Source organism: Rhamphochromis longiceps, linkage group LG13 (assembly GCF_057381845.1).
Source record: "Rhamphochromis longiceps isolate RC_006_pf linkage group LG13, R_longiceps_female_GT1.1, whole genome shotgun sequence".
Taxonomy (NCBI): domain Eukaryota; kingdom Metazoa; phylum Chordata; class Actinopteri; order Cichliformes; family Cichlidae; genus Rhamphochromis; species Rhamphochromis longiceps.
The window spans coordinates 3,460,265-3,590,269 of NC_140569.1; the positions used below are offsets into that span (position 1 = coordinate 3,460,265).

At 42.8% G+C, this 130,005-nt stretch overlaps 2 protein-coding genes across 4 annotated transcripts; both read right to left on the bottom strand.

The window, feature by feature from the left end:
- Positions 1–3,057: 3,057 nt before the first annotated feature.
- Positions 3,058–64,307, bottom strand: hectd2 (HECT domain containing 2). Its single transcript, XM_085427755.1, has 22 exons — positions 63,771–64,307; positions 52,050–52,191; positions 46,161–46,299; positions 45,944–46,046; positions 45,679–45,768; positions 45,032–45,096; positions 44,700–44,745; positions 41,084–41,193; positions 38,950–39,098; positions 38,735–38,858; positions 36,611–36,707; positions 36,361–36,468; positions 33,853–33,985; positions 29,544–29,632; positions 23,375–23,439; positions 23,048–23,141; positions 19,441–19,515; positions 14,978–15,065; positions 12,990–13,096; positions 9,539–9,654; positions 8,407–8,550; positions 3,058–7,398 (listed from the first exon to the last, which is right to left on the bottom strand). Exons 1-22 carry the CDS (start codon positions 63,852–63,854, stop codon positions 7,278–7,280), a joined length of 2,289 nt encoding a protein of 762 aa, XP_085283881.1. The 5' UTR covers positions 63,855–64,307; the 3' UTR covers positions 3,058–7,277.
- A 37,677-nt stretch (positions 64,308–101,984) lies between these two features.
- Positions 101,985–125,784, bottom strand: pcgf5b (polycomb group ring finger 5b). Of its 3 annotated transcripts, none has more exons than XR_014914272.1 (10): positions 125,614–125,784; positions 119,801–120,528; positions 118,849–118,945; positions 118,399–118,454; positions 116,180–116,239; positions 114,654–114,829; positions 114,278–114,376; positions 112,423–112,512; positions 102,329–102,438; positions 101,985–102,298 (listed from the first exon to the last, which is right to left on the bottom strand). XR_014914272.1 is itself a non-coding variant. In XM_085427482.1 (10 exons), exons 3-10 carry the CDS (start codon positions 119,913–119,915, stop codon positions 102,391–102,393), a joined length of 741 nt encoding a protein of 246 aa, XP_085283608.1. In that variant the 5' UTR covers positions 119,916–120,528; positions 120,692–120,775; positions 125,614–125,784; the 3' UTR covers positions 102,307–102,390. The 3 variants fall into 3 exon arrangements, 2 of the variants coding, with proteins under 2 accessions (XP_085283608.1, XP_085283607.1); XM_085427482.1 differs by lacking the exon at positions 101,985–102,298 and adding an exon at positions 120,692–120,775 and having other exon boundaries at positions 102,307–102,438; XM_085427481.1 differs by lacking the exon at positions 101,985–102,298 and having other exon boundaries at positions 102,307–102,438.
- Positions 125,785–130,005: the final 4,221 nt, after the last annotated feature.

The window sequence follows — 130,005 nt, forward strand, 5'->3', positions numbered from 1 at the left end:
GAGTCGTCTCTATTTTTTGAGGCGACTGAGGTCCTTCAACATCTGCCAGAAAATGCTGAGGATTTTCTATGAGTCTGTTGTGGCCAGTGCGATCCTGTATGCTGTTGCATGCTGGGGGAGCAGGCTGAGGGTCGCAGATGCCAACAGACTTAATAAACTAATCCGTAAGGCCAGCAATGTTGTGGGGATGGAGCTGGACTCCCTCAAGGTGGTGTCGGAGAGGCGGATGCTGTCCAAGATAAAGACAATGTTGGATAACACCTCCCACCCACTCCATGACATGCTGGTCAGTCACAGGAGCTCGTTCAGTGAGAGACTGAGATTACCGAAAAGCACCACTGAACGACACAGGAAATCATTCCTGCCTGTGGCCATCTCCCTGTACAACGCATCCACTTAACACACTGTTTGCTGCTACAGCTACACATGTTTCTTTTCCAGCTATTTATTTATGAGTGACTTATGTATGTATGTATGTATATATATGTATATATTGTACTATTCTTAGTTAGCGTATTGTCTGTCTTGTCTTAATGTTGGTTTATAATGGAGCACTGTAACAAAAAATAATTTCCCCCAGGGATCAATAAAGTATTCTGATTCTGATTCTGATATCTACTTTATGATTTAATTGATATTAAACAAAAAATGACAAATTATGCATGAAATTCAACTTTTACAAAGATATTTTTTCCCATTTTATGCCGTGTGTCTCCTTTTGTGCTCTTCATGTCAAACGTGGCTAAAGTCTCCAAGAATGAAGTCAGTGTAAAGTAAAGCCACTCTGTTTCCTTTTTCTGCTCTTCACTCCGTATGACCTCAGTGGGAGTGGATCTTTCTTTATGTGGAGCAGCCATTTGGATGAAGTTTTCCTAAATGAGGATGAACTAAAACAGCTTGTTTCAGACAGACGATGAACTGAGGGAACCAAGCATGAAATAATAAGGATTATTTTTACCTGATTCATGTAAAGCTTCTCCAGCAGAGCCTGAGAATTAAATATTGAGTTCAAATTAGGAGGCTCGCCTTTAACTTGCAGAAAGTAATAATTGCATTGTGGCTCCTTTTCAGTGACCGCTTCACTCACAACAAAATAAAAAAAGTCTATAGTCATGGTGCTGCAAAGCAATAATCCCCTTTCTTTCTTTTTGCCTTTTGCAACACATTTGGCAGCTTGACGTCACGCCTCACTCAAGTTTTTAATTTAATGTCCTGTGTCAGTGTGAAGAGGTACTAATCTGTCATTTCAGATCTAAGCTAAATCACATCATCACAAACAAATCTGTCACATTACTGTTTATGAATGTCCGTTTTTACAGGCAGTCCCATGCTGGGAGAGAGCCACACGACATCAGCATGAAAGTAACCCGACCCAAAGAAGTGTGTGCCCTGATGATTAGCCAGGACACAGCAGGAATTTATAATGTGACCCAGTTACCATTTTATCTGACACAGGTATCATTTAAAGTCTGGACACCTAATATTCTGCAAATTGCTCCACTTTGAACTTTGGCTTGAAGCTTGTTTGGTAAATGTTTAATGAAGCAATGTTATTCCACGTTGCTCTGCTAATGGCACAGGGAACAAACTAAGGAAAGTAGGCATAGTGCTAGCGAGAAGCTTTGAGCGCTACATTGTGAGTGAGCTACCGATTAACCTTGCAGTGTCAGCGGTTTCCCATCAGCACCTTGACTGCTGCCAGAGACTAAACTGGGACAAACCAGCCGGGATAATCTGCACAGAAACAAAAACAGAGAAGCGAAGACTTTGAAAAAAAAAAGGGTTTGTGTCAATAACAATCCACCAATGACTGCACCGCCACAGCCACTCCTCTACTGCTGTCGTGGAGTCGTGTGGAGTTATGATGATAACAGATCAATGAAAAGATGAACTAGATTTAAAAGAAGGAATCCTCAAGGTTGCTCTGCTGATCCACACAGGAAGCAGCGCTAACATAAAAAAACAAAGGACTAACTTAAGGTCATTGTCCAGACACTTGGCAAATTTGTGTGCTTATTTTTGAACATGAATAGAGAGAAAATTGCAGACTCAGCCAGACGGATCCCTATTAAAAAATATAATGGTGGACTGTTGTTTGGTTATTTAGTAACAAAGCCGTGCTGGCCATGGCCTACATATTTCTGTTTGTTTAGCAAACGATAAGATCTCTTGTTCCCGGCATCAATGTGGGCCGCCTCACCACGGCGGAGAGGCACAACAAAAGGGGAGGAAAAAATATGCATGAGAAAAAAGCAATGTCAGTGCGAACTGGTGTCTAAACTTAAGGAGAGAAAAGGAGAGAGGAGGCGTGTTTGTGTATTTGGGGTGTGGAGGTGAAGCAGTGCATAAACAGCTACTTGTTCACCATCACACTTCATCTTAGTCACAGTTATATATGGTTCATATGTTTTTGGACAATTACATCAGTTATTCATCATTTTAATTCTGTAAGCCAAGTAGTTTTGCCACGATATTCATCTTTGATTGATACTGACGCCTATGAACTTGGTTGTTTCTGTGTTTTAGTTTTTACTCTTTGATTGGTGTGTATGTACTTGTCATAATCATACTGCTCTCCATCTTGGCCAGGTCACTCCTGAAAAAGAGATTTTAAATCTATTAATTTTCAGAGGCTCAAAAGTAGCTGCTTGAACTCTCGGTAAGAGCTCCAAAGAGACGCTGACGATGGTGAGGGACACCATGATTAAGATGAAGAAACAAAGTTAACATATCAGACATAAAGCAGAAACGTCAGGAGCGGCCAAATCAACAATCTGTACATGAAAAGGCCTGAAAGACCTGAAGCTGTCGAACACAACAGGAGGTAACGCTATTTTATAAGCGTGTGTCTGCCAGTGGATCTGGTCTGAAGAGAGGACGAGCATCATTTGATAATGTCCATGGGCTCCAAACTTTGATGCATTTTTTTGTTAAAATGTTTGAATTAAACTGAAAATCTGCACTTCAGTTGTTTGATTGAAACCCTGGTGGACCTGACCGCATGTCTGAGAGTTTCAGTTTGAAGCCAAACTGAATGCTTCACCACCGCCGCTGATGAGTCAGGTTTGCTGGTATCCTTGTTCAAATTTGAAGTAGAGCTATTTGCACTTGACAGACACTTATTATCACACAGCCACAATTTGCACTGCACTGTGATGCTGTGACCTAAAAGCTGTGCTCGCCTCGAGGTGAGTTACCAGTCTTGATCTGCAGCTCCTCTGGTGCAGCCACAAAACCTAAGCTAAACTAATCCAGCTGCCCAGTGAGAAGCTGCAGGAGGCTGTGGTGGGCTGCGCAGCTGCCAGCTTGAACACCAGGATGTGCATGAATTAAAATAAAACTGGATGGAAAGAAAACTCAGGAGACCAGTTTCTGGATAGAGACGAGCCCTCATCGGCTTTTACTGTAAATACTTGTGGAGCAAACACAGTATGTTACGTAAGATTTGGGCAGCAGAAAAGCATAACAGGTTTCAAATATGAGTCATGCAAAGTCAACCCATGATAAAACCCAACAAAACACAGGATAAAACACATTTGACACCTTCCCTGTGAAAGCAAACACGAGACTTTACTTTTTAAGTGGCGTCTGCACTTATTTACATATCGGACGTGAAAATTATTACACCGCAACAAATCTTTGAATCGGTTTGAACTATTTTCAAACTGATTTTCAAGAAGGTCTCTGCACTGCTGTCTCCACTGCATAACCTGACACAGCTTGGTCTTATTCACGTAAAACACACCCGGGTCAAATCAACATTTCAGGAAGACACTTGAGTGACATCATTTTACCCCCGACGTCCACGTTCCTCTCAGTTTCCGTCTCCCGACATGTAAAATGTGTCTTTTTTTGTATTTAGCAAAGCGGCTAACGCGATGCAAATGTGCCACGGAGGCCTTCTCCAACAGATGCTTGGAGACAGGCTGCCTCTTCTGGCTCCTACTGCTGCTCATTAAATGACAGAAAGGACCCATTGTTGCGTCAGGGGCTTTCTCAGACCCTATAGCTGAGTGTGAAAGACTGACCCAGATTAGGTTGATGTTTGGATGGCGCATCCATACGGCTTGCTCGGCTGTTGCTTGGTTACTTCAGTGTCTTTTTAGGATTTCAGACATTTTGCCATGGTAACATTGCATAAGAGAGCGCTGGGGGTTTGGAATTACTGCCGCCCAGCTGTAGAGAGAGGAGAGAGCGGCTTCGAAGCCAAAAAAGTTCAACAAAGTTAAAGAAGCAGAGAGTCTGGATGCCAACCGGCTTTTTACCCCACTGATTAAACTCTGCAGTGAACGAATTTTAAGGCCTTACAAAGTAACTTTGCTCCCTTGAACTGAAGCTACAACGTAACAACTGCAGAGTCATTGTTACACTATAAAAACCACTTTGGGGAAAAACAGCAGCACTGCACTCGTGATGGAAATGATGATGGCTCTATTTGATTATGCAGGGAAGAAAAATCGCATTATTTTCTTTCTAGGAAGATCAAAGAATCTCTTGTGCTGTAAATTTTAAATATAAATCAATCCTCACCGCTCTGAAACTGACACTTAACGGCCTCTTGAGCTCTAAATGGGTCACTTTCCACTACTGATAAAGTTAAACTAAACCTTTTTGTCTGAAATACCTGATTACTCAAGGGCATGTGAACACAATGAGTAAAACAGTGTCCCATTCCTGCTCCAAAGCCTCAAAGTAACCTCATCTCGACTACAGAATGAACCCTGAAATCCAGAGAACACAGTCACCTAATAACCAGTTCTTTTTTCAGTGAATCTGTGTGTCTGTGTGAAGATACGGCAAATGTTGGGTTAACACAAATCTAGGTTTTGGTGTAGACCTAAAGACTCGTACTAATCTCATCAACAGTTACTCTGCGTTTCTCAGGACCCGAGTGCAGTGCTGCGTTTGGTTCTGTTCGATGATGGATCTCAGATTTTGGCTCAGAGTGTCTCTCTGTTCCTGCTTTCTGTGACAGCCACGGCTCCACTCTGCGCATGGGTGGAGGGGCATGCAGTTTCATTGAACTCAGTGCTTTCCCAGGCCTCTTACCCCCAAGTTTAACCCACTGGATACCAAATCTTAACCCAAGGATAAAGCTAATTCCGATTTTTGTTGGATGTGGAAACAACAATAGCGAGTCGTAAAGTTCCAACTTTTTGAAACGTTTATGATGCTGGTGGCAAGAATGGACTTTTTTCATCAATTTAAATAAGTGTCCGAAATAAGTCCAATAAGGAAATTAACGAGCAGTGCATGTCAGACAGAGGTGCTTAACTCGAGTTGTTTCTCTCGGGCACAAAGATGACTTTGTGATAAAATCTGTCAGCCCTCGGCTACAGGCCGGCTCTCAGCCCGAGGGCAGCCGTCACTCATGAAAACAAAAGAAGAAAACCAAAATTAAAAAAGAAAACAAATATTAATCAACAGCTCAGCTTTAACTGCGTCATCATTTCAAAACATTTCAAAGAACTGCTGCAGCCTTTGTTCCATAAAACAGGCGGCAATGTCAAAAAACAAGCAAAACACTGTTCACAAGACGATCGACGTACATCTGACGGTAGCACATCCAGCAAAGCTTTAAGTCCTCACAGTGCAAACCAAACAAAACCATATGCAACACGTTTCAAATGCCTCAGTCAGGACTGACACTAATCTCCCCTCCGGAGGTGTTTCTGTCCGAAACATTCGCCTCCGGTTTCTACTTTTACTTGATTTAAATGAAAATGTTTAAATGATGAGTTTTCAGGAGCGTGCTACTGCCGAACTTCCTGTTAGGCCAGAGCCTCTCCAAAGTAAATGTTCAGTGGTGGGCAAACAGCAGGTCATTGGTTAAAAATGACTCGATTTGAATATTTACCCAAAGAAAGCAGCAACCTTTAAGAGACGTTTAGTTTTTAGTTATATAAGGTTTAAGGGAACCAATATAACCGGGTTTCAGTGGCAGGGACCTACAAATATATGAAATTCTGTATAAAACATAACTTTTTAAGATAGTTCTATTTCTTTTTGTATGGTATCTACAGGGTTGTGTAAAAGTTCTGAAACAATGCAAAATGATTTATAGATCTACAGCTGTCATTGCGTGTGCCAGACCCCGAGGTTAGATTTAGGGTCCTACTTTACTCCATCTTATCCTCTAGTTACAGCTTTCCCCTTGGCAAATATACCAAGCTCCCAGCATCCCTTTGCACTGCCCTGCACAGGTATACCCGTCCCTGAAACCTCAACACCTTAACTGCAGTTTGAGACGGTCTGTGATGGCACATCCATCCATCCATTCTCTTCTGCTTATCCAGTTCAGAGTCCTGGGGGGTGTATGTGGCCTATCCTAGCTACCACAGGGCGAACACTCGTGTGACTTTAGCTAATGAGGAGCCTGCTGGCAGAAACATGGGAATAGTTTAACCACACCATCCCTTTCAGGGGCTCCAGCACACACAGCCTTACATCTTCTGGGTCAAACCTAAAGGTGATCAAACATTAGCCATTAGGACCCATTAGGATTAGTTTTTTTATTGGCCTTTTATCATCATTATTGTTTCGTCAGTAGTTTCTGTGTCATTTCTTTATTAGTGTATTTTTTCTGTTATGTTCACCTGTATTTATCGTGCTTTGTGATTTTCTGCAGGGCAGTTTCTTCTGCATTAGCTTTTCTTTTGCCCTGTCTTTTGTTTGAATTTAGTATTCTGCTGCTCTGCTGCAGAGATCAGTGTCTGTCTTTAAAACATAACCATTTTTGTCTGCGACTATTTATCCAGCCACTCGGCAGGTCAGCTGTTCCAAGCATCTCGGCCCTTCGTGTTATCCCAGACTGACTCCGTGGTGTTGCCATTAGCCATCATCACTCAGGACTCTTTGTTCTCTCACTGTCTGAAATTTGTTCTTTATGAATCTGGCTGAACGTTTGGGACTGTTGTGATGAATTTAGGTTTGAACACACGCCTCCTTCACTGTATTCTGTGGTGGGTAAGCATGAAGTAAACTAAAGTGCTTAAAGAGTTGGTGTTGTTGGTGTTGTTGAATCACAGAATGAGTCCACGGACAAACTAAAGGATTTCTGGAGTTTCTCTGCAGCTGTTTTCCTGGCAAAGCTTCCATCTTGTGCACCGCAGATTTGAATCATCGATGAATCCATCTTCATAAGAAAGTTGCTCAACGTGTTGACTCACAACGAGCAACTTATTTCCTTTCTGATCTCAGATGCGTTGCGGGAAAAGTTTCAGATAGCACTGCAAACAGTCTGTGTGTATATGTGGGAGTTTGTGTGTGCAGATTAGTCACTCAAGGCCAAAGCCCTCAGCATTGGAGATGGCAATGGTCAGTTTCTGTTTGAGCTCCTTCCTGGTTCGATACGGAGGCAAACAGATCTGATTGAAACAGGTGTGAGAGATCGGCAGCCTGCAGAGAGAAAAAGAAAAACAAAGTTATACAGTGAAACATAAAGAGGTGCCAGGGAAATCACTCTTTCATCACCCTTTTCTGTTGAGGTTGCATCACTTTAAAATGATTGCATCAAGACAAAAAGTCAGAGATGTTAACACTGACCACTGAAGCCTCACTGAGGCTGCAGCTGCTGCACAGAGGGATCAGCAGAAGCCAGAGCTCCTCTGCACAGCAGCACTGCTCATGCATTCTTCACATGATACTTTTCTGACAAAAAAACTTTGTAAAGGGACATCAAACGCAATAATTCCAGATGACAAAGTCTCTAATTAACAACTGCAAAGTGTGACAATCACTTGTGAGTGCGGCAGAAAAACCCACATGTCCAAATTGTTAATCCCAAAGTTGGTCATCGAATGCCTCCATAATTAATATTATACAGCCCAATATATACAGAGCTGTTAGCATTTTCCCACACAGCTTTATTTATCTATCAGCTCCTGGTGCTTCGACAAAAGGAACGAAGAAAAGGAAACAATTAAGGAAACATTTTAGAGTGTGTTTAGTTAGAGATTAAAGGTGTGTGTGTGTGTGTGTGTGTGTGTGTGTGTGTGTGTGTGTGTAAGCAGCAGTGGGCCAGCTTGCTCATTCCTGACCCAGATCCAGAGTTGGTTAAAGTTCAACAGTGAGTCTTATGTAAACAGCTCCACAAATCGAAACCTCCAGCGAGTCAGCCGAGGGAGTTTCAGCCGAGCGACTCGAACGCTTCCGAAACTCTAACCCGAAAAATGAGGATGGAAATGAAACAATTTTGTCTGATCAAGACACTCGATTTATTCTTAAAGACTGATTATGCAAACTGTTCAAAGAGTCTGTGTTTGTTCCCAGAGGCACCTGCAGTCAAGTGTGCAGACCTCACACAGGCAGGCAGCTCTGAAGACTGCTCCGTGTGCATTATGTTTCAGAGCTGACAGTGTGCAGCCCGAGTCCTCGTCTTAATATGGCAGTTTTTCAAAAACCTACCAGTCGGTCGGGACATCAATCTTGGCGATTTTGAAGTTGAGGTCGGCCATTCCTCCGACTGGAACGCGGTCGCTCCCTGTGGCAAAGTGGAGGAGCTTCTTTTGCAGTTCCAGAGGGAAGGCCAACACCACGTCCCAGAAACATCTGCAACAGCACGAAGATCATATAATAAAATAAACAAATCAATTACAGAGACTCGGAGAGGGGAAGTGGATTCTCTAAGGGTTAAAACGAGAAAAGAAACACTTGGACGCTCGCTGTCATTCAAACAGTAACTACAGAGAGAGAAAAGTCAATAAAATAAAAAGGAAAAATGAATATCATGATCACTGAGAGCCCTGCGACAAACTGTCCGTCCCACCCCGACCCTGGCATTGCTCCCGTCCAAACTTACTTGCTTGTAGCCTTCAACGTTTCTCGCTTTGTTAACGTTTAAAGGTGAGTTCGATCGTGTGACATCATTTATATGATTATTGCAATCTTTATGTGTGTGGTCGAGACACCAACATTAGCTGACAAAACAAAGCGCAAAATGAAACTTTAATCAGACAAACACTAACAAGAATTTTTGAAACTGCTGGCATCACAGCAGGCAGACAGCACTGAAATTGTATAACAGGCCTGCAGCTGCTTGTCAGCAGCACGCTGAGTTACAATATCTGCGGCACACAAGTGTCGGCATTTTCCTCCCTCACCGCCACAAACAAAGGCCTGGGTGTGTGTGTGTGTGTGTGTGTGTGTGTGTGTGTGTGTGAGTGAGAGAGAGAAAAACAAGTGAGAATTACACCCTGCGAGAAAATGAATCCAAAGCAAACATTTGCACCCTGCACACGTTACTTCCACCTTATTTCAACAAACAATCAGAGCTGAGGAGAGACAAAAAGGGCCGTAATTCCACTTTATGGTCTGGAGCGACAATAAAAGTCAAAGGAGCCGAGCAACAGTAACATTTTAACAGGTGCGCTGACCTCATCACATTATGTAATTTGTGCATGGAAAACTTACAGTGGGGTCAGCCTAAAAACAGAAAATGTACAGAGGTTCTCTGTCCAAGCAGAGAGTGGGAGCTATGTGTGGACTTCCTACGCAGCAGTTAGCTAGTGTTAGTAAACAGGAAGTGCTGGGGTCGTACCGTACGGTGGCGTCGGTCTTGCTGTATCCTTCGTACTGAGCAGCTTTCTGCAGGGCGCTCATGTCGAGCTCTGGACTCCCGCACACCAACATCTCCACCTCCTCAGGCCGAAGCAACTGCAAACACCAGACGATAAAACACAAATGATATACGATTCAGAAAAAAACCTCAGCCGCGATGTTTGTTTTCCCACATTAATGTTCAACACAACACCAATTATTCACACATGTGTGCGGCTGTAATCTGCAGCTGTCTGGTTGGTGGGTAGTTTCCTCCTTTATAACAATTTCATAAAGGGGATTTTGTTTTGTAAAATATCCTCTTTGGTTTGTGTTCAGGCTTAAAGTTACTTAAAGTTGTGGTGTTGTAAACTGGTGTTGGCTGAACAATACAAACTAACTGACCAGAAGGTTATTCTGTTCATGATGTTGGACAAGAAGTCACATTAGGTCAATAACCAACATGTCGCATCATCTTCAAACTATTCTGACGTGTCTGAGGTGCAATGATTCGGCACACTTTGGTCTAATTCTAGTTTCCTGCAGGCTCCTCCAGCCACAGCCAGAGAAAGACTGGAATTTTTTGATCATGAGGTCCATCTGTTTTATTTCCTAATAGAATAAGACTGCATGAATTTCAGTCTTATTCAATTAAATCAATTGATGCAGTTTTATTTCTGGAAATCATATGAATGTGGGCTGGAGCACCCTGCTCAGCTGTTCTTATTACTGCACTTCATGCAGTCTGTTGAACTCTGTTTCTTCAGTGCTGTACAGGTTACACAAAATATGTAATAAATGGAAACAGTCCCTAAATTACCGATAAATATAAACTAAAGACAAAATAAAACAAATATGTTTAGCAAACATAAACAGATTTCCATTTAATAAGCAGAATTTGACATTTTAACCTTGGAAGTCTAAATGTTTTAACCCACAGAGCTGATGTCACTATACAGAAGCTCAGCAGCCTTGCCACATACCAGCTTCTTCTAAATTAATAAACGAAAACATAACACCACCTAAACACAGAATCGCTTCCGCTGCTCGGGCGGTGTAAGTGAAGCTCAAACAGCAAACGAGGAGGAGAAACAGGAAGTCTCGTCAGAGCTCAGCAGCTGATAGCATCCAATGTGTCAAACAGTCAACTTCACAGGAATCCAGTGAAAGTTTCACTTTATTTTCTATAAATGAAAAATAAACTGCCTGCAAGGTGAAAGCAGGTTATGAGCACGCAGCCTCATCCTGACCTATCTGTGCAGGACAAAGACTGAAACAGCGAACCGCAAAGAACGAAGGAAAACAAACTGATCTTGAGACATCTGACCAGTTCACTTAGCTGCTAGAAACTCCATCAATACTCAGCGCACAGACGCAAAGTGTAAAACCCTCAAAGCCAAACACGCCCCCATCAAAAATACTGTAGGGCTGTCTCATCACACCTTGAAACGTCAGCGGGTGCGGACGTGACTCAAAGACTGACAGTAAACGGAAGAGTCAGAGTCATGTCAGAAAAACTGAAAAAAAAAGGTCAGAAGTAGGTCAAACTCACGTCAGCACATCAAAACATCACTACCTGCTTTTAGGAAGTCAGCTCAGATAGACGGCGAGGCTTTTATTTTTACTTTGTCAGGATAATCGTGTTGATAACAGCTTAACAAAATAAAATAAAAGTCATCATACTGGGAAAATAACAGACGCTGAACAAATTGCATTTACTTTATTTCTTAATCTGAGCAATTTGCATTGATCAGGATGGATGTCGATCGGCTTATCCAACGCTGTGGTCCAAAGAGAGGCGCTCTGATGTTCGGACATTCTCAAAGTTAACGAGACAACATCAAAATTAATTTGCATCAATTCAATCTTTATGCTGCTCGGAGAATGATCGAGTCCAAGTGATGAGGCACGTGTACAGTGATTTATTCTGCATAATAACCTCAAAGAAAACCAAGTTTGGTTTCTACACGACTCAGCTGGAGTGAAGGAGTATCTCTGGGTCTTATACATGACAGAATAGGCGTGTGTAGTGAGAGACTTGACAGGTGGATTATGGGTGCAGTCTTTCATCATACGGTCTGTTATAGTGACGATACGTGGTGCTGTAAATAGTGGCCAAAAGAACAAGACGACAGATACCATCGATGGAAATGAGCTCTCTCTGGGTTCAGCTTTACAGACTGAACATGCTTCTCTGCTGTGTTGGCAGACAGAGAGCTGCACACAGCCCTTTCAGCCACTGTCTGTGATTTTCATGCTTTATTTTTCATCTTTAATGTTCATCTCATGACCCTGATAAGGTGACAAACTCAGTCATTCGGCTGAAAGAAAGAGAAAGACATGATGGTGTAGGCATGTCCACTCAAGAGGCAGGCCAAGGACACTGGACGGTTTGTGTCTCTCACCTCCAGAAGAGCTGGAAGCGCTGGCTCATCTGGAGGTCTGGGTATCTCTGATTAGACTGCCGAGTCTAGGAATAGTTTGGCTGACTTGTTAATGTTTTATTGTAAGTTTAGATAAGACAGGAAGAGCTCTAGACTTTTGGTGTACTTGTAAAATTAGTTGCAGAAGAAGTGCAGTAAGCAAAGATGAGTTAGGCCAGTGTTTCCACATCAGTGTGTGTAGATTCCCAGTGATGTAACTTTCCTCATTGTGCACTCCGATTTGTTGTAATGCAAAAGCTACTCCAAAAACCCAAAACCAAACACCTGCTCAGCCATCGTGTCTGCAGTCGTCTGCACCCACAATCACAAGCAAATTTAATCCAGTCCTACAGTGACTGTAAACTGAAATGTATATATCACTAAACTAATCATAAATGATCAAAACCATCATAGAGACATTCCTGGAAAAGCACACGGACACGGTACGCATGCCATTTTTTCCCAAACTGATATAAGGAGGCCAGTGGAGCGAGTTCGAGCCTGAGACCTGCTGCCACTTTACTCTTTACAGTTTGACTCGTCGTTTGTCTGACCCAGATTCAGACTCGGCTGATAAACGGGGGTCAAACTGGGCAGCTTTATCTCTAACTGTAAGAAAGACTGTGGGTTTGACTCCATAATCTAAAACGTCCTACGAACACAAAAAATAATCAACGCATGAGGGTTTTCTTTCCTTCACGGTTGCTGCTCAGGAAGCGATAAATCTTACATGACTGGCACTATTTGAATTGTTTCTCCAGCAAATTTATACACAGTTTATCTCGAAACAAACAGAGAACTGGTATTTTGAGAAGCCCTTCACTGGATGGAGTGCACAGTTTGGCCTGTTCTATCTCCCTCGAGTTTAATTCGAATGTTTAAAATGTGACAGAGAAATATTTTAAAGGTGCCATGATCAGGTGGAAGGGAATGGATGGGTGTCTTTGCGTAAGAGTCTATGTTAAGAAATGCTTAAGAAAAGGATAAAGCATATTGGTCTTTAAATAACACATTTTGTAGCAGACTCACCATGAGTGCGTCCGATGCGCACACACTGTGGAAGCCGTGGTAGAAGGCAGCAAACTGTTTATAAATGGATTTATTCAGCAGGAAGTCGACATAGAGCTGGACATACTCTGTGGAAAGAGAAAAAACAGTTTGATTTCCATTACAAACATTTGCCCTTCAGCCTTGGCTCCTCTGTTCAGCAAACACAGCGAGAGGGATGCTGGTAACGAGTGGGCCCGGACCCCAACAAGAGCCACTGGATGGAAAATCAAGTTTAATAAGAGAAGCAGAGTTGATGTGCTCAGCTGGACTTTATCCCCCCAGGAGGAACAAATAGGCTTTTTACCTGAGCCAGGTTTCACTGCTCGCATGGAGTTAAAGAGCACAGAAGGCGCAATAAAGGCGTTCCTCAGGATTACACACTCGAGACTCTTAAAGACTGCAGGACAGTAGCTCTCTTTACATTAATGAGGATGTTGGATCACAGAGCTGATTTCACGCTGGAACAATTTCGTCACTAAGTGCACTGCATTAAAAGTTCAGAGACTGCGGAGTCTTATATGAATCCATCAGCCCAGCGCTGAAATATCTTTCCAGCTATTCAGCGAATGCTCATCCGAACCAATCCGTTGATTTTACATCCAGCTTCTTATGCTGCATGCTTATCAGATGATGGTCTCAGCATCTACTGAATTTGCTGCCAACACTAACGGTTCCCATGTGGTTTGCCACTGTAGTTTTCTGGGAGATCATGAAGACGGTAGAAAACTGCAGACACCCGTCTACCTGCAGAAAGCATCTGCTGCCAGATGGAGGCTTTTTACAACACTGTGGGAAATGTGAGTCACTCTTGCTTGTGTTGTTGGTCCGTCAGCCACAGAGAAGAGCACAGTCACAAAACACACTGTTAAAATAAAAGAACAGGAGAGGAGTGTGCCTCCTTCCCTGTTCTGGTCCACTTTTGAACCCATAGTTGGTTCAAACCAATAGTTCAAACCAATAGTTACTGGTTCAAAAGTTTTGATCTAAGAAATACAGCTATCAAAACTTAGTCTAATAATCAATTTTGTATCTTAACTTTGTAACACTACCGTCATCTCATGTCTTGATGTTTCCAAAAGCCTTTTCATTTGCCTCAATTAAAATTAGAAACTCTGTTCTCTAAAATGACTCCAACTCAGATGCCTGGCTTTCAACAAGAACAAGACCTCTTATGCTGACAGGACAGCCTGAGATCTTCAGGCAACGGTCCAGAGAGGCACCTAAAGGTGACTTTGCTGTCAGGTAATGAACTAAAGAAACCTGATTAATGTCATCAACAAAGTTTTATCAGAGAGCCTTTATTGACCTCATGTGATTATAATGATGATCCCTACGAGTGCTATAGTTTGTAGCTGTGTAAAAGGTCAAGTGCAGTGACTCTGCACATAAAAGGTAAAAACCATATCTCCTTTCAAGGTCATCTTCTTGTGCACCTCCGGATTGCTTTCAGCAATATATTTGGATCACTCTCTAAATGTCCTGTTTTGATCGCTGCGTGGACGTATCTGTGATCTCAAAGAACCAGTTTAAGTTCAGGGCATCAGGTCACGAGTGCAACCACCACCCTTTTATTACTTCCACAGTTCAAAGGCTACGCTGTGTACTGTTTACTATGAATTTGTCACCTAGGGTCAAACTGCCAAGTTGTACTGTAACTTATGAAGTTACTAAACTCTAAACCCTAGACTCAGTCTCAAATTTACTCCTACTACTTACTACTATTTATTATGACTGTGCCCTTCAGTGTTTGGCTGTCTGATTTTCTGTTTCATACTTCAGAAGGTGAGTATCATCTGCAGCACAGTTTAGTTTTGCAGTACAGTTCATCCTCAATTAAAGGTACAAGTACTTCACTGCAGTTAAGGATGCAGGTTCATACAGGTACAAAATGCTCTTTGAGTGCCAGTGAGAATATCTGTTGCCTTGGAGGTGAGTTACTGCCAATGGTGACTGCAGTGTGGACTCACCCTTCCTGTTCTGCTTGGTGACGGGAATTTTGTCTCCTCCAGGCTTCAGGTTGTAGGATTTGACCACGCCCATCTCCTCCTGGAACACCTGAAACGCACAAAAATCAACATCACATATGCAATGGTGCACAAACTGTTGTAGGCCATCAGTGAAGAAAGCCCCGGCACTGGAACATCGAGTTGATTTTAGATCATGAATGTGTTTCTGCTTATCTTCAAATCAGCGCCCATATCAGCCAAGACTGCCAAAAAGAAACAACCAGGCAGTCACGGCGTGCTCACCGGTCTCGCTCTCTTACTTTGTTTTTCAGATAGTGGTTACTTTCACTTAACGAAAGATTAACAATGAATTTCTTGGCAATCTGATGCGAGGACAAGAATCCAGGAAGTCAGCGAGCTAGGTCAACAAACGGCCCACAAACAACTCATCGTCTCCATGTTGTGGTTTCATCGTGGATCGCTCAATACAAACATCATCAAATCGAAGAAAAGTTCCCATCCAATTAGATTTTTCTCCAATTGCTCCAACATATTTAATGAAGCCATGTAGAATTTGTCATGTCCTCAAAGTACACGGCAGTGGGTAGATTGGGCCTTTTTTGAGCCCTCATAACTTGTTAAAAAGCCTTTGTTAAAACCTGTTAGCAAATCTATTTAATTTCTATAATGGGATATATCATACAGTGTCAAACGTGTTATTGGCTCGGCTTGTTAATACCATGTTAATGGCTGTGCCGTAGAGGATATGAATAAGTGCTGGTACCAGGGATGTTTGATTTGGTTCTGATTAAAAACTGGAGTAAACTTAGAAAAGTACATTTTGAGTACGTCTTCAGGGTCATATCACCTTGTGTGACAAGCGGCTGGTAAAACAAGTTTCAGAATATTAAAGGTGTCATTTTTTCCTGCATTTTCAGACCAGATTGCAGCTTCACCTGCAGCTTGTTTTTCCAGAATATTCGACAGATGCTCAATCGGATAGAGCTCTGGGGAATCTGGGCGCTGCGTGAACACGTTCACCTTTTAGTCATGTTCTCCAGATCACTGCTGAACAATGTGCAGAGTTTACCCGGGCACATTATCCTGCCATCGGGGAATACCGCGGCCACAAACCGGTGTACATGATCAGCAGCAATGTATATGTGCATGTTAAAATAGCCAGTGCTCAAGGTCTATCAGCACCTGACTGTCCACATGATGCACAAGAAAACCTGAGGCACCCTTCATTCATCGCTCCACTCTCACACTCACATGTCCATTGTTGTGGCTGCAGCAGCTCTTAGGTTTGATAATGATCCTCCGGCACAAATAATCCTTGAGCTCAGTGTGCACCAGTAAGACCTACAACACCTGTCGCCTCATCGACGCTCTGACACATTCACAGTGAGATTGTCAGAGTTGTTCAGACACTGATGCTGGACATTTTTCCTGGTTCCAACACATCGACTGTGACAGCTGCTTTTGAAAAGAAATAACCACTGTGATGTGCTCTTACCTCACCTGTCGATGCTTTCAATGGGTGGATGAGTTTTTTAATGTTTTGGTTCCCCCGGAGAGATTTTAAGAAAAGCCAAAAGTCAAATGAAAAGACAGGGAGCTAATAAGGTAACATACTCACTGCCTTTACAGTATGTGTAATAGTTGTGCTTGTGCGCCTCATCATCCCCAAAAGGCTCGTTCAGAGCCAGGAAATGTTTAAAAATACACTTTCATTTCGGGTTTACAGCTATGGTTACTGTAGAGAATTTATTATTTCAGTGTAGCCTGCAGCATTGCTTACAGAGGGGTATAAATGCAGTGAAAGGAATACATTGAAGTAGAAACATACAAGAATAGGACACAGTGAGCCGGAGCTAACCAAACTGATCGAGCAAACTGTAAGTCAGTGAGTTCATGTGTAGCACACAGAGGTGCGACTGTGACCAGCCTGCAGCTCACAGGGAGCTGACATACTGGGTTAAAATAACACCTCCTCTCTGCTGTTTGCAGACTCTTTCTTCCCACACATGCTCCAGCTTCACCTTTAACCCCAACAGATAGCACGAAGCAGCCTGATACAACCAGACTGTTCGCTAAATATGCAAGATGCTACAAAATGCAGGAAGAACTCATTTTAAATTGTTTCCACAGGCTTTAAAACTCACACTGCAACCTCTCTGTAATCTGTTTGCAGTAATCTGATATTTAAGTCAGTGCGTAAACTGATGAACAAATATACTATTTTGTGCATATTCCAGGAAAATGAAAGACCTGCTTTGTCATGACTAATGCAGGAGGTTGTGAGCATCCTGTTATTCAGCAGGTGATTACATCTGCTGATCTAAACAGGAAGAGGGTTCTGAGGTTATTTTTTCTTTAAATTTAGACTAAAGGGTTTTTTTTGCAGGAAATATATTGATCCTATTGAAGTAAATTAAATGATTTTATTGAATTTAGTTAATTTTTGTTTTTGCTTTTAAGAGATGCAGCTACCCAAGAAAATGAGCAGTAGAAGATAATTTGACTTTTGAAGTTGGAGTGGACAATTCATGTACATGCTTCACCTGAAGTTTATATTCAGTGTCTGAATTGAAATAATAAATTTGACTATTTATTTAATAAGAGAGCATTAAATAAATAGTCTCAGGGCAAGATTACACAGCACTTTACTTTCTCTCGCCTCCAACACACTTCATTCATTCAGCTCATCGTCTTGTTCTGAGGCAGCTTCAGCATTTCACACCCAGCTGATCACTTCAATCAGAGGATTTGGAGCAGGGACTGGCTCCCCAAAGGAGAACCTGCCAGCTTCAGGATATATAAATATTCAACTACTAACTTGAAGGATATGGAACTTTGGGGGGAGGAAAGGTTGTGATTGGTCAGTCAGGGTCATTCCTTGTGACAGGGAGGAAGAGTGGACCACAGAGTCAGGTCTGAGGAACCTAAGTAGGCCAAGGGTCAGTGTGTGTGTGTGTGTGCGTGTGTGTGTGTGTGTGTCAGGAGCATGGAGAGAACTTTGACGCATTTTAACAGAGCACCAGGATGCTGCACTACTCCAAAGTCAAATGTCAGAAATGTGATATCCACCTCTGTTTCACATCCACCACCAGCTGCTTCACGAGGTTCCACACAGGATGGCTGTCAGTGTCAGACACACAGACTGACCCATGCATGCGCACAGAAACACGCACACACACTTACTTGGTTGCTGGGAAATCTTTTTTGACATCCACAACACGAGTATGCACAGAAAGCAGCGACACTGTTGCCTTGAGGCAAGTATATCGTAAAAAATGAATGTTTTTATTTGTAGCGACACGTGTTCATTTAACCTCTGAGACTGGGGGATTTTAACCAGGAGCATATGGGGGAATGACCCCGTTAGGGCCAACCTCTGGTGGCTATTTAGCACTTCTGTGTTGGTGTTTGTCATCACAGGCTGATGCTTTAAAAAGATCAATAATCTGACTGAACCCTGAAAACCAGGTTTCCAAACTATTAGACAGTTTCAGACCCATCTGTACCAAGAAAGCACTACATTTTTAAATTTTTGTTACTCTGATGTTGTTAGTGAAATAAACGTTCATTCGTAGTTTGTGTTTGACATTTGACTTCCTGGCTGGACGTCATCGGTGGAACCGATCCATGTCACCCACTGCTCTAAAATTACCAGAGCAGTCACAGCTGTCTGTCGCCACCTTCATACACTTTAATCTTGATGTCTGTGGTGTGTTACTGTGTGCATATAACAGTTCTAACAATAGCTGCTTGGAAATTTTCCATGTATTGAGGTCTCTTTCACATCATTAACAACCGGAATCAATAAAATCCTGCAGTCAGGTAATCACGTACACCTTTATTCAATTACAGTTAACAGCTGAACTCAATCCAAGAGGACAACAAAGGAAAGTCTTTGTCAGATTTTATACAAGTGGCATTTCTGCATTTTCACACCTTTTGCAAGAGTGGAAACATGTGCGGAGCAGAAGCTATTCAACATCACAAATCTCTGAGCTTCAGGGCTGTAACACAACAGCAAGTTACTTTAACGACTTTAACGAGGGCAAGTCACATCACTTTCATTACCACTCCCCTTTTTTTCAAAGCCCAAGATTGGCTTCTTATAACTTGGGTTGAACTGTTATGAGTGCTGAAAGCAAACTGAATGCAATGCTGTGCAGCAGGAAGTTAACGAAGTAGCTAACTAAGCTAAATGTCAGCCATGTTAGCTGTTCTGTTGCCTTTTCTGGCTCATTTTCATTCTCCCAACAACAATTTGGACGATCGTTGGCTGCAACTGAGCGCACAACAGGAGATGAGGAACTGTCTCTAAAACCAGTTTGTCTCTTTGCTGTTGTTTTCATGTCCAAATTGCTAGCCTAATGTAGCAGAACCCTGTAGTTACCACTGGTGGCCACAGGGGGCACTGTTGACTCTGCTCAGCAAATCCTACACAAGCTGCTTTAAAAGAAGAGTTTTACCTGGAAGGTGAGGTAGAAGTCCTCTTCCACATTTCCCTCATAGCTTAGCAGCTCTCCCAAACCGTGAGCCAGCTCCTGCAGATGGACACGAGAGGTCGAGAGGTCAGAATCAGGAAACGCATGAATGAGTTGCAGCATTTTTCATTTCTGTAAGTCACAGCTTTTGTTTGGTGTTGATGGATTGGAGGGAAAACTCTGTGACTGCAGGTTAGGAATGAAACAGTGTTTTTAACACACCCTCTTCTGACAGAACACGAAGATGACAAATGTCTCACACAGTTCGCCTGAGGTCTGAGTTCTAATGAGTTTAGTCTGGTTATGCCCCACCTCAAAACGTCGACATACCTCAGAAGCAATAAATTAAAGCTCCGCTGAGCTGCGAATAATGACTCTGACGCCGATATCTGAAATCAGTAATGTGGGGACAAAGAAGACCCGAGATGGCACGGAAGCAACTAATCAGTACATTTATTTGTGTTTTGTGTCGTTACGTCATCGTCCTTCTGACTTACGATTGATTTTACAGTTTTAAGGCGCTCTGAGGCAAACACGGTGAATCCCACTGGTGTTTGGATAAAGTCTGTTCCTGGAGAGTTTCCAGAGTTATGGTTCCAGCATCAACTCAGGCCTCAAACTATATCTGATTTCCTGCTGTTACACATCTAGGGACAGTTATAGCACCTGTGTGTTTGCGTGTGTGTGTCTGTGTGTGTACTACGAAGGAGAGGTTTGACCTTCATGAGGACGAAGGTGTTGGATGTGAAGCAGCTCGTGTATCGGATAACTCGGACTGACCGTCAGGAGATGTTTCACGATCTTTCTGAAGGTCTTTACGTATGAATGAACAAACGAATGACAAACATCTTTATTATCTCTTGAAGTCACAGCTAAACTGCACGGAAACTGCAACTAAAATAACAACTACAGCAACTTTTGTGGCTAACATGGCAATTTCTGCAACTAACCCAACCATTAAAAAGTGCAGCAATATAAGCAAACCACAGCAACACCTGCAACTAAACATGGCACCTCTTCAAACTCCAGCAACAGCTGGAACTGTTGTGGCAACAACTGCAAGCAATCCAACTACAGGGAACTGCATCTGACATGGTGACTATTGCAACTGAATCAACTCAGCCTATGCAAACACAAGTACACATGCAGCAACTGTGGCAACATTTGCAAATGAACCAATATCTGCAGCAAAGCTTTCAACCAAGCACGGCAAATTCTGCAACTGACCCAACCACCATAAACTACTGCAACTAAGCAAACTATTGAAATTGCAGCAACACCTGCGAGAATTGTGCTGGCAACTACAATCAGTCCACAAAGAACTACAGCAACTTCTGTATCTTAACATATCAGTAACTCTGGCGACTCATGCAACTAATGGTGGCTACTGCAACTTTGCATGTCTACATCTGCAAAAAAGCAACAAGTACAGCTCCATTAACTAACACATTAGCTATTGCAAACTAAACTAAATCAACCACTAAATTAACCAAGCAAACGAGGAGGAGAAACAGGAAGTCTCGTCAGAGCTCAGCAGCTGATAGCATCCAATGTGTCAAACAGTCAACTTCACAGGAATCCAGTGAAAGTTTCACTTTATTTTCTATAAATGAAAAATAAACTGCCTGCAAGGTGAAAGCAGGTTATGAGCACGCAGCCTCATCCTGACCTATCTGTGCAGGACAAAGACTGAAACAGCGAACCGCAAAGAACGAAGGAAAACAAACTGATCTTGAGACATCTGACCAGTTCACTTAGCTGCTAGAAACTCCATCAATACTCAGCGCACAGACGCAAAGTGTAAAACCCTCAAAGCCAAACACGCCCCCATCAATACTGTAGGGCTGTCTCATCACATCTTGAAACGTCAGCGGGTGCGGACGTGACTCAAAGAGCGACAGTAAACGGAAGAGTCAGAGTCATGTCAGAAAAACTGAAAAAAAAAAGTATTACTCAGAAAGCAGAAGTAGGTCAAACTCACGTCAGCACATCAAAACATCACTACCTGCTATAAAATATAAAATAACAGACGCTGAACAAATTGCATTTACTTTATTTCTTAATCTGAGCAATTTGCATTGATCAGGATGGATGTCGATCGGCTTATCCAACGCTGTGGTCCAAAGAGAGGCGCTCTGATGTTCGGACATTCTCAAAGTTAACGAGACAACATCAAAATTAATTTGCATCAATTCAATCTTTATGCTGCTCGGAGAATGATCGAGTCCAAGTGATGAGGCACGTGTACAGTGATTTATTCTGCATAATAACCTCAAAGAAAACCAAGTTTGGTTTCTACACGACTCAGCTGGAGTGAAGGAGTATCTCTGGATCTTATACATGACAGAATAGGCGTGTGTAGTGAGAGACTGACAGGTGGATTATGGGTGCAGTCTGTCATCATACGGTCTGTTATGGTGACGATACGTGGTGCTGTAAATAGTGGCCAAAAGAACAAGACGACAGATACCATCGATGGAAATGAGCTCTCTCTGGGTTCAGCTTTACAGACTGAACATGCTTCTCTGCTGAGAGCTGCACACAGCCCTTTCAGCCACTGTCTGTGATTTTCATGCTTTATTTTGCCACTTGGTGGCTGTAATGTTTTGCATGTTCCACATCTTTTGTGATTTATTCGCCGCGTTGTGCGATGTGAACTGTTTACAAAGAAACCAGGAAACAGCCTCTGACAGCACACCGATGAAGCCACAGACCCTCGGTATGCTTTACTATCAAATCCCAAAGCTGCGTGTGTGATAGACTTTATATAAAAGTGTGTGTAAGGCAAAGAGAAATTTACTAACTAGGTGTGAGAGAAACTGGGGGGAGCACTCGGCAAATGAAGCTAAAGTTTCCAACTATTTGTTACATCAACAGTTAAATGTGAATTTGACCAAATCAAAGAAAACACAGCGAAAAAAATCTTGAAAATCTATGAAAAATGAGCATGCACAGCTGTGGGCTGGCACACTGCATGAAAAGACAACCCAGCACTGTGAAAATTACACAAGGGAATGTGAGCGGGAGAACACATGAAGCTAGGTCAGAGGAATGCAGGGCACTTAAATCACTTAACCCCAATCTCACAACAGTGCATGGAGTTAAATTTAGACTCCTCAAAGAGAAGGATTATGGGAAAGACGAGGGTGAAAGGCGAGCCGGAGAGTTCATAAGTTTAACTCTGGCGCCCTCTAGTGGCGGGCAAGAGAAATGTAAGCGTGAAAATGGTTCAACATTACAAGATTTTAGTTTTCCAGAGTAATTTAACAGCTCCTACATGTGATTTTAAGAAAAGAAAAACCTAAACGTGTTAGTGTAGTGCAACCCAACCAGCATTCCCAGCTTAAAACACGACTTTGTGCCACTGTGTCTTTTACAAAAAGTACCTTTGGCACAGCCTATATGTGCTGAGGGTTTACCTTCTTTTCCAAAGCATGAAAAGAAAGAGAAAGACGATCCTGTCCAAACACAGGACAGGTCCCATCAAGCACAATCAAACTGACTGAAGAGAACATAAAGTCAGTCTTTTTTATAATGAAGCTAATCTGAGTCTCTAACTAGAGAGCAGAAGAGGTGTAAATGAAATACCTACCGGCATGATCTGCTGCAGGTCGTCCAGGGTGGCATTTGCCATGCCAACGAGGGCATTTTGGTCACATGGTACAGTGGGTGGTGTGAGGAGCTTCCTGTAAGAACAGAAGAATTACAATTATTAAAGGTTACTTCATATTATTCCCTCTAAATGTTGGATTGTGACATCTGAAAAATCAGCAAAAGTTTCTACAGCATCTCTATGATTAGCTGCAACTCGTGCACAGGAAGCTTTTGCAGCTGTGAGGTGATCCATCGCTGACAGCAGCGTTACACTTTAGATTCTGCAGAAGAAGAAACACTGTAACAGGAATGGAAACTCACCCACCTGTAACAGTAGAGAGGGAAGTGGATGTCCAGCGCGATGCTGTTGTAAACAGCTAAGCCCATCAGCTGATCAGACATGAGGTTAAGGAGGAAACAACACAATAATGTAACGCAAAGTAAAAATAAGCTTCTCTCAGTCCTCGGGGGGAGACTCTGAATAATTATGGGTCTTTTTTGTTTTAAGTTTGTTTTCATCTTTATTATTAACTTTAAGTTGTCTATTATTGTATATTTGTTTTGTATTTTTCTGCTACACAAATGTCACTTAATTAATATATTGACTGATTGATATTTCCACGCTTAAGTTAAAATGCTTAGTTTAGTGTTGAATGTGGGCGAAACTGTGAAATTACTGTAAAAAAAAAAAAAAATAAAACCAACAAATTGAACTTATGAACAGTCATCTAAATTTTAGTAGAAGGGAAATGTAGGTCAGGGAAAACAAACAAACTGTGCCCTTCATTGTTTACCTGTGAGCTATCATCATGTTACTGCAAATATGCTAATGGTTACACGAGCCTTTCATATAACAGGAAACAACTTTTGGGGTTCTGAACCTGGAGGGAAACGTGCAGAAGGTTCAAATTTATATTCCCAAACCCAACAAGAGCACTTCTCTGTTGGAGGAACTGCCCTCTGGGCCAGCAGCAATATTAAATTATATTTCAGTAACAAACATTTCACTTTTCATTAAAAAACCTGATCCGCCAACGGAGAGAAGCATGCAGCTAACACTGCAGCTCAGATGGAGGCGAGATCGTTTAATCTGTGCCGAGCACGAAGCTCTCAGACACACACTTTCATTTACGCAGTGTTGCGCACATTTACAATATCTAATATCACAATTAATCTAATTAACAAAAGAACAAATTTATTTCTCTTTCGTGCAGAGCAAACGTTACGATGTCAACCTCTGTGTGTGTGTGTGTGTGTGTGTGCGTAGGTGATAGAGAGTTCACGTTGTGAATGTCACATGGTCATACAATTTTTTTCTTCATTTTCTATGTGAAGGGCGGCGGCCCTACACACTCACAAACTGCTCACAGCTGCCGCATGTGGCGACCAGATGTGGTGTAATTGTGCGTGTAGGTTGAGAGTGTGTGCGTCTGTGATGTGAAGACCACTGTTACAGGTAGGTGACACACATGTATGCAAATAAATAAATCGCTCTCTGTGCGCACACACACACACACACACACACACACACACACACACACACACACACACACAGAAACACACACACACACAGAGGCCCCAACATGAAAACAAACATAAACTGGACCATTAGCGCAACCATTTAGGAGGCCATTAAGAAGTCACACACACACACACACACACACACACACACACACACACACGCACGGCACCTTAAAGCATTTAGCAGCCCTGGTTCATAAATATACACTTTATGGGACAGGCATGAACAAAGCTGTCTCCCTCTGTCTTTTATCTCTTTATCCACCTCTCCTTACTCCTTACGTGCCCACTCCGTTTCACAACCCCTCTCCATCCCTCTCTCTCTCTCTCCTTCCTTCTTTTTGCTTTTCTGGTCCTTAAAGTCAGAGTTTTCTCATCGCCGACGCAACCTAACGAGGCACAAAGTCACATGTAAAATCTGCAAATGAATTCTGCTACTGATAAGTTTTTCACACAGGAAGTTCTGGATAAACGAACAGGTTTTATGTCACAGCTCGTCACAACCTTGACGAGGAATACTCGGAGCACCGCGCAGCATCGCTGCTGCTCTGTGGTAACTTCATTACAAAACACAGATCAGAGTACGTGACGACTAACACAAAACTTTAGAGCTTCAATTAAATTAGCACACACCAGCTGACACAGAGGCCGCCTCGTGGAGCCGCCCCCTTCGCATGCTGGCCTCCTTACACAAAGACTCTCAGTCTGCAAACAATCTCTTTAGAAAGGTTTACAGGGTGTGATGATGGCAGCAATATTAGGGCTGAACAAAAGATGTTTTGCACGCCAAAGCCAGGGTTAGAAAATGCCGTTTTAACTCGTTCACACTAACGATTCGGTTTGGCCTCTCCCGTTCGCCTACATCTCTGCTCTGATGTTATCCTTATCCATGCAAACCACATATGCACATGACTGCTCGATCACAAATCCTCCTGGTTATGAAGTCCAAACCCAAAAAAACAAAGAAAACAGAGAAACAAACAAACAATCATCATAAAAAATACAGATTTGAACGCTTTCACTGGGATGCAGCTGATCTCCAGTCCAAATGAAACTGAAAATGTTTTTTGTGTTAGTTTTACATAATTTCTTCTTGCAGACGTTTATGATTTTTAGAGCAATTATTGTAATTATTACAACATGGTACCAAAGGTAGAATAATGACATTCTAATAGTTTTAAGCTAGATATGATTTTCCTCCAGTTATTAATTATTCTCTTTTTTGGTCATTAAAAATAATATGATTAGTTACCACATATGGATCTTTTTTCACCAAATTCAGGCTTAAATAATCAGGAAGCTGTCCTCGGGGGATCCCCGTTCCAGGCTCTCAGGAACCCGCAAAGACTGTAAGGATGTGCCCGTTGGTCTGCACCATGCGACAAGGTGAAAAATTTAATTTTCAGCTCTTATTTTTATTTTCATCATCGCTCTCCCCCTCTCTGTTTGTGACACACTGTGCCTCATAAATGTGGGGGCTAAGTAAGTGGCTGACGGTCGTTACTCTGACCACCTCTGCAACGTGGTTTTCACTGTCTGTGTGGCCAGAAACAAAGACTAAACACAACATAAGTGAAATAATGATCTGAGCACTGATGAATTAGGGATGTGAAGTAAAACAGCAGTTCCATTAGTCTTTGTGATTGTTAATATACACACAAAAAGATTTTTAAACAAAACAAGTATGTATAGTGTGTATAAAAGCACATGTAACTCAACAGCTGATGATTTTACACACAGAGCGCTGGAAACATTGCAGCTGGACTTTATTTCGGCCCCGTGTTCTGGCAGATAAATTGGGTTTCATCTTTCCACGTGTTCATCTCTCTTTCTCATCAATGTTTATTCCACTTTGTTTACATCTGTTTATATTCTGTCATTTCATTTGACATCCCCCCACTGCACCACTTTCCTTTTCACTTATCTCCCTCTGTTTAGTCTCTGTTACACACTCTCTCCCTGCCCTCTGCCACATATCCACAATGATACAGTGCTGCCATGGCGACAACACAAGAACCAGGGAGACAGATAAATTAGCTCCCAGCACAGACACACATGTGGAACATGCAAAAAACACCCAGCAGCAAACACACATGTGTAAGTACACAGATTTCCACTTCTTTCTTCTTTTGCTCACTCACTGATTCGACAACTGCACATTTATGTTTCCCTCATTACAGAGGACTCGTTTACTGAAGACGTACTCCGACCTTAACCGCCGCTGTAACCGAAAACTGCCTCATCCCAAAAATTTATGTTTATGGGAACTTAAAGTTGAACGCTGGATCCCCAGTGTGCGACTCAATAAACAGATTTATGTTCACACACACACACACACACACACACACACACACACACACACACACACACACACACACACACACACACACACACACACACACACACACACACACACACACTCACTAACCTGGCGAGGAACGGCAGCTATTAGGTTATGTAACCTTTTGACAGTTCCCAGCTGGCTAGTAACTGAGCCCGAAGTGCTGAATCACTTTCTGGCCACATATTACACACACATGAACTCTATGAACACACACACACACACACACACACACACACACACACACACACACATACACACACGCGCACATAAACTTTCATTGAGGAGAGAAGAATGATAATAATAACACAGGGAGGCTGTGCTGTGCATGAATGTGTAAAAAGTGAGTGAAACAATGCAAAAATATGCAGGTCCGTTTTAGGTGGGGCCGAGTCAAAATGAAGGAATGTCCACATGAACTGAAAATATTTTAAATTGAGTGAAAAATTGAAGCTAATCTCAGCCCTCCAACTGGAGAACAGGCATTTTACATTTCTGACCACCTGACTATCATTTCCTTTTCCTGCACGTGGCAACTTTCAAGCTACACACGGTGCAGTTAGCTCCAACAGCCTGAAAGAAGGTGGGAAGGTGCAGCTGCCTGTAGTCAGAAAGCTGTCGGATACAATGCAGTAAAAAATGTATTTAATTTTTAAAGTTCACATTAACACACTAACACCCAGTCTTGTAAAACAGCATCCAGATGGATTTACTGTATATAATACTGTATTCACATTATTTATTTATTCATTGTAGTTGAGTTTAATAGGAATAAATGGTGTGTTGTATTTACTGTATTTAACCCAGACTGCAATCCTTCCCTGACCTTAACTAAAGTGCTTCTGTTGTTAAAACGTAACCACAGAGGGGACTTGCAGTCCCTGGCCTCTGCTCCCACCATCCACCACATCCACCTTCCTGTGACTTCTGCGTACTTACACGCAGTGAATGGAAACTATGATGCTCGCGAGTTAAACTCAGACGGCAATTATGTGCCTGAAAACTCAGCGAGTGGTTGAGTTGATGCATGAACAGAATTTGTAGAAGACAAAGAAGTACATTTTGTAGTAACTCTATTACAAAACTCTGCAGAGCAGACAAAAGGGAAGAGAAACTGGACCAGAATCTTTGAGGACTGGGTGCCAGTTAAAGGAGCCAACATGTGATAATGCAGGAAACATAAAACCTATCATTAGTGTTTGTAATGCATCTGCTCAGAGGATCGTGCTTTATGTTCAGAATTGTCATTTTTGTGCTGGTTCACGTTATGTTGTTTTAACAGCTTGCTGTTAAATTTCCTGACCTGAAACTGAAGACAAATGTTAACTTAATCTTGTTCCAGATTGACCTGTATGATGTTAACTGTGGATGAATGAAAAGCTTGTAGTGCGTCTGTACTTGTTGCACTTACATAACAGCTACCAAAGGCCGCCTATAGCCCGTGAGCCACACTTTGAGAACCCTGAAACAGCAGGAGCAAAACAGCTGATCTTTGGTGCGTTTCAGGCTGAAGCAGAAGGATAAGTGATGAGCTTCACTGCTGACTGAACGTTTGCATTGACTTAATGACACAGACTGTATATAAAAGACAGAAGTAATGATGTCACAGTTTCAATAAAGCATATCATGCTTTATTGCCGGTTACAAAGTTGTATCAATAAGACTTCAAACTAGCAGCTGAACCAAAAACTCATGAAGGAATTGTTTACTGAGGTCACAGATTTACAACTGGAAGGCAAAGGAAGCGCCCCCTGCTGGCCATTATTATAACTGGGCTGATCATGTAACTCATGTACTCACACTAACAACAAATATGACTCAAACCTACTGAGAGGAGCACTACAATCATTTTCTCATAAACATGCAAACAATCAGACTTCCTTTTGCAATGTAAGACGCTGCCCTCTGCTGCCCAATGAAAAGCAGGTTTAAGGCAATTCTATATTAGGCTGTGTCCATTTTTGGTTTACAGTCTGTGATAAAAACATACTTTTTTAATATCATTTATTATTTAAAAACACACAAACCTGCTGTGATTCTATTTGTATTTGTTATGAAGCTCTTCGCTGAGGTCTTGTTTTAGAAAAATGATTCTGACCACGTCGATTCAATTTTATGTGCTGCGCTGAAAAAGCCTCCACAGAGCGAGGCGTATTTGTTACATGTGCAGACCCACGGCCTAAACACACACATTATAGTATCTTTTTCTCCTTTGCGGTTTAAAACGGAGGAGTGTTTGCTACGTCAGAGGGGAGTGCACGAGGAAAGCTCCTGTGTGTGGTTATTTGTGCCCGTCTGCACATTACACGCATTTATAGTCCGACCCTCCCAGAAACTCAGCAGTTTTGTCTAGAGCAGAAAAGCAGATGCTGTGAAACTGCTCTGCAGCTACAAAAACAATGAAAACGCATTAAAACGCTAACGTGGGAGGTGCTAAACAAACTGCTCCGATGCACGTTCATTAAAAAAAAATATATATATATTATTGTCCTTCTCTTAACTTGAACCGGATAACGTAGGCAACCTCGTTAGGCTCATTAGGACCTCCAAAGAGCTCATTTATAAAGCGCTTAAACAACATTTAAAGCTTGCACATACCCTGATGTTTGTTGTTGTTCTTCATAAAGGATACAGTCCCGACCAACTGGAACTCAGAGTAGTTGTCACACTTCCAACTGCTGAACCAATGGCAGCGTGAGTCCTTCATGTAGGTAAACATCCCTAAAAAAAGAAAGTACTACATTTAGATTGAACACATCTCTTTTATTTAATTCGATACATTTGATTGGTAGAAAAAAGGATACAGGAAGTGATGAAGGCAAAAAAAAATAAAGAGGAAAGGTCATTTTTACGACAAACAGAGGGTCTGAAGAAGAAAAGACAGAAGAAAAAAGACACCTGGTACATGTAGTTGGACTTTTCCCGGAATCAGTGAGTCCCTGTTAAATTAAAAAGTGTCCACCTAAAGTTTTCAACTCAGGACTTTCAATCAACTGTCCAAACTTGGGGGGAAAGGGATTTAGGTTGAGTCGAATTGGAAAGTAGCAGTAAAACTGCACTGAAATCAAAAGCACTGCTGTTACTCTGAACACAAGCGGAGATAGAAACCAAACAGCGCGGTTTGGGAAAGTGTCGACTGGACTGCCCTGCAAGTTGAAATGCGAGGCTGAAAGAGTGCCTGGTTCATCACTGAGATCACTGAGCTATATCAGAGTTAGAGGTTGGTTCGCATCTTCCCCTCATGTGGAATTTTAAATGCACATTTGGAATTTGTGAGAAGGGGGATCAGAGGGTGTGCACCACCTCCAAGGGAATTGTGGTTCTCAAAGGGTGACCGCCTCTGCAGTTCAGCAAGCAAAGGACACTGTCCCCAACTTCCATCAATGTTGTAGAGGTGTGTCAACCAGGACAGTCCAATGGCATCAATGATGTGATTACATCACTGCTGCAGGTGTAATGTGTAGGTGTGTACATAGCACACGCTTCTTTAGCCTCCACCTGAAAAGCTTTGCTGTTTCACTGCTGATCTGCTGGATGTCAGTCACATCACCTCTTTTCTGATTAGAGTTTCTCTGCAACTGCAGCACCTTGCTGACGTCCTAAGTATATTAAATATTTAATTAAAATAAATAAATCATTTAAAAAAAAAGTAACACACAAGTTGTTGAGACTCGAGCGCTGCTGAAACTCTTCCAGCTGTGACTGAAAGAAACAGCAGCAGTCTGTTCAGAGTGGAGACTCACATCTGGACCACTCACATCTCTGAACACACAAAATGGAAAAGACCTCATGTATAAAAGAGCCTGTGTGTGTGTGTGTGTGTGTGTGTGTGCGCATACACCTGTCTGTGTGCAGCTGGGTGTGTGTGTGTGTGTGTGTGTGTGTGTGCAGAGGTGGGGATTTCCCTGTGCTGCTAATGAGGGGAACACAGCTTTCATTGAGTGTGTTGCTTTGGGCCGACATCCCCCTGGCACCGACAAACACAGACGACCGCGGAAAGATGGAACGACGATGGAAAGAACAACTTGACCAGAGCGGAGACGCAGAGAGCAGAAAACGCAGATGCACAGGCAGACGCTCGCTTGGTTCCACTCGAGTATATTTTATGCAAATTCCAACATACTGAACTACAAAGGCTGAACGGACGCGGCCGAAACTTGGAGAAAATGCTATATCAATATTGTAAAAAGGGTTTTTTTGCCCAGACGTGATGTGAGAATCGTTTTGCAGTTAGGGGAAATGTTGGAGCGGCAGTGATGGAAACACACTTGTTGAATTGAAAAATGGAGGAAGAAAGGCTTGAGAAATGTTTTCCTCACAATTCACAGAAATTCAGTTTGGACTGAGATCTAAATGATTTTTGTTAACCACCAACTCGCCACCATTTGTGAAATGTGCAACTCAGCACAGCACAGCTGGAAAGCGGTGAATAAAATAACTGTTTGTGATAAGTGCGTTCAATCGAGACTTCACATTAAAGGATTTTTTACTGTCTCCCCAAAAGAGCAAAACCAACAATGAAAGTATGGCGCTATGAAGCACTGTGTATGTATTTAAAGGCTGATATAACCCATGCATCTGTGCGCTGCTGTTCTCCAAGAACTATTAATAACACATGGCTGCACTATGCTGTGCGACATGCGCTTTAATTACCACAAACAGACACTGCAGTTTGTCCTGAGTGAATCCCACACACACGTGTAGTAATCCACCACTGAAAATAGTCCCCAAAAATGTGCCGTTTCCTCAACTTTGTTTCATGTTTGCTTAAAACTAGACTTTCCAGCTGTTTTAGGAAACTGTTGAATCCTTTCCAAAGGGAAATATTTGAGCCCTTTACTTAAGATTTATTTATCCACATTACCAGCAGGCATGGAAGTGAGAGTCTTTCGCTGCGTTTCCACCAAAGGTCCACGTAATCTTAGTTAATGTGTGAAAACTTGCCAAGGAACTACAGGTTCCTTCAGCTGTTGGTGACTGTCAAACACAGACACTTATAAAGGAAAGGCGGAGCAGCCAGCAAGTTCAACTCAATTCAGTTTTATGTATCTGGGGCCAAAACACAACAGCAGGTCAAAACCCATCAATACCACTGAGAAATAAACTCTATTCAATTCAGTTCAATTTTATTTACACAGCGCCAAATCACAACAACAGTCACCTCAAGGCACTTTATATTGTAAGATAGACCCTACAATAATACATACAGAGAAATAACCCAACAATCTGAAAATATGACCCCCTATGAGCAAGCACTTTGGTGGCTCAGGGAGGGGCGGGGCCATCTGCTGCGACTGGTTGGGGAGAGAAAAAGGAAGACGGGATAAATGACATGCTGTAGACGAGAGCCAGAGATTAATGGCCTTTTTATAAGTATAAAAGGATGAGCAATGAATGACCAATTTAGAAGAATGTGAAGGTAGAAGCTAAACATGTGGAACGATGGGGAAGAGGCGGCCTTGGCCTTGAGGAGGTTGTTTGTTGCGGTTGCTGACGCTGGCTTGACCAAGTAAGACACTAAAGATATTAAGTGTGAAGAAGTCTACGCTGACAGTTAACGACTATAAGCTATTACACAAATACAATAATCAGTGTCGGAAAAGGAAGTGCAGGGATTGTTTTAAGCACAGCAGACAGTCACACCAGTCTCCCCTCTGCTGCAATTTTACAAACTGGACTACTTCAGCCAGCTTTAACAGGCATTATAGGCCTTAGAAGTACTCATCTTTCTCCAGAATCAGTGTTAAACTATAAGGTGAAAGTGATACCTGCAACATCACTCAAGCACTTCTTTGCATTACAGAGCTACTGGTTTCAATATGATGGGAGGTTCTTGGGTTTTTAAAAGAAGAGTATTGGAAAAATACTCATATTCCTATCATTAGAAATAATAACGGAGTAAACCCTCTTATGTCCAGGATCTCTCTCCGTCCAGTCAACGCCTGCCTGAGGCCTTTCCTTCTCATTTGACTGTATTTTCCGTTTTATTGCCTTTTTTGTGGCGAGTTCTTTCTTTTACTGAAAGAAAAGTAAAGTTTCCACAGTTTCTCCAGCTGTTCCATTGTCCAGCATTCTTGCTACTGGGGAAAAGTTGCCAATAGCTACTGGGAAAAAAACAAGTTCTAGCTGAGAGGCTGAACACAGAGCCAGTCAAAACTTGGGACACGCATAAAAAGCAAGGCTTACACTGAACCATCTAAATAATAATGGTGTCTTTATTCTAAAGCTGTCACATCGAGCAAACGTCACATCAAACACGAGCAACTTTACATGTGATAGTTTTACCGGTCGTTGTAGAGCCTAACGCAACTGTAACGAGAAGGAGTGACTTAGCCGTGTCTGGCTTTAGATTTGGAATAAATCGTGTAAACAGAGCTAAAGGAGTTTAAAAGACTGAGAGAGCAACACTGAGAAAGAGATAGGCACAGTGACAACAATGGCAAACAGAGATAATTACAGTCAGGCAGCCAGAACAGACAAAAAGGAAAAGAGAAACAAGAGAAGAAGACCATCATAATAAGAACTCTTCCAGACTGAAATGACAGCTAATTATACAGTTGCCAAAACCAACACGGGCCACTTTTCTCAGCCATCTGACACTTATTCCCGCTGCAGTTTCACTGACCCGAAAACTCACAAAGCACGTCCACCGAGGCCTCCGTCTAATAAAAATGTACTTTCCGTTTTATCCAATAAAAATACGATTTTTTTCCGCTTGACTTCAATAATAAAATACAGCTTCACTTTCCACTGACTTTGTATCAAACGGGATTTACCTTCCAGATTTTCAACCTTATCTGTTATTCTCAGCTGCTCCCTCGAGACCTATTCAAAGAAAAGCTTTTTTTCCATTTTTATGATGAAGGCTGGATTGTGGACACTCACAGCCCAGCAGCTCATATTTCAGTGTGAATGACCTCCAATCTGAAACCCTGACTCACCGTAGTCTGTGTGAAAGATTTGTCGGACGAGTAGCAGGAACCACTCTTTCGTCAGGCCGCCCATGTCCAGCCCCGCCTCCCCGACAAAAGTCACCCGCAGCTTCTTCTTTAGATCGCATCGCTTCCTCGTCAGCTATCGGCGACAAAGAGATGAAACAAACACACACACATTTCGTTTCAGTTTGCATTGCAGAAACACTTGCTGCAGAAACCTTTGTACCCCTTGGATGGGTAAGAGTTGCAGCGCCTGAAGCGTCTGATGTGGGGTTATCCTGGGTGACACGCCTTGGCAATATTGTGTCCAGCTGTTCTGCATGTGCTTTGTGGAACTGGTGTGTGATTGCTCTTATGGTGCCCTGTTTGAGATGCTTAAGAAATCTGGGGTATCAGGCCCATTATTATGGGTTATTTGGCTCCTGTAGAGCACCAGGGAAAGTTGTGCATTGCTAACAATAAGTCAGCAAATGCAAAATTGACAGACCAGTGGTTGCGGTGTCTGCTGGGATGTGGATGCTATTTGTTCTGGTAAAGAGAGATATGACAAAAGCAGCTGATTTACTGGTCCATCTACACTCCTACCCACATCTATGGTCATGATGAGGGAAGAAGTTATGAAAGGAATTATGAAAACTGCAAGCAAGAGCCCGCAGAGGCACTTTCAGCTCTGCTTCCCAGACTAGGTGAGGAGCTCAGTGGTTCAGGAGGTGCTGAGAGTAAAACTGCTGCTCCTCCACATCAAATCAGACCAGCTGACCAGGTGCCTCTGGACGGCTCCTGTGGAGGTGTTCCAGTCACACCCAACATGGGAAAGATTCCAGTGCAGATATGATGGAGAGATTATGGTTCTCTTCTGGCTTGAGAACGCCACAAGAGCTTTAGGCACAGGTCACCAAGAAAGAGGACTGGTCTGCTTAGACTGCTGCTACAGACAGAAGCAGTAGAAAATAAGTAGATGCGGAAATATTTTCTGGGTAAAAAAATGACATCCTCTGCTATAATTTCCCATAAACACTGTTACTTAAGTTGCTAAATGGTTTCTTCAAATGAAAGTATGAAAATGCTGTGATCATGTATTCCTCAGTGTCTGCAGACTGAATATCTTCACAGGGACAGACCAGCAATTAAAGACCAAAATGAAAGACATTTGGTCTGAACCTCACTGCAGGAAGAAAATAACATTTCACATAATTTAGACTTGGATTTTAGTGTTTATCTCAGATTTACGGTTACATTTCAGATTGACGGAGGTTGAGGGTGACACATGACTGCAAAACATTAAAGGCATACTTGCTGATCCTCATGGCAGGGTCTATATATTCACTGGCCGATATTCCCAGTATTCCCACATTTTTCCCCCTTGCTTAAAACAACATTTTAAGAAATTTTTTGGTTTTTGGTTGTTATCACACTCTCAGATGTCCTAAAAATCCCAGTTTACACCCATGAGCTTCTCCTCAGTTCCTTCTTTTTTCACGATCTTTGCTCAGTACTTCAGTGGAGAAGGCACATTAACACATCTCATTTTTCATTAAATGACGCTGAACCTGCACCAATCTGTGCTTGTGTATTTCTAAAGAACATATTGTTTTCTGATTGGCTTTCTGGTATCAACTAAAATTGCATTAGGACATTTAAAACACACTAAACATAAATTCACAGTGTGTTATGGCTCAAGGTCACTTCAGATATCTGCATATAAATATGTGTAAAGATAGTAGACAAAGGATGAGTTTTTAGGGACATGAATGTTCCTGGTTTGTCTTAATTTTAATAACCAATCATGTATGAGCAGGTACTGACCAGGTAAACATGGACAGCAAAAAACAGAATCCATTTACCAAAATTCAAATTCAAAAACACTGGGCATTGTCTAAAGAGGACAAAAGGTTTTTATTAGCTTTTTCTAATTTATTAACGATCATAAACTATGATTGGCAGACACATCAGGAAGTCTCGGCTCAGACAGCTGCTAGCATTTGTGCCCTTAGTTTGTCAGCTGATGGGTTAACGGGTTCTCAGATTTGTTTTTAGAAATCAGAAATCAGACATAGTAATCAGTAATAGGTTTCCATGCAACTGCCATACATGTTATCAATTTGCCCCTGAATTTGCCCCTAAAAGGAACTTTCTACTAAGATTACCAAAGCAGCCTTTATAAACCACCAAAAATAAAGCATAAAGCACTAAAATCAGAGAAACTGAATTTAGAAATTCCAGTTCGCACTGGAATAAAAATAACTTTCTGATAAAAAACAGAAAGATATCATTGGGAATTTGCAGGAGATTTTTTTATCTTTCTTTTTTTAAAATAAATAATCATCATGGCAGTTGTTCATGCATTAAAGATCAGACAACATTCACATTATTTCTAATTAATAAACGCCCTGATGACACCAGTCTACACTGCATGCTTTAACTTGCATATTTCAGTTTAAACAGTTTAAAAGATGTTTAAACGTCTTGTAAAATGATTATACATCAAAAACTGAAATTTGTGAATGTACTAACCTCATCCAGTGAGTCGCTGAGAAGCTGTGCTCGTCGTACTTTAATGTTGAGAAACAGAAGGTTCATGTCCACTCTCTGCCTGCGAGAAACTTTACTGACCAGACTTTGCTGTGAAGCAAAAACACAGAATCCTAAACTCAACAGACAAGCATTTGTTGCTCATATACAGCTTCAGCAAATCTGCCTGCTCTGTGTTTCCTTATTACAATATTTTAAGGCTGGAATCAGGCTTTGTTAATGTGCGACTCACCCTGGCCTGACTGATCATCTGTTGCTCCGAGTCTTTCTGGATGATGGCTTTCTTTACCACCGTCGAGAGGATGAAGGGAAACTGACAGAAAGAAAACCTGAAAAAGAGGAAAAAATTAAGAATAGTTAATAATTCTCAGGCAGAGTTTCTTAGTCTGTTTTTCTATCAGCAGTTTCATAAATATGTCTTTCTGTAACTGCATTTCTGACCAGCTTTCAAGTGTTTTCAAAATTCTATACTTTACCCTAATGAGCAGGCTCTGAAGTCTACACCCTCCAAGCCACATGAGCTCCACAAATCCCCCACCACACCAGCCAGAGGCTGTAAGAGCCGGTCATTTCAACTGTAAACTCCAGATCCATTTTTTTTGTGAGACATTAACGAGCCGTGACACAGCGTGAAACGAACTTCACGGCTTCTGCAAGTCTTTCCATAGTTCTGGATAAACTGCAGCTGTGGAAGCGTTACTTTATTCAGCTTTTGAGGAGATACTCAATTTCACTTCCAGGAATCTTCAAAGGGATGTTAGATGACTTGGTCATGAGTAGCACTTACTCAGGGTAATGTACTGTAATATGGAGGGGCAATTCTAATAGGAGCTTACAGGCAAGTCTAAAAATGTTTTTTTTTTTTGACAAAAATCAGTCATCACTGACTATATCATCAACCAATCATTACTACTATACTGTACTATACTTTACTACACTACAAAGTAGTACAGCATTTTATGCTTTCTATTTATTGCTGAAATCTGGAGAGTTTTCAGTTCATACAAAACTAAACTGATGAAGATTTGAATAACAAAAGTGAAGTGAATCAGAGTCATTCAGGTTTTGTATTATTGGTCAACCAATATGACTGGATTTGAATCACAAGTTAAAGTAGAGTATGTTACCTTTTTGGTATTTTCAGGAACATATCTTTGTGGAAAAGTTGTGTATCCATGAGAAATGAGCAGCTCTAGCATAACCTGCTACTGCAATCAACCATAAACTTGTTACGTAGCAACAAATCAACTACTCACATGCTGACTACCATATTCAGTGATCTACAAGAAAGAAAATAAATGCCTAGTTCATACAAAATTACAACAGGGTCTCGTTTGCGCCAGTTTGTCACCGAAGAGGTACGCCCCACCAAAATGAGAGATGTCAGCTATTTCATTACATGCAGTGGTGTAAATTTAATGTCAAAGTTTCATTAGTTTATTATGCTGCAGTAAAGATGCTTGATTTGAACAGAAATGCATCTATGCTAGCAAGAAATTATTCCTACAAATCTATATGGTAATACAACATATCTCAATCCGTAACAACAAACAAAGAAAGAAATATTCAAAGTGTTCTGGTACCTAATATTACTTCAGTTATGCCTTATCAGCCTATGCATGCATTTAAAGCCAGACGTGGTCAGAATGGCTGGCTTTGGTGTCGACTACAGTAAGCCTTGGTCCTTCAATTTCTTTGTTATTTAATACTTGAGTTGGATGATACAAGCAGTCGTACTTTTTGGATTCGGTTTTAAAAGTTTGTTAGTTAAGATATTAGTTAAGAAGCCTGAATCTAATAATAAAATTTCAAGCTTATGTGTTTTATAATTATATTTACATCATTTAACATTCATAGAATTACAGCAAGATGGTGCCATCTTATATGCCGTTAGTTCCACTACATTGTCAATTTATGGACTAAGAAAATGTTTGGGGGCTCGTCCGGGATTTTCACCAGGACAAGCCCTCTATCACACCCTTTCTATATGATAGTTTATATATATATATATATACATGTAAATATTTTTAACCAAAAAGGTCATGTCCATCTAAAAGTTGATTATTGTTAAATTGCAAAATGACTCAAATGAAGTCCTGGAAGTAAAATGTATCCTATCGCCTTTGGTGCTCTAAAGAACGGTTCAAGTGAACACTAAATTTTGCGATTAAATTGAAAATCATGTTCAGCTAAATTTCTTGGCAGGTAATTTGTCCAGTATTGGCTGAAAGAAAACAAACCTAATTGCAAGATATGACTTTTAGATTTACTAATGATGCAAGCATCAGGATTTAGCAGGATTGAACCAGATGGAAAATTCATACAGTTTAATGTATACAGAAAAAACACAACTGACCTATTTGAGTTGCCATAGTTCTGCCAGGTCCTATAATCCTCCATAAAATCTATGTGTTCAAGAGTAATGTTGTAAAAGTCAGTGAAGGACATGATTGGAGGGGAGGAGACACTGTTGGCTGCATCTGAGGACAGGGAAACAAGAATAACAGTCAAATGTGACAGAAATCATCTGCAGCAGACATCGAGATGTTATTAGTTTTGCAAGAGACTCACTGAAGAGGCTGAGCACTTTGGTTGCAGAGGGAATCCACCAGGCGCACTTGGACAGAGGAGGAAATTCATCTGGTTCTGCTGGAAATAGGCGAGTGGAGATGAACTGCAGGAGGCGCTCTACCAGTTGTCTGAAACGCCTTGCAGACAGTCTGACACACACACACACACACACACACACACACACACACACACACACACACACACACACACACACACACACAGATACATGGAGTTAATACTGGTGGCTTGGCAGAGTCAAACTGCACCCTGAAATATACATGTGCACAAAAATAGATGTTTACACTTCAAGGAGGAAAACTAATAGCAGCTTTGGAGAAGTTTGGTTTTTGGATCTGAGCAGAACTAAACAGAACTTCTAATTTGAAGCAGCTTGCTAGTAAATCATTACCACAAACAGCATGAATTCAAATGTTCCTCATTCAAGCCGAGAGGGAGACGAACAGAAGCTGGTTTACATTTGTGCTTTCAGGCTGTGTGTGATGTTTAAAGTCTTCTAGCTGGACAAAGTTTATATTTGGACAGTGAGGAACAATGTAATTAAATAAGATAAAGAAATTTATAAATTAATAAACATGCTTTTTTTCTATTGGAGAGAAGTTTAATATTTCATAAGCCCCATAACTATTAATCTCTTACTGTTGATTACTGTGTTGACATTGTGAAAAATTTCTTTTATACTAAAACTCCCAAACAAGCTTCCAGTCTTTGCTTTCACGTCCAGGGTTCCTGCACCATAAGGACTGGATCTAAGACTTTTTTTACTGCCATTCTGAATAAAACTTTGGACTACAGCTTGTTGGGTTTTTGCAAGCAGATTCTCAAACATTAAAACAAATGTGTCCTTGTTAGCATCCACAAAAAGCTGAAATGAGATTTCCATCCCATTCCCTTGCTCGTATAGACTATTTGAGTCATATGTTGCCTGGCACCAGTTTTAGTCATGTAGTATGTCACTGACAGATTCACCAAACGTGTTCTTAGCAAAACAATATATAATGAAAGATGACCTGATAAAACTTTTCTATGATGTTTTTCTATATTCAAGCTAAAGCAGATAATATGTGTACAGTAACACAACAGCAGACAACAACTACAATACATTAGCACACAATGTTGTAACTCGCCATGAGTTTTTTTTTTTAACTATTTAACATCCGGCTAGTCACTAGCAGCCCACCTATGATTAGGGTAGGGTCTGGCTTATGTTGACCCCTTTTTTAAATATAATATAATGCCTATTTGGAACAGTCACATAGAAAAAAGATGCAACAGCTGATGTATGACTCTTTATTTGTAATGTAACATGTTGCAGTTTCTAAAGTTTTGCCAGAAACATTTTGCCAAAACAAAACTCAAGCCATGGACAGATTATTGGTGACCTGGTGGATGTCAAGTAGTTAAGCATACTCTTTTAAGTAGAACAATTCTATTATACTTGACAGTTAATCACAAATACACGTTTGAACTTTTTTTTTCCCAGAAGGGAAAGTGTTGGCATGCAGGTCGCACTGTGTGGGCTGATTAGAGTAGGGAAAGCAAAGCTGAAGACAAAAACCAAGCTGGATGTAAAAAGAATGCGAGTGCTGTGTTTTGTCAAATTTTAGGGTTTGCACCAAACGACAGCAGAGATTCATAAAACCTCAAAACTGTGTATGTGATATGCATTAAGAAAGTGAGACTAAGCAGAGTAGTTGCCTAATTTATGTTCTCATCTCACAATTTATCACCTGCTAACCCTGCTGCAGAAACAAGATGACAAGAGCCAATCCGCCCACACATCCACGAGTTATTTAAAGCTTCAAATCCCACATTTTCCACAGAAGGCTGCACAATCTCTTTAACATACAAAATCCTCTCTCCTTAGATCCAGTGTGGATGACGAAAATCAGTAAAAGACAAAGTAATTCAAATGTAAAGACAAAGAAAATATTCTGTAGCTTTATAGACGCTGTAAAGAGACATCAATCAGAATATGATACCTGACATTTTTATTGTTTATTTAAACTGCGGTGAGGTCCATTTGTTACTGGCTGCGAACCAATATCAAACTGGTTACCACACACACGAACACACAGACGAACATACAGACGCTTGCACAGAGTTTTGGACTTACTTTTTGAACCAGTGAACCAGGAAGTGATGGTCAGCCTCAGACAAAGCTGCGATCTGCCTGAGCAGGTGAGCATAGATCACATAGGTGCTGGTGCTTGAGTACTGTGGGTTCTACACACACACACACACACACACACACACACACACACACACACACACACACACACACACAGCAGAAACACATAGTTAAAAAGCCGGAATCCAACATGTGAACTGAGACGGAAATCGTAACACAAATGTCAAATGTATTGCATGATGCTACTAACAGAGACCTTAACAGGACAAATTGATAGAGCAGCAACTTAGTGCCTGGATGCATGTGAATGCACATGGCAACCATGGAAACGTACACAATTCAAGGTATCCTCTGCTTAAACATTTATGAGGGCATGTACTGTCTTGTATTAAATAGTATGTGAGTCAATATATACTACAAATAACTGTTATTTATGCGGGGAACATGCTAAGGTAATGAACCACATGTTCATTTTACTTGCAGTAGTTAACCATGTTAACCATTTTTGAAATTCACTTTTTTAAACATGTACTTTTCAAAGAGTCTTTTTTTAAATGTCCACTTAGGTGGACAACATACGTTTTGACTGTGTGGCAGGGCATGGAGTGACACATCAGCCTCCTATGTAGTGGTTTATGTGCAAGTATACCATCAACACTGACACAAATGCAAGAACACAGCCTTTGAATAGCTGTCCACTGTAGTGACCGCTATGTGTGAAAGGGTTAAATTGAGTTGACTGATTAAAGCATGCTCGTCTGGTGAAAGCTGTCCTGGATAATCTCAGTAAACAGTTTTCTGATGACTTCATGGGCTCATTTACTCATTTCGAGTTATAAGGAATAAAACAGTACATTTGTTAATAACTTCACCTGCTGGTTTCCAAAGCTCCATCGTGAAGCCTCAACATGAGGATTTTTGTCATCAGAGGCGGATGTGACTGTTAAACTGCATTCTCATTGGTTCACAAACTGTCAATCACAATTCATTAGCCGATGGGCATAGCCCATATAAGCCTTCTTTCTGAAACTTAGAGTTAAAGGCTACTTCTACCTTTTTATACTCTAACAGAAAGAGAAATTTATCACATAATGAAGTCAAAGGCGAGACCATAAGAGGACAGTTTTCAGTGTTGTTTTCATGGACGACAGTCAACCAAGAAAAACACGGAATAGAAATAGAAGGAAAACATCACACTTGAGCTACACCAATTACTGGATGGCTGCTTTTTAACTATGAACACTATGGATGAGCATTTACATGCAGATTCTGTCTCAGGTGGACCTTCTCCAGTGGACTGCTGCTTGTTTAGGGTGTTGTTCAGATCAGCAGGATAAGCCATGAAGTGTTGAGCAAGAGTCTGAGTCAAGTTTGTGGAACATTAGTTTTCATGAGTTTCTTATTCTTTTATTACTTGATAGGATAAAATAAAATAAGTTTAAGAGCATCATGAAGTGGGAAAATATGACTGATGGAGTTTATTCTTTATTCATGTTCTAACCATAACCAAGTGGCTTTTACCGCATGCTTGTCATAAGCATATTTTCCCTGTTTTATTTCTTACTCATCTCCTTATTTCTGTTGTTGAGTGCATTTTTAGATAAAATAAAGTGACCATAAATATCTCATTAGTTTGCATTACTAAGAAAATACTCTTTTTGAGGAAAGTACCCCTTATTTTGATAGTTTTGTGTATGATTTCTTTGACTTTTTAGAACATTTACTCACCAGTCTTAAACCTTTCATTTGGGATCACGGGAACATGCGTTAAAGGGAATCTGCTGGGTCTCCCACAAGCATCCAAACAACCCTCAAACAACCCACTAGACAAATTTGTTTAGATGAAAGAATGAAAACAAGAGTTAACTGCCCCGGTGGACTTCATTACGGCCTCATGTTCTCAGCTCTTATTAATTAACTTGGAGAGTACAACATTATAACATAAAGAAATAATGGGCAGAACTATGAAAACAAGTTGAAACAAAACAAAACAATGGTTCAAGTTGAACATAATGTTTGAGTTTTCCATTGAAAATGCTTCATGCTCAACATACGGTTCATATTTGTAAGATCCAGAGAAGGCTGGTTTACTGCAATTCCTTAAAAATCTCTCATTCGTTCAACTAACTGCAGGGCTAAAGGCCGACTGAAGTAGGATTTAAATGATTGTTATTCTTTACTTTTTTTCCTCAAGTGTGACCCACTTTCACTTTGACCGCACGCGCACAAGTTTGGATGCAATAAAAGTAATAACAAATGACAAAATGAGTGAGATAATCCCGAAAAGCTCACTTCAGTCTGAGAATGGTTATAATGCACAGATGAAGGGAAAAAGAGATGAATTTGTAGCAACCAGAGCCCATAAAGGAAGGAGAGTCATCATCAGGCAGGAAACCAACAGTCCTCAACTGCAAAATGACCTCATCCAGTCCCGATCTGTGTGTTTGTGTGTGCGTGGTTATGTTCTCATGAGAGCTGAAAGACGAGACAAGTCCTCAAAGTCAAATGGGGCAAAATCAGAAGTTTGGCTCGGCCGTGTGTGTGTGTGATGGAGGGTGGAACCACAGTGGGACTACTGTAGACTGCTGTCTTTATCTGATGCTGATCCCCAAAACCATATATGGGAATCAGACTGGACGGAGAGAACGAAAGACAGACCGAGATGAAAAATAGCATCAAAGAAAGATCCCCAAAAAGAGAGAAAGACAGAAGACTGGAATGAAAACAAGAGGCAAGATTAAGAAGAATAGCAAAGGGAAATTTCAAAAAGAAAACAAAACATTTTGATGAAAATGTCGTTGTTAAATAAGAATAAATATGGGCAAAAACTACCAAATTTAACAAATGTTCTCAAGTCCCAGTGACGTAGGCTTAAAAACCAGTCACTGAGCCCATGGTAACTACCGATTATTAGGGGACAAAAATGTGTAAACGTTAACTGTTTGGTGAGAGGTTGTTTGCTGACTGTTGTTACAAAAAACTGGTGGCAAAGAGTGCTACACCGAAAACCTTGTTGTTTCGGTAGCTCGAAGGCACCAACAGCACCCCGACTTCAAACACTTGTGAAACGGAACAAACCAGAACAGGAGACCATTCACCGTCAAAGTAAAAGTTAAACCTTTTGAAACATCTTGGTTTCAGCGGAAAGGGAAAACTTTTATTTTGAAGGTCTTTCAGGTCATTTGAACAACCTCCTTTTACTGTCGCAGTTTCATAGTCACTCAGTGGTTACTTAGCAAGTGTTTGCAGACAATCCCAAAAAGCTGATTCTGTTCATTTGGATGTAGCAGATAGTGAAGAAGTCACTTGGATGAAAACTCTATGTCCAAATCAACAGAATCTACTTTTTGGGATTTCCTTACCTGGATGATTGAACATGCATCAAGACATGATGCATGTTTAAGTGTAAAGTTGCCAACAGGGCGCACTGTTTTAGTCTGTCAGCCACTTTGCAACCCACCTACACTCTAGCTCCCACTTTCATGCTGTATCTGACTTAATCAGCTGTACTCTCTGTTCTCATTTATTTGATTTCTTCACTGATTTGTGATGAAGATTAGTTCACTGTAAGGGGCCTTCTGGGTACTCCCCACAATCGTACCTGAACGAGAATGAAGTAAGCTCGCAGATCATCTTTTGTCCGAGGCCTGAAAAAAGAACAGACCAAACCCAGAACACAGTGAGACACTGTTAACAAATAGTCCCACAATATAACAAATAACTACACCAGCAAAGAGGTACAAAACAGAGATTCAAGGTATTACTTTAAGCTATTTTACTACAATTTAAAATAAATGAACAAGAATTCCAACATCAGTGATTAGAATGTGAAAAATATCAATGAAATGTTAATAATTTCCTTTCATAAAAGCATGTATAGTAAACTTCATAAGTGGAACATGATAACACAAAGATGCAGAGAGCTCGTCTCACCCTTTCCACTCCCTCAGCAGGCTGTTAATGATCCCTTTCAGCACTGACTTCTGGATGTCCTGAGGCTAAAAACACAACCGAAAACAAGCTTAGTGTACAGAGGCCTACAAAGAGAAATAAAAACACTGAACGGCATATTCATCTAACCTTTACCACAACAGGAAGGTCACTTGTTCTACTTTTAAATTGAGAAAACGCTCACCAGGTGTGGACGACTCCAGTACTACTGCGAGGAACCCTGGAGTCAGTTTTGACCAGGATATATCTCTTAATACACATAACCCAAAAATCTCTATGACTGCCTTGTTTAATATGTGCAATACTGATCAAATTAGAAACATGCTAAATGCTTGATGCTAAAAAACTAGTTCACTTCTATGCTGGAGTATTGTCATTCCCTACAGTCAGTTCCTAAAAGCTCCCAGAAAAGCCTTAAGCTGATCCCAGCAGTTGATCAACTGCTGGGATTTGCTCCAGCAGTTGCACACAAGGTGTTGGCTGATGAGGCCCATCAAATGTAAAATATTTTACATTCAAAAGTGATTACAGGAAAACTATCGTGATTGCAAACAGCCAACAAACGAATTTCAGAGTATTTTCTCCTCGTTTCTGAGCGTATGTAAGCATGTCTGAAGGTGTGGTCTCACCGTGTTGAGCAGTGCGTCATAAACAGCGTTGACAAACTTGGTGTTGACTCCTGAGTCCTCTATAGTGTTAAACAATCCATTCGCCTCTCGCTGGGAAAGGAGTGACGGGGAAAACGAAGGCAGAGTAACACACGGAGAGAGTTAGTGAAAACTGCTTTCCCATCGCACCACATCGTAAAACAGTTCTGTGAAATTTTACCAGCATTTAAAAGTGTTTTCTCACAACAGGCCATTCGCTGAGAACCAGATTCTGTGTGTGATATACCTTGAAGGCAGCGTTGATTTCTATGAAGGAGTCAAAGGTTGTCAGGTAAAACTCCCGGACCTCCCTCCAGTCTCCTGATTGGAGGGCACGCTCCATGTCCTCCCTAGCAGCCAAAACACACGAAAGACTTCACGGAGACCGACCTCTTTACCTTTGATTTAAGGATGTTTCCTGCATGTTTAAAGTGTGTTTAAAGCTCCAGCGAACTGACACCTACTGAAACTCCTTGGTAGTCTTGGTGCGCAGGGGGATGATGGGGTCAGAGGGGAATGGAGCTTTGACCTCTGGAGGAAGAGTGTCGATGGAGAGCCGATGCTTTTGACGAACATTGCTGCATATCGGAGGCAGCTCTCTCCCTGCAGGAGAGGAAAATAAAGAAGAGGAACCAGTTCAACTATAGCACACTCTCAGTAACACTGACCATCTGCACAGAAAACATGACTTAAGGAGTTCTTTAAAGAAAAAGAGTTTAAAAAGGAATCTGGATGCCAAAGTAGAATTTTACAGGAAGCCACATCCTCTCATTTTCTCAGCCTAGTGAGCTACACAATAAAAGCTTTCTCAGCTATAGCAGCACTCACAAAGGCCTAATCACGGTCATAATATAATATCAAGTCTGCTCGTTAAATGTTCATAATGTAAAGCAGATATCTGGTTCAAGACATCTTGTTTTATGTGCAGATTATTAATAATTATGCAATGCAATCTCTGTTTCGAGACCCTCAAAACGCTTTACAATTCCACTATTCATTCACTCTCACATTCACACACTGGTGGAGGCAGCTACAGTTGTAGCCACAGGTGCCCTGGGGCAGACTGACAGAAGCGAGGCTGCCATATCGCGCCATCGGCCCCTCTGGCCATCACCAGTAGGCGGTAGGGTAAATTGTCTTGCCCAAATAATGGATGAAGATGGATGGATGGATGGTAGATGGATAAAGATGGATGGATAAAGATGGATGGATGGATAAAGATGGATGGATGGATGATTGATGATGGATGGATGGATGATTGATGATGGATGGATGGATGATTGATGGATGGATGGATGGATGGATGGATGGATGGATGGATGGATGGATGATTGGTGATGGATGGATGGATGGATAAAGATGGATGGATGGATGGATAAAGATGGATGGATGATTGATGATGGATGGATGATTGATGATGGATGGATGGATGATTGATGGATGGATGGATGGATGGATGGATGGATGGATGGATGGATGATTGGTGATGGATGGATGGATGGATATGGATGGATGATGGATGGATGGATGGATGGATGGATGGATAAAGAGGGATGAATGATGGATGGATGGTCGACGAGGGGTGGATGGATGGATGAAGAGGGATGGATGGATAAAGATGGGTGGGTAGATTCAATAAAAACATCAAACTGTTAATTACTCACAGCTGTAGATCTGCAGCTCGACAGCGTTTAAACTGACACATGGAGTGAAAATGAAAATAAAAACAACAACTGCAAAACAGACATTGGGCCTGTTTTGAATGTTTCTCGGAACATGTAGGTGTAGGGAATATGTGCTGGGAGACAAAAGAGGTCCACAAACAGAGAAATGAATCAACAACAGCTATTAACCCCAATCAGTGTGCAATCACAGAGGCCAGGCTGCGCTGCATAACACACATGCATTCATCTATCCTCCCACACTGATGACCATCCATCCATTCTCTTTATAATTAGCCTCAATCCCAACACTAACAATAGGCAGGCGCAGCCCTGTCCAGGTGCATTGTGGATGCTCATTCTGCAGAAGTGGAAGGATTGTGCAAGCAGAAGATAAAAGGGACACAAGAACAGAGATGGGCACGTGTTATATCACAGAGAAACTCCTCTCATCCACCAACAGAACAGCTAAATGTCTGCATTTTGTCCCGAGGGTGAGGAAAGATGCTACAATGAAGAAATCATTGTTTTAGAAAAAGTAATTAATCCAATAGTGAAAAAAAATGTGTAGAAGTAGATTTCAAATAGAAATTTCCATTTCATCACTCGTTGTGATTTTCTCAGCCTCAGTGAAAGATGCCCCCCGAGTGCACTTGTGTCAGCAGGCTGCCAGTTTGGTTCGGTGTTGGCTGAGGATTTAGTACCTGGTTTACCTTTTACTTTTCTCCATCAGTCCAAACATCTTGTGCTGCTCTGTGTGTATCTGATTGCGCACAAAACAAGACGTTCTGAACCATGAAACTGTCCAAAGAGCATTCCAGACAATGGATCAAACCGCTGATCAAAAGTAAACTTTGTATTGATGGTGATTGTGAAGGAAGATGAAAAGGAACAAGCCATCCTCTGTGGATCAAGAATATCAAACATGCAAACGGTCCATGAAATGAATCAACTACAAAAGCATTTAGATTGTGCTTTGTCTGCCAAAGCCAGGACTATTTAACTATTTTGAATAAAATTATCTGGATTGGAACCAAATTTGAATTGGCTCTTTTTTTCATTATGCTCCATTTCTGTCATGAAATTCTCCTCGATGAAGGAATTAGTTGTTTCATTAATGAAATCAGACAGAAATTCATAATCAAAGAGGAAACAAAGCTGCAATAAGGAGAAGAACATATTGTTAAATCTCACCTTCCATCTTCACTCCCCTGTCCCTCACCATCCTAATTATCATTGCTTTGTCAGCTCGTATATCACTGAGCGCAGGGCTGACAACAACAAGCATCCGTTGTCATGACACCTTTTGATCATAAGAGTCACATTCATCTTTTTCCTCCTTCTCTTTCTTTCTCCAGAGTTTACTTTGATGTCTCTTGATGATGGGTGAGAGAGATCTTCCCAAAGTGTTTTCAAGTGCTTTCCATTCAATCCTGCTTTCATTGCTGCAGAGGTTTCTGAACAAAGCAAGCATCAGACTGGAGATGATGTGTGCACCTTGTTTGTGAGGCAAGTTGCACAGTGATAGCTTCTTATTCAGTCACGTCACAGCAAAATATGATTGCTGGTTACCTGCTCTATGTGTGAGCACATGGCTACATGACTACTGTTTATTACAATTATGCATTTTTTTTTATTCTGTTTAACTTAGTCATGCATCAAGTGGCAACCTTTGGGGCAGAAAAATGAAGTCAAGCGCTAAAAACTAGAGTAGTCACTGCAGTCAAACACCAGTGGATATGTAAACTTCTTCATTGGTCTTCCATGTACATAGTTTCCACAACTTTTTTAAGGATTCTGAGACATGGCAGCTAAAGTTCTTTGGAAATCACCGCATTGGTGCAAAAATGTTGTTTCAGTCACACTGTGACATCTTTGACATTTTTCATATTTTTAGCAAAAGAAATAGGAACATATGAGGTATTTTTGCCAGAGGCTACAAGTAAAACAGTTCCTAAAGATTCGATTTAAAATTTGTTTTTTATTTATTTTTTTGCTATATTGTCTGTTAAGTTAGCTACCTTTTTATATCTGATTGTTTCAACAGACACTTCTCTGAAACTGATCACGTACCAGGCTGGGACTGAAAACGAGTGCAAAAGCAGCCAAAGTCCAAAGAAGGACTTTGAAAGACCTGCAGAAGCCTCGAGAACTGTTACTCAAGACGACTTTAAAAAATGACGAGAAAGCTCACCGGAAGTACATACAAAGAAAATAGTGGTGGTTCAAGACTTTTGCACTTCGTTCAACCAATTTAGCCATTTTATATATTTACTGCATTGAGTCATATCACGCTGCAGTGGAACAGTGTTCCTTCTGAGACCAAACTCCACTTTTATTTTGACAAATCTCTACAAAAACCCGTAACACGTTACAGATGAAGTAGCAAATTGTGGTGATTATCCAGCAGGCTGGCCGACTGTAACGGGCCCGAGGAATGCAACAATATTTCATGTGTGTGTCTTGATGGTTTTCACTTTCATATGGTTTTGATTTGGGGCGGAGGTTTGTATAATTATTCTGGCATCAGTAGCCGTGGTGACAAAGTGGGCTGGTGGGTGCTCCGCCGGGTCTCTGTTCTCACGCGGCATTTAAAAACAACCACGCCTTTAACAGGAAGCAGCATCCCCTTTACCGTCAAAACACTCACAATGAAAAAATAATTAAAGCCACGCAGAAAAGCTCGCAATCTGATAACTGCAATGCTAATTTAATAAGAGAAACTAAAAACCTTATCTAAACACATTTTTTATGCCACTTGCCCAAAAATGCTTCACGTGCAGGAGAACAAACCATTTGTAATTATTACTTGTTTCCAGCTCTTGAGTCTAAGTGACTTGAGCTTCAACTGTGAGTCAGCTGAGATCTGAATCACCCCTTAAAAATGTCTGTAAGTGTCTCGTTATTAGTGAAGGCGTCTGATCTTCTCACACTGCGGGATGTTGAAATCCACAGCCGCACAGCTTTTTCTCTTCTTCTTCCTTTTCAAAGCTTTTCATTTCAGAGTAGCGATGTCATCATTTGCAGGCAGCATAAACAGAGTGTGAGTGCATACATCAAGCACACTGTAAACAGAGGAAGTAACACATCATTACATCGCAGACGAGGACGGGGATCGGTGCTTCCAAGAGAGCAAAGAGGCGGCGAACAATATTACAAAACACTGAGCAGCTTTACTGCTTTGGAATGAAGCAGTGCCGATTCAGACGACAGGAAGTCGGAGCAAAGCTTGTTGCACAAGTAGAAGTAAAAAAGCCACAAGTTCAATTTGACTAAAGATGCTAAAGGCAAAGTGTTTCCATCTACACATTTAAAACCACAGAGAAGCCTCACAATTGCTTTTATGGTGAAGAACCTAAACATCAAAAGCTCTAAGAGTTTCAATGTTTTTTGCAGTAAAGTAGTGCATTTTGCACGTAATCAAATATTTAAAGTGCTTCTGGAAGCAAGTCTCAAAACTTAATCCTATCTAAATATGCCAGCAGAAAGCCAAACCTTTCATATCAATGCCAACACTTCAGAGGTTTGGCACCTTTGCCCCTAAATCAGGTTTTAAATACTTTATTCCATTTGCAGCAGCAGCATCAAACTGTGCATGCACATAGTTTCACAACATCACACCATCTTCATCGTTTGGGTTTGTGAGTGTCATATCTCTTGATCTCTGTATGATGTCTATGGTAAAGTTCTTATTATGTCAGTTCAAATATTTTTCATTAATATGAATCAGTTGTCACAGTGTCTGCGGCACAGTGGTGCAGTGCGAATGGTTGTGTGTCTGTGTTTTCCCAATGACAGCTCAACAGTCTAATTCTGCTGGAACGCTTCAGCATTATTGCAGTAACTTAGATGCACATTACACGTTTTTTTAAGTCTGGCTTAAAATAATGTAAAAAAAAATCAATGGAAAAAAGGGAGAATGCAACAAATAACTCCAAATAATTCTCCTATTTAAATCCTTTTAGCGTTTGGGTTTACAGAGCAGTGCTTCTCCAGTCAGGTTCTTTCAACAGGCAGATTTTGCCAAAACAGTTTTAATTCGCTCCTGGCTGCTGATGGGCCCGTGTCCCCTTTTCGGGCTGTGCCCGGGCCCTATGGACTAAGGCCCAGCCACCAGACGCTCGCGTTCGGCCCCCTTCCCGGGCCTGACTCCAGGGCGGGGCCCCGGTAACTCTATCCCGGGAAGGGTGAACTGTTCCCTTGGTGTTCTACTCATAGGGTTCTTCTGAATCGCTCTTTGTCTGGTCCCTCACTCAGGACCAGTTTGCCATGGGAGACCCTGCCAGGTGGCAAAAGCCCCCAGACAACAAAGCCCCTGGGATCCCTGCAACACACAAACCTCTCCACCACAATAAGGCAAGTCTGGGCTTCTCTTCTTAGGCTGCTGCCCACGTGACCCGAGCCTGCTAAGCGGAAGAAGATGGATGGATCGAGTTTTTTTTAACTGTTTTTTAAATTATTTTTTATTTTTACTCATAATGTTTTATGAATGCTAGCTCGAGTCCGGTGTCATTTCCTGAAAGCCAAAGCTCTAATCTGGTCCTGGACCAAAGGCACGAACACAGAATGGAGGATAGAGACAGCATTTTGGGAAATTTGATTAAATTTCCTTTTTCGATGTGCAAAGAAAGACAGAAAAGGGGCAAAACCACTCTGTTTGCTGAAATAATAATAAGTTGTGTCTGAACTCACCGTGTCTGAGTCCGTGGTTACCGGTCAAGTTGCCCATGATGCCACCAGCCAGTCCACGTCCAGCCATGTCCCTCCTCTGGCTGAGCGTGGAGATGAAGGTGCCCAGAGATGGAAAAGGCTGCTTGGCTCCTCGCCCCAAACCCTACCACACAAAAACATGATCATGAAGACGAGTGGAAAGAAAGTTTTTTTGCATGCACGCACAACAGACCAGTTATCTCCTCCTTTGTTTTATCTTTTTGAACCGCTGCAAAGTCCTGAAGTCTCAAACGCTTCAGTCTGTAACTCCATAATCAACGTCACCAGTCTACCTTGAGAGAAACGTGAAGAATCAAAGTGGAGATGCCAGCTTTAGTGAGAGACTACCGGACATGACTTCAGCTACACACACAAACCTTTACTCCAAAACTTTATGGAAAACCAGCTCTGTTTATTTTCCGAGATCCAATCACATACAAACTAAAACAGAACTATGGAGCCCTTTAAAACCAGACACAACCTCCATCTTCTCTCCTTTTTTCTATCTCTTCTAGATGATCCAGGTTAGGACTTCAACTCGATTGTGAACATTTTAAGCCCAGATTTCACCCATAACACCAAGAAACCAGCACTTAGTGGTGCTCTAGCTCTTGAGTCAGAACCTCTATGTCACAGGCTGGGTCTCTGACCCAGCGCTCTGAGTTCATGTTTGTATTTGTCTCATTTTGTTATGTGATTTAGTTTGTGTTATTTCCTATCTGCCTTTAGTTTAGGCAGTTATTGTTCCTGGGTTTTCTATGTTTTGGGGTTTTGTATTTATTCATCACATATTAGGTCTGTTAAGTTGTGTTGTCATGTTTTAGTTTTAGTATTTCCTGTTTTATTCTGACAATGTCATGTGTTCTTTGTTTATTGTATTTAGCTTTCCTCTCCTGGTCCTGTCATTAGGTTTATGTCTGTCAGCTGTTTCTCCCATGTGTCTCCACCTCCCCTGATCACCTCATGTATGTATTTAAGCCCTTTGTTTTCTGCATGCCATTGTCAGGTCGTCTGCTCATCCATGTCTCATCCCCAGGTACCCATGTCAGTTCACTATGGTTAAGCTTTTTCATGTTTTGTTATTAGTTCACCCAGTTTAGGTTATTGTTTAGTTTTCACCGATGCCCGATTATTTTTACCCTCATTGCTAGCCTCAATAAACGGCTTGTTTTGTTTATCCACACTACGTTTTGGTCTGCGTTTGAGTCCTCCTCTGCAACACATACGGTCTGCCCCAGCCAGACCGTGACAGTACGACCTGACCACTATGGACTCAGCAGACCGCGAGCTTTACGAGCGTCGGGAGGCAGCCTTCGCCCAGCTGGAGGAGGAGCTCCGCTGGAAGCCGTGGCGTACCCCCGACTACGAGCGCATTTTCCACGGGACTCGGCTAGCTCTCGGAGGTCCCAAGAGCTGCCGAAAGTCCCTGCCTGTTGCGCTGCCTGCATCTAAGCCTCGCTCGCTTCAGGTGGGAGTCCTCCGTGTGGCTTCAGGCGCTCACGCTCCAGCCTCGGTGTCTCCGTTCTGTGCACCGGGGGCTCAGTCGCTCGCTCCGCCGGCTTCCTCCACTCGAAGGAAGCAGCGCGCCCGTCGCCATAAACTGGACAATGCCGAGCTCACGGTGGTGAGTAACAATGACTATTACCCTCACGACCCGTCTGATGCTAACAACATTCGGCTCACTTCCGATCCATGGGGAATTTCCCTTATGGATGACGACGTGGACTGGGAGGATCCGTTTTGTTTTACTCCCTCTACACAGGGAGGGATGAAAGACAATTCCCGCTCGCCTAAGCCTGCACATAGGGTTAAAGGACAGACTGTTAATTACGTTACCAGGACAAACACACTCAGTTCCACTTCCGTCTGTTCAGGTTCTGTCAGTTCAGGTTTTGTTAAGTCTGGTTCAGTCATCCCCAAGTCAGCTCACTCTACAACTGTTAACCCAAGGATTTCGAAAACTATTAACCCAAGGACTGCTAATACTAAGACTGCTAAACATGAAGTGGACGGCGGATTCATTTTTGCTAGGTCTGTTTTTGTCGACCCAATACATATTAACCCTAAGCCTGCCGTTTCTAAGACTGTTTTTTCTGAGCTTGCTCCTTTGCCTGTTCGTGTTTCTGCTGCCAGGGCAGCTCGGGCCCAGCGTACCCCTGCACCCGAACCAGTTCCTCGGGTGAGGGAGTCTGAGGCCCAGCTGGTCCCTGCTCTGGTTTCCAGGCCAGCTGAGGCTCTGTCCGTTTCTGCACCCGTACCAGCTCCTCGGGTGGGAAGGGCAGTTGCCCAGCCGTTGCCGGTGCCTGTCCCGGCTTCCGGGGTGAGGGGGGCTGTGAACCAGTCCACCCCTGCACCCATGCCGGTCCCCAGGGTGAGGTCAGCCAGGATACAGCCCGTCTCCGCACCCGTACCTACTCCTCGGGTGGGAGTGGCTAGTGTCCAGCAGGTGCCTGCACCCGTTCCTGTTTCTACTGAAGGCTCAGGAGAATTCAGTCCGCAACCAACACCACCATCACTACTGCATGCTTTTCAGTCTATAGCTCAGTCATTAGCTCTGTTAGCAGCCCAGTCAATAGTTCATTTTCCTGTGTTTCCGTTAGCTCAGCCCTTAGCCCACTGTGCAGCTCAGCCAGCTCCCCATTGTTCAGCTCAGTCATTCGCTCCATCACCTGCTCAACCTTCTGTCCAGCCGGTGGTCTCTACACCTGCTGGTCATGCTTCGTCTGCTGGAGGTTCAGGAGAATCCACCCAGCTTCATGCCTCGTTTGCTGGAGGTTCAGGTGAACCCAGCCAGCTTCATGCTTCGTTTGCTGGAGGTTCAGGAGAACCCAGCCAGCTTCATGCTTCGTCTGCTGGGGGTTCAGGAGAATCCAGCCAGCTTCATGCTTCGTTTGCTGGAGGTTCAGGAGAACCCAGCCAGCTTCATGCTTCGTCTGCTGGAGGTTCAGGAGAACCCAGCCAGCTTCATGCTTCGTCTGCTGGAGGTTCAGGAGAACCCAGCCAGCTTCAAGTTTCGTCTGCTGGGGGTTCGGGTGAACCCAGCCGGCTTCAAGTTTCGTCTGCTGGAGGGCCCGAGGAGCCCATCCAGCCTCATGCCTCGTCAGCTGGAGGGCCCGAGGAGCCCATCCAGCCTCATGCCACGTCAGCTGGAGGGCCCGAGGAGCCCGTCCAGCCTCATGCCTCGTCTGCTGGAGGGCCTGAGGAGCCCGTCCAGCCTCATGCCTCATCAGCTGGAGGGCCCGAGGAGCCCGTCCAGCCTCATGCCTCGTCAGCTGGAGGGCCCGAGGAGCCCGTCCAGCCTCATGCCTCGTCAGCTGGGGGTTCAGGAGAACCGCACCAGCCTCATGCCACGTCAGCTGGGGGTTCAGGAGAACCGCACCAGCCTCAAGCCACGTCAGCTGGGGGGCCCGAGGAGCCCGTCCAGCCACCTTCAGATTCTGCTTCTGTTTCGCCTGCTGCAGCTCCAGCCTGTGCTTCGCCTGCTGTGGCTTCATCAGAGCCTTCGTCTTCGCCTGGTGCGGCTTCATCAGAGCCTTCGTCTTCGCCTGGTGCGGCTTCATCAGAGCCTTCGTCTTCGCCTGGTCCGGCTTCATCAGAGTCTTCGTCTTCGCCTGGTCCGGCTTCATCAGAGTCTTCATCCTCGCCTGGTCCGGCTTCGTCAGAGTCTTCATCTACGCCTGGTCCGGCTTCGTCAGAGTCTTCATCTACGCCTGGTCCGGCTTCGGCCTCTGCTCCTGCTTCTGCCTCACCTGGTCCGGCCTCAGCTTCTGCCTCGCCTGGTTCGGCCTCATCCGAGTCTTCCTCGGCTTCTGCTTCTGCCTCGCCTGGTCCGGCCTCTGCTACGCCTGGTCCAGCCTCTGCTTCAGCGTCGCCTGGTCCTACGGCTGTTATGCCGCCGCCCAAGCCTCGCTCTGCACCTGGGAATCTTCGGCCACCTGCTGGACGTCACCGCCGTCGAGGTCGGCCACCTGAACTGTTTCTACGCCGTTGCCGTCCACACGGTCGGCCACCTGAACTGTTTCTACGCCGTTGCCGTCCGCACGGTCGGCCCCCTGAACGGTTTCCATGTCGCCACCATTGCCGTCCGCACGGACGGCCCCCGGAACTGTTCGACCATGGACTTCTGTGCCGTCGGCCTCCGGGCCGGCCCCCTGATCACATGAACTATGATTTTCTGGACCGTCACCCTCCGGGTCGGCCCCCTGAGGAGTCATGAACTGTTCCCTGTGCTCCTGTGATTTTGATGGACATTTTGGTTTTTTTGGCCTTGTTTCTGGCCCTCCGTCCTGGACCCCCACCGCCCGCCCTTGGTGGGTTGTTTTTGGTTTTGTTTTTCGAGGTTTTGGGCGTCTGGAATCCGCCCTTGAGGGGGGGGGGCTCTGTCACAGGCTGGGTCTCTGACCCAGCGCTCTGAGTTCATGTTTGTATTTGTCTCATTTTGTTATGTGATTTAGTTTGTGTTATTTCCTATCTGCCTTTAGTTTAGGCAGTTATTGTTCCTGGGTTTTCTATGTTTTGGGGGTTTGTATTTATTCATCACATATTAGGTCTGTTAAGTTGTGTTGTCATGTTTTAGTTTTAGTATTTCCTGTTTTATTCTGACAATGTCATGTGTTCTTTGTTTATTGTATTTAGCTTTCCTCTCCTGGTCCTGTCATTAGGTTTATGTCTGTCAGCTGTTTCCCCCATGTGTCTCCACCTCCCCTGATCACCTCATGTATGTATTTAAGCCCTTTGTTTTCTGCATGCCATTGTCAGGTCGTCTGCTCATCCATGTCTCATCCCCAGGTACCCATGTCAGTTCACTATGGTTAAGCTTTTTCATGTTTTGTTATTAGTTCACCCAGTTTAGGTTATTGTTTAGTTTTCACCGATGCCCGATTATTTTTACCCTCATTGCTAGCCTCAAACGGCTTGTTTTGTTTATCCACACTACGTTTTGGTCTGCGTTTGAGTCCTCCTCTGCAACACATACGGTCTGCCCCAGCCAGACCGTGACACTCTAAATGAAATCAGGTTTTCAGCTGCATGAACAGACAATGACAACATGACCTGAACCGAATGAATGAACTTAATATTCACTCAGTCTTCTCTGTGATGAATCACACTTCTAATCTTTTTGGTATTTGATGAGTTTTAGGTGTCTGTGAACCACAAGTGCAATGAGAAAAATGTGGTAACAAGATGAGAAGATTGATGAGAAAGCATGTTGAAAAGAGAGAGCAGGAAAGAAGGATAAGTGAGGGAAAGTGAAGTAATGCAGAAAAGATGGGAGAAAGTGGGGAAAAATGAAGGAGGATATGAGACAGGAAGTCAGTGAAGAAATGGAAATGAAAGAACAGATGGAGAGAACAGATCGTAGAGGAGGCTTGAGAGGTGGAAGGAAGAGGAGGTGGGGAGTTCAACAGATGCACAGCAGCCGCTCATGACAGCCGCAAACACACCACGCTCTCTCTCTCATACACACACATACACACACACACACACACACAGCAGCAGCACCAGCAGTGTTGTGTTCAGGTGATGGAACGGGAAGACAGTTAATCATCCATTCAAAATGAATCAGTTTCAAAAGAAATGAGACCCTGAGGGATATTGTGAACAGAATTTTAGCCCTTTTAGCCCTGACGACAGCCCACACACACACACACACACACACACACACACACACACACACACACACACACACACACACACACACACACACACACACACACAGTTGTTTTTCCATGTTATTTTCTCTAAAGCACTAAAAAGAACAGAAAAACAGTCAGGTACATGCTACATTTTCAAAAAAAGAACAGATTACGATGATGGCATAGACGATCAGCCACATAATTAAAACCACCTGTCTCATTTTGTATGTGTCTCTCTTGTGCTACTGAGGCAGCTTACAGTCCTGTGGGCTGTGGGTGAGGCCTGTAATGCGTGGGGTGTGCTTTCGTTCATGCAGAAACCTCCAGGCTGAAAAACAAAGCCAAAGTGGGAGTGCCAGTAGCTGCAGTTCCTCTAACGTCCACTTGAGGCTGCTTCCAAAGTCAGTCCCAATAGACCCCAACGTAAAATTACCCAACTTCACAGTAGATATACATACGTTTACGGTCTTACACACACAGAAAAATGCTCTCTGGTCTCTATGAATAGTTTCCCCATTCATCACAACTGGGTAGTAGTTCAAATTTTTATAACTAGTCCATTTGAACAGGCTCAAAGTTAGGAGGTCTTCTTAATGCACACTGAATTGTAACAAGGTGATTCACCCAGCAGTGCTTTTAATGTTGTGGCTCATTTGTGTATGTGCAGTCTTATGTGTCACACGTCACGCAGAATACAAATAGTACAACAGATACACACACACACACACACACACACACACACACACACACACACACACACACACACACACACGAGCCGACACGTGCCCTTTCATCTCATCTCTCAGCTCAGACGTTCCACAGTGTTAATGAGATGCAACAGGTTTTTCACTCAAATCAGATCAAACACTTTTTGAAAACCCAGAATTAATGCAGGAATACAAAAGCAGACACTGAAATCATTCAATAAATCACATGTCGAAGAAGATTCTCATTACTTCAAATTAAAGTGCATTTAAATTTCACTCAGTGCAGGCAGTAAAGCAGTTGCTCCATCTGAGTTCGTTAAATCGCCACAGGTTGAGAAATTCTGCAAAAAGCGTTTAATGCACAGCTTTCTAACTCGTTGGCTTTTCTTCTTGAGACTCTGCGAGCCTGACATTTGGTGTTTTAACTACAGCTGTTTAAGGACATTTCCACAAAAGTCAGGATATACATGTTTCCTCAGTATTGAATGTTTTTATTTTGAATTTTTTTGCAAACTTACATTCAGACTCATACAGCTATTTGACAACAAAACCAGTATTTAACATCCAAATAATCACAGCAGATCTCTCTTGGAGATTGGGGCGATCACGGCTCAAGAGTTGGGAGTTCGCCTTGTAATCGAAAGGTCGAGCCCCGGCTTGGACAGTCTCTGTCATTGTGTCCTTGGGCAAGACACTTCACCCGTTGCCTACTGGTGGTGGTCAGAGGGCCTGGCAGCAGTGTCCTGCAGCCTGCAAAGGGGTGGCTGTGGCTACAATGTAGCTTGTATTGCTGTCTCTTGTCATCTTGTCCCTATTGTAAGGACTCTATCTTATATATCTTCAGAGGACAATTTGGTGTTAAAAAGTTTTTAAAAACAGATACTGATATGCATTTACTTAAATCTTTTGAAAGGTTCCTTTAGACCTATTTTCCCCTTTTAATTAGCAGCAAACCCCAATAACGCTGCAAGCCTGACTGCTCGTCACTGCTTTTGTGCCCACAATCAAAAACGATCTTAAGCTAAAGGTGGAGGTGGGTTGCAAAGCAGCCGGCAGATGGGCAAGAACTGCGGGCAAGCTAAAGCAGCCTAAGTAACACAGCCGACATGCAGTTTGTGATATGTAGAAAGGTATCAGCTGAGCCATCATGATGTGGGTTGGCACTGTCACGCTCAGCCACAATCCCAGTAAATCTCAGGGGCTGGGATTGTGGCTGAGCTTGACGTTGATGTCTGAACTAACATGTTTGATTTGGAACTGTCATATTACCATCCCATAACTGTGACCAACAACGACACTGTTGAGATATTTTATACATTTTTTACTTGCATTTATTATCATTTATCAGCTCAGCTGGTTTCCATTAAGAACATTTTTATTGATAAATGTTCATGAAATTAATGACACTGACATCAGTTTGCTGTATATATGGTATATATGCTGTATATAAGTATATTTGCTTTATAAATGGTGCTAATTAGTGCACTAAAAAGCCAAACTAAGATGCTAAATATCGACATGCTGCCACGGTGTTGAAGACCTCACAGAGCCCGAAGCGCCGCTGTAAACTTCTTCGTTCTCTTCATGCAGAGCTGCTTTCCTGCATCACTCCCTTAGAAGTGATGTGTGTATAATTACAGTCCTCTCCCAGTGAAGCCACATCACTCACTCTTTCATCATCGCCACAGGCCTGCCCACGCCAGCTGATTGACAGGTGATGTCCGGGAAAGCGTGCAGCATAAACAACTCGATCAAGGAAATGAGGCTGTCAACAAATCATTCCTGCTCAAGTTTTCTCGATAACTAGATCCCGCTTCACATCTGACAATAATTAAACGGCTTTAGCAGCAGTCTTGTGATTTCCGTCGTGTCCGGCTCTGCTCAGTCATTTAGTCTGAGAGGAAATGCTGTCATCCAGAGAGAAACCACGCCACGAAGAGCTCAGCGTCTGACTGTGTCTCACACACTCTGCTCAGCCTCTCCTCTGTCAGCTGCTCATCTCTAATCAGATCGAATATGCTGTATATAAACGTGAAGCACTGTCTTTACACCAGCTATAGATGCTTCAGTTCACGATTTCATCCAGCAGATTGACCTGCAGCTGATGTACAGTCTGCTTCCTGAACACAAAGACTCAACAGTCTGTTAGAAATGGTTTCCAAATACACAGACATTATTCCTCATCAAGTTTGAGTAAGCACGGCTTAATGATGCCAGATCTGGCTGAGTTTTGGAAGCACAGCACCAGATGTGAGTCTGACTCTGGATCCCAGATTTAAACTTGTGTTCAAGTCAGCTGGTTTGGGTTGATTTAGGCTGAAATCAGCCCCAATGAGCAGCCAACATTTATCCGAGATGGCTCACAGAATCAGTGAGCTCATTCTGGTGCATCATCATCAGCATCATCACCACAAGTCTGGCATCAGTTTGGAGACCGGTCATGGCAAAATAAAGCAAGCATTAGTCCCGTTAGGATTTTTCACCAAGCGCCAATATCTGGGGCTGAAGAAAAACTCCCCAAACCACTGATAGAGTAGCCCAGTACTGCCTGGCTCTTTTTTTTGGTTTAGTAATCGTGCACAGTTCCCAGGAGCCTCGTTATTTAGTACCACCTTGCTGGAGATGTGAAGCGAGCTGAGATTATACCAAAAAGTGACGTGAAACACTGCAGGTTACACCAGGGTCACGTGCTCTGATGATCAGTCCTGCTTATACTGAGGACGCGCTGTCTGCAGTGGCAAAGCAAATAAAGTTGAGCTCTTTCTTTAAGATGCAGAAATCAGATGTGCACTGCGTGTTCAAAGAGAACCTGAAGCTCATCTCAGAGCCGGCGTGTTGTGTTCAAAGTCAAAGGAAAGCCCCGATGTCACCCTGGACAGGGGACTAAAGGGAAACTAGGGGAACACCAAGAGTTTCTGTGGAGTTCTGAGTTTAGTCTGAAGCTGAGATGAACACAAACACAGACACACTCACTGAAGCACTGCTGCTCTTTCAATTTCTAGCGAGCTGTCAGCGAAGATTCAGTTAGCACGCTGGCTGTTTGCTGTGGATAAACACGAATGTCACCCAGGCAATCTGTACAAAAAATCATTTCTGTCTGATAAACATTCTTATATTTGGAGTTATTTTCTCCTCCAAACTGGGAATCTCATCTTCAAATCCACATGTAATTCATTTTAAACTGAATTCCCTGGTTATGGATTATCATGGATGGATTAGATGAACGCGAGCCAGGTCTGTCAAAGGCATTCTCGGAAAGTCATCTTCAAATCAAATCGCACTCAGCTTGTGCCACTTAATTTATGCTTCAAGGCTTTTCTTAATAGGCTAATCAGCAGGTACTTGAAACATGTTGCCATGGCAATGATCAACAGAGAAAACATGAAAGAATAAAGGGCCAGGGCTAGCTGCTTACCAGCGGCTGAACTGCTAAACAAAGACAAAGGAGACTGTCCAACATCAAAATAATCGTGGATGGCGTCAGATGGATGATGGAAATGCTCAAATATAACCATGTGGCTACAGCATATCTACAGAGATGCTACTGTGAAAGTTTGTGTGGAGTGGAACCATATAAATGGAAGTCTATCAAAGATTTTTTTAAACCTGGAAGCAAAGCGTTTAAGAATTCCCTGAGCCGAGAACTAAGCCAGCTCCAGGACAAACCTGGGAGAACAGGAGGAGCGTCCACCTGTGAGCTCCCAGTGCTAAACCCTGAAGCACCATCCCACAGTGACATGAAAAAAAATTCAGAGAAACTATTTTTATTTCAATCTCAATATAACAATTAACACAAGGCTCATCTTCTGTGTGTGACACAGTCATATTCTAACAACTTGTAACACATGTAAAAGTCGAGTTTCTATTTAGTCAAGGAATTAAAACCTTTAAACCGGCTTTATTTCAGATTTGGCTGATTTTATATGCAATAACTCACAGTTGAAATACTTTCAGAGAAAAACAGCAGAACCCAACAATCAAAGCTTGAAACCCAAAAAAATGTTTGTCATGAATCTGCTGAGTCAGGTTTTACTTGACTTAAGTAACCAGACCATCAGCTCATCAAACTCTTGGAGGTCTGGAAAAAGTCTTCCAGATAATAACATGCTTTCTCATCATCGGGCAACTCTCAGAAACAAGAATTCTGGATCAGGTAAAAAAAAAAAAAAAACAGGGAGCACCAGCTGCCTTCAATTGGTCTGTTTTTACTGGTGGGTAAAACAATGGCAGCCACTGTCTCCAGGAGCTGTTTCTCCAAACTTGAAGCCTGAATCTTTTCAGCTCGCACTGAGCCTAAGCAGCCAGAAAACTTCTGAAGAAGAATCAGAATCAGTCAGGCCAAAGCCCCGGAGAGAAAAAGCGCATGCGGCCACTTTATGGCATTTCCAGACAGAGTGGGTCTCAGCAGTTACAGACTGTTTATTAGCCCCGAACCTTCTGATCTGCACATTCCTGCTCCCTGACACAATGTAGATGACATCAACCGAGCAGCCAGCGAGCCCGCCAGTCTGCTCCAAAGTGACACAGAGAACCAAACCGAAAACAACGCCGGTGAAAAGCCCAACAAGCGAGGCGAGCGCCCGGCTCTGTGTTCGAATGATTACATCACTGCTGGAGAACTGGAGTCAGGCATCATTATGTAAGGCAGGGGCATCACTTTTTCCAAAAAGCAACAAAAGTGCAGTCTTTTATTTATTTTTTTTGTTAAATGTCACTTTTCTATCTGTTCAGGAAGTTTAGGGGACTTTACACAAGTTCAAATCCATGTACCCGATTCCTGAAGTACAAACAGTGAAGATTTTTGTCTTATTACAAAATGATTTTGGATCAAGTGGAATGTGAAACTGCATTAAAAAAGATGCACGCTGAGAGACTCATGCAGTGATGACCTGCAGTAAAATCCTTTGCTCTAATTACCGTGGTTTGTGTTGCATAACGTTTTTTTATTATTTCTTAGAACACGAAACGCCTGATATCTATTATTACACAGTAAAACTCAAACAATCAGTTCTGAATGTAACAGTATGGGCACACAGACCCCAGTGCGGTTCCTGAACCTGCACCAGTTGCAAAGATGAATGCTTCCTAAAAACCTGTCATTGGTTTGCTTTTTAAAGCACATGCATGAAAAACCTTACCCTGAATTCATATATTGTCTTTTTCAAACGGGATAATGATGTCTAACATTTCTACCTGTAATGTTCAAACATTGCTTATTTTTTTATAACTTTTCAAATATGCCTCCTTATCACCAGAACAACCAGTAGCACCTGAAACATGTTTTCTGTACAACAAACAGAAAGGGATGACAGGGATCGCTCTGTTGTGGAATAGATAAAGATAAAAGGCGGGTTTCTTACAGCAGGAGGGGAGCTGTTGTAAATTGGTGGGAGCCTCTCTCTCTCCCTCTCAACTCCTGACAGCGCAGAATGTTCTCCATCCATCCTCTGAGCGTGGAAGAGTGGAAACGTTGTTTTGCGTTTTTCCCCGTCCCCTGGAAAGACTCACTCCTCTACAGCCTCTGTGCTGCTGTTGGTCACAGGGCTGCACATGTTTTTAACCAGAGCCAGCTCTGACCCCGAGTCCCCCGGCTGCCTGCTCGCTCTGCTCCGTTATTTCACAAAAATCAGGAAGACTCACATCCTACGAGAAACGGAGTGAAATCTACCTTCGTCGGACAGGTGGGCTTTCCGTTACGCGCACAGCCTGACGCGTAAACGTCTCCAAAAGCGGCGCGTAAAGTCTCCGATGTACTTTAAAAAGCACGAAGCAGTCTTGGTTTTAAATTAAGTTTTTTTCCTAAACTTTGGGGCGAGTTTCTACCCGCTTCTTCTTCTCTTTCTCTCCCTCTCTGCGTCGTCTGACGGGGAGGCAGCACAGCTGCGGGCCGGCGCCATGTTTGGAGAAGGAGGAGGAGGCGCCTGGAGAGCACAGCTTCTCTCTCTCTCTCTCTCTCTCTCTCTCTCTCTCTCTCTCTCTCTCTCTCTCTCTCTCTCTCTCACTCACACACACACACACACACACACACACACACACGGGAGAGAGAGAGCTAGAGAGAGGAGGAAATAACGGCAGACAGTGGGCAACATGAGCTTTAGAAGAGAGAACGAAAGAACCTTTGTAAGAATAAACGCATGTTGGTGCTGAAACTTTCACAATCTCTGTGAATTTAAGTAATTCAAGCAAATATAAACGCAACAAGAATCAACGAATACCTGCAAAAAAGGTCCAATCAAAAAAGCAAGAATAGAAAATACGTAATTAAAAATAATTATTAGATAAATAAGTGCATTCATTAATATTTTTTAAAATCACATTGCTTAAAGTTAAGAAACCAATAATTTTATTTATATAACATAAAGCGATCATCTCGGAATTGTGATTTATGTCAAAAAATCGTCATCTGATATTTCGTCAGCAGGTGGGAGGGACATGCTTGTTGTCCTTTTGCTTGGTAGAAACAGAAATTTACTAACGAGAAAGAAAATATTTCCTCGTTTATCTGTTTTTGGGTTTCAAACATTTTTAAAGGCATTTTCTTTGTGAGATATAAAACCTGTTGCCTGCTCTCTCCCACACTTTGTTTGGTCTTGTTTGTCTGCTTTTCTCTCTTCTCTCTCCTCTGCTCATTTGGATTTTCTTATTATCAGAATTTTTCTGTGAGATTTATTTATGGACATTAAACAAGTGGTCAGAAAATAACTGGTACACTGTGAGCACTGAGCATCTGTGTCTCTGATGATAATTCCAAATGTATTGTATACTTTGCTATTTCCACACTGGTACTTTTGTTTTGAAAGGAAGCTGAAGGGAAGTAAGGAGCTGTGATTCCTCCTGCGTTGACTGTGCGGAGCTGTAGACTCTGCGTCACCGCCACAATTTAACCTCTGTCCATAATTAGAGAAACTGGATCTGGGCTACAGGCCAACTCTCACTGAACATAAAGAAACTGAACAGCTCCTCACAAATCTGTGTGTGTGTGTGTGTGTGTGTGTGTGTGTGTGTGTGTGTGTGTGTGTGTGTGTGTGTGTGTGTGTGTGTGGTTTTCTCAGTAAGCTTGAGATCATCTGAACTCTCCGTCTGGTTTCCTAAAAACAGCTCCAGTCTTTCTGCAGGTCCTGGAAAAGCCTTGAACACATTTTTAGATCAGATATTCTCATAATGCAAGCTCTGCTCTTTTGCACTCACTTTTATTCCAAGGCCAGTATAAAGTCAGACAACTGAGGCTTGTATCAAACGAAGCAGAGCTGAAATATATGGTTAGTGGTGACAATGTGCTGCTTTTGCTGGTACCTCGCAGTGCCAGTTGCAATTTAGGGGACAAGCCGAGTGCCACAGTGTGTATTTTTGTCTTGTATTTATAGGTTAATATAGGCTTAAGTGTACACTAAGTTTCAGTGGATGTAGCTCCAACCAATCACATCTTCTGTATCATCCTTTTTTCAGTTGGTTAACATCTTGATTTGATGAAATGTCAGCTTGAAATGCTGCAGCTGACCGAAACACACACCCAGACCTACTGCAGGGTAATGAAGGGGGGATTCACGGTCACCTGATCGGCCCTAACCATATGCTTTGTCACAAAGGAAAGTTGAGCCTAATATTAAAAGTATTGGAAGCTGGTTCCACTGAAGAGGGGCCTGGCAGCTGAAGGCTCTGCCTCCAATTCTACTTTTAAGTAGTGCTCTATTGGGGTGATACGGTAAAATGAGGTCTTTCAGAAAAGATGGGGCCTGATTCTATTCAAAACCTCGTTTTCTGGATTTAACACGGAGTCACTCAAGAGAAGTCAGTATGGGTGAAGTGAAGTATATGCTCTCTCTTTCTAGTCCCTGTCAGGACTCTTGCTGCAGCATTTTGGATTAGCTGAAGGATTTTCAGGGAGTTTTTAGGACTTCCTGATAATAATGAATTACAGTCGTCCAGCCTGGAAGTAATAAATGCATGAACTAGTGTTTCAGCCGGTTTGGAACTGGGGATTGGGCCTCGAGGACCTCCATCTCTGACTGATTCAAAGAGCGTTGAACCTGTACGACCCCTCCTGTGGGTGGCGGGCCCACATAGCTTTTTCAGGCTAAGGCCGGGGTGAAAAGCTCCAGCAGTCTGCAAACTTTCTGTGTGACTAACTAAAGATGTGTTTCAGGTTTCAAACATTTTCCACCTCCTCAACAACAACTACAACCTGCTAAAGGAGAGCAATGATGGTCGAGGTGTTATAGGCAACATTCCTGTAATAAATCTGAATGAAATAAAATAATACTTTGTAATTGTACTGACTTTCACTGACAGTGGTTCCTAATATTGTGTCCCCGTCTTTGACTTACCTGTGACAACAGAATAACCTGAGGAAGACGTGAACATGAAGTGGAGAACTTTCTGTTGAGCTTCACTCATCACACAGAGGTGGTCAGCTGCTGTGTAAAAATGGACTTTTTGGACAAACAGTTTGTTTTTGTAGAGGAACCGAAAGCAGCTTTCAGGCACCAGCTTTTCTAAAATTGGTCGAGTCTCGCCGTCGGCTCGAGCTCTGTTTGTTTTCCGAGCTCAGAGTCTGTTCAGCAGCAAGCGCTGAGGGTTGCTGTAACAGCAGATGTGTTTTGCGTCAGCACAGAGTTTTTTATGGCTTCTGGACCTCAGACGTTCATTCGCTCGGGCCTCTCTGCACCTGATGGTGAAACACAAAGCTGCTGGGAGCTCTCGTGTGAGCCTCCGGCCCACGCTGGAGACATCAGCTGTAGTAAACAGACATGTTGTGTTTATGTCTGATGACAGATCAGATTTGTTCTTTGTTACATCGTGGCGTGCTGGGATTCGAGGCAGCAGACTGAGGGACCAGGCACTGTTGCATTATGGGAATGTTACATAACAGCAGCAGGACTGCGGCTGACTCATGGATTTATGGGCTGCGGATCTCTCCTTAAACAATTTGGGGATCCGACACAGATCTGGAAAATGAACGAGAGAGGGGAGATGAAAACATAAAGAGTAAATGAATGAGTGAGCAGTCAGCTGAAGGACTGCTTGCTTTTTTCAGCACAAACATGTGTGTTTATTCTCGCAAAGGTTATTAAACGAGACCTTTATGGCCTTTCCTTATGTTCTGTTATATGTAGACTATTACATTAATGGAGCCTGATATCAAAACATAGCTGAAGTTTCAAGCAATTAGGTCACTGCATACACAAATAATCCCTGAGAGCCAAACCCGGGCTGCAGCCTGCTTTAAACATTCACTTTAACATCCCTGATATGGGGATCTCAGGTAACCAGTTTCTGTCTCTGAGCAGATGTGGACTGGGTGGCAAAGAGGAAACTGTACAGTTTTTTAAAACCACCTAATGCGAACCAGCGAGTATCCAAAAAGTAAAAATGTTGCAAGAAGCTTGATTACAGGTTATTAGTTTGATTATACGTAGTTATTAAAGGTTTATCTTGCTGCCAGAATCAGTTTAAAGATCAGTTATAAGACTGTCCTGTGTTGGATGGGGCCCTCATCTTTTTAATGGGCTTTGGTTGTTTTTATCTTCTTTATTTGAACAGATACGAGCATTCAGAAACTCTTGAGTGGTCATTCCCAGCTTCTTCAGTTTATTATCAGCACTGTTGATGTGCAGGGAATGGTTGTCCGTCTTATCCAATGGGACACTCTGGCAGCCTGGCCTGGATGTACCCTCCTGCCTTTCGCCCTATGCTAGCTAGGATTGGCTCCATCCATGATCAGGTCAAACACATCTTTAAGCTCAGTTTTGAAACTCACTACAACCCATGGACTCGCGGTGGTCCAGTACGTATTTGGGTGCTAGTTGGGCTGACTCATATTTTAGAGAGGACACTGAGCTTAGAATCAGGACTTGTTCAGAGTGAGTAAACAAAACCAAAGAGCAGCATAATGATGACTTCTATTGAGAACAACTTCAGCCTCATCCTCCATCTTTGCTGTGCTAATGTGTTTATATTAGCCAAACCATACCTAGCTACCAGGTATGGTACCAGGTATGGTAGCTAGATATGTTACTCGTATTTAGATCTTCATCTTGGTTTGTGTTCAAATTTCTAGCAGAGCTGTATGGTTCGCTTCTTTAGAAAGGCTTCGGACTGTCATACTATCATCTTTAGATGGAAGCTAGCTGGCTAAAGTCTTGCTAGCTTCTGACTCAACTAAATACTGTAAAATCATTATTTCACAGATACCAGTGTGTTAAACTTCATTGTAACAGCTGGGAGAACAGCTACACTGATAATTTTATTGGAAATGAAAGAATATGGGACACTTTTAACTCCTAACATTTGGGTCTCAGAATTGCTAATGACACGAGCACAGCCAGGGATCAACGCTGGGCAAAGTGATTGGCGATAGCTCACCAATCAATTTCTGTAATTTCCCCACTGATGCATTAAGTTAATAGAGAGACAGATATAAATTCAATCCGCCGAGTTGTACGTTCATGTTGGACCTGCTCATATAACCAACTCTTGCAACACAGATGTGTCTGGGTGTGCACAGGCACACAAGCTAATACCCAGATTTCCACAGGCTTTGAAGTTAGAGAGAGAGAGAGAGAGAGAGAGAGAGTGTGTGTGTGTGTGTGTGTGTGTGTGTGTGTGTGTGTGTGTGTGTGTGTGTGTGTGTGTGTGTGTGTGTGGCAGCTACGCTGATCCACCACAATCATCACGAAATGAAAGAAAATAGGAGGAGGACATTTCTAAGTGTGACTGTGAAAACTCAGCTTTGTGTGGGGAGGGGATGGAGGAGAGTGGAGGAGACAGGTTTGATATAACACAACTATAGGTCTACGTCACACAAATGCAGGCAAATGTCTCGACTGTGTTCAGTAACTACTGAAGCTAAATCGTTGTTTGTCAACATGCAAATGTTTCTTCATCCTGGAAGTGAGAAATAAACTCCCAGCCTGCCTGCGTCTCTGTCAACAGTGTGTTGTTTTTTTTTTCCAAATGCACATTTGGGCCACACATTGCAGTTTACGGAGGGCGGATGGTGTTACCGTGACGGTGAGCTCCTCCGCCGCCTGGTGGCAACGCTCCTCTGCGATGTGACACGGGGGTGAAGGGACCAGAGGAATATGAAGCAAACTGCATGAAAAAGATCTTTATTTGTTTATTTGGTGGATAACTGTAAAATCCAAGTAAATAAAAGGTTTTCCATAATGCGTTGAATTTGAATAAAAACACAGGCAGTGTGTGTGCGTGTGCGTGCGTGTAAGGACAGCGGGTTGGTCGGTTCATCCTGTCTGATCGCCGTCAGTTTGTGCTGATGTGAGAGCACAGAGGAGCTCAGAGGGGAGAGGCATCTGTTGTCAGGAGGAATATTTGGTTTGATTCATAGCAACGCCTCAAAGTGTGGGACAGAGAGCAGGAGCAACATCTGGGAGAGCGAGAGGAGCAGAATCCTCAGCTTCAGGCCGCTTGGCAGCGACGCGCTCGCACACGCCTTTCCCCCAAAAAACAGAGAGGAGAGGGAGAGAGGTTACTGGAGTGCAGAGGAGATTCAGACAGGAGGAGGAAGAGGAGGGTGAGCGGTGCAGCTATTTCCTGCACATGATGATGTTTCTGATCCGGCCCAAACACAAGCGTGTTTCTGAAGAAGGCTGGAAAAATTAAGGGAACTTTAACAAAGGACGAAAGGATCGGAGAAGAAGTTTGGATGTTTAGATTCTTGTCCAAAATGTTTCATGAAATAAAAAAAACAAACAATTTTTTAAATGAAGGATCAAAAGTGCCAAAATCTACCCAACAACAAACAGGCGGTCAGGGAAAAACATCAACAGAGAGCAAATAAATCAATTATTACATTAATGTAGAAGATGATTTTAAAAATGTGATTTGAATTTGCCTCATTTCTGCTTTGGAGACAAATAAGAAGGACGTCGCTGAAGGTACTTTTTATAACCTCTGTGTTTGAAAAATAAACAGCAGATGAGACATTATTATTATTATTATTATTATTATTATTATTATTATTATTATTATTATTATTATATTCACAAGATTGTCACTGGTAGTCTTAAGAGTTTGAAAAATGAAGACAAAGTTTGTGAGGGTGCTTCACTTTTCAACCAATAGGCTTCTTCAGTTCTTCAGGGTCACGTGACAAGTCTAATGAATCAGAATCAGAATCAGAATACTTTATTGATCCCTGGGGGAAATTATTTTTTGTTACAGTGCTCCATTTTAAACCAACATTAAGACAAGACAGACAATACGCTAACTAAGAATAGTACAATATATACATATATATACATACATACATACATAAGTCACTTATAAATAAATATTTGGAAAAGAAACATGTGTAGCTGTAGCAGCAAACAGTGTGTTAAGTGGATGCGTTGTACAGGGAGATGGCCACAGGCAGGAATGATTTCCTGTGTCGTTCAGTGGTGCTTTTCAGTAATCTCAGTCTCTCACTGAACGAGCTCCTGTGACTGACCAACATGTCATGGAGTGGGTGATCAACAGTGGGTGAACGAGCTGAAGAAGCCTCTTGAATGAGACGTGAAACATCCTCACAAATGTAAAAACAAAAAAAAAAAAAAAAGCTTTTTTTGTTTTGTTTTTACATTTCAACTTTTCAAGCTCTTAAGATCAGTTTTTACAAATAAAAAAAATGTTTGCTAGTCAGGAAAGTCATTAAGCACACATCCTTATTTACAGTGGAGGCCTGCAAAGGCAACGCCTCTTCAGGAGATGGAGGGAGCGCTAATTTATGCAGCATGGGTTTAACTGTACGACTGCTGGTTGGTTGAAAACAACAAATTGGCTGCTGAAAGTAAAACTGCGGAAAGAAAGTAAATAAATGGGGAACTGATAGTCAGATAAATGATTACAGAAGAAAACTGAAACTGAAATATTTCATAAATAAACAAACAAAGAACAACAGTAATATCTCAGTTTGCTTGCTTTAAAAATTAGATCTTAAAACTGAGACGATGATGCGGTTTGAGTCATTCCTCGTCTGAACACAAGAGGGCGCTGTTTACCCATCAAAGCATGGTCTGCATTCATTTCATGCAATTCTTTTAAAATCTCTTCTTATTCTATCAGATGGAACTGCTGAAAAGAGTCAAATGAGGCTGGTTCCTGAGAAAAGATCATATTTTATTAAATATAAATGTCTTTGATGATTTGCGTGAGTTTTCATCACGCAAATCATCACGCTTGTGCTGATGTCAGCACAAGCAGAGCTAACCACATGTTCATTCATTTGTTTCGTCAGTTTTGCTAATTTTTCACCTTTAAGATTCGGAGCTAACAACAAAAACTAAATAAAAGAAATGAAAGCAATAAATAAAAGACCAGCATCAGCTGTTAATCAAATCTATTTAAGCCCAGAATTTTCCGGATCGACAGATGTTTTGATGTCACTGCCAGAATACCAGCCAATGAGAGCGCTCTGAATGACCCCGTGCTGCAGGATGCTTCGTGACGCCAAAAGTTGACGTGGAATAAATTATTTTTCCACATGCTGTGATGTCTCATTGAAATAAATGAAAAGATAAAATATTTTGCGTCTGTTATGCTTTTCTCCAGATATTTCACAAGCTTTTCTCTGCAGTTTGGTCATTTGAATTACAAATACTAATGCGGTATTTATTTATTTATTTATTTATTTATTATACAGAATCTCTTTACAGCAACTGTTATGTCAAGGTCATTTTATTATAAGATAAGGACTGTGCAATATTAAGGGTCAGATAACCACACTGGCTACTGTGGAGAGGAAGAAGTGCCTTTTGAGAGGAAGAGATCTTGAGCAGAACTAACCTCAGGAAGGGCGACAATCTGCCAGGTGAGGGGAAAGATTAACTGAGCTCCTCACCCTTTCTCTAACGAACTCATTTGTGGCGCTCATAACCACGATCTCATCCTCCCCACAGCTGGAGGTCATAGCTGAGGGTAGGAACACAGAGCAGACTGGGGCTGCAGACGCTGCACACATCTATCAGTCTGCTGCTCCCTTCTTCCCTGACTTTCAAGTACCCATGGTACTTGAAATCCTCCACTTGGGGCACCAAGTCACTCTGACCCTGGTGTGCCAATTTCACCTTTTTCCCCACTGACTTCAAGATGGCTCACCCCAGCCTCATCACACTTGTGATGAAGGTTAAGGCTTTAACTGACTGATCTGTGCTCCTGGCTTTATGTGGGAGGGTATTTCCAGAAAGGAATGCTTGTTCATCTAGAGATCAGCCGTTTCAGAGTAGAGCTCGGTCGTTCAGGCTTCTGACTAGGATGCCTGCTGGACACTTGCTAGGTTACATTTTTACAGGTGTGTCCAACCAGGAGAAGCCCCTCAGGCAGACCTAGGGCACACTAGAGAGATTTTACCTCCGACTGGCTTAGAAACACTTCAGTGTCCTGTCAGAGGAGCTGATGAGGTAGCAGAGGAGAGAGAAGTCTGGACATGAGCACTCAGACTGCTGAAGAAAATGGATTTTCCACATGTCACGTCTACCTGACACTGCTTTAACAGGACAGCTCATTTTGTAAAATCTTCCAAAGAATAATCACATAGGCACAGCACTTTTCCCTCCCAGGTTTTCCCCTTTTCATTTTATTTCTGCTGGAGGTTCCAAGTACACAGCTACGTCTGCCTTGTATTCACTGAAACCTGGGACTGAGGAAATTGTGGATTTATTGGTCAGGATTCCTCTTTGTGTTGTCCTTGCAGTGTCTCACTATTGTCCTCACAGATGTATCATCACACATGTGTGTGTGTATTTGTGCACTTTGTTGTCAGTGTCCCAGTCTGGCCCTCAGACTTTTACTGCCTCACATTACCACCTATTTACAGCCCTGTGGCCCTGCTGCTGTGGAAATGTGATCTAATTAATCGCACATCACACTGATCTAATGTTGGATGCCTGTGTATGTGTGTGTGTGTGTGTGTGTGTGTGTGTGTGTGTGTGTGTGTGTGAGGGAGCTGCACCTCCTGGATAATCTGAGAGACTGCCCTATAGCTCATGTTTATGACCCAGCAAGTCGAGTTCATCGTCACAAATGAATAAAATCAGAATAATTGTATCTGTGCTGATGTCTGTAAGTCTGCTGTGCTGCACATGCACCTGTATAATACTTGCAAATTACCCTTAAGTCTTGTTCTTAAAGGTACTTTTTGTAACTACCCTCTGCAGTACTAGGATCAAAGTGTTTATCCAGCAGGGGGCAGTGTGACGGCGTTAGAACTTTTGATAATTAAATTAAAGTGCTGCCATTTCCTCAGGAGGCTTTCATTCTGCCAGGTTGGCACTGTAAATAACAAAAAGGTTACCAAAGGTTTTTATTGAAGTGACCTTTTCTCTAATAATTGCTCATAATATTTTATAAACTAAACTGACTGTTAAAGGCACGATTTCCTCGTAACAGTTAAGTAACAGGTTAATTCAATAGAGTCTGTAGGAACATTTCAAAGGGCTGCGGCATTAATAAGGAAAAACTTATCTTTTATTTAGGCTCTTACGCACAAAATTAAAAGATCAAGAGAGCAAACATCTCTTCTCACTATAGACACTGTCCCGAACTCTGAGAACTTACTCTATTCGATGTCTCCAATAAACGTCAGAAGATAAAATCCCAACAACAGGAAAAAATCCCCTCTTAAAGGTTATGTACCCACGGGAATTATAATTGAAGCTGCGATTGTTGCAGTTGTTTTCCATGCATTCAAATAGAAGACGTGAGGAGGCCATACTTGATAGTCTGTTCCTAAAATCATAAAACATGTTGGGGTGTCTTTTCTTTACCTTGAGCTTATTCTTCTCTGCGTCTCTTTTAGTCTCAGAGTCTTTTCATCGTGCTGCGTTTAAAGTCAATTTTAAAGCTGCTCCTTCAGAAGAAAAGCCTGTCAACTTTTCACCTCTTCCTGTCACGGCCTGGGGGATCAGCGAGACGCTGATCGGCCTTTTTCTTTCTTTTCTCTCTCTCTCCTCCTCTCTGTCGCCAGGGCGGAACTCATTGTGGGTTCACGCCCTCGGCCCACGCCCACGGAAAAGAACACACCTGATACCCATCAAGGTGAACGGCATTTAAGCCAGGAGGTGACTGCTGGTCTTCGCTGGATCGTTGTCTACCAAGCACCCCCCTGGATAACCTTTCCCGTGTGAATCTGTGTGTCAAGTGTGAAGAAAGGAACTGCAGTTGTGTATGTGGAGAATTGGAGAGCGAGTGATTCCCCCCTTGGATTTCTCTGGAGCCCCGTCCCTCACATTGTTGTATATAGCACTGCCCGGCACTCTCTGTATATACACCTGGTGAACTCTGTAAATAAATCCTTGTGTTCAGCTGATTCAGGAGTCCCGTATTTGAGTCCCCTGCATTGAACCTTAACACTTCCACAAGGATTTTTGAAATAGCAGCTGCACAGGGAGCGTCTCGAGTGTGACTGTCGCAGCTTTGTCTCGGTGTAAATGTTCACTCTCACCATGATTCACAGCTCCTGTGACCTGAGGGAAAGGGTGCGTCTGACTATGCTCAGATCTTGTAAAATGACCCAGTAACAGTTGATAATGTGAAAGACGGATCTCTGCTGCAGAAACCTGATAAGACAGCAGCCATATGTCAACACTAACCTCCGTGTGTGGAGACGGCAGATACAGCTTTGGACACTTGAAACACTCGCTCCAAACTTTACTCACAAACTGTAACCATCAATAAACTCTGAACTACATATAACATCTCACTTTTTTGCAGCCTAGAGGTAAAAAACATCAATAAACATTTGTGTGTGTGTGTGTGTGTGTGTGTGTGTGTGTGTGTGTGTGTGTGTGTGTGTGTGTGTGTGTGTGTGTGTGTGTGTGTGTGTGTGTGTGTGTCAATAACAAAAAGGCAAAAAATAATTTTAAAATTAAAAATGAATAAATTGAAAATAATAAAAACACAACCAGTAAATGCTAATCATACCAATCCTGACATATGCTTGTTGTTCATATTATCATATTAGATAAAATGTTACCCAACACCACGGGGCACATTACTATACTGACTTTTAAAAATACATGAATCCACCTTGGAGGTGAATAAACCTGCAGTTCCTCTAATGTCCAGCAGAGGCTCCAGCAGTGAACCTGATTAGCCAAATCAGGGCTCGACTGTCTGCTATCTGCCTGCTGTAGGCTTCACCTTAATCACAGTTTGTTTGTCTGACAAACAATATGTCTGCGTGATCTAGACTGTATCCAGCAACATCCGGTAGCACAAAACCGTCTTTTATTATTATTATTATTTTATTCTGTTTCCAGTTTCTTTTAGATTCAGTTAGATTCCAGATTTTTCTTTTCAGTTTAGGATTGATTGAAAATGTTTAGTTTGAGTTAATTAGTAATGATTAAGTCATGATTATTATTATATAAAGGGCTTTGTTAGGAGTAAGGTTTAAAAGAAATCAGAATAGGTATTAAAATGCATACAGAAAACTGACTCAGACGTTCAAAATCTAATGAAAAAAACATAATAAAGTCTGACTGTGTCGATCAAACTGACAAAAACCAAAAACATTTCCTCTGTTTTACTTTGTTTCGTCACAAAATTCTTCCAAAAACTACTTTTTTAGTTTTATTTCAGTCAAATAAAATGTTCTATGTTCAATTCAAATTCAAATTCAAATTTGCAGCGAAATGCTTACACAACTGCTCGTGACCTAAAGAAAAAAAAAAGGCTATGAATAAGGTAAATATGAAAATTAAAAAGGGTAAATTTAACTAGGAAAGAATAAAATAAAATATAAAAATTAAAGTTGAAAATAAAATAACTGTACAACAAAATACACAATACACAAATACACAGTATAGAAATATATAAGAATGTATGAAGAAATATAAATATATATACACAATAACAGCAGCTGTACAAGTATTAAATGGAAATGAAGAAATATAATGTCCAGTGTCCACATTTGTGTCTTGTGCAGTGCGAATATGCTTAAAGTGATTTAGTGATGAAGTGATTCGATTAGATGACCACGCATCTAATCGAATTAGTGTAAACAAAGTCCAGAATGTCCAGTGTGTGTGTAAGAACCATATGTGTGGGTCAGTACTGTGTGGTGGTGTGATTGAGAGACCGTATCGCCTGCGGGAAGAAGCTCCTCCTCAGTCTCTCTGTGTTGGTCTTCAGGGAGCGGAATCGCTTTCCTGACCTCAGCAGAGAGAACAGTCTGTTGTTGGGATGGCTGAGGTCCTTCACCATCTTCCTGGCCTTGGTCCAGCACCGCCTGCTGTAGATTGAGTGCAGGTCAGGGAGCTCGGAGCGGATGGTGCGCTCAGCTGACCGCACAACCCTCTGTAGAGCTCGTCTGTCCTGCATGGTGCTGTTCCCGAACCAGGTTGAGATGAGTGAACATTAGCATATTAACTTTGCCTACACACACACACACACACACACACACACACACACACACACACACACACACACACACACACACACACACACACACACACACGTTCAAGGGCACAAAATTACACAGACACTGAAGTAACTGCATATTTCACATATGTGAAACATGCTGTCACACACCTGCTGCCATAAAACTGTTTCACTCACACTGACACACACACACACACACACACACACACACACACACACACACACACACACACACACACACACACACACACACACACACACACACATCCTATGGATCTCTCATATAGAACATTCTCACTCTTTGTTCCAGTCCAAATAAATCCTTCACACACAAACACACAGAAATACACATGAAGCAGCGATTCAGAGCATGATGTCATCTTTCTATTTCAGAAAACCACCTGTGGTGAAGTCACCCTCCCACCACACACACACACACACACACACACACACACACACACACACACACACACACACACACACACACACACACACACACACACACACACGTTAATATATAATATATATTTTCACAGAGAATCATCAGGAATCTTTTCAGCGCCGCACTGATACACTGATCGGCTGTAATGTCGTCTGACATTTGCTGGGCTTGTATTTACATTCAGTAAGTTATTTTTTAGTGGGTTTTTTTTTTTACTTCAACTGGAGTCATTTTGTTGTGTTATATTCAGGTTTGACTTCACGTTTTATAGAATGTTATTCAGTAATTTTATTGGTCTATTTTAATTAATTCATATTTCATTCAATTGTTTTTGCTTGAATAATTTTACTTCATGTCAGGAAAATTGTAAAAAGAATTTCATTTGTGAAGTCGCTTTATTCTGAACATGTAAAAAAAACCCACAACAACAACAACAACAAAAAAAATAAAAGTATTTAATTTCACAACTACTCATCATTTTCCTTCCTGTTTATGCCCTATCCTATTATAAGTCCTCCCTCACTGTTTAGTACATGTTTTATAACCTCAGTAACATAGACATATTTACAGATATTTATACAGCAGGTAAAATTAGTATCCAACACGTCATCAACTTTCTAATACAACATATTTATAAATGTGCTGCTGACATGAAATTCTCACCAGATGTTGATAAAGACTCATCCGATCTGCTCATGCAAAGAAATCAAACCATAGATGTCCATCAATTCAGTCATGTGTAATAATGAGAAATGACACGGGGGCAAAGTATTGAACACATGAAGAAAGGGAGGTAGCAGCATATCAGCTGGTTCAGTCCTAAAGCCTGCCTCCTCCTCACACTGCTTCAGGTCCTCACTCAGTCTGTTTCACTCCACAAACAGAGAAGCAAAATCAGTGAATTTTAGAATTTTTGATTTTAAGATTAAAACATTTATTTGATCTCTGACTGGAGAATTATGCACGTCTGTGTTTCTCGTTTTGGCTGCTATAATAGAGGAAATTTCAAATTACGACGATAAATAAACCATCTTAATAATTTCAAACGTCTAATATATTTAATCACATATTGGCCATCAACTGCGTGTCATCGCTCCCACTCTCTCTGTCCCTTCCTGTCATTCAGCTGTCTGATAAAAAGTCAATAAATATTAATGTTAGGCTGAATGGTTTTAAGTTTCCTGCATAAGCATCATCACTGTTTGTTGCTGTTATTTCATTTCTGTGCATTGCTTATGGTGACATTCACACTCACAGAGACTATATCAGTGTAATGCAATGCAAATAAGTTTCTGTTTGCCATCTGTGCCCCACTTTATTTAAATCCTCTCTTTTTCCTCTCTGGATATCCTCTCACACCGACCTCAGCAATAAATGCTTCTTTGTGCTGCCAGTATTTCTCTCAATGATGATCTGAAAAAAGAATTTCACCACACAAAATCTGCTTTAAAAATAAGATAATTTGAGCAAAGTTAACTAAACTATTCATGCAGAATAATAAATGTGGATAATATTACACGGGTAAAGTGCTTGACATCCCCCCCCCCCCCCCCCCCCCCGGGCTGCTGGTCCAGTATCAAATCAGCAGGTTCACAGGCCAGGCTCATTTACATTTTGCAAGGACAGCTCCTTATTGAAGCTGCCACAAGGGCCTTTATTCATACTTTAAACCCGCGAAGAGAGAGCAGCTCCTTCACCCTTAAATCATCCTGAACCCGCTCCCATTAGGCTGCAGCAGAATACACAGAGACACTTTTGCATAATTTATGTTCAGCAGTCAGGACAGAGAGAAAGTCCTGACCAAAAAACAACTTAAATGACATTACAGCAGCTAAATAAATAGATCTGACACACAGCAATAATTTTACAAAGACTGAACGTGAACGATTGTTTCAATTCACAGTTGAGTCTGTTGTGTAACGTTTGGAGTCTTTTCTTCGGAGTAACAGGACAAAACAAAAACTCGGTACACCAGGAGGGCCGATCGCTCCTGAATGAGTGACAGCTTTTCTGTTTTGGTGCCCCTGCAGGCGGGCTAACATACTGTACATTACACTTTGTTCACAGAGTATTTGCTGACATAATAGGCACCAACGCAAACTTCCAACTGCATCATTTATCATATCATTTATTCGTACCCTGTAAAACAGGGCCGTCAAACTTAAATGAGCTGTGGGCCACTGCTGGCACTGTCATCCCACTGAAGGGCCACCTTAGTGTTCAAGTAGTCCCCAAAAACCCAAACAAACAAGAAAACACCCACAAATATTTTAGAAAATGTTTTAGTCGTTTTGTTAGTTTTCAAATATTGTATAACAAGACAAAACTGCAAATTGTTAACTAACTGAAGCCTTTCATTGATCTAACAAAAAAACACACTGATCGTCTCTTGCTGCCTGGACACGCGGCAGCACGTCTGACATCCTTAAATTTGTATTTAACAAAATCAAAATGCCGACATCAGTGTTCACATTAGTGTTTGACTCTCTCACTCAGCTGTCACAGCCAATCCCTCCACATGTTTGTACTCTCTGCTCATATTTCTTTCACATTAAATCATTTTTTGATTTTTAAAGAACAAATCCTCCCTAATAAAAAAAAGTCTCTTCAAGAGCCAAACTGCATTATATGTCTTCACGTCAATATAGCAAGTAGGAGTGATGTAGGCCGCAAGTGGTCCCCGGGCCACGAGTTTGAGTGTAGTGCTGGCAAGAAATGAAGCTGAAACTAAAAATATCTGACAATCCCAGCTTTGATGTGGGCGTGCTGGGCTAAAGGTATGATTAGATTTACTCACACATCTGAGCATTTTGTCATTTTGACTTTCTTTCTCCATCAGGTCAGTGTGGTTTCCCAGGAGACGTGTTTAAATGTTATTGGATGTGCTGGTCTGTCGTTTTACTTTTGGTATTTTTTGCTTAGTTGTTGAGACTTTGTTGTCTTCTGTATGTGTGTGCAAACTTTTTTACATACACTGAGTTTGAACATCTTGCTCTGCTTCCAAAGCGATTACTAAAATGACAGGCTTTCTTAAATGAGTAATTCAGAAATGTAATGCATTATTTAGAAAAAGTAAAGATTTAACTGAAGTGTCCTCCAGAAGTGTTAGAAAAACCTTGAAGATGTCTAGAAACTAGTCAGATACCCAAACCACCTTAGGTAACTCCTTTTGATCTGGAGAAATGGATGGCAGTATGTGAGTTAAGGTGGAATCTAGACACCAGAGTTTAAAGGTCATTTCCACAGCAGTGAACTTCAGTCACTACTCACAGCTGGTGGTCAAATGTTACGACAGTAATTTATTGCAAAACCTAAAAGAAAAATCCACCTAAATGCTGCGAGAACATTTTGCCAAATGTCTGCTATCCACCAGTCTGCAGGTCACTGATGAAACCCACTGCATTGGCGTGGAGTTAAAATAGCAGGATGGACTTGCTGCAGTTATTCGCCTCACCAGTACTGCAGCTTGTCTTATATCCACTGGGTCACTCTCCCTTTACGATGTTGCAGTCATCACTGAGAGGGTCTGCAGCCTGGTGCTTTGCCCACGTGATTCACTGTGAGGTCATTAATCATGGCAAATTACATTTAACCAATAAACTCCACAGCAGTCTCTCTTTTTTGGAACCAGTGTACCAAAGGAAAATTTATTACAATCAAAATAGTTTTAGACTGAATAACAATCGAACACTATTTTGGGGCATTCTGGCCATACTTTGCTCCTTGAGGCAATAAAGTGATAAAATAAGAACAAATCCTCAGTACAAAATAAGCGAGCAGTTAGAAGTGAGTCAGCAGAGTCAGCTCGTCTTACAGTTTTCACCGTGACGCCTGGAGTGAGCCATCAGCAGCACCCAGACACCATTTACCTACATGACTGGTAAACTGAGCAGGTGGACTTGAATGTTCTCTGATCTGAAGCCTTGTTGACAAACCACACACTGAGTAACTGGAATAAAACAGTTTTGCTAATAATATCTCAGTGTGCTCGTATGTGTATGAGCCATAAAGAGAGAAAGCTCCTCTGACATAAACCAGTCCCTCTTGCTTCTTCATGAAGAGACATGTTTGAAAAATTAATTTAAAGGTGTCATTTTCATCTTTGTCATCAAGTTAAAGTTCTTACTGGCTGCTTCATGCACTCTGCATCTGTCACACTCAGTGCTATCAGAGACACACATGGCAGGCTCACTCATACGCTGTACACACCCCTCCTAAAACCCTCACGCCCTGTAAATCTGAATGACTTTTAACCTGCAGCCCCCTGCAGTCACACAGTCACTACTTTGGCATCCTAATGGGTCACCAGTATATCAGCATGACATTCCCTGAAATGGGCCATCAGCACGAAGCCATGCGCTGAGTGGACAGCAATGCATGTCATCATCATTACTGCTAACACTCTTAGTATGTCCAACAAGCCCTCAGAGGTAATGAAGTGACCGTTTATAAAAGAGTAATATGTAGCTGAGTAAATGACAGATATGATTTTATTAGTTGGAAGAGATAAAATGACTTCTTACGGTTTAAAAATGGTTAATGGTTTTAAACACAAGCAGCTTATTCAGGGTCCCGGTTGCCAAAAGCCTGACATGTGTGGAGGACGGTGCTCCAGAATTGGCTCGGCCATATTTGAGCTGCTTCTTTCGGTCATCTTGCAACTAAAGCTGGCCTGAGCACTTTTAAGTGAGGCAGATTTCTACATGCTGATCGGCTCAGGTCTGAGGTTAGGGTCCAGATTTGGTGCCACAGCACAGCTGAAGTCATGATGCTTGACTCATATTACTCCTGCTTTTTAAGCCTGGAATTTAACCTTGTGAGGTCCGAGTCAGCATTGGTATTGACCTTAATCCTAACTTATCAGAATATGAACATGAACTTCTCCAAGGTCCTGGAAATCAGGGGATAAAGAAAGTAGTTGTAACAGAAACACATGAAAAAATATTAACGTTGTTTTATGTATTTATTTAATTTCATTTTATTTTTTGCCAGTCTTCAGAATTAAGGGGCAGGGCTTCATAGCAGCAGCTGTGGCTCTCACTGATGATGACTGAGACCTCAGAGGGTTAAAAGCAGCCCCAAAAACTAGGGCAGAGGTGAAGATGTAGATAACCAGGTTGTCGACCTGTAATTAACCTGCAGGCAGCGTAAAGATAAACTTCTCTGTCTGAAAAGTGAAGCCCAGAAGCACAAGAAGTCATTTACCTGGATTCTCCTTATTATCCACCAAGGGGCGATAACTGCGATTCTGCATTTTAGAAAGCAGTATTTTGTAGGAAATGCTGTGTAAACATGCAACTGACCTGAAAAACCAAATCCAACCAAATAACGCTCAGAGCCCATTCTGCTGGAGGGTCTTCCTGTTCAAAGGGAGGTTTTCCTTCCCACTGTGGCCAAAGTGCTTTTAGGGAGTCATCTGATTGTTGGGTTTTCTTTCTTAAATCAATATAATGCATCTTGATTTGACTTCATATTGATTATATTGAGGTTCTATATAAATACAACTGAATTAAGTTGAATTCTAATCTGTTTATCAGCCACCATTAAACAACAACAGAACAAGGTCACATTAAGGAAGAAGGACCAAAGACTACTACAACTGTCACGATGTATATAGCACGACTCCAAAAATACACAACGATGTGCTCCACCACAAACTGTGTCAGATAAAGTCAGGATGTCTCCCACAATAAGGAAGCAGTATCAACAAATAACTGCACTGCTTCAGCAAAAACAACAAACAACTTTTCCACCTTAGTCGAGTCACTGTTCAAGAACCTTAATTAAAATCAGTGGAATCAAAGGTTGTATTGGCTGCTTTGTGCGGCAGCGACTGCAGCTGCGTGTCTCTACATGTGACTCAGAGGAGGCGACGAAAGGCAGAAGGTGGAGCTGCTGCTTTAAATATTTCAACACATACGTTTATGACCTAAACACACATACGCAACATGCCTTACAGATGTAATCACACACACTCTGCAAACTCATGCACACGTAACATACTGGAGACTTACTCTAAACTTTAAACCAAGCTTAACCTTAAATTAACTTCACCGTAACGCGTAACCTTATCTCAAACCTGATGAAACCAGTGACCACAAAACTTTAGGCAGAGTCATGCTGTTTGGAAAAGCCTTTGTTTTACGTAACAGATGAAATTTTTATTTAATCTCACACACTTTCATGTTAGAGCACCCAGTTTGACACCACAAATCAATATGTTTGACCTCTGCTGGTCTCTAACTCATGTTTGTAAAACTTACTCAGTGAAAGTAGTGTAAGGGAGAGGTATCAAATATATGGCCCTGGGGCCAAAAGTGGCCCGCCAAATGGTCCACTCTGACCCACTGGATGGCTTTAGAAAGTGAACTGATTAACTACTTAAACAGTTCAATGAAACTTACTGCTGTTCATTTTGTGGTGATGCCTCATTTCACAGATGTGAACATGGATGGAAAATGAATCTCGACTGAGACCAGTTTGAATGATAAAGATGTTCAGCTGAGAAAAGAAAAACTCTATATTTGAATGTTTTGTACGTTTCCACTGTGATCTGTAAATTGTAATGCACAATGACAGAATATGTTGGGGAAAAGTGAAACATGTCTTTAAACTTATCTCAGGTTTGTAAATGGATCACTCGTTTAAGAAGGATTAACAGCTTCTGCTGTCTGAAAATTTTACCGGACTCGAGATTTCAACTTATAAAATCTTTGCTAAACACGAAAAACACTCTGCCTGTCACTGTTCGGTGTGTAGTGGGGATTTAACTCCCCAAATTTACGTTTGGTGGCATAAATGTGTTTGATCATGTTAAGGTAAGTGATGAAAACTCCTTTTATGTTCTGCAGGAAGAGAAAGGAGAATGCAGTTACAGCAGGTGTCGTGAGATATGTGGGTAAAGGAAACTGTTCCACTGTTGCACAGTGTGAACATGTACTCTGATGCACATGCAGACCCTCTCAGCAGGGCTCTGCCGGCTGCTGTTTCTCTAAGCAGCCTCGACGTCAGCTCCACACTCGCTGCAGGACGTCCCGCACCATCTGCTGTTTGACTTGGCCCAATCTTTGACACGTGGAAATCTGTGCCGGTCACTGATACTGAATGGTGGGATGGTATCAGGGTGAGGTAATATGCTGCATCCATGACACCTGAGGCTGATATCACTGGGTCACATTTCTTTCACTTCCCAAAAGGTTGATTCTGCTTTTGGTGGGAGAAACGTTTCGTGACTTCTTTATTCTTTACTTGAAAAGGTACAGACCATCTCTGAATCGATTCTGAATCTGGATTCAGGGTTTTAGAGTTCAAAGCAGTAGTGGCACATTAATTTTTGGCACCTCTAATGGACAAATGTGGAAGAAAGTGTGGAATGCCAAGTGTCCAGTTAATGCTAAGCAAGCAGAATAAGGAAGAGAAGAGAAGAAGAGGCGGGCGAACATCGATAGTTTCGATACCAACGCTGGTATTGGTATCGAAATGGTCTTGGCCCAATATGATCGATACTTTCAGTATGCAGCCCGCTGCAATGTGTTCATTACATTTTTGGAAATGAAAAACAATGAAAAGTGTCACGTCTATTTAATTTATAGCCACTAACACATTCGAAAAACAGAGTCGGACTCAAAGTGCCTTAAAACTCGTTTTTGTGAAAAGGAAAAATGACCTTAGTGGTGATTTAGTGGTAAATAATGTTCACAACTCGCTAACTGATGATTCATCCTATAAATCATGACACACTGCTCTGCCCCTATATAAGGTACTTTAAACGTGTTGGTATTGACAATCTGACACTGTATTTACTTGGTATCAAAACATTTCTTGAACTGCATAGATACAGATAGTAAATTAGATGAACTGTAAACCTCGAAATGAAAAATGCAACAAAAATACTCCAACAGCAACAACAGTTCTGTGAATGAAATTAGCCGGTGAGTCGTGATCACAGGTGTCAGTTAGTGAAAATGCAGTTAATGAGGCACATCTTCAAACCCAGCTTTAAATATTGCATTTGTTTTGCTTTGCTCCGAAACATAATGGCACAAAACGTAAATATGCACTAAAACAGGGGATGAGAAACAAACTCGGTTTAATGTCTGCAGTTGATATTGATCCTTAATGAGCTGAGAGCAATAAACTCCCCTCACCTCAATAAAAAATTATTTTGTTTACAGAAATGTTCACGTGTCTGTCACATCACCCGACCTGAGCGTTTCCAATCCATTTGCCAAACCGATGCAGTGAGTCCAAAGAAGCACAATATTTACCTCATTGTTTCCTCACTGAAGCTGTGTGTGCTGCATCCTGCACAAATCAGCACCTGGAAGCCAGTGGAAAACCTCGAACAGGTAAAAGAACTCGATGAGATCCGCAGAGAGAGAAGAACAGCAGGTATAAATCTTTTGAACTGTTTTTATAATAAGCTGGCAACAAACATTATAGAAGTCCATATTTTCATGTCTACAGATACACCACAGGCCTCACCGTCCATTCACGTATGATCCGATATTAAAATACATACACAATAAAAAGGCGTTCTCCTTTGAGAATAACTGTGAAATAACAGCAAACAGGTAAATTCAAATATGTCAAATAATCTCATTTTGTCAGACACTGCCTGCTTTTCTCCATTAGCTGGACTTTGCTGGTTGTGCCTTGATGGATGGCAATACTGACCAACAACAGGATAATGACCACAATAATGACACACAAAGACTCACAGAGTCTGTGGCCATGCCTCATGCTTTGTGTTTTAGACTAAGCTGCTGGTTGGTTATATTGAGCCATTTAAATCACATAGGTCTGGAGACTAGTTGGCAACCCCTGACAATCTCTTGTTGCTAGAGAAAAATGTGTGTTCTAGCTGAGTAGTTAAGATCAGTCAGTGACCCCTTGTAACCACTGGTCACCAGTTAGCAAGTAAATGTGGGAGGTTGCTGGAAGCAGATAGCATTAATGTGGTCACAACGACCACGGCAGACCCGATGGATAAACATGCTTTTCAGCAATCTTCTATCAACACTCACACACAGCTGCAGCTAACACACTGCCAGCTCAACACAACAACAACATTGTTAACCAAATCTCCAAACTTAAGCAGGCGAGGCGTGATTGCAGATGCCGCGCAGGTGTGTCAATCGCACTGCAGCAGCATCGTCAACCATGCCCCGCTGCAGGGGTACTTAGTGCTGGACTAATAACCTCCGTGGTGTCCTGGTCACCTGTAGCTTGGGTGTTTGTCTGCAAACACTTGCTAACTGCTAACCTTGCTCCAGGCTTTGAAATGCTAGTCTTTGCTCTGTGTTCCTCCCCTCCCTGAGCCTGGTTCTGCCGCATGTTTCTTCCTGTTGAAAGGGAGTTTTTCCTTCCCACTGTCGCCAAGTGCTTGCTCAAAGATGGTTGTCTGTTTGTGGGAGTTTTCTCAGTTTTATTTTGTATTCTTTATGTTACAATATAAAATTCCTTGAAGCGACTAAGTAAATAAAACTGAATTGAACTGAATTCAAACTAGAAACGGATATTCTTCACCTTCAGAGTAAAAGTTGCAGTGTGCTGGTTATGGCACTACGACCTTCACTTTAAAAGTGATTGCTCATCATAAGCAGTTTGCATCGCACCTCTTCAAGTTTCACTGCAGCTCAGAGAGTAAATGGAAAGTGTTTGCACACAAATCTGCATCTTTCATGCAACCTATGGGCACAACAATCATTTAGTGACCAAAGCAGTATTGCAAGCCAGAGGTTGCCAGATGTTGCCAACTGGTCTCTAGGGCTGTGTGTCCGAGACACTTAAAAACTGCCCGTTTAGGTTCAGGCTTGACTTGATGGTGGTCCTAAACAGAAAGTTACTGGTCACTTTAAACATGATGCATCATCCTTTTTGAATCTCTTTGGTTAAAAAAAAATACATTAAACAAGAAAAGAATCAGCCTCAAAAGCACATTCATCAGTCACACAGAGGCTTTTCAGTCTCATACAGTACCTGGAGTGCACTCTGTGGAGAGTGCTTGAAGGATAATATATTCTTAATAAAAGCAAAGAGTTTGCTTTCCAAGGTTGAACCTTTGGTGTGGCTGTTAGTGAGTCTAACCAGAGCTGCAGGTATACGATACTCATCACAGTCTCATTCCAGACGCTGTTTACCTTCAATATCACTGATGTCACTACGTCTTTGTGTCCAGCGCACTGGCAGCGGTCCAGAGCTGAAGGACTCAGAGAAGGATGTCTGCAGAAAGTAGGCTGAATTCAATCTGAGGTATAATTCTATTGAAGTATATCAGTAAGGTTATTCACAGGTGAAGACGAAACTGATGTAATCAGCCTGTTCCTCTCATCACCTTCACATGATATTGTGTTATTCAAAGACAGTCTTTGGTGCCTTTTCATCCTCATGTAAAATGCAAGAATCAAAACCACTTTTTCCTTTGTGAAGCTCTTCTCGTTTACTCATTTATAGCCGTGTATCACTAACTATTAAATGTGTTCATCGAGAAGGCTCTAGAGAAAATCATGCAAATCAAAAGTCATTTCAGTATTCATGTGAGACTTTGGGAAGGCGTCAGACAACATGCTATTCTCAAACCACTCTTTAATTCTTGCTTCACCTCCACAGTATCTGTCAGTGCTGCATGACAAACTATAAGTGAAGTGATGTCATGATGCTGTAAAAACCCCGAGTGTTAACAACGCCCTGCTCTGCGTCATTGTTACGACTCCCTTTCCATTTTTTCACCCAGCCTGTTTGTTTTCGCCTTGACAGCCTGTAATGAATCTAACAGAGGAAGGAACTGAAACTCATTTGTCCTCCCACAGCGGTTTCGCTGAATTAGAACACAGGTTGTTCTCAGAAACTCTCCTTTTTTACTCAGCGGGGGAAAAATATATTACTTTCTCGCTCTTTGATTATCACTCTCTCCACCTACACAGATAAAAGAACTCACAGAGGAAACAAGTTCACACAGCCACTGCACTGCAGAGGCAGTCGAGTGGCATGCTGGGAGATGTAGGATCTGATTTAAGAAGAAAGAATGAAAAACAATTAAGAATTTCAAGTTATTTGATCAATTTAAGACAAATCCATGTAATCCAAATCACAGCACATTGTCTAAAAATAAAGTTTAGATCATGATTTCCAACTGGCTTAAAAAAATTAAATGCAACTTAACAAAATACAGATTTGGACCTTTATTCACAGCTATGATCGCAGAACGTCCTTTGAAAGTTGAAGCTAAATCCTGGTAAAGAGTCATAATGACTGCTGGGAATACAGAGAAAGACTTTAGGAAGATTTCTCAGGCAGAGGAGCAAACTGTGGGCAGATGAAGCATCGAGTGCACTACACTACACTCTGCCACCTATTTTTCAATATTCACAGTTTGGCAAAACTATCAAGTTCATCTATTTAAGCTTGAGTGAATCCAGTCACTCACACTTGTGACCTGCCCACAGTGTAGTTCCCTTCATGCCTACAGTCAGCTGGGACTGGTTCCCTGCAGCCCTGACACGGAGAAGTGCCTGAGAAAACTGATGGACGACTGAATCGACTCATCAGTAAAATACGCCTGCAAACAAGCCAACTGAATGGACTCTTTAGTCATACTGATATTGTGATGCAGATCTACAACATATGAAAAAACGGCTTAAAACTTGTTGGCAGCTTTAAGTTTATTTTGAGCTGCACACACAATCTGCCGAGATGTGTGGAAATGCAAAACACACACACTTTGTTCAAATGCAGCAGGATGGTTGTGAATACAGACACTCTGACTGCGACTATAAATGTACAGAGAGGTGATCGGGGCAGAGAGGAGACACCCGGGAGACACAGCTGAACTAAATCACAATGCAGGGAAGTAAAACTGAAACACAGCTTCACAGACTTCTCCGAAAGTTGATTCTGTTCATCTGTTCGTAGCGTTTTCAGTGGGAGAAACGTTTCATCATCATCCAGGTGAAGTCTTCAGTCTCAGCTGACTGCAGGTTTCCCCAATCTTATAAACAGTACATTTGCACAGTGACTCAAACCAGCCCACTGAAGGAACAGTGGGCTGGGAGGTCAGTTCCTCCCGTCATCATCCTGACGTGATCGTCATCGCCAAAGCTACGCTTCGTCCATGGATTGAGAAAACTTTCCATGTACCCCTGTTTGTCACCTTGCCTGGTCTTTTAGCTGACCTGCGTCATCGTAAGTGGGGAAATTTGATTGTTTTCCTCTTGTTTTTATGCTTCTCTGGAATTGAGCACACAAAATTCCCTGGGTGGAGTGCCCACTCCGGGTCAGGGACAAGTTCCTGCCCCAAGTGGAGGACTTTAAGTATCTCAGGGTCTTGTTCACGAGTGATGGGAGAAGGGAGCGGGAGATCGACAGACAGATTGGTGCTGTGGCCGCAGTGATGCGGAAATGGGCTTCCTCTGAAGGTTGGCTGGCCTCTCCCTTACGGATAGGATGAGAAGTTCGGCCTTTCGGGAGAGGCTCAGAGTAGAGCCGCTGGCTCACCCCCTTGGCGCTTCCTGGGCGAGGTTTTCCGGGCATGTCCCACCGGGAGGAGGCTGGATGCATGGATGGATGGATGGATGGATGGATGAATGGAATTGAGCACACAAAACTTCCAGCATCATCCCCTGAGCCGATGCAGATTCATGACTGAACTTTCCTCCACCTTCTCCTTTAGCCCGCTCTAACCTTATTTTCTTCTGTTTGCTAGTTTGTGCTGGTTGCTGGCGGTTGTGTTTTCCATTTTCACAGCACACTTTCAGTCTTGACACTTTGTTTGAGCTGACAGCTCTCGTGCTGGGGCCACGCCTCCAAGTGCAACAGCTCGTTAATGTCTGACAACATTTGCAGATTTACATTTGTGCAGGTATTCGTCTTAGAAATTGTTGTTCGTTAAATTGCTCAGTTGGTCTGTTTTTGCTTGCTCTTTTTCAGATGCTACCTCCTCCCTGCCTCTTTGGGAGCTTATAAGGAGGCTTCCTTCCAAGATGACGCTCTCTCCTTTTCATGGCACCGATATTTGTTTTCTTACTCTTTTCCAGCTTTGCTTGTTTTGCAGCTATCTCTAATTTACGGCACACGTTGGTTATAGGTTAGCAGCTAGTTTTCTTTTGTTATCCCTTTTTGTGCATCTGTCTTCTTTGTTGTGTCCTGAATAAACCGGGTGTAACAAGGCGTTTCCATAGGTGTTTTTTTCCTCAACACTGAGTAATTGAGCAGCCGATTTGATAATTTTAGCCGAGGACTGTGTACGATTCCTTTTTCTCGTATAAAATAGTTTCAAAGAACTCTTAATAATCCAAAGATGAACTCTAAGCTGATCATTGGCGACCTGGTGGATGCCCAGAGGTTAAGCACCTGTATTCTTTTCAGTGTTATTAGTATTTGTTAGATACCAAGCATTCGCAGGTTTATACATTCTGTGTCAGCTCAGGTTTTTAGAGTTTCAGCTCGAGTTTGTCCAGCGCAGGTTTTTCATCTGCTCACCATTAATGCTGTTGCCTCCGATTCATCTTTCCTCATAAAGCTGAGGTTGATTACAGTGTTGGTGGGTCAGCAGCATCAATGTGAGTCATAAAAATCACAGGGACCTCTGGCCTACATAACTCTGACCTGAAAAAACAACTGCAAGGGCAAAGAGAAACAGCTGGAAGGGCGTGTGTGAGTGTAACTGCCAGGGAAGAAGAAGAAGAAGCCCTGTTGATGATTTCAGACACATTCATAAGGATGCAGGCCCACTCTGTAACTCTCTGTTTAGATGTTTTCATGAGGCATGTCTGTGCAATCACACAGATTCCTCTTTCTGTATGATTACAAGTTCAAATGCAGTTCATCAAACTGACTGTTTAGTAAGCAGCACATGGTTCGCGTGACCCTGACTACTGCAGGGCGTGTGTGCTGCCAATGATGAGCAATCAAGAAAACATTTATGGTGAGGAAAGTCCTTCTAGCAGCAAACCTTGTCGCTTGGCAGGTATTCACAGCCTCTATATGAAAACAACATTAAATTCTTCGACGTAAAAAGCAGTATGAGGAGAATCTGATAACATCATGTAACAAAATAAACATGAAATTAAATTTGAAAAACCCTTCCTCTTATTTCAAAATAAAAAATTAAATCACTTTAATTTAATGCTTTTTTAATGCTGTGAAAATACGGCATTTTTATTTTATTTTGAAATTGGATTGCCTTGGAGTTCTTTAAATATTTAAGCCCATATGTATCCCCTCCAACAAACACCTCAGACATAAGAGCTCCTTTGCAAAAACAATTCAAAACATAAATTCTGATTTTGAACTAAGAAGCATCACTTCCCCTGAAAGGAATCCTCCTGTGAATCTTTGCTGTAAAATTACATAAAATTCAGAGTTTTATTAGAGTAACTGTGTCTCTGCTCATCACTAAGTGACAACATGGAAGAAAAATTCCACTTACCTGCAAGTTTATGATGGAAATGAGTAGAGAGACATGCCTGTCACAACATGGCTACATCTATGAGTGAAAGCTGATATGTTTCCTGTTTCAGGTATTGATTATCTCTCCCACAGATTTCTATCCCTGTTTCTTTGCGTGTCGCGTCTTTCTCTTTTATTATTTCTCTGTCATTGAGTGAAAAGTCAGAATCTGTAGGCAAAAGTAAGACCACCAGGAGCTTTCTGATCTGTGTTTATAGTCGCGAGTAGTCCTAATTGTACTGGTCCGTCTCACATCTGATCAAGCCTTGGTTTAATGCAGGTACACAGTCTATGTGGAGACTGCAGATATGCCAAGAAGTAGTCAAAGCAAACATGTGGTGAGATTATCCAAACCACTGTATTTAAAGGTCACAAGCAAACACGGTAGGTGACTTAAGTCCTGCAATTCTTGTAAAGTAAAGTTTATTTATAAAGGACTTGATAAAGATCTAACAACAATTTAAAGACAATATTAAAAGAGAACGGAAAAAATAACAAAAGAACTAATAAAAGAACGTCTGATTAAACCGAAAGTCTTTAACGGTGAACCGATAGATTTGGAGCTCGTGAGCAAAGACAGCGAGCAGCAGTGTGTTTAACAAGAAGCTGAGATAAGTGTGAGAATTTTAAAATGAATTCTAAAATCGGAGCCAATGCAAAGAGAATAAAACTGGGGTGATGAATTTTGTTTTGCTTGGAGGCGTGACAGAGACCATTTATAATCTGGTAAAAAAGGGCGTTGCAACAATCTAGGCTTGACCATTTCTCTAGTTCAGAGGAGAAGATTAGCTCGCAATTTAGAAATGTGCCTTTTATTAAAAAAAATCACATATGATAGATTTAATGTGTAAAACCTTTAAGTCCACGGAAGAATCAAAGGTTCAAGGAAGAAGCTCCTTCTCTCCATTCAGGCTCTGCTGGGATGTTTGGTCACGTTCAGATCCTAATGCATTTAAACCCAAACAGCTCTCAGTGTCTTTTTAAGACTTTAAAGGGAATTATTGTGCACATTTCCAGCAGAATTTCATAATTTTATTCTTGGACTCCACTCGGGTAGTCCACTCATATTACAGCCAACTAACCAAGCAGTTTTAGTTTCTTATCCTTTAGCCAAATCTCTTTGATGTCATGAAGGTTCTTCATCAAACTGTCAGAAACAGTGGATGCTACACTAGTTATGAGTTATTTATCTCATTTTAACTTCTCCCACCTCTTTGTAATTGTTGGACAAAAACAATGTGAACTGTAATAATCTGACTGACCTCGGTGGTTATTTAGGTTTTGTCTCCAGGAAGTGCTTTTTGCTCTTCTCTGTAACACTGGCTTGGGTTTCAGTGTTGGGGCTAAGATGAGAACATAAGACTTCAGAGGGTTACTGCAGTCTGAAACCTGAACTTTTGGCTCATGCGATTCACTTCTACTTACAGTGATCTCATTTCAAATTTTCACCATGTTTGTTATGGACACCGGCCACTGAAACAGAATATACAGGACAGAAAAGCACTGTAGTTCCACTTTAAATATCCTTCTGAAACAAGCGACGGTGCAGCTGTCCGCCTTCCTGTCACACTCTCATCCTGTAGGATGATCTCAGTTTCTTCATATTTGAGCTTGTAGCTAACACCTGTCTGTTGAGTGTAAATAATTAAAATATTTTTCCACCTGGCTGGCCCTGGGTGGGTCCGGGATGGGCGTGAGGTTTTGGGGGCGCTCCGTCTCTGGGCTGGGGCCCGGGCCGGGCCTTGGGGGCTCGGGTCCTGGTTGGTGTGTTGCCGGGGTTGTGGGCGGGTGGGTGCATGGGGGCCCGGCCCTGGAGCAGGGTGCCGCCGGTGCATCGAGCCGCCTGGGGGGCTCTTCAACTGGTGGGGGGGATGGTCACATCTTGCAGGAGCTTTCTTCTCTCAGGAACTCTCTGCAGGAGGGGGAGATACAGGAGAGGTGGAGGAAGATCTCAGCCTGGGCGTTTACCGTCTTATGTAGTCTGGAAGATGTGTGGATGGTGGGGTGGGTGCAGTTTTCTCTGTGGTGGGGTTGGGTGGACTGTCCAGGGCTCTGTGGAGCCGGGGGGCGCTACTGCACTGGACCCCGGTCTGATGGGCCTGGGCCCCCCTTCCCTGGCGGGTCGCGGAGGGTGGGAGTGCCTACTGGGGTCAGCGGGGGAGCTGGCCCCAGGGAGGGGTTACCTGCCCCTCCCTTCCTTCCCTCCCCATCTCCAGCTGCCTCCCTCTTCCCGCTCCTCCACAACCACCCACACATGCAGGGCCTTGGAGTGGGGGTATGTCACCAGGGTGCAGAGGAGGCTACCCCCCCCTGTCCCCTTCTGGCTGCCTCTGCCTCAATTTTATCCCACAACTTAGACATTCACATTATTCACACTCTCATTACACATACATATAGGATCTTGGGGGTGGGCACAATCACGGAGTCCAAATCACCATCAGGGTGTATACCTCACCCCTGACGTCGTTGCCCACCTCTCAATTTTAAATACACTTAGTCATTGAGGGTTAGCAGGAGGGACTATGCGCTTACCTGCTGCTCCTTGGCAGGTAGCTCCATGCCCTCCTGGGTTTTAATTGCACCTTAGAACACATATGCATCAACACTACAATGAGCGGGTGGAGGGAGGTTTGGAGTCTTCTCCCACCCCCATTCTCTGCGGCCTGCTGGAGCGGGAGGGCTAGTAGGAGGAGTTGGCCGTCCGACTGCGGTCTGGGGTGTGGGGCCTCCCTGCTGCTGCGGAGTTGGGGTGGTCTGCCTCTCCCCACCGCAGGGAAAAGGGTAACACCACCTGGGTCTGGGTGCAATTCCCCCCTCCAGGGGCAAGGGTACCTAGACCCGGTTTGTAGAGTACGCTTGGGGAGTGTGATTGTGTGTACAGCGTCTCTTTATGTCTGTCTCCACGTTGGTTGAGTGTGGAGTGAGTGCATATGAGAGCATGAGGGTGGGAATGGATGTTTGTGTCTGTGTGTGCCTGTATGTCTGTGTCTATATGTCAGGTTGGGTATCAGACGCCACCTCTCTGGGGACACCTCAGGCCCTCCAAGGTTTGGAGGCCTATCTCCACCCACCACCACTTCCCCTGCCGGTGGCGGACTCCCTCAGGTGTCGGTGTGTTGGTGGTTCTTTGTGTCTGGGGGTGGGCGTCCGGGTGCACACCGGCTCACTCCTTGGCGGCCGCTTGTCGGGGCCTGGGGCCTGGGGCTCGCTCGGGCCCCTTTGGAGGTGGGGTGCCCCCGGCCTCTCGGCCTAGGGCTCGGTCACTCAGGCGCAGCTGGGGGCCGGCGGAGCTCACGGGCGCGTCACTGCAACTCCCCCTGACTTCTGCTCCGCGGCTGCTGGGCGAGCCCTCATCTGGGACTCTCCTCAGCTCTTACTGGGACAGTGGCGCGGCTGCCCCTCTGTTGGTCTTCCATGGTCTCTTGTGTTCTGGGGGCCTCTGGATGTCTGGAGTTTTGATCTCCTCCATACCCGCTTCACACCCTGGAGGACGGGGCTGTGGCCCCCCCACACTCCCTAGCAGATCATTACATGGAGAAACCTTTGGAATGCAAGCATGCTGATCCACACAGGTATGCACACATGGGTATTCACAGACGCGGACTAAAGCTTTCTTGGCTGCTGCCTCAAAGCACACTGTGCGCTGTCTATCTTGCGTGCTGCACAATATCGTTTATTACTTAGTAAATACTGATATCTATGACTAGCTAGTTTATTGTGATGGTGCTTTGTTTTCTCTATTATTATGTTGCTCTTTGTTGTTTGCTGTCTCCTCTGTTTGTTTTTGTTTGTTTGTTTTTTGTTTTGGTTTTTTTTTCTCCATACAGGTGACCCAGGAGTTTTTTTTTTTCTCTCTCTTCCCCCCCCCTTCTCACCATCTCTTCTCCCCTTTGGTTTTCTTTCTTTCTCTCCCCCTCTCTCTCTCATTCATTCCCCCTGTCCTATTTATTTAAAAAAAAAAAAAAAAAAAAAATGACAAAGGATGAACTGAAGCTCTGCCATCACGTAATGTCGCATACTGCTGTTTCTGATGTCATTTAGAAAAAAAAAAAAAAAAAAAATTTTTCCACAGAACTCCACTTAAGTGAGGTTTAAATTACTATGTGGTATATTTTCATTACATTAGTACCACGATGTTCCTGCATTTCTGCATTTATAGAAATAAAATAACAATTGAGAGCAAAAGGAAACATTGATGCTCTGAAAGGAAAAAGACCTTTCAAACAGAGCGGCTGTGCAAGCCACTTTGAACCCTACCTGGATTTGTGCAAATAAAGCAATTAAAAGTAGCATATCTACAGTAGTTTTTGGCTAGTCCTTCTTGCAAATTGATATATTTAATCACATAAAGGAGATAAAAAATAAGGCTGATAGATGGTTTTTATATCCTGAAAATGGTTAATTTTAGCTTGTTGCTATGTGGTTGCTAAGCATGTAGAATTGCACTTCTTGAGATGTTTTTGTCCAGAAATTAAACAAATAAGACATCTTTCATAGACGTTCAGTTTAGTTTGCTGTTAGGTGGTTGCCAGGTAACCACATAGCATCATAATACCTCAGTCATTAACTGAAGTTTTGCAGTTGTGGTGAAATAAAAATTATACCACTCTTTTTTGAGGTGTTATAGGTTCATGACTGCTAAAAACAAGGCGATAGCTGGAAAATATCATAAGATTATAATACCTGACACATATGTGAACCTCCCAGGGCCCAGGATGTGCCAAGTTTGGCTGCTCAGCTCCTGATCATGTAGGAGGAATTTTGGTGTGTTATAGTAAGATAAATAAAGCAGCCTTACAGCTTTAAAAATAGTAGTTTCAGTTGAATTTAGATGTAAATCCAACTGCAGATCTGGCGTACTGTTAAACCAGCAGCAGTGTGGTGAAAGCAAATAGATCTTATTAAAAAAGGGCCATTGTTCATTTCCATATTAATGCTGTATTTTTAATCAGAGTGACAGAGCACCACCGCATGTGGGTAACAGAGTTGCAGGTTCCGAGGTCTGCTCGACTTCCTTGTCATGCTTGCAAATGAAAATGTGTTTGTGAAAAGCATTTGAGTCCAGAAAAAAGCTGAGCACTCGCTGAATCTGTCATGGCCTGGGGGTTCAGCTGGTCGCTGATCAGCTGTCTCCCCCTCTTTTTCTCTAGTCCTCTCTCTCTCTCTCTTCTCCACTTTCTCGCCAGGGCTGAACTCATTATGGGTTCACGCCCTTGGCCCACGCCCTCGGAGGAAGAAACACCTGTGCCTTATCAGTGTGGTATTTAAGAGGGGAAGCAACGGCTGTTCTTCGCTGGATCGTTGCGAGAATCGCATTCCCTGGACTGTTCCCCGGGTGTGCGAGTGGATTCGTGTCTGGATTGTGTGGAGTAAGACGAGCGTGTTCCCCTGGATTTTCCCCGGAGCCCTGCCCCCTTCACCTTTTGTACATAGCACTGCCTCGCACCCCCTTGTAAATAGCACTGCCTCATATCTGTGTATATACTCTCTCTTTGGACATTGTTCTACAATAAATTTCCTTGTGTGCATCATCCCCGGAGTCCAGCGCGTGAGTCCACCCCGTACGCCGTGACAGTAACGATCCAGCCACACCATGGACTCAGCGGACTCAGCCACCCAGCAGCCGGTCATCTCCACGGAGGCTATCTTGGACCGCCACGAACAAATGTTACTGCACATTAATCAGCAGCTGACAGCGCTAACTCAAGCCATCGCTCAACAGATACCGCTGGTAAGCCCGCCCACTACATCTCCGCCCGTTGTTCCACGGTTACCGGCTCACGAGCCCTCTGTGCCCGGGACCTCCGCTCCTCCACCACCGGCCCATGCGGAGCCTCCAGAGCGGTCGCTGCCCGTACCGGAACCATTCTCTGGTGAGTTCCGCAAGACTGCGGGTTTTTTAACGCAAGTGACATTACAGTTCAACCAGCTACGGCGGACTTATGAGACGGATGCAGCTAAGATTGCTTTTTTTGTTCAGTTGCTACGTGGTCAAGCATTAAATTGGGCGCAGGCTGTATTAAGAACGGATCCTGAAATAACCTATGCCGATTTTCTCGCTAAGTTTAAGAATGTCTTTGAGAGAGGCACCGGGGCCGAAGCAGCGGCTCACCGACTGCTTAATTTGAAGCAGGGAAGACGGAGCATGGCCGACTACTCGATTGAGTTTTGGACTCTGGCAGAGGAGACCGGGTGGGGGCAGTCGGCACTGATAAGTACTCTGTTGAATAACCTGTGTGACGAGCTAAAACGGGAGCTGGTTATGAGGGAATTACCTGTTACTCTTCCTGATGTTATGACCCTTTGTGTGAAGGTGGATGACAACATACGAGCGCGACGCGGCACTAGAGACTACAACTCCCAGAAGCCCCTAGGACGAGAGGAGACGGCTTCCGGCGGAGGTACGGCGAGTGGAATGGGAGGATGGGACCGGAACTATGAAGACGAGGGTGAGCAACCCATGCAGATAGGGCGCTCCCGATTAACGCCGGAAGAGCGACAACGGCGTTGGAGGGCTGGTGAGTGCTTCTACTGCGGCCGTAAAGGTCATATGGCCGTTTCCTGTCCATACCAGCCAAAAGACCGCGCCCGCCAGTAGAGGGGAGAGTACGGGTGGGCGAGGTTTCCTGTTCACCATCTCCCCCTCGCTTGATGCTTGCGGCTAAGCTAATGGTTCGTTCGGTTTCTCATCCACTCCACGCACTAATCGATTCAGGCGCAGAGCAGAATTTCATTGACGAGTCCCTTGCTCGGGAATTAAAATTAAACACTGAACCGCTGCCTCACTCACTCCAAGTTACCGCCCTCAGTGGGCAGCGTCTCCCGGATATCACCCATATTACGGAGCCAATATCGTTAACCCTCTCTGGCAACCATTCCGAGACGTTGCAGCTGTTTGTGTTTAAGGCTCCTCTTACACCGCTGGTCTTAGGATTCCCCTGGTTACTTCTACACAACCCGGTCCTGGATTGGCGGAGGGAAAGCATTCTGGGGTGGGGAGAGGAATGTCACATGTCTTGTCTAAAAGCCGCAACTCCACCCGCGAACCCTCTGAGTAACCCCCCACCATCTGAGCCGCCCGATCTCTCGTCTGTACCCTCAGTCTATCACGATCTTGAGCAAGTTTTTTGTAAAGATAGAGCACGTTCTCTTCCCCCTCACCGGCCGTACGACTGCGGAATCGATCTCCTCCCAGGCGCCCCACTGCCTACCAGCCGCTTATACAGTCTCTCTCAGCCTGAACGGGATAGCATGGAGACGTACATTAACGAGTCACTCGCCGCAGGTCTGATCCGCCCATCATCCTCCCCTGTTGCGGCCGGGTTCTTTTTTGTTGCTAAGAAGGACAAGAGCCTACGGCCTTGTATTGATTATCGAGGTCTCAATAATATCACCATCAAGAACAAATACCCACTACCACTGCTAACTTCAGCCTATGACCTGCTCCAAGGGGCCACAGTTTTTACTAAGCTAGATCTGCGTAGCGCGTACCATCTGGTTAGGATACGAGAGGGGGACGAATGGAAGACGGCTTTTAACACACACTTGGGCCATTTCGAATACCTCGTCATGCCGTTTGGTTTAACCAATGCCCCAGCCGTGTTCCAGGCCTTTGTCAACGACGTGCTTCGGGACTTTCTTAACCACTTTGTGTTCGTCTACCTCGACGACATACTCATCTTTTCACGCTCCGTCTCTGAACATGAACGCCACGTCCGGCTGGTTTTGCAACGTCTTCTCGAGAACCGTCTCTTTGTGAAGGGCGAGAAGTGTGAATTTCATGTGACCACTGTTTCATTTTTGGGCTACATCATTGAACAAGGTAACCTCAGGCCCGACCCGGCTAAGGTCCAGGCGGTCGTAGATTGGCCCGTCCCGACAGACCGTAAGCAACTCCAAAGTTTCCTGGGCTTTGCTAATTTCTACAGACGCTTCATCCGTGACTACAGTAGGCTGGCTCTCCAACTAACTCGTCTCACGTCTCCTAAGGTTCCCTTCTGCTGGGAGGAGTCAGCACGAAAGGCTTTCAATCTCCTGAAGGATCGGTTCACCTCCGCACCCATCCTGGTTCATCCTGACCTCGGCCTGCAGTTTGTTGTGGAGGTGGATGCCTCGGACACTGGGGTGGGGGCCATTCTATCCCAGGAACAGAAAGGCAAGCTCCATCCCTGTGCCTTCTACTCTCGCCGTCTCTCGTCTGCCGAACAAAATTATGACGTTGGGGACAGGGAACTGTTGGCTATTAAGCTCGCCCTAGAGGAATGGCGTCACTGGCTGGAGGGCGCTGCCCAGCCGTTTGTAGTTTGGACAGACCACAAGAATTTGGAATATATCCGGTCAGCCAAACGGCTTAATGCTCGCCAAGCTAGGTGGGCCCTGTTTTTCACAAGGTTTCAGTTCACCAAACCCGACGCTCTTTCTCGGCAGTTCGCTGCCTCCAAGGAGACCGCTCGGGACTCTCCCATCATTCCCCCCTCGTGTGTCATTGGGGTCCTGACGTGGGAGGCTGAATCGGCCATTAGGGAGGCCCAACGAACAGAACCGGACCCAAGAACGGGTCCCCCTGGACTACTCTTTGTGCCCTCCGCTGTCCGGTCACAGGTGATACATTGGGCGCACACAGCAAAATTCGCCTGCCACCCGGGGACCCTCTGCACCGTTTCACTCCTTCGGCGCTTCGCTTGGTGGCCCTCCCTCATCAAGGATGTCCGGGAGTACGTAGCGGCCTGTTCAGTCTGTGCTCGGAACAAATGTGTCAATCAACCCCCCTCTGGTCTCCTTCAGCCCTTGCCTACGCCTGGCCGCCCCTGGTCCCACATAGCTGTCGATTTCGTCACAGGCTTGCCACGTTCGTCAGGTAACTCTGTCATTTTGACTATCGTTGACCGTTTTTCTAAAGCGGCTCATTTTGTCGCCCTCTCCAAGCTTCCCACGGCCCTGGAAACCGCCCGGCTCCTGACAAAGCACGTCTTCCGTCTCCATGGCATTCCGGCGGACATAGTCTCGGACAGGGGGTCGTGCGGGTCCTTCTCCGCACGGCTGAGCGGAACAAGCGCCTGGCGGACCGCCGCAGGACCCCGGCGCCTGTTTATGCGCCCGGACAGGAAGTTTGGCTGTCGACCCGATTCGTTCCGCTGTGGGCGGAGTCTAGGAAACTGTCCCCTACCTTTATCGGTCCCTTTGTGATTGACTCTCTGGTGAACCCGGTGTCGGTCCGCCTTAAGCTGCCCCGGACCATGCGGATCCATAATGTCTTTCATGTCTCTCAGGTGAAGCCCTGTCTTTCCAGCCCTCTGTGCCCTCCTTCCGGGCCCCCTCCACCCGCCCGGGTCGTTGATGGCCTTCCGGCCTTCTCCGTCTCGCGCATCATGGATGTCAGGCGCAGGGGGCGTGGTTTGCAGTACCTGGTTGATTGGGAGGGCTATGGCATTGAGGAGCGGTCTTGGGTCCCGCGTGCGGCCCTCCTGGACGGGGACATGGTGCGGGCGTTCCATGCCGCTCTTCCTGGGAGGCCTGGGGGTCGCCGGGTGGCTCCCGTTGGGAGGGGGGGTACTGTCACGGCCTGGGGGTTCAGCTGGTCGCTGATCAGCTGTCTCCCCCTCTTTTTCTCTAGTCCTCTCTCTCTCTCTCTTCTCCGCTTTCTCGCCAGGGCTGAACTCATTATGGGTTCACGCCCTTGGCCCACGCCCTCGGAGGAAGAAACACCTGTGCCTTATCAGTGTGGTATTTAAGAGGGGAAGCAACGGCTGTTCTTCGCTGGATCGTTGCGAGAATCGCATTCCCTGGACTGTTCCCCGGGTGTGCGAGTGGATTCGTGTCTGGATTGTGTGGAGTAAGACGAGCGTGTTCCCCTGGATTTTCCCCGGAGCCCTGCCCCCTTCACCTTTTGTACATAGCACTGCCTCGCACCCCCTTGTAAATAGCACTGCCTCATATCTGTGTATATACTCTCTCTTTGGACATTGTTCTACAATAAATTTCCTTGTGTGCATCATCCCCGGAGTCCAGCGCGTGAGTCCACCCCGTACGCCGTGACAGAATCTCTCTGTCGGATCAACAAAGGTTAGTTTAAAAAGGCTTTCCAAATGAGAGGCGGAGCTAAACTTAAAGGGTCACTAGTTAACTCGGTGCTGATACTTGTGTTTGAGCAAAGACCTCTTAGTGATACCCGGTATCAGCTCCATATGAACCATATGTACACACACGCTGACCGTTCTTTAACCACAAGCTGAGATAGTGAAGCAATCAAACCGCAGATTCAGACAAACACAGCCGCCAGCAGTAGAAAATCAACATTTATTCTACAGTTAGAGTTAGACAGGCAAAGAGGAGATATGGTCATACTTCATTTCTGATCCGAACAGCTCTTTTAGGCACAGGGACATACATTTAAAAATATCATATATTATAGCATATATTATTCTATGTAGCATAAAAGCTCTTTAACATAACAACGTAAGCACTTCATCATTGGCTGTACAAAAATACATTTAAATTTCTCTCTTTTTCTGCATATGGTTGGCGTGTGTATGTGTGTGTGTGTGTGCGTGTGTGTGTATGTGTAGTTTATTCTTGGAAATGCAGATGTTCTTAATGTCTTGCTTGCTTTGTATGGATGACTGTGTGTGTGTGTGTGTGTGTGTGTGTGTGTGTGTGTGTGTGTGTGTGTGTGTGTGTGTGTGTGTGTGTGGTCCTCTTCTTGCACTCGTGGTTCAGCCAAAGTCGATGCGTGGCCGGTACTCGAGTACCATGGGATATGTCTGAAGGAGACAGAAACAAGAGAAACTGTTTCAGAGAGACACGATCGATGGTTTGTTCTTTACACTGTAAACTTAAGCACACTTCAGAGGACGATGCACACTGCTGCTGCTGCTGCTGCTGAACGAACAGGAATCATCGGAGAAATGGTGCTGCGAGGAGCTGCTTTGTGCCGGTTCATCTAGTGAACGCACCTTTACAGAGCTTTGTAAAAGGTGCAGGAACAGCAGTCACAACAATAACACATACTTTCACACTTGTTACAGGAATTAAATAAGAGGTGGTTTGAAACGCACACATGCACACACACACACACACCGCCTCTGAATGTAATGCAGTTTCTATTAAACTGTCCCGGATCCACCTGGCTGTGCTCTGCAGCGATGGAGGAAGCCTGAAGCAGAAGAACATGGTTCAAATCCAGTGTGTACTTTTGTGTCTTTCATATCTGTCGCAGGATCATCCATGGAATTTGTTCAGGTTTTAAAAACAACATCGGCGCTTTAGGAACAGCAGATTTTTCTGTGACTTAAAAAGTCAAAAATACAAAGTGATTGTTTTCAGCAAGGATGCAAACCTGCTTGGTCGAGGTGCCGAGCAAAGACGAAAAGAAAAAACATGATATCGTGAATCCTGCCCTCAGGTGCATCATGATGTTACAGGAGAACTCAAATATTCAAATATCTGCAAACTGATGAAAAAATACTGCCAGCTCGCAGAATTTGAAACTCCTAGGTGACTTCCTTCTCGGGTTATCACATTCACGAGATTTTCTGAAAACTTGACCTCTGACCCTGAGGTCGGCGTCACTGAGAGTATTTGTAGATGCACCAGTGGTATCAACTTGAAAATCAATTATCGCGCTCACAAAGTTGGGTCATCCCGCCTCCCGCCCCGAGCCTTTCAGGTCGAGGGGTAAAAATGATGAGCGTGCCCACCTGACAGGCGAACTTAAGACACTTTATATGAAAACTGTTGGCTCATCCCAAAGACCCAGTTTTCATCGCCAGCAAAGATCCTCCAGAGAAATTGATGTGATGAAGAGAACTGATCGGCCCGTTAGAGGGAAAAAGTTGTCGTTCTGCAGCTCCTCAATACATCAACATTTTACTAGAACTCACAACACTGCAGCACCAGAGAGACAGGACTTCTATGCCACCGGCAAAATAAGCAGATTAGATCCAATAGGTTTTGTTCTCTATGTGCAAACGCATCAACGAGTAGCAATCTCTGCAGCTTTAATCCCAGCTGGCCTCAGGGAAGCTGACCTCTCAGCCTCTTTATGGGCTTCTGGTCCATGTGCTATCCCTCCATCACTGAGGTTAAATAAGAAAGTTGTCATTCCTGACAGATACATACATTCCTGCCTCTTTCAGATGATGTGAGCTACCCTTTTCATGAAACATTCAAAAAGGAAAAAGTGTTTGTGTCTGAGCAGCTGCAAAGCGAAGAGGGAGTCTCCTGATTCTGGAGTCTGTCTCCTATTTTTGGCAGCTCGAGGCTGCTGGTGCAGCAGAGTGCAGCTCCTGTCATCTCCCTCTGCATTTTGCTGTATCATGCCTCAAAAAAAAAATAAAAAAATAAAAAAGAACACTGAAGCCAATCTAACAGCTCTGTCAGTGTGCATCTGCATCTGCATCTCTGACACTCTTTCACTCAGCATTTCTGTCCCCATACAGTGCAATTACACTGTAGAAATACATACGCTGTGCTGAGTCTGCAAGGTTGTTCCAGCCCGGTCTCACAGCTAATCATGAAATCATCACAATATAAATCCATCAATCTACATGTTGATCGATAAATTGCTTTCAGACGGTTTCTCCAGTGAGAAGCTCCCACTTGATTTTCATACATTGTGCTTGAAGCTGATGGCATGTCTGAAGATTCCTAATATTTAACATATTTAACATAACATATTTACCAGAAAGCTGTAATAATTTCATGTTATCTTGTTGTAGATACTTGTGTCTGAATGCAACCAGAGTGAAAAACCAGACAATATCCAGGATCCACATCATGTGTGGATCAAAGATAAGACCTTGTTAACCCAAAGATGGATGCTTGAGACTGACACTGTTATTTATTCAGGACAAAGACTGTAAATGTAAAACTGGCACTCAGACCTGGGGTCAGTCAAAGCTGAGTTCCACCGTACCATCCTGAAGCGTGTGAAGGTCATTCAGTGGAAACACCTGCCCTGCTCATCAGATTTGCCCCCCTGAGACTGAAATTCTGCTCTCAGACACACTGGAGAAGCTATCACATCACAGATCACAAAGGTTCATTCTCAGAGCTGAACTTCCAGGAAACAAAGTGACAACTGCAGACCTTCAAATTAAGGTCAGCAAAACATTAGGCAATAATCATTTGCTTTGCTAAATATTATAATCTTATTGTAACCTGATTACTCACTGGCATAGACACCATGACAGAACTTAACTCTTTTCCATCAGGGATTTCCTAAACCAGCCCAACACCAACCTTAACTCTGACAGGACAAGCAGCGTCTCCACTGTCAGAGGCAGTGATCACCCTAAGCCAGGGGTGGCGAACTCCAGTCCTCGAGGGCCGGTGTCCCGAAACTTTCACACGTGTCCCTGCTGCAACACACCTGAATAAAATGAGTAGGTCATTACCGAGACTTGACTGCATGCTGAGGTGGCAACCCCCAACGCTACTCAAGTAAATATAAGCAAATGTAAGTGTTTGGAAAAATGTACTTCTAAAAGTACTTTTATTGCACCATGTTGATTATCTCATGAGCTGCTGTAACATGAATCAAATGGCTGAACTGCCATTGAGCTACTTGCTAATGAGCTACTAATTGTATTCAGGTGTGTTGCAGCAGGTTTCAGGACTTCGAGGGCTGGAGTTTGAACCTGTACCTCAGGCCACGGGTGTCAAACATAAGGCCCAGGGCTGAAGACAAGCTGGCGAAGACTCCAACCTGCACCAGTGGATGGCTTCGGAAAATGTGAAAGATGACATAAATTTTGGACTTTTTACAGTATTTTTGCTTTCCTGCTAATACAGATCTTCCACATGGTCATTCTTACTACAACAGAGTAATAGATTTCTATTACTTTTTTATACATACACTACTTACAATTGAAGCCTAAAGAGTTATGCTGATAGATGTTTTTACTACAGCAATATTTCTTTATCATGTAGAAAACCTGAGACATGCTGAGAAACTGTTCTTTTCCTTATATTCCAGTCCAACCCACATAAGATCAAAGTAGGCTGCATGTGGATGTAAAAGAAGTTTGGGCAATTAGGCAAAATAATCTTTAATAATCATTCTTTGTGGAAGATCTTTTATGGAGGAGGTGCAGTATGTAACAATAAGAACAGCAAGAAACAAAAGATAATTGTTTTATTGGGAGTATTTTGTTTTCATAATCTTTAAAATCATATTGATAATTGGAATCTGAATATTTGCCCAGTTGGAGCTGAAGTGGGAAACGACCCAGTTTCAATCTAGGATGGTTTTTGTTTTTTGGGTTCGTGAACTTCACGATTGCATCTAATGTGGCTTCAAATGGGATGAAACAAGTTTCTTTAAATAGTTTAGAAACTCTTTGATTTATAATGTGTCAGCCGACCACTCTGCAGACCTACATCCCAACATTAGGATCATGACACTCAAAGGAACTACACATGGTGAAACTCACATGTGCTGCCATCGAACTACAGTTGTTTCTGTGTTGCTCCTCACTGTACCACATGGACAGTGTATTAAATACTAAGTAATAATGCTGTGTCTATTTTTAGGACATTTTGGTCCGATGCCTTCTTGTAATTGAATATACCAGGAGATTTATTTCTGCACTACTGCCCAGTAGGGCACCTCTGCAGTTTTATTTTAGGTGTAAGAGACTTTTCCAAGAATAAATTAAGTTCTTATCTCTGCTGTTCCGGTACAGATGCCTCCTCTGATCCAAGGTCTAAGACATCACAGGTGCTAACCCTAATCCTATATTTTGGAGAAGGCCCAAGCTCACTCTTTTTTGTTAATAGCTTTTAATGTGTGTTTGTTAGAATGACTATTTTCTTTTCTCCAAGACTTTAGAGAACAATTTCATGAGAAAACAAGATGACATATCCTCTGATTGCTCAGAATCTGAGTTACGGTTAGTGCTGGGTCATCACCGTCACCTCAGAGGGTTAATATCGTCCCACAACAACTCAAAGTTGAGGCAGTCAGATTTCTTTCTGCTGTAAACTTTCTTTAGAGTCCAAACGGTGGGGGCTGTGAATAAGCTCAGCTTTTTCTGGATGCGGAAAACATGCATGAAGATGTTTGAGGAATACGTTTTGAGTTTCACACTTGAGTTCCATCATTCGGCCCAAATGCTTCCCTGCTTCTGCACGCACGGTGCCAGCTCTCGAAATGTGCTTTAACAAGGTGAATTGATTGCAGGAGAGATGGAACGTCTGCGTTGCAGCTTTAGTCTGTGACTCTACCCGACCCCAGAAACACATTTTGCGTTTGCTATTTTAAAAAAACGGCAAACACTTTTCTAAATATCAGAGCCAAATTCCAGATCTGGAGCAGCTGTGTTTAGTCATCATGACTCAGAGACTGGACGTCTGTTGTTTGGACACTTTATGTGGACAGTTCTTCGCCATCACCATCTGCCTCTCCCCGTCTTCTACTGTTAAGACTTTGATCACATGACACAACACACTGATTTTTGATTCTTGGCCAATTGTACACCACAGATGAGTTTTGCATACTTTTAGGTGCAGTTTAACATATTTTTCCAACTTTAAGATTCTAAGATTGGTAAATATGCAAAGTGCTTTAGATTAGCATGGTGCTTTTCATGGATTTAAAATCCTTTAATAAAGCGCTCTAATTCCTTGTAGCGCGCTGTGGATAAAGATTAGCCGTTGATTAATAGTGTGTGACTTGGTGCCTTCATATAGTCCAATCTGACTCATTTAAACAGAAATGAACCAGAGTAAGCAGAGATTTTAGTGCTTAGCAACATAATTAAATACCATTCGTTAATAACAGACATCAGTGCGTGTACATTAAGAGTATTTTTCGTAAACGTTTTTCAGTCCTGTGTTAAAAGGCACAGGTCACCACGGTGGCAGTCAGAAAGCGGTTTCCTGACTTAATGACATCCCGGGAGGTTACAGATTGATTTTCCTTTGCTCCCGTGTGAGCGGATCCGTCCTGACCGGCCTCTAAATCGGAGGGAGAAAATGAAGCCGAGCTGCAGAGTTGTCAGAAGGATGAGACTGATGAATGGCTCGTATCTTTTTTTCTGTCCGACTTCTGCCTCCATTCCCGACTCTGGCGCTTTGTATCCATCTCGCTCTCGCTGTCATCCCTCTCCTTAACCAGACAGGGTTCAAACAGGATTCAAAAATAATTTCTGGCTGTTTATCCTCATGACTCACCAGCGAGGGCATAAATAATTCTGACGGACAGACTTCTGTCTGTTGTTGTGGAGCATCGGGGCGGTGGGCGGAGGTGAGATAGAAAATGTGGCTCCTGATGTCATGTGAGAGGTTTTCCCTCAACATGTTTTCTTTTTACATTTGGCTTGAATGCTTTCAATTTCTGAGCGCTGACCTGGAGTCAGTGTGTATTCTGGGGATACTCCAAGTGTTTTATTTCACTGTGGAATATTTTGAGCTCCACGTCTAAATGTTTTCAAAGAGATTAAATAGTCTGATTAAACCACTGATTAAAGCTGAGCTAAAAAGGACAAAAAGTGATTTGATTTAAAAAAAAAACATTTTAAGAAGGAAAAACGTTATTTGAACTAAACTACGATCAGTGACAACAACCTAACTGATAACTGACACGTAGCCTGGTTTTTCACAGTCCTTACTAGGATGGGATACTGCGACTGAGTCATCTGAGGCCCATGTTATGCTCTCCCTGGTCTGTTCCCTACAATATGTATTTATGGATGGTAAGTCTATGAGAATTTAAACTGTAGTGTCCTCTTCCTTTTTCCACAGTTGCTTTGCCTCTCGTTGCTCTGTTTGTGTGTTTGTTTTATCAATCTTTAAAGTATCTTGATGCACGCTCAATCATCCAGGTAAGTAAATCTCCAAAAGTTGATTCTGTTCATCTGGACGTAGCGTTTTGTGGGAGAAACGTTTCATCCAAGTGACTTCTTCAGTGTCAGCTGACTGCAGGTTTCCAACCTTAGAAACAGTACATTTGCATAATGACTGAAACCAGCCCGCTGAGGAAACAAAGGGCTGGGAGGTCAGTTCCTTAATCTTAATTATGCAAATTCTCATGACCATTGATCAACAACCACTGATCAATGGCCATGAGTCCCATTCACAGAGAGTTGGGGAATGGCTGCACAGCATTGTAAGATGGTGACAGATGTACCCTTAGGCCCCCTCCTCGATTCAGAGATGGTCTTCCCCTGGCATCATCTCATCATCACCGTGCCTTATATAAACTTTAACTCATTTCTCCATGTGCATGACTTCTGTCATGGACCAACCAGCCTGCCTCTTGTCTTCCAGTTCCTTCGGTCTCCCTGCTTTGGACTGGCTTTCCAGATCCATTAACTCTATCAAATCCACACTTGGTCCCACTGCATCTAGCACTTTTACTCAGGACTCATGGGACGGACGACATTCACTTAGCTCTTGCTGCTGAAACGTTGCGTGCAGGTGGACATTTTTAAAGGGTGACGACATTTTAACCAAGCGGTGATCTTTTTCTAATCCTTCCAAGTGATTTTACTGCCTAAACCTGAGTGGGTTTAGTAAGAAGGTGTGAAGGAAATAAAAAAAAGTTAATTGGAGACATAATTTACGCTGCTGGCAAAGTACTCGTGCCTCTACATCCAGACTGTATCACACCTTATGACACATAGACACAAATCAATAAATATGAAAGCAATAGAATGAAAAACGGTGTTCAGGTAAGTGAGGGAGAACTTCACGTCCATGAGCATGAACCTTTTCTTCTTTTGGCTGCTCCCTTTAGGTGCCTCATCAAGTATCGTGAGGATGAGTTATGAAACGAGTCCTGCCAAAGTACTCAAAACCACCTTTGTGGCAGTTCCTGTATCACCGAGGCCACATTTACTACACAGAGACTCACAGTGGAGACAGAGGGGAGACCACCAAGTGCTTTGTGATGACTGGTAAATAAGCACTGGAACAGGACTGACCGAAGAGATTAAGTATCCTCACTCTTATCTGTGGTTTCAAGATGTTTTCAGTAAAAGTTTACGTAACAGAAAAATCTTTTTTGTTCTACTTGCACTCTCCAAAGCAGCACTCTTTTAATGATTTGTTTAATTGTCCTAAATCCTGTAATAACCATGTGTTCATAATCTGTGCGGATAATTCGCCATATGGGAAAAAGGCCCAGATGGAAAAAGACGTGACCTGCAATTCTGACAATCTGTGCACAATAAAACAGTCTGTAACATTAGTAAAGAAGACGGATGTCCAATCAAGCTGGATTAATAGGTTCAAAAAAGCTGCGTTGCTGGAAAATAAAGCAGCAGAGACGCCATCTTCCTCAGGGTTGGCATGTGCTGAGTTTAGACTGGATCCGAATTCTGCTGGGACTCATTTAAAGTTGACTCAATGCAACTTTGGCCTGCGTAGCTTTCCGGTCACAGTGCGACACGATTATATAATGAGAAGGAAAAATAATTCTGTTTTCTTTTCCGTCCTCTCTGACTAGTCAGTGAAACAGATCCAAAAAAGACATTTTAGCTCAGCGGCAGGCGGACTTTGTAGAGGACATGATGACACTCAGCTGGAGCTGAAAAGCTACACGCTTAATAAGTTTGTCATTTCATACTGACTTCCTTCCTGCTGCCTTTCCTTCTCAGTTCCACCTGACCCGGTATCTGAAGCGTCTTGCTGTGCCAGCTGCCTGCACTCATTAGTTACCATCCAGAAATGGACGGGAGCTTTCAGTAGCAGTAGAAGTTCATGCAAATACTCACCCGTGCAAACAGATACACAGCCACTCATGCACAAGTCAGCACAATTACTGTAGATCAAAGGCAGACACACTGGCTCGCTGAACCGTCACAGGACTGATGACCCTGAAGCCCAAGGCTGAGAGTACCAGCACGTTTCAGAGTGACAAGTCCTGCTTTGTGTGTGTGTGTGTGTGTGTGTGTGTGTGTGTGTGTGTGTGTGTGTGTGTGTGTGTGTGTGTGTGTGTGTGTCAGTTAATGTACATCATGACATCGGCTTTTTTGGAAGCATTTTAAAGCATTCCTATTTTCAAACTAAATAGTCAAAAAAAATCAATAAAACAAAGGCCTTAAAATTTGATTTTTTACATTTCCTGTAACTTTGCTGAACATATTTATGTTAAGCCAGGTATAAAAATAAGATTTACTTTTGGAAATCACCATCTATTTCTGCTTCATGTTACTTAATACATGCACCTCTAACCATAACCTGTGGCAATAAGAATATACAGGACTGTGCAAAAGTTTTAGGCAAGTGTGAAAAATGCTGTAAACAAAGAAAGCTTTCAGAAATATAAGTGATTGTTTATTAACCCCAAATGTATTCTGCAGCAGGACAACGACCCCAAACACACAGCCAAAGTCATTAAGAACTATCTTCAGCGAGGAAGAAGAAGAACAAGACGTACAAGAAGTGATGGTACGGCCCCCACAGAGCCCTGATCTCAACATCATGGAGTGTGTCTGGGACTACATGAAGAGACAGAAGGATATGAGGAAGCCTACATCCACAGAAGATCTGTGCTTAGTGCTCTGAGATGTTTGGAACAACCTACGAGACGAGTTCCTTCAAAAACTGTGTGTGTGCCTAGAAGAAGGCAAAGGGTGGTCCCAGCAAGTATAGATTTGATTTAGATTTCTCGTTTGTTCTTTTACTGCATTTTGTTGATTGATGAAAATAAATGATTAACATGTTTTTCTCACTTGCCTAAAACTTTTGCACAGTATAAATTTTGTTTTTAATGAAATTCTTCTTCCACACATCAGAAACTTCTTTCCTTCCTTTTTGTCTTTCTCCAAAACATCAGAGGTTTGGCCTCACAGAGCTAATCTGCCTTTTTCAGCAATATTCACCTGGGAACTATCGAAACCACAAATCAACTCTAATGCCTTTTAGTGGATCTAAACTGACACAAAGCTTTTCCTTTGACACTGCGCTGTTTACGTCTAATCAAATCAATCCAGCATTTATTAAATAAGTGAATTATGGCTTTTAGCCACATGTTAAATAAGCCAAATTTCAAAAAGCAGATAATGTTACCTGTGTTATCAACATTATACAAGTCGTGTTATTTTGCATATAAGAGCTGCATTTTGGTGAGCCCTAACCTTAGAGAGGTCTCTGACATCCTGGTGGTAAGAACGTGACCTAAAAACAACCCCACTGTCTCCTCTTGTAGATATAAAAAAGGCTGTGAAGAAGAAATATACCTTCTTATGCACAAAATAAATGTGGTGCACAGAATCTCTTTTATCATTAGTAATGCGTTTCCTGTTTTGACTGTCATTACTAAGCATCTGTTAAACATGCAGATATGACTGACTTCACTTTGCAAAGTGACCTTAACAAAAACCAAACAGGATGCAGAGTAACCCCGAGCCTCTAAGAGGAGATGGACGTGGTTCAAATTTAGCAAACAGAGATAAAGATGAAATGTCGAAATGTTACATGAGAGGCGAATCTTTTATTCAAACCGGGCGTCTCTTGAACATCAGTATTCTGTACCAACACCATAAATTTATGTTGCAAAAAGTCTCGAGTTTCCTTTTTCACAATCTGACACCTTCTCTGAACAGAAATGCTCCTTTGGAAAAGCATTTCACACTGAATATACAAGTCATTCAACCAGGACCGCATGCTTTCACTAAAGTGCATGAATGCATAAGATTCACAGACGCACGCGTGCACGCAAACATTTCCTGCAGCGATGCATCTACACACGAAGATGCAAACACTCACACATGAACAGGAAGTGAACGTGACAGCCTTACATTCTCTCCATGTAGCCTCCATCGGGTCATGTAGATGAACTCGAGAGTGTGATCTCTGCCCATGATCTCTCCGTTACACAGAACATCCAGCTGCAAACAAAAGAAGGAAAATACATAAGAAGGACGCTTTGACAAGTCCAAAACAAACACAAACAGCTTTTAACGAAGCGGTTACAGTCACAAAGTTTTGCCCAAGCTGCCTCCCAGACAGAGAAGGTGACAAACGAAAACAAAAGCTGAGCTCTCACTTCTACAAGAGATGAAAGGAGAGGGGAAGTTCACTGTGGTGGTGAGTGGGAGGCTTCTCTGAATATGTGAGTGTGTAAATGAGAGTGTGTGATACCACTTTTAGCTCGGCCTGCTCCAAATGTGGAAGCTAACAGTTTCTTAATCCTTTGCTAAAGCTGGCAGATGATAGCATAGCTTGCATGGAATATTAATGAGCATCTGGCTACGAACTGTTAACCTGGTCAGAGTTTGGCTTCATATTTGACCACATGCTGTTTCTCTGCCGTTTTAATGCAATCCACTAAATCTTCATTATGTTGAACTGAACTCTCCAGCATTTTGCACTTTATATGTAACACAGTACAGCTGTTGGTTAAACAATTCAGAGTTATGCTACCAAATACATGCATCATTTTCCTTTTTATACAATGGAATTTCAGCATGTTGCAACTTTAACTTTTGTGCCTGCACTGCATTTTTTAATGATATCCAACCGTATTTTTATACAGTACTGAATCACAACAACAGTCGCCTCAAGGCGCTTTTTATTTTAAGGTAGACCCTACAACAATACAGAGAAAACCTCAAAAATCAGGTGACCCCCTATGAGCAAGAGCTTTGGTGACAGTGGGAAGGAAAAACTCCCTTTTAACAGGAAGAAACCTCCAGCAGATCCTCGTCAGAGACAGTCAGCCTCTGACAGTCAGACTTCACACCCTGAATGTGTGACAACACCTGTACCGTCAGGTCCCACTAACTGTAGTAGAACTGTAGTAGTTCAGAACTAAAACAGATCTGTGATGTGGCTGGAAAGCACCGCATTTCAGCATTTCTTTGAATTACAGTGGGCTGAGAAGAAGACATCCATGACTCTATGCACCACAGATCCAAAGAGTGGACCCTAGTCTCTCAGAGGGAAGCCATTTTTGTGGTAACTCTTGTGTTTATGTGTACAAAGAAAAAATGAAAATGTGCGTGAAGACTGTTTGAGCAAAGTAATAATGTGAGGTACAGTTAGGACAGACATCTCCTAAAAGGTTCCCTTAGATAAAGAGGTCCCTACACTCTAGTCAGCCCTCCCAAAGTAGTGAAGAAAGTAACTTCATTACATTATGAAGTAAGTTTAACCCTGTAAATATTCAAAGTGGAGTGATTTTTGCAACTCTGGCCATAAAGAAAAAAACCCCCATGATTTCATTTATTTTTTTCCAGGAAGCCAAATTAAGCCTCTAAAAGTGTCAGTTTGCCACTGTAACGTTTCTTTGCTCTGTTTGAGATCTATGGTGAAAGCTCAGAAACTCAAGTGCAGGTGGTCAGAATGGGACTGAGCACTTGCAGGAGTGCTGAAGGTGCTCCAGAAGTGCACGGGGAGATGACCCTGAAGGGGAGACCAGTCAAACTCAAACTCAAGTATGATTTTTGCCTTTTATGGGCAGAGCTGCAGAGCTTTATGACCATCACTGCTCAACATCCAACAATCAAGCCCCACGAAGGTAATCCTACCGATCAACCGAAAACTTGAAAGATAACTCTGAGTTTGTGTGGTTAAGTAAAGAAAAACATGCCTTTGAATCATGACACACATATTTTAATGAATGAAAACAGGAGGACAGAGTGTGCTCCATACCTCGTAGGAACTCGGCAGCTTTAGTTTAAGACTGAGAAACTTCTTAATTGTTCCCACGGTGACTCTACTGGAGCAGCGGATGAACCTCTTCATCAAATCCTAATTGGATGAGAGAATAACTCTTACACACTGATTTAATGAGGCATAATTGCAGGTTTTTAAAGGAAAAGACATGAAAACACAATTACATCTTTACAGGGGATTATGCACCAAGCACCCGTGAAGTTTGGAAACATTACCAACACATACAGCAGCAAAGAAATGGAATACCCTTTTACATCATAGAGAGGACCAAAACAAGGTGATATTGTGTTTCAATGCCTGTACAAGTATTTAATATTTCTTAATTAAAGGTTATATGTAAAATAACACACACCGTGACCGTGCTCTCCCCCGACGGTCCTGTGTTGCGTAAGCAGTCCAGGCAGATTGCGATCTGTGGGTCACTCCTGTGATAGTCGTCATCGCCGGCACCGTCCGCCTCATTGCCTCCACCATCACCAGCGTCGCCTCCAGCATCGGGGACCCCGAACCGTGGACACCTCAGGTTTTCTACAGGCAGGTTAAGGATGTTAGTTGTGGATAAGCTGCATCGCTAAAACTCTGGGCCAGATGATCAACCACAATATTCAAGTCTAGCCTTTGATCGGTTTTCAACTGTTCCAGTTATTACTTGTTACATTCCCACATGGAAAAGATATATATAAAAAAGATAGATATAAATCTTAGTTTGTATCTGTCTTGTGTGAAACTTGTATGAAAAGCATACAAGAGTGAAAACAGATATAAGATCCCTTGAAAAATTATATAAATGAAACTTGTATGTTTTGGATACTTCCTAAAACAATATATGAAAGTAATGAGAAAGGGGCCGCTTTCACGAGTAAATCATATAAGCCTTCTGTGATTCACTATATGAATAGGCCACATCTTATGCAAGTCTTTTATAAGTTTTTACTATTTCTTTTCCATATGGGTTGTTTCTCTTTAACTTGAACCTGATGCATTGGTGCATTGGTCAATGTCTGTAAACACGAGCTCTGTTTGCACTGAAAAATGTGGTGAAGGGGGGTACGAAGTCTGACAAGAAAATTCCCTGCTGATGTATCAAAACTTGATAAAAAATTCCCCCCTTCTTTACAGAGCTTCTTCTCTAATAATGAAAGCAAGCGTGCAGACATTCTGAGTAAGATGCAACAACCACAACTGGCTTCCTTCCTCCATGGCATGGTTTTTTTTCCTTTTTGCCAGTTTTAAAGAAAAGGTGTGAGAGGCACAGAGGCGACGCAGCCACCCGTCCCCCTACATGGCAAATTCTTTACACTGCATATGACAGTGTTCCTATTTCAGTCATCTCCACCCACTCTAATACACGAGGTGAGAAATCTGTGACACAGTGGAAATCTCCTGTAATTTAATGGAATTCTAATGTGTTTTATTTGAAATGACAGCGTAATTATATTTACCTACTAATACTTACAGGTAGGTACAGTTCAAAAAGGGGGTAAGAAGTCAGGTTTTTATAAATAAAAAAACAAAGAAATAATTATACTGTAAGTCAATTTTAGTCACGTGTGTAAGTAATTTGAAGTAATGTGTCATTTTACATAAAGCATGATTAATTTTAAGTACAGCGTAATTGTAAGTAGTGTGTCATTTTGTGTAAAAACAAACAAAATTTCCCAGTCTTACATCATAGGCACACTGTACTTTTCAATATTTATATTTAATGAAATAAATAAGTAAATAATTATTCTAGAGTGCCTACTTTATGTATTTGTATAACTGCATTCAAATTTATAATAAAATTAATTTAATTACAGGGGAATTACACCCCTGGCTGCGGGCTTATTATGAAGTGTTACTGTTACTATATAAAGGGTTTTGTTGGGTCCAGCTTACCTTGGCCATTTTCTTTGGGCTGGTTCTTCCTCCAGAACTCGAGCTCTTGCTGTTCCTCTTCTAATTGACAGGAAAAAACAAAAGTAGAATGAAGTATGAAGCAATCATAGAGACCAAATCCATCAGAAGAGGATGGGTGATTCTAACATCGCGGTTACTGAATTCTGTCTACGCTGTGTTAAGAGTCTGGGATCAAACAGCTACATTTCTCCTGTACTAAATTTAGACTTTTGTTTTTCATAAAACTGATTCACTGAAGCTCCTAGGAGGAGTTTAACTAAGCTTACAAAACTATTTTACTTGCACAATAAAAGCTTTTCATAGCAGACAGTTGGCCTTTAACAGCAGGAAAAGCGGGTGTAATTAATAACAATAACAATGGATTGGTTATTCCAGCCATTCCAGTGATACAAGGACCTCCTCCAAAAAACAATGCAGCCTCTTTTCTATGCATGCTTTGACATGTCAGAACGACTGCTGTGAAAAAGGTCAATATGCTGTCTTGCCATAAGAGAAAATGAGCCACTTGCACCAATTTTAAAGCTGCTAGAGAGAAGAAAAGCTGGGAATGTATTTATTTTAAGTCTCTGCGTTTCTCCTGGACACATCAAACCGAGCCCTGCTGTGATGTGCTCATAACTGCTATAATTAAAGTTAGCTGTCAGCCTCAAAGGGCCATTTTATCACTCAATTGAAGCGTATTCTAACATCTCAAACACCCTTCATTAAGGACAATTTGCTATATTGGCTCTTCCCACACCGGGAGTTGAACCCAGGCCGCCTGGTACCAGACAGTGGTCACTGTTGTGTTATCACCAAAATTTACAGGCACCCTCATATTCATATCTCCTCAAAACAGCCTGGAAGTCTTCTTCTAATTCCCTTTTGACAGCCCATTTGTCGCCTCTTAATCTGACGTGACACCTTCACTTTTTACGCTGGCCAACAGACCAGTTTTGCTGCCTCTGGTTTAAATCCAGATCCAGCAGATCCAGATCTGCTTTGATGTCTGCTGAGCGTTCTGAACATTAGCCAGACAATGCACTCGGGCCACCAGGGTGAAGAGCAGGTAGCATAATTGGAGACACTGGTAAACTTCACTTGTGCTTACGTTGTATCGCTAATTCTCGATGCTCTTTGTGACCTCTGGGATTTTTTTATGTCGAGTAGAATTTCCAGGCATGATTTCCAGCTTACTAGCAACAGGGACAACAAAACTCCTATCTTCTTCCTGTCTTTGTTGCACATTTAAGACGTCAGTGGGCCTGGAGACTTCATACTCAGAATCTCTTAACACCTAGACGGTAGTTCACCATCCGGATAGAACAGCATTGTAACGTAAAGCTCATTATTATTTACTGTGAACAGCAATGCTGTGCTTGTACCATCACCATCTACATGACAGATAAAAACCAAAACCCTTGTCTGCTGTCCACAGTCTTCTCTCTGTAGACCATACGAGAGGATTCATAGGACGCTGACTTTTACACCATTTGGCCGAGAGGCCCGAAAGCTACAAAAATATATGACGTTTGTTCCATCGTTCTGCTGCCAGAGTGCTCTATCAGCTGAGGTGAAGTTATGGAGCAATAAAATTATAGTGCCATCACCACTTTAGTTAGACATGTTGACTTGGCTTCCCGTTGGCCTTGCCACAGAGAGAAGGCTGTACATCTTCATCTAGTTTTAAACGTTTGAGCTTCCACCTCTCTGGAAATAATGTGATGCTGACAAATGATTGGTTTGTCCACATGCGACTGGCCGTAAAAGTGAACCTTAGGTCAAAAATGTCCAACTTTACAGCAGAAATGAACATGTTTACAGACTAAAGAGAATGAGTATTAGAGAAAAATCAAACTGAAAGGGGACAAAAGTAAGCAAGATATGTCTAAAACAATGACAGTGATAATTGCTGCTGCAAATTAAATTCTGAAAAGTTACAGTTTTAGTCTTTTGGAAGCATTTCTGATGGTGTACTGTAACTCTTTCCTTTTTTAAACTGCTTTCAATCCACCAAGACGCAGCATCATGTTTGCTAGAGTGCATGCTGGAGGCAATTTGTGCATTTCATTAAAACTGGTTGCAAGCCTTAGTCTTCCAGTGATTTGTGTGATGGGAGTGCTGTAAATTCTTTTCCCGACCTCCCATGAATAGTCACATAATTTAACACCGACTGCAAACTGAGGCGACAGATTGATGAAACCATCTGGCAAACTCACTTTCTCTGAGTCCGGGTACCAGCTTGAAAATGATCTCCTCCAGGGTGTTGTCTAACCTGAGAATATGACAGTGAGAAGGAGGTGATGATGCATTGGGGGATAACAAGAAATTAAAGTAGGCAATAGAAGTTAAATGGTGGAGGTGAAGGGAGCGATCAGGTGAGGTCAAGCAGGAATAAAAGTTTCCAAAGGAGAGAATAGAAGAGAGAAAATCAGTAGCTCGGGCTGTTGAAATACACACAAAAGCAAAATGTAGAAAAGTACAATTGAATAATGGAAACACAACAAGAAGTTCAGAGAAGAATGAAACTCTTAAAACTGTCATTTACAAAACTTTGCAGCTCTTTCAAGATTAAATAAAAAGAAATACAAAGTGTCCAACATGCGAATGACAGGAAAAAAAAACAGATAAAGTGAGAGAAGAAAAACATGTTATGTAGCCAAAGTTACCTGAGCATCTCCAGTGGGTTGGTCTCATGGACCTGAATGCCACATTTAGGACAGTCATTGCTCTCCTCAAAGTGCTGCACAATACAGCTCTTACAGACTGCAAAAGAAATATATTCAAAATGAGCTTCTGCTCTAGGTTAAGGCAGGTAAACCCATCTTTTAAAAGGTCATTCAGAATAAAAGAGAGAGAGGCAGAGAAATGAGCTGTTCATCTGTGAAACCATCATTTTGCCTTGTCATTGAGGTTTTTTTGGGGCAGCATGTTGGCTTGCCTTGTTTCGAGCTGATATTTCAGCTTTCTAAGCCACTGACAATCACCAGGTTGTCACGATCTGCTGCACACTCTCAAACCGCCCAAACTAGTCTCATGTTGAAAAAGGGGAAGCCTCCAAATCTCTCTATGAAAAAACTGAAATCCTGCAGTTTGAACTTCAGACTTTGTCGGCGTTTTAGTGCCGACATCGGTTCCGATGCTTCACAGCTCATTTGCCTCATTCACCTTGCTCTACAATTTCACATCCACTTCAAATAGTCTGTCAAAGTAGAATTTTACTGGAACTATGGTAGCTGTAATTCTGGGTTTGAAAAACAGGAACAGCAGGAAGTGACACTGTGTTTGAAGCTTCTAGCTTTCTGTAGGAGTCTCTGCTCTAACACTTGCAGCTGGGTACATTTGCTCGCATCAGTGGTAACTTACTTATTAATTAAGTCTGACATGAGCATGACACCAAGCCGGATCAACAGTTTGAACATCTGTACTTTTCTTCATTTCACACCTGTCATACACAGCAGCTGTACTTTGACTGAGCCCTGCCCTGCTTCTTTACGGCTCTTTAAAGTTTGGTCAGGGTTACGTGTAACCTTAGATCGGTCTGGGTTTGGTCCCACTACCTCGATGGATTTTCACCCCTACTGTCACCTCTGTGTGTTGCTGCGTGTTATTTTGACTCACATGTGTGCAGGCACTCGGTGACTGTGGTCGGTTTAATCAGGTAACCTCGACACAGGTAGCAGGTGATGAAATGGTTAAAGTCTCTGACCAAGTGCTTCCTTCCCGTACCGGACATGTTTGGAGGGCTTTCCCTGTTTTTGCCAACAGTGAGACACCAAACAGAAGATGGAAAATATCCCCTTCTAGCTTTAGAAGGCTCAGACGTCCATTTACAACAGTGAGAAAAGGAAGACTTTTCCAGTTACAGACAAATACTGCCTGCTGCACTTCAGATGTTTGTAGATGAATTGTGTGTAAAATCCACCGTGTCCAGGGTAGTACCTACAAGGTACCTACACCATCCACAACTGATATGAGATACGAGATCCTACTGTGTAAAATCCTGCTCCATTCTTGAATTTTGCAGTCAGTCCTTGTTTAGGAATAACTCCCACTGATATTTTATTCCATCTTCCATGAACCATATTACTCCAAATGAACAGAAAATACAAAAAGCTCGTCCAGATGATGTGATCCTGTTTCAGGCACAGAACTCCCAAAGAGCGGGCGTCACGTCTTCCTCCCTGACTTTGGTAAAGTGACCTTTTTAATCCATGGAGCTTCCCAGGTGAGCTACAGAGAGTTCAGAGTCTTCTGCATAATCAGATTGTTCACCATTGGTGGCGTCGCTGTGGTCTTTACTCTTGACGCGGACAGCGTAATGATCCTTTAAGTCATGATGAAGTAACCTAAAGAAAATCAAAAACAAAAATTAATGTTGGGGGGGAAATGTGTCGATGGATTTGAAAATAGTGCTGTGCAAAAGTTTTAGGCAACTTTTTTAAATCATGCAAATTCAATCTGCAGAAGGACAGCGAGCCCGATTATGCAGTCAGAATCATGAAAAAGGACCTTCAGAGACTTCAAGAACCAGCAGTCCTGCAACGGATGGGACAGTGGAGCTCTGATTAGAAACCGGATTGACTTTAGGAAAGCCTAAAAGAAGAAGAACAGTTTTAGTGCTGTAAACTTTTCCAGAAATCTCCACCCATATACATCGTAAGAGGAAAGAGCTTGATGGCTTTAACAGACATCTTCAAAAATTCTAAACAAAATAAAGATAATATTAAAATAACCCAAATTAAATACTTTCAAAGGACGAATCTTCACACAAGATACAACGCAATACCTAAAGCGGTTGAAATAAAAGCAGCTGGACTTCTTTTTGGTTTGTGAAGACGCTCTACCTCTCATCCAAGAGTCCTTCCATCTTCACAAACAAAAGAGAAGCGATGCTGCCTTTATCTTCATTTCAAGCCCTCAAGACTAATAAAGACCAGGATGACTGAGAACCTGCACAAACACAATAAAACGATGTATGAAAGGAACTGAGCAACTTGCGAAAGCTAGTTGCTAGGCCTTAAATCAGCCTTCAGTTATTCTACACACAGTTCCTAACTGTGAATTTAACCAGTTGGTTTCTCACCCACCAAAGGGTTAGGGTTTGGTCTAACCTTACATCTTATCCTGTGTTTTGAAGAAATTCAAAAGGAAAAATAGATTTCCTTTTTTCTATTTGATGGTTATGTTCACTTGACATACAGTTCTACCACATTACTCCTCCAGTTAACCCTGTGCAAGTGGTTTTTGGCCCTTGAGGGTCTGTTTACACTTTTCTTTTGTTGGTTTCCTCTGTCTGCCTCATTTGGTGTCAGGGCTCTGTGTGCGGCAGGTGGAGGTGAGGATCCAAAAGCAGGACTCGTGAAGCCAAATGTCAACAGAAAACCACAGCTTTATTGCTGGCAAAGCACAAAACATGAACAGAACAACGAACACTGAGAACCGGCAACACACAGGTATGACCTGATGGTGACAGAGAGCACACAGGGAGGTAATCAGGGAATGAGAAACAGGAGGGAGACACAGCTGGGAGAAATTGGACTAATGAGACAGGGGAGCAGTAGAACTGAACACACTCACATGAGACACAGACCTTCACAATAAAACAGGAAACAAGAACCCACTAAACAAAGACGCAGACAGAATATAACACATGCAACTCAAACAATACATGAAACAACAAATCCTTAAACACTGATAAACAGAAACAAGAAACTAATAATAATATGTATCATCATCATCACCACCACAAGCACTACAAGAGAATAAGAAAACAATCCATAATGCAAAAACACACCAAAATAACTGAAACACAGATTCATCATAAAACCCAACAAAGCACCAGAGAAACATAAAGAACAATCCATCATTGAAAAAAAACCCCAAACCATAACAACTCAAAATGCTGGGTCAAACTGACCCAGAACCGTGACATTTGGTATTTAGAATTTACAATGCTCAATATCTATGACATATGACACAAATGACACCTGACATTTGAGAAGCAGCCATCATTTGTTTTCAGTTCCTTCTATAGAAAATGAGAAGTTTTTTTTAATCTGGTAGCTACGAAGTTCCCCATACAGTAAACTAACCCCACTTTATTAGGGCTGAGTGTTTAAGAGAAGCCTGTCGTGTGTTGACTGTTGACGGAACATGTGACTCAAAATGTGGTGAAAACAAAAACCTCACCAAAGGTGAATAATCTTAAATTGGTTTTATGGGACTAATAGCTTCACCTTACTTTTGTCCTTGTGAGTCATTTCTCATTGGTCTTCAACGAGATGCGAGTCAGAAAAACACGATTAAGTCACAGTTTCTGATAAGTTCATAAATCAGTATTATAACGCTTGGGTACATACAGATATCAGTACAAGCAGTAACTTAAGTATTCCCACACTTTAACCTTTATAACTACCTCTAACCATAAACCTTGAAATGTTTCTTCTTTCGTCTGTACTTTGCCATAATCCCCTGAGGTTTAAGTCATCACTGATGATGATCATAACCCTTTGTAATAAGAATAGTATGTAACGATTCTCAAGTTATTCTCAAAGCTTGACATTGATGGGACAAATAGGGTTAGGGCTCGGGTTGGGGGCTAGGGGTTGGGTACCACCTGAAAGCTAGCCTAATGATTAACTCTAACTCTGACCCCTCATCTTCTCTGCCCTAACCAGCTTTCGATGAGGCTCATGTGGTGCTGCTTTTCAAACACCCACAGAGCCTGGAGTGGAGCTCTTCTGCCTCATCTGGATCTTTAATCAATGTTTCCTGTTTTCTGTTGTTTCTCCCTTGCACAACACCATGTAAGCAGCCTCGAGTGACCTGCTGGCCTCTACATGGCTGTTTCTTTATTACAAACTATTTTAAGTCAGTAGACTGAAAGAGGGACAGTCAGCAATATCCAGTCATTTCCAAACCATGTCTACAGTTGAGGATAGGTTCACATCTGGCTCTTTTGATAGATTTTGTCCCAATTTGCATATCCAAATGAGAAAGCTTATGATAGTAGAACTGTTAGGCTAAAATGCAAGCATGGGACTTTACTAGAAAAGCACAAACTTCTAGTTCAGCTGCCATCTTGTATTTGCACACTTAATAATGAATGTGGTTATCATTAACTAACAGTGACGTGATCATTCACCCAGCAGGACAGCTCTGACCTACATGCATCCATTTCTACTGCACTACCCCAACTATGAATAGCTAACCTCTCCAACTTGCCCCCATTCCATCCCCATTTTGATGGATCTGGCTGAATTTTGGCTTGCCTGCTTCAAATATAGACACCGAGCTGCATATTAATCATGTGGTGTCACCACAAAACCCACTCTGAAGTTTCATGTTTACTGTGGATACCCCCTTTTGTAAACAACTGATGGGTGTCAGTGCTGTGATTACAGTAAATGGCTGGTAAATCTCTCTGGATGTGAAATTAATCAGCATTTTCATGTCAGATTCATTCCCTTCGTTAACCACACAACAGCCACACAACATTTAAACAAAAATTATCATACAAATTACTGCATGAACTGTTTGCTTTGTGTGGGGAGGCTGTAGATATTTACCATATCCAGCACTCTTGTTCTTTCTGTGATGTTTGCCAAAAATTCACCTGATACATAATAACTGTCAGAGTTCAAGCGATTTTTGGTGAGGATAATAATGTTCAGGTGATGATTTGAGTTCAGACATAACTCCACGAAGGGTGGGATGGGTTTGTGCCAATTTAGAGGTATTACAGGAGACATGTGGCATATGAATGTGGCTGGAAAGCAAATGCTGATCAGCCACATTATTAAAACCATTCACTGGTTTTAATAATGTTGTTGTTGTTGTTTTACAGTACAAGGTTGGACGTCAACACCAACAATCCAGCAGCACCTGCTTCGCCTCACCTGGACCACGAGCACCGCCCCACACTGCAAAAAGCTGCTCAAAGTGCAATGAGCTAACCTTGCACTGAAACACTCCCACTCAGTATCCAGTAGTCAATAGAGCACTCGTGAGAGTCCCACACCAGAACCCGCGTGTCCCAAAGAACTCCAGGTTGAGAGTCCTGACAGGTCAGAGCTGTTTGGCGGTACTAGTGGGACCTGCACAGGATTAAACAGCTGGTTTTAATATCGTGACTGACTGCTCTGTGGGGTGGCTGTAGCTCAGGTGGTAGAGCAGGTCACCTACTAACCGGAAGGTTGGTGGTTTGAGCCCAGTCTGCATGCCAAATATCCTGGGGCAAGATACTAACCCCATGTTGCTCTCCGATGCATCCATCAGTGCGTGACTGTTAGATAGGAAGCACTTAGAAACAGCATAGGAAAAAAAAGTGCTTGTGCAAATGGGTGAATGTACAAGTTGTGTGAAGTGCTTGTTGTGCTCAGAGTAGAAAAGCGTGATATAAGAACCAGCCCATTTACCATCTGCAATTATTGGCATAACACAATTATGCCACATTTGTGTACAAGCATAGACGATATGGATGCAGCTTACTGACCAAGCTGACACCTGAGCCAATCTCACCTTTGGCTCAAAGACGGACGCAGTGAGCGTTTGAGCGCAAACTTTGGGCCCACCACCTGCACACACCCGGCTGTATCACACGATGTTACATGCGGGCTGTGCTGCAGGGTCAGAACTGCAAAGAGAAACAACTGGACGACGTTTAGGAAGACGGTGACTCCTCGTCATCCCGGGTGCACTTTACCCTCACGCCGCTTCCTTCAGTTTGGAACCCGGACACACGGCTCAGGTGCTGCGTGTACGTCAGGTGTGCGTGCAGTGCTGGACTGAGGGAGCCCACTCGCTGCACGGACAAAGTCCACGGAGGAAACAGCGTGTACTCCACTCCACGCTCATCAGCGCGTCTCGCTTTTTGCTAGAAAAATCTCAAGTGCGCAGCTTAGAAATCCACCCGACGAGATTAGGAGCGCGCGCACGCGCACAGAGACGCGCGAGCGTTATTTATTCACACACACACAGAATCTGCTTATCTCATCGTTACGGCGCGTCACGGTCTACGTCACATTTGTCAAAACAACATCAATGGACGACACGCGCACATTGCAGCGACACAGTGGGACGTGTGACGCACGCGCGAACGCTCGCGCTCGCGCGTCGCAGCTTCTGCTCGGCGATTGCACACCTACGGTGCGCGGATCGCAGCGACGATAAAAGTTGCGGAGATTCGTGTCACGGCCTTAAACGAGGAGCGCCAGGCATACATTTGCGTGAACATACCGCGATCCCCGCATGTGTGCGCGACGCACTTTGCGTTAGTGGGGAGGGAGGGAGCAGGGGGGAGCAGGGGAGAGAAGGGAGAGGGAGGGACAGCCAGTAGCGTCAAAGTTTGGCTGAAACGTAACGCGACCGACGGCGGCTGATGGATTCTCCGTCCGCGCACAAATAATGAGCAGCAATAAGACATTACTCACCTCCGCGCTCACTTTCCCGTCGTCCCCGGAGTTACGGATGCCGCTGCTGGACAGGAATGTCCACCGTGACGCTGTCCGGTCCTCCGGTACGGTCTGCTCCGTAAACTGGGTGAGCAGAGAAACACGGAACTGGTCGGCTCGGATCTGCCCCAGTCCGCCCAGCAGAGAGGCAGGCAGGCAGCAGAGAGCAGCGGTGGGCGGGGAACCACCAGGCGAGCAGGCAGGGCTCGGAAACTGAAAGCAGTTGTGTAACTGAGTGGCTATTGGCCCACAACACGCACATGCACACACCGAGCCGCGGTGTGTAGCGATCAACGCCGCTACTCACTTTGTTCAGTTGGCCAGACCCGAGCGAGCGATGTGACTGCAGAGTTTATGCGTTAGAGAAAGAAACGTCCTGAAATCAGATCAGACACGTGCAGGTGTGTGCTGCCACAGAAAAACTGTTTGCTTCTTAAGGCAACATTTCTCACAACTTAATTATAAACACGAGTAAGTGACGAAATCCCAGTTATTAATTAACTCGGGTTATACCATAGACTGTATAAAATAGATGGCCATATTCCCCTGTCAGGTTTTTTTAATGCTCAACAGTTCTGGCATTTTGTGATAACTTGTAGTTTGGTGTGTTCGGGCTTCATCAGCACTCTGTTCTGGAAAGATAATAAGTTTGGGTAAATATACAGTCTCGTTGAAGAAGGAACAGCTGTCATCTGAATCAAGCAGGGAGACTAGACTACAGTCTCATGGTGTCTGTTTGACATGTTGAGGAGCAATCGTTGAAGTGTAAAGGACACACATAAAACACACACACATATACACAGTGACATTTTATGCCTTCTCCAGCATACTGTATATGTTATGGCCACAAGTTTGCATCATGGTGCTGATCCAGAATTCTATTATTAGTATTATTATAGTTTATTACTATTATTATTATTATTATTATTATAGTATTTTTTATTCCTAGTTCTATAATAAAAAAGTAATAAATATTAAATAATAGATTTATGATGATTCAGTTTGTTTGTTTATCCATTCACCGCTCAGTTCGTTCTCGCTCTGTCGTCAAGGGCAAGCACTGGTTAATGGTCATTATCACTGACCAGCATCTTCAAGTGGCCAAGAACCTGCTGGTGCAGGATGTGCACTACTTTGTGGCTCAGAGTTATGCATTAAAAGAAGGCTTTTCATGATGTACAAATCCCTGTTACTTACTTCGGTCAACGAAAATAATTATTTGCCGTCCAAAGAAAAAATATTTAAACAACCAAGACTGCCACAGGCTGTGTGTTGCATTTGCAATAGGCCAAGATTATTTATGGTTAGTTATATGGAAAGCAGCCGGCACATTAAGCAAAGCATTTTCAGTGTTGATGCAGCTCAACTCAACAGGTTTAGAGGAAATGTGGGTCTGATTCCAAATTGTAGATTGTGGCTTATTCCAAAGAAGGGCATATCACATGTCACATACTGTGCAATTTTCCCATTCCAAAGTGGAGCAAAATAAACATTTCAGCTATAGAAAAACCATATTGCACCAAACAAGTTCTAAATTATGGATAAGGCCCTTGACTTATCATGACTATGTTGTCCAGCTCTTCTGGGGAGATACCAAAGTTTCCCCAGTGTAAGCACAGAGATATAATTGGTCCATCATCCCCTCGGTGTTAATTAGACATCCTGGTCAGACGCCCCAACCACATGAACTGGCATGTTTGGACTGGGAGGAGCAACACTAAAAGCTAGTCACCCTTTGGAGGAAGCTCACTTCTTGTATTTGTATTGTATGCATTTGTTTGTTTTGGCAAATCAACCAGTTAATCGAGAACATCTTCTTTCACCAGAACAGACCAGCACAGCGTCTGCAGAACTGCATAAATGAGCAGGATGTATAAAAAGTTTTCTTCGTCTTTGACAGCTACTGTTTAAATCAGATGCTAAAAATGCTCTGACGACAGTCTGAACAATAATGCAGGTGTAAGTGTGTGTTTCCCACAGGATTTGATTCTGTTTTGGCAGCAGTGGGTGTGGGAGGAGCAGGGCATTCCCATGCAGGTGTATCCAAGTGCATGGATACATGTTTCCGTTCTTTACACATGGAGAAACGGCCTGACCCATCCATTTTCTGTTGTAGTCCTGATAAACTTGCCTTCTGCAGGCTCCAGTTAGAGTGGCCCTCCAGCGTACTACTGATCTCTGGAGCATAAAAAAATACATTAAGCAGCTGCAGTCCAAGATGGTGCAATTGAATTCCATCCCAACACGGGAGGAGAATCTCCTTGGAGAGCCACAACAGAGACTGGTACACCAGCTGCTGGGGAAACACAAAACAGGGCAGACCAGGGCCAGAATATGGGGCTAGAATAAAGAGGCTGTCCACCAATAAATCAATCAAAGTCATTCGTTTGGATAGGCAAAAAAAAAAAAAAAGTCAGCACTGATACCTGGGCTCACCCAGATGAAGTCTGTGTGTGGGGAAACTTTTAATGCTGCTAATTTTTACTATTCCAGGCAATCTTCAATAGCCATGATGCAGACAGGACCCAGGATGATGGAAACATATCAAAATTTGCAGGTATTTGTTAACTCATTCATTCAGCACAGTAAATATGGTGGTTACACAGAAAGAGTGAATAGAACACAAACTCTAAGATGTTTCCCAGGGTCACTGGTATAGGTTTAGCTAATGCCGAGAAAGAGCTTTGCAACCTCCCTACAAAATAGTCAGGTTTAAATGCAGTGGGTAAGTGTCATTCTTCAGTGTCCAAGTATAAGGTGAGGGAAAATGAATTTAATCAGTAAGTGAAAACCCAAATGGCTGACAAACCTTGCTCTAGGCTCTCGAGCTAATAAATACAGACCTCTGTAGTTTGATACTGCTGAAGCATCAGTGACAAAGACTTTGTTCAGATCTCTTAGAATGGCAGCATTTGAAACTAGTTTGAGAATGAATTGGATTGTGATATCTGCTACAGACACTTATGTCATTAATTCATCAGTTAGTGCAGTGCTTCCTAACCTTCTTCATCTGAAGTACCCCCACAGGCCTGTTCAATAGACTCAAGTACTCCTTCATCATTTCTACTTCCCGTACTCAAATATGTTCATTAGGTTTGATGCTTAACTGAATCTTAGTCAAAGGAGCTTGCAAAGAAAAGCGTCTGGACTTCGCCTGAGCCAAGGTGTGAAACTGTTTCACACCCAGTTTCACACCTTGGCTCAGGCGATTAGAGGATCATCAGGGGGTCCCTTTGTCCCTCTGTGGGGGGAAACTCCCACTAGGTTTAAATCTGGGACTCTCCACCATTTGACCTTAGAACTGAAGAAGCTTCTCGGATGAGAGGTGAAACGTCTTCAAGTAACTTAAAGAAGTCCAGACGCTTTTCTTTCCAAGCTCCTTTGACTACGATGACCTGGATGACTGAGAACCTTCACAGACACTTAACTGAATCTTACTTAACATTATACAAAAGTGGAAACTGATAAAATGATTTTTCTCCAGCATAACAGTTTTTACCGCTCAGCTGTAAAAGGATGGTGGGGTCTTTAGGTGGTTGCCCGTATGTGTGAAAGCGATAACTCGATTCTGAGGCAATGTGTGAGCTTCAAATTGATATCATAGATGTATCTGCTAAAAATCTTGGACAAATTTGAATCTCAGTGACCTCGATCAAGGTAAGAGGTCAAATTTTCTGAAAGTTTTGGGGATGTGATAATTCAAAATGAATTAAATTAATACCATAGGTGCATCTACTAAAAACTTTCATCAAGACTAAACTAGTCATGTAGGAGGAGTTCAGAAACAAACATGCAATTCAATTCAATTCAGTTTTATTTATATGGCGCCAAATCACAACAAAAGTCGCCTCAAGGCGCTTGCAGACATACATGTGCTACAATCATTATAGTTTGATGATACAAAATACTGATACAGTAAATCTGTTCATTGTTTTAGTGCAGTCATAAATATGGCTAACACAAAACACTCCAGGACACTCAAATTCACCTCAGGTACCCTCTGGGAACCACTGGCCTCAGGTTCTTTTTATTGACTCACACATGAGTAAGTTAGTGGACAGGCCATAATGTCAGTGTTTGATTTATGACTGCAAAATTAATCTTAAAAGAAGAAGAATATCTTAGATTTTCCCATGTTTGCTTTTAGTACACTTGTTGGTTCAGCACTGACTCACACAAGGGGCCGCAGGAGGGGAAACAAAAAGTCTTCAGTGACATCTCCCTGTGGGATATGACCTCCTGTTTTGGGAAGTGGAATGTATCACCATGGAAACAAAGTTCCCAGTCCTGCAGAGGGAGAGTTGTTGAGATGGTAAAATTCCAAAAATGAAAATGCTGCCTTTCCAGCCCCCCCTAAAAAAAGAGTGTTTC

Coding starts and splice junctions, on each gene's coding strand:
- pcgf5b (XM_085427481.1), bottom strand. CDS start 119,915: ATGTCCGGTACGGGAAGGAAGCACTTGGTCAGAGACTTTAACCATTTC. Junction 118,946..119,800: donor CACCGAGTGCCTGCACACAT/GTGAGTCAAAAT, acceptor TTTCTTTTGCAG/TCTGTAAGAGCTGTATTGTG. Junction 114,830..116,179: donor GCCCAAAGAAAATGGCCAAG/GTAAGCTGGACC, acceptor ACCTGCCTGTAG/AAAACCTGAGGTGTCCACGG.
- hectd2 (XM_085427755.1), bottom strand. CDS start 63,854: ATGGATGGAGAACATTCTGCGCTGTCAGGAGTTGAGAGGGAGAGAGAG. Junction 52,192..63,770: donor ACAACAGCTCCCCTCCTGCT/GTAAGAAACCCG, acceptor TTTGTGTGGTAG/GGTTTGGGGCGAGGAGCCAA. Junction 29,633..33,852: donor AATCTTTCACACAGACTACG/GTGAGTCAGGGT, acceptor TTCTTTTTTTAG/GGATGTTTACCTACATGAAG.